The following is a 103,249-nucleotide window of genomic DNA, read 5'->3' as shown; positions in this document are numbered from 1 at the left end:
TCGTTGATTATATTATGAAAATATTTTAGTTAAGAAAAAATTTTAAAAAATGACGATGAAGCATATCAATTTCAGGGTCCATAATATCCATAAAAAGTGTATGCTTTTCGTCAAATTCTGTAAACAATTTGGCATATATATATTATGTGTAGACGACTAAAATTTAAAAAAAAAAATGTTTTAACAAAAATTATCACATTCTTTGTAAAACACAAAAGACAAAAAAAAAATATTGTACTGTAAAATTTTTCTTATAAATATCACGTTAAAAAATAAATAAATTTTAGAAATCTAGATAAGTCTAAATTTAAAAAGAATAAATAAAATGGTGGCTCTGTGCGGGGAATTATGAGAATTATAAATTCTGAATATTTTTTAATTGTTTTTTATGTGTGATTAAAAAATATTATCTCTTTAAATTTTATAAATTGTTATTTCTTAAACATTTTAAAACAAAATCCCATCTATAATAGTTAAATATTTCAACTGCAGCGTTCAGGATCAATTTTACTTTAGAAGCTCGAGAAAATATGAGTATTTGAAATTTTCGCGTCAACTTTTAAATGTGGCAAAGTTCTTTTGATTTGCCATATGGTAACCGTTCATAACATTCATAACACTTTAAAAGAAAATGATAGTATTGGGTGCGTTCAGCAGTATCGATTAACGTTTATTATTATTTAGAAAAGTTGAATAAGCTCAGAATCAGAATATTTTGAACGAAGTTTTAAATAAAGCAAAAAATTTTATCAGTAAAAATACTTTCACTTAATTCTTTTTATAATCTATCACGGTTATACTATCTGTAAGGTAGAAAAGAAGTAAAATCAATTACATTTAGTTACTATAATTCTGAACGCAATCTAACTGAAATATTTTAAAATAATGAAATGATATTTTAAACTATTTTGAAATGAAAAATCTTTTAACTTCTATACTTAAAAATATAATTAAATTTTATTTTTATAAACTTAGTATTTTAAAATAATAATTTATTAAAATTAATTAATGAAAACTTACATAAAATTAAGTTTTCAGATGGGTAAAAGTAAATGAAAATAAATTTTCTTGTAGTAATCTATATAATAAATGTATTTTATTGATGTAAAATTAAAAATAGCACAATAAAAAATGCATATTAAAATATAATTATTTTTCATTCATTTTCATCAGTTTTATTATTTTTTTATTTCTAAAAAAAATATTTTTATTATTTAAAATTCCCAAGCGATTTGACTATAAAAAAAGATGGTGAAACATGAACAAACAAACCTCTACCCGCAGGCGAATAGTGGGTTAAAAAGTAAACCATTTCACGATTATTTAGGGCTGTGGCTAAATCAATAGGTGTTCGCCCAATTAAGTCTTTTTGTAAACAGTCTGCACCCTTATCCCGTAAAATCTATGAAATTAAACAATATGAGTATATTTTCTTAAGAAATTTAAAAAAATTTAGGACAAAGGCCCATTCATGGTTTAATCATAATTTCATAAAATTTAGTGGAAAATTCAGCAACAGGATATAAACGCAGCCTATGAATTTTACTAAAGCAATTCTAGCTTCAGTGTGTATGTGTTACTACTGCATTTTTTCCCATCTTTAGAAAGATTAAATAAGAAAGCTAGTATCTCTTTTTTAATTAAAATGGAAATACCTTTGCTATTGGCAAATAATTTGTAATAGCAACCATGTGAAGAGCGCATTGCATACGAAATTTTCCAGACACAACATTTACATTAGGAATATATCTTAACATATAGCGAAGAATATTTTCATGATCTTTACTATTAGCAACCAGGCATAACTCTATCAGAATAAAAAAGAAATTGTTAATGTTTTTCTTCAGACTGACTTCGGTTAATCCGAATTAGCTTAAATTCGGATTTGAGTTAAACCGTAAGTGGGAAAGTTCGTAAAAATTAAAAATTAATTACCAAAAAATGAATTGAGATTTGGACAATGGCTCATTAATGGATCCGCCTTATATTTTAACAAAATTCTAACTATTTGAAAATTAGCTATGACTGTTGCAGCTAAATAAAGAGGAGTATGTCCATAAATATCCATAACATTTGGATCAAATCGATTTCTTAATAGGAAATATGTTGCATACAAATTTCGTTGTAATACAGTCCAATGTAATATTGTTCGTCCATGAAAATCCTGTTTACCTTTTTGAGCCTTATAATGTAATAACAGTTGCATCATTTGTATATTGCCCACTTGCGATGCAAGCATCAATGGCGTGAATCCATGTAAAGAGACTGGATCGATTTTGGTTTTTCTGTTTGCTAAGAGTCTTTAAAGAAAATAGTATTTTTATATTAATTGTAGATGCTTCTGCAGAAGGGCTGATAAGACAGCTCAAAAATAAGCAAATTATCAAAATTTTTGTATCCCTTCTTATCACTGTTAAAACTACTTCAATACTGATATACTCTGATATATCAGGTCAATAACGGATAGTGTTGGTTTCCGGATTTGATTTTAACGTATACCTTTTAGCAATTTCGTACATTCCATGTTCGGCTACAATATGTAGAGCAGTTTGTTTACCCACAAATAATGCATTTGGATTTACCCTTTCTACATCCAAACATTTTTCGATTGTATGAATGTCACCACATCGAATAGCTCTACGAAATTCAACAGTTGGAAATTTAAATTTGAATGGCGTTTTCTCTTTAAATAAAACTTCTAAAAAGATTAAATTTTAAATTTAATTATAATCCAAATTTTAGCTAAATCGAGTAGACAGTAAGTTACAGTAGATGTTACAAAAATCGACTAAGGAAAATGAAATAAACCTCTAAATTTTTGCTAAACCTGCTGGAATGTATTTCTTGGGTGTCAAAGTTGACTTATAAAATTAGTAAATAACTATATATTTGGTCTTTGTAGGATGGAATCGATAGATCAACATAATACATTTTATTTTTGTCTCTCCCATGTTTTAACATTTCCTTTTTTATAAAATAAAATAGCTCTTTTCGCATTTTTTTCATAAAATCGTCAATTTTATGGTAATATCGATAATAGATAAAAGATAATATAAAATTGTCACTTACGTTGGGATTTTGGAGGCATTGTAAAATATTTTTAAGCTATATATATTGAATATAAAATTGATGCCTTAAAATTAATTGCTAATAAATTTTTTTTCCGAAATAATATGTCAAAAAAGGCAATAACTTAGTTTAAATAAGTTCATTTCTAATTAAATTTCTGGTATAAAAATTTCAAAAGACTATTTACACAACTGTCAAAAAATGCAATCCAAAGAAAAGAAAGATTTTTAAGTAGTCTGTTAAGCTTCTGAAAGCCCCTTTCCCTTCACTTCAACTCCAGAATGATTGATAAAAATGGAGGTAAAATCTCTTTATTACAACCCTTTTATCACATTATAAATGTAATAAGGTAAAATGATAAATTATATAAAGCCACACGGCTATTATCGCGATTTTGTATTCAAGAGGCATATAATTTAATGCAAATCAGAGACAGTAGGTATTTTTATGTTTGCATTCTGGTTTAATATTTAATATTCTGGTATAATATTTACTAGAAGTCACAGTCAAAGAGGATAGTAGGATAGAGGAAAAGTACTAAGCAGAAATATAATTGTAAGTGACTTCTGAAGTCTGAGACGATCAACTATTAAGTTAATCTGTCTTTACAGGGGCGACCTTTTAAGTTTCACAACTTTGCGGGGATCACTATTAACTACTAAGTTTGAAAGAAACTCGTATACTACGATTTTCACTAGCTCTTATGGGCTACTTCTTCCCTATTCTATATTCCTATCTTCTTTGGTCAACGTAATAAGAAGGAAGAAAAATAAAAAAGACAAAAATGTTCCTTATATTAACAAACAAATATTCAATAAATATCCTTAGATCAACTCAAAAATATTCAACTATGATGGGCACAGGATATAAACATAATGAAGGGCAGGAATATAATATAGACTATATTTACTGATTTAGTCCCTGGAATAGATACAAGATATTTAAGCAATTAAATCTGTTATTTCCCGAATTATTTATAAGATTAATTAATTACTATAGTAATTTGTTATTAGTTTAGATTTTGACAGTAATTTGGCTAATTCGATTTGTTGAAAAGCAGTGAGATAAGAATTATACACTAATTAACCCACCCAAAATAAGTAGAAAAAGTAGTACGAGCGTAGATAAAAATACTATATGTTACATTTAAATTTATTTTTAACTTATACTATGGATTTATAAGTTTAAAGTAATTCAAACTACAGAAAAAAAGCCAGTCAAAGTGTGTATTCAAGGTTTAAGAAATAGTTCAACTAAGTTCTTAAGTAGGAGCAATTAATTACTTAAATTAATTAAAGAGAATTGAAAAAAATACACTCGAATACACTAATTGGTAGGGCGCTTGACATGAATCCAAGAAGTCGTGGTTCGAGTGTATTTTTTTCGTGATTTTTTTCAATTCTCTTTAATTAAGATTACTAGACAAGATATTTGTCAATATTTAGTTTACGCCTGTATGTAGCATATTACATCAAAAATAATCGAATAGACCATGATGTAAATATCGCATGCATAATTATAAGTAAACAGCAACAATAAGTAATACTTAAATTACTTTCTTATTCTCATTAAACGAAACTAGAATTTTTAAGCTCTAAAAACTAAAATGTGACAACGTTGTTTTAAGTTACATATTTTGATTTGTTTCTCTACCTCCACCACACGGCACCCACGTAATTCACACCCAGGGTTACCAACTTAGGGGTTTTCCCCCCAAATTTAGGGGTTTAAAAAGTCTAATGGGGTTTTTTTAGGGGTGTTATATTTTTAGGGGTATTTTTAGGGATTTTTTTTCAACTTCGAATATTCACTTTTTTAAGGTTTTCAGGTTAAAAAACGAATAATTATATTATTTAAATAATTCAATTTGGTATTTGATTATTGATTAATTATTTATAAACGATTATGTAATTAATGTAATAATACTTAATTGTTTATTTTATTAATAACATTTATTTATATTTTTATAATAATGTTTTTTTTTTTTTTTTTTTTAAGGGAATCTCGCAGCAATTGTATTTTAGGGGATTTTAGGGGTTTTTGGTTGGAGCTTTAGGGGGAAAAAATTTTGAGAGTTGGCAACACTGTTCACACCGCAATAAACTGATAAACGCATCTATGGTTGTTTGTTGTTTTTCATGTTCAAGTTAAAATTTAACATAACCATATTTTTTATTTTTTCAAAGTACATTTAAAAATAAAACAATGAAATATTTTTTAATAATTTAGTTTAATTTAGAAGATTTTGGAAAATGTCTAATCCGCCTTTAGGACGTGGAGCTCGATTGTATCAAGCTCTTAAAGAAAAAGAAAACCAACAAAAACAACAGGTGAGCTTATTTTTTATAAATGGTTCTCTAACTAAATCGTATTAATTCTGCCAGATTATACCTTTGGCATTACTTAAATTGTTTAAAAAATTTAATACATTGTCTTATATTTTTTAATTTTAATAAAATCACTTTCTAAGTTTCTAGCTGACAAGGCTTTATTTCTAAATATAAATGATTTTTACGTGGCTTCTTGAAAGTAAAATATTTTAGTATTTATTTCATATTAAAATAAAATTATTGTGTCTTATTTTTAAGACAGAAAGTTTTAATTTATTTTTTTACGATTTACGTTTTTCATTTTGTATTAGTCCTGAACTTTAAATAAATCCTGTCGAATAAAAATAATTAATAATTAACTAAATCAATCGATTTCTAAATTATTTTCTTGTGTTTGCTGTGTCCATGAAATAAAATTTTCATGTAAAATAGCTTGAGGTTAGCTTACAACTTTTGGGCTTACTTTATTGTTTAGTTGCTGATTATATTAGTTGCTGATATTTTTATAAGAAAAGTTTTTGTACCCTGTATAAAACAGATATAAAGAATACATTTTCAGAACTGTTAAGACTTAATTAAGTCTATTAAGTTGTTAAACTTTGTATATTAGTTTGTAATTCGATACGAAACGGCTTGAAGCCCACTTCTAAATTATTAAACGTCTTTTCTGCATTTCTAAATGAATAAAATGAAATCTCTATAATAATATTTGTAATATTGTAGCAAGATGAATCAACAGAATCAACACCGTCCCTACCTCGAGTTGGTCGCGGTCGGGCTTCGAATATTGAAAAATTAATGCAATTAAGAGAAGCCAAAAATCAATCAGCAATACCAACTTCATCTGCAAGTTCTACGAGTGGGATTTCCACATCGTCGCTTTTAAAGAAATTAGCTGCAACGAGAATATCAGCTTCTTCCACACAAAGCTCCGGAGAAAAACCAACTACCTCTACCTCTACAAGTATTCCACCGACACCGCGGTCTGTTGAATCGTCATCAACCGTATTACCTTCTTCAAAGGAAAAAGAACCAGTCATAAAACGTGCAATACCGGGGAAAACTGACGCAATCGTTCCTTCTACCGCGAATTATATAAGATTGAATTTACAACCAGGAAAAGGAGTATACGAATACGAAGTGCGATATAACCCAGAAATCGATCATCGTGGATTGAAATCGAAAATTTTGGGTCAATTTTTAAAGGGTCCTAAAACGTTTGACGGTGTTGTGCTGTATTTACCCGATCAATTAAGCGATAGCACAACGAAATTTACTGGAAAACATCCGATCAACGATTCGGATATCGAAGTATCGATTATTTTTAAACGTAAAAAACGTTTGGGGGAGTGTATTCATTTATATAACGTTATGTTCCGACGTATTTTTAAAATTTTACAGTTCGCACAATTGGGGCGACAAATGTTTGATCCATCAAGACCCCATAGAATTCCTCAGCATAAGCTAGAAATATGGCCGGGATATGTAACCGCTGTAGATGAGTACGAAGATGGGATTATGTTATGTATCGATTGTAGCCATCGAGTTCTGCGTACCGATACGGTACGAAGTTACTTAACGAATTGTGTTCTAAATCGCAACGCCCGAACATTCCAACAAGATGCTACCAAAGCCCTAATTGGTCAAGCAGTTTTGACTAAATATAATAATAAGCTTTATCGCATCGATGATATTCTTTGGGATAAAAATCCTACTTGCACTTTTGAAAATCGTACCGGGGGAGAAACATCTTATGTCGATTATTATCAAAACCAACATGGCTTGGAGATTAAAGATTTACAACAGCCATTATTAGTAAATCGGGCATCACGTCGAATGGGAAATTCAGCTGAAAAAGTTGACCAACTTATATGCCTCATCCCAGAACTATGTTATATGACAGGATTAACGGACGAAATGCGTAGTAATTTTACGATGATGAAAGATGTTGCAATGTACACCCGCATTACCCCAAATCAACGAAAAGTAGCGCTCCAAAAATTTTTAGAGAACGTTCGAAGTAGTCGTGAATCTCAAGAATTATTAAATTCGTGGGGCCTAAGTATTGATTCAGGTACTATCGACTTGGAAATGAGGATCTTAGCACCGGAGACTATACTTTTTGGTGGAGGGCGATCTGTAAGAGGGACACAGGAAGCTGATTGGACTAGAGCTTCAACTCAAACTCAAGTCATTTCCGCTATAGACATTCAAAAATGGTATATAATTTTTACTCCACAAGACAAGCGAAACGCCGAAACTTTTAAAGATACGATCTTACAAGTTTGTGGTCCAATGGGTATTCGAATATGTCCGCCACAAACATTTTGCTTACAAAATGACAGCACTGGTACTTATGTGGATGCTTTCAATCGAATTATTGCACCTGATGTACAAATTATTGTAATAATCGTTCCTACCCAAAGAGACGATCGATATTCGGTAATTAAAAAAATTTGCTGTGCCGATAAACCGATTCCCTCACAAGTGATCAATTCTCGAACACTAGGTAATCCAAAACGGTTACGAAATGTGGTACAAAAAATTGCGTTACAAATGAATTGTAAGCTTGGAGGGCAATTATGGGCGGTGAATTTACCAAAAAATCGTTGGATGATTTGTGGAATTGATGTTTATCATGACGCTCAGCGAAGTGAAGGAAAGAGTGTGGCTGGATTTGTGGCTTCACTTAATCCACAAATGACCCGATTTTACAGCCAATGTAATTATCAAAGCAGAGGCGAAGAATTATGTTACGCATTAAAATCATTATTTAGCTCAGCTTTAAAAGAATTTTATAATGTTAATGGGGAATGGCCTTCCCATATTTTCATATATCGGGATGGTGTTGGAGATGGCCAGTTGAAATTTTGTCAAGAATATGAAATACCACAATTAATGGATGCTATCAAAATAGTTATGGCTAGTGCCTCAAAACCAGAACAAATACCAAAATTAACATTTATTGTAGTACAAAAAAGAATTAATACTAGATTATTTTTGAAGAATGATGAAAATAATCCACCACCTGGGTCAATTATTGATCATACAATTACTCGACGAGATTGGTATGATTTTTTCTTGGTACCTCAACATGTCCGACAGGGTACAGTGTCCCCAACACATTACATAGTGGTCCAAGACCAAAGTGAACTCAGTGTAGATCATGTACAAAAATTGACATTTAAAATGTGTCATTTGTATTATAATTGGTCTGGAACAATACGTGTACCTGCACCCTGTCAAGTAAGTATTTTTTCCGATAATAATTATTTCTTTGATTTTGTGGGGTATTTTGAAAAGTATCTTACGAGGAACAGTAACTTCATATGTGTCCTTATAATCAATTTGGGACATTTTAGCCCAATCATCTTTGAATTTCACTTAGGAATCTAACGGAATAAGTTGAATACTTGTACAAACCTTTATTTTGATAGTAAAAATGTTGTTTCATAAATCACATATGGTCACGTGTCAGCGTTGACTAAGATGAGTGTATTATTTTTCATTAGGGATAAAAATGTAGGTTTTTTTTCAAAGTTTTAATAGTTATTTAATTCCAAAAAGTAAGAGTATTGGAATATTTAAAATTATTATTCTAGTACTAGCTTGATACTCGCGTACTTCACTGGGTTTAAAAGTAAAATCATCGTTTTATAGCTTCCATCTCTCTTGATCTCACTGTTTTTTTCTTCACTACAATGTTTCTAAAATTTTTTTCACCATACAGTTTTCACATTTTAAAAGCTATTTTATCCCTTACCTTTTTTAATAATTCTGAAAGTTAAGGTCAAATTCAAGATTACCTTTAGATGTTAATTCTTGAATTCAATAAGTTTTGTCTGATACTCCTTTTTAAGCGTGTTTAATTCGTTTCTTTACAATCGATAAAAAATTTGATTTTATTTTGTTTCAGTATGCCCATAAATTAGTATATTTGGTAGGACAAAGTATACACAAGGTGCCAAGTGAAAAATTAGCTGATCGTCTATATTATTTGTAAGAAAAACAAAGAAAAAAATTTATTTTATACTTAAACGATTTAGAATTATGACGTTTTAGGACTCAGGCTATTGTGTTCAATAAAAATAGATCTAAAGAATTAGAATTAACAAATATATGTATAGTTTTTATATGATTCGAGTTTTCAAAATTGATTTTTCATGTTTCTCATCTTAAGATTATAATTACTTATTTTTTTATAATTCGTTAATTTATTGTTATATAGAGTGACTATATATATTTGATTGTTACATAAATAAGTAGAAATAAGATTACAATGTGATTACGTAACAATCAAATATTGCGTACTTGAACCTGCCGGCTCTTGAAGCAAGAAGCTTAAAATATATCAAAGTATTCCATTTTTAACTCACTTCAAGTCGGAAACACACGAGCGTTTTATATAACATTTGTTTATTTTTCGTTCGTTTTCATTTGGTTGGCTTCATCGAAAATCAAAATTAGCAAATTGGATTCTCGAGAACTTACTCAATACCACTTGGCTTTTGAAACTGAAAATAGAGCTTTAATGTGCGTTGCAGTTTTGGCATATAATAAACCAATTAAACGTCAATGCGAAAATAATTTCTATTTTTAACTCAAATGCTCTTGGGTTTCCGACATCAGTCAGTACATTTCGTTAGAGACAAAAGTTATATAAATTAAGTTTAAATAATTATCGAATATTTTGGTATTTTTACCTTTTGATTATTTCTAAGCAAATTAAGTTAAAACTTCAAACACGTTGAAAACATTCTCCCAAACTCAAAAATTAGGTAAAATAGTTTGGATAAAACACTCAACTCTAGTTTTAATCATTTATTAACTGTTCGTAACAATTGAAATAGTTTCTTATTGCATAGTGGCTACAATCTACATTGTAGCCACTGATGAAAAACCTGGAAATGTCAGGGAATTAAAATTATACTGAAAATTAATTTCGTAACAAAATTCTAAAAAAATTTTTGTAATATTTTTTCTATATGAATTATTTAAAAAATATGGCGCATGTGATTGTAATATCTTAAATCATATTTAATGTTATGATTTTCTCTGTTCGTTATTTGTAAAATTTTCGTTCCAGTTTCTTTGAAAGCGATTAAAAAGTAATAATTTGTACAGGAAATTTTGAATTATTCAACCTGGAAACTTGTAAAAGTCAGGTAATTTTATTTTGGGAAAACAGTGGCCACGATGTATTGGTAGACTTGAAAACTGAATTATTGATTAATCAGAACAGGGTTTTAATACAGACTACGGTGAACGTGTTTGAAGTGAAATAAAATATTTTGAATAATAAAGTGACTTATACAGTAATTAGTTGTATTACTTTGACTTTGATTTACGATTTATGACGAACAAATATTGTATGTATTTGGAATAAGGATACCAAACTGATAATTTAAACAAGCCTACTTAAGCTGCTTCTGCGTCAGCTCTCTACAATTCCGAATTTTATGTTTAAGTGAATCGACCCCAACTCTTTCGTTGTTCATTTGCTTTAAATATTCTAACAAATACAAATTCTAAATTTCAATGCGAAAAATTGAGCATCTCTAATTGAACCAAGAAGCTCCTTCTTAAAAAATATTACTAGTATATTTATTTTGCTGGTCAGTGACAGAGTAACAGATAAAAAACAACTTGAAATATGGACAAGGATATGCGCATTCGTATAATTTACATTCGTGCACTTAGAGTTGTGCAAATTTTAAATCATCATTAAATTTCGACTAACGAGTTCGCCTTTTTTCGGATGCGTGTACCGCTAAATAAAATAATTTATTTCAAATAATGCAATCTTTTATCACAGCGTTGAACTATACTCTTAGATATCGTATTATTGAAAACTGATACGTTCTCAAAATGCATAGAAAAAGTTTGTTTTTCTTTTTTCACTAAAATAATTTTAAAAATTGATAATTTCGAGAAACTGCGTTTTTTACGTTCTATTTTTAACAATATTGCATTTTGAGAATATGTCATTTTCCAATTTACAATATCACCGTAAAATAAGTTGATTAAATTTGTTGAGAATTTCGTATTTTATTTTTTATGTTCACGAAATAGAGTTTAAAATAGTAATAATTTAATACGAAATAAATCGATGAAATGTTAACTAATTTTTATAATAAAGAATTTAAATATTTTTTTTATAAATGAATTTTTATTATTTAAAATTTTCCCTATTTATAAGTTCGAGAATGTAATCGTATACCATTTTTATACCATGTATATGAAATATAATTAGTATATTAAGTTTAGTCCAGAGACATTGACTTTATAGTTTTATACTAAAGTCAATGTTCAGAGATTAACAATTATTTATGAGAATTTTCAAGAAAGTTTAAGATAATCTAGAATATTCAAGAATTTTAAAGAATATTTTACATTCCAGGATAGAATTTCCAAGAGTGATCTAGAATATTCCAAATTTAAATGATTGAGTCTTTCAATCATTTCCGGGTATTTTCGTGCCTTGTAGTTTGATCTAAAATATAAAGCGTCTTCAAAATATAATTAAATTTCAATTTAAATTTAGCGGTATTATGAAAAAGTATGGACGACAATATTGCAATCCTTTGTCATAGATGTTTATACTTTACTTAGATAGAAAACCATACGGTAAAATAATAAAAGATTATTAAGTAAGTCAGGGGATGATAAATATGGCACCTGATTTTTTTTTTTTTTTTTGGAATTCTTAAATTTTAATTATCGTATATCGTTAGTTCATCGTTTGTTCATGATTGTTACCTATAAACAATCGTTTTGTTAATGATTTGTTTATTTAAAAATTATTAATTAAAAATATACTTTTAAGTTGGCCCCCCAAATGCAATTTTTAATATATTTTTGTTATTATAAATCTATAAATATCCATTGATGATTGCTCTTCCATAAATTACGTTTGTTAAACCTTCAAATTAACTATTCTTTGTTTAATTAATAATTTTAATTAGTTGTCAAACGTTTGTCCACAGACCTAAGAATCTTACTCATATAGGCAAGGCACGTTACAAGTTATTTTTAGGTTTCTGAAGTAAAAATTTTAAAATTTGGTATTAGGAGAATATGTTATAGAAGTGATATTACTATAAATATTTTAGAAGTCTATGGATAAGTAATAATATAAAGACACACCTCCCATTATACGAAAGTGTAATAAAAGGTGTGTCTTTATATAGCATTTCTATTGGTCGAAACTACAAAAAACATGGCTGCTTTAATATAAAAATATAAATGAGAAAGATATATAGTTATTGTATGGAATCAAAAGAGACAAGTATATTAGTAATATCAATGCTGCTAACTTGACGATATTATAACCAACCATTACCAACCTAACATAAATAAATTTATTTTTTTCATATTCTCCTGATACAAGTTCTTATAAAATTTTATCTGAGATAAAGAAGATCAAGACAATTTACAAGTTTTTTTAGGTTTTTGAAGTAAAAATTTCAAAATTTGCTATTGGGAGAATATGATAAAAAGACACTCTTTCTATAAAAAGAAAGTGAAGAACATGCATAACTGCATTAAACCAAAAGAGACAAATATATTATAATATAAGCATCCCCAATAAATCAAACATTTTTCCAATTTGCTAGCAAAATTTTGGATTAAAATATTAATAGATATTTTTATTGCGGACTATTGCTGCTAGCGAGCTAAATTAAATATAGACATCTATGTTATTTAAACATAAGTAGGGTTATGTTTCTTATATAAAAAGCAATTCTACGAAATAAAATCGATTCTAATAATCGTATTTAATATTAAAAATCTTCAGTTTAAGAAAATTATGGGAAAATATTCTGAAATAGTATGAAAATTAACACAAAAACCCCAAGTAAAAAATAGAAAGTGACAGGTTGTCATGTAGTTGTCAAACTTCTATAAATTTAATTACTAGGTGGCAGACTTTTAAGATGGTTCTTATCTAATTATTGTATTTTTGTTCTACAGTCTGAAGTTTTTTTTTTAGACGTATATTTATTTCATTTTTGTAATCAATTCATAATTTAGTGTAATCATTTACAAAAAACACACAAACCATGTCTACATTAAAGTATAAATATAAATTTTGATACATATTTCAAAACTCAATAATCAAAAAAAAAAAAAAAATGTAAGTTTAGATTTTAATCGAAATTAATTATTATAAAAATGGCGAATTTTTTCAACATTGCAATAAATTAACGTTACAACATGTGAAATATTATTAATTAAAATGTTTTCAATTTATTTATTTTTGTTGTAATTAAATTAATTTTTTAATAAAAAATTATCTTTAATTATTTTTCTTGTTGAAAATAATAAAAATAATGTAAATTTTAAGAAAAGAAATTGTACTGAAATTTATAGTGAGTGTTGTGTTTCGATTAAAATATTAAAAGTGGTTTTTCTCTTCAACTGTTTCAATTATGTTAAAATAATTAATTTACAGTGCAACCATGGCATCGGGTACTCCAACAATGGATAATGGAGGAAATGCAGGTGAGTTTATGGATAACTAGATGGAAAAGTGGGATTAACTAGTTTTAGATTTAAATTTAAGGTCTAAGGTTCAAAATTTATATTGTTTTCATATTAGAAATTTATAAAAGAAAAATTATATTTAGAGAAATCTCAAGCCATATTTAGCCAATTTGTCTTGAAATTTGAAATATCTAAAATAATTTTAATAAGAATATAGAGTACTAAAATGGATATCTAATACAAAAAAAAAAAAATCGACGTTGTTTTTCATTAGCTAAATAAAGTCTAGAGGCTAAGGCCCTGAACACACGGTGGAGATTTAGTTTGCAAATTAGTTGGAAACTAGTTTAGCATTCGTGTGAGAAAGTTCTAAAAAAGAAATCTGAGACAGACAGACATCGCAGACTGGCAGTATGACGATAATTTGAAATCAACTGTGGAATAAGTCCCAGAAACTGTTAACTGTAAAACCAAGTGAAAACTGAAAAAAATTTCTGCCGCTTGCCAAATAACTTCCATAACGATCACACAAAAATTACACAATTCTGGCAGACATTTCTCTCCTCCTCGACCCCCAAAACCACTCCAAAAGGTGTAAAAATGTTTCGTTTGCTAGTGAAAAGGAGTAAGGAGGAATGGTCTGTCAATATTGTGTAACGTATGTGCGGTCGTTATGGAAGTTATTTTTTTTGGAAGGGCTTCTCTAACGCGTGATTTCAAATTACCGTCATACTGCTGTGTCTGCCACTATTTTTCTATGAAAGTACATTTTTTAACAAGAAAATCGCATTAGAGCTTATCCGGTTAGATTCACTTTTTTCGGTTTCCTTCAACTCCACTGCCTCCGAAACCACCATTAAGTTTTGTCTGCCATATTTTTCTAGGTTTATTAAAAAATGGATGCTTTGACTTATCGATGCTTCTAGGCGGTTAGGGTACATTTTACCCCAGATTTCTACACCCTCCTTTAACTCGAAAATGGTTGATCTACCATATATATGAGAGAAAATACTCCACATCGACTCAAGAGCTTATTTACTACGTGCCAGAAAGTTAGGATTTATGGATTTTTTTACGTTATATATCCTAGAATAAATTGTAAACTTTTTCGCGGGCCCCCTAACATAAATTCAGAGCGCTGGTTTTAGGACCATACTAAAATCAAATTATAAAATTTGTTTCCCAACAAATATAGTTTCAAAATATGGTTGGCGTAAAAAAAAAATAAGGATACATGCATGAGAACACACTAGAAACTAAAAAAAAAAAAATCATGAATAGAAAGTTATTTAACCGTTCCATTATTTTTTTATTTACATTCGACAAATAAATAAAATAAAAAAATTATATCAAAAATTAATTTATACAGTTTTGACTCTGTTTAACAATTCGTGCTCATCCAAACAAATTACATAAAACTACTTTTTCAAAGTAATTAAAATCTTATATTAATTATATGAAATAAAATGGGAATCTGTCGATATATTATCTAGAAACTTCTATTTTGTAATATTTCGATGTTAATAAGAAATCGTTCTTAAATGTGTTACTAACAAAACCAATTAACACCTTTTTTTTGTTCAGTTAGTAATTTCTTCCGGTAATATATAAATGTTTTATTACAAAAAGAAATTAATTAACATACTTATTTTAAAATTTATTGAAGCGTAAAATATTGCATCAAGAAAATATGAGTTACTATTTGAAAATTTATTACTTTTTTTATTAAAAGTTTTGTAATCTTTTAAAAATTTTGATTCAAATGAAAATTTAGCAAAAAAGAAAATTTCGTTCGAGAAAAATCGTCGTATAATAATTTAAAATACGTTCAATAATAGAAAGTTTACTTTTTAACATGCTTTTATTAGCTTGTGTTGTATCTATGTAACGGAATCTTTGAACGTGATTTACACCCACTTCAAAACGTCTGATTGAATTGAAACTTCGCATACTTATCAAGGACTGATAATAGTACAATAATTTAATAAGTTTGTCCCATTATCCTGACCAAGATCGTCAGGATTAACGACAATTCTCATATCTGAAAACACGGTAGTGTCTTGTGCCTCGTACTAAGGCGTGTACTGAAGCATATGTGACTTATTCTTTGAGACAGGCATATGACTACTAGCAGGATCAACTGGGGAGTTTGTATATTTTGCACAAAAAAGAAAAATATAGTTTGTAAAATTAAAATTCACGTTTTAATGATTGACCAATCTAAATTTTTATTTTAGTATGAGCTTTTTTTGTCTGATAAAACAAGGTGTTGATACTCAATTTTAGCAAAATTGAGAAAGTAAAAAATAAAACAGATTTTAAAATTGTCAGTTAGTATGTAGTATTCAAATGGAGCCAAAATTTGCCTAGTAGAGCAATACAAATATTCTAGAGCACCGTATAGGTCACACCAAATAAGTGGGTTATGTAATTATAATTTGAAATTTATTGTAAATACCCAGTAAATGAAAATAATATTTTGCAGGTACGCTGCAACGTAATTATGGGAGTGGCGGATCTGCACGTGATTACGATGGTCTTAAGCAACAATGCGATAAGGCAATGAGTGAGCTAACATTATTACGTCGCCAGCATAGTGATACAGCACGACGATGTGATCATGCTATGAAAGTAAGAATTAAAAAAATTTCCACAACTGTACAAAACTCCGTGTTTTTTTAAAACATTTTTATTTTATAGGAGCTGGATTATTATCGTGGACAACATAGAGCAGCTATGAATCAATTAGAAGCTTCAGCACAAGAATCAGCAGCGTTACGAAATAAATATGCAGAAATTGCGGGTGAAAAACAGCGATTAGAACGAGATGTGCAAGAGTTGCGTCAACAATTATCGGATATTCATTGTCATCAAGGCGAAGTAAGTATGAGTTCTGATTTTTAAATGAGGGACCTACAACTATAGATTTCCTGTACTCTTCTTAAAATATCTCGCCCACTGCAACCAGAAATGTCTCCTGGTAACATTATATTATAAGCAAATGAAGCTACAATATTCAGAAACAAATGAAGCTTTTAAATAGGAATTTTCCCGAATAAGAGTAGTAGTCTACAGTTTCGGACTCAAATATTCTATACTTGATTCACTATGGATATCTGTAGGTACAAATAATAAGGATAGAAGCCTTATCGCCCTAAATCTTTGATTTGATATATCACAAGGATTCTTATCATGGGAATCACAATCTCCAGCAAAGAAGCCGTTTCGTTTTGAAAGATTTCAGATTTATCTGAATTATATCATCTGAGGCAGTTTATTATTTAGTTTTTAACCAACCTTTCAAAAAATATTAATTATAAATTTTTTTTTTTCAGGATTATTCAAATCAAGATAATGCTAACGCCGATACAGGTGGTTTCTTAGTTACACGTTCATCATCGCGTCGTCAACCAACAGAAACCGATTCGTATGAAGCCTTACGAAAACGCTACGAAGAATTATTATCCGCACATAGTGCTGCCGTTGGTAAATTAGAAATTGCACAAGATGAAGTAGCTCGTTTAAATAAGCAGTGTGATGAATTAACCGAAGAAATTAATAACGCTGTCCGTGAACGTAACGGATTAAAACAAAAATGTACAGCGGCAATACGTCAATGGGATATTGCGTTACATGAACGTAACGAATATCGTGATGCGTTAGGTGCTGCACAAGCACAACGTGAAGAAGCTGTTCAAGAATTGAGTCAAGCAATGGCTGTACGAATGAAAGCTAGTAAAGATATTAAACGTTTAACAGATGAACGTAATTCTGCGATACAAGAATATGCTTTAATTATGAGTGAAAGGTTTGTGTCAATTTTTTGTTGGTTTTTTATGAAGGTATTTTTGGAAATTCTCTCCAGCAGGGGGCGTCGCCAGCCAATGGGACGCAACGTGAAAGATACAAAATATGAACTATAAGTGAAAAATTTTAAAGGCCCCTGAATCTCCGATTGCTAAAATAAGCAAAAATAATTTTTGCGTTTTTCTTATCTATGTGACTTTATTTGACAGATTTAGAGATGGTTCATTTTTCTTAATTGTTTTTAGATGATTATAAATATTTCTTCAGTATCTTATACGGGATTGATTTTATATTGGAAAACACTCTAAAGCTTCAATAATATCATTATTACATCTATTAATACTTTCACAATAGCTTTAAGGCATTTACTTTTAGTAGAGTTTTATTTTTTTGAAGCAAATGAGTGGACGACGCCTTTGCTCTTCAGTATGCTAGTTACTATGATTACCCGACTTATTAATCTTTTCGACAGATATATATATATATATACGATTTTAAAACTTTTCTCGATTAAAAGTAATTCGCTAAGATTACGCAGCTGTTGCATGACGAATTTATAGCTTTAATGAAGACACAAACCATATTTAAATGCGAAAACTTGATAATTCATATTTAAATTTTCCAAATCATTGTTTATATAAATTTTTATTTACAACTATGTAAGGAAATAAAAATAAAAAGGAGGGGGGGAGCGTGGAACAGGCTTAAGAATAGAATTACGTTTATTATGACATTAATTAAATTTTATCAGTTAATTGTCTTTTACAATGTCTAATAATTTTTTTTTTTTGAAAATAATCTTTTATTTGAACATGAATTTAATTTTTATTTTTTATAAATTAATTTTGTTCAAAGAGATAAGATTTCATAAATAATTACTTGATTATTTATGTCTAAATAAGTTTTTTAGTTTGTGGGTTTTTTTTTGTTGAGTGTAATAAACAATCAATCAAGTTTTCTGTTATCAATATATAGTTAGTTTTTCTCAAAAATATTAAATAATGGCGGATCAACATCGATTTAATTACATGAAATATAAATTTATGTTAATGAAATTAATTTTATATAAATTAAATCAAATACGGTAAAATTATTTTGTTCGATTATTAGACAATTTATTTATTAAAGAGAGTGTTCATTATAAACTTTGTCATCAATCAAAATTGTTATTATTGTGGTATTATTGAAATTGTATTAAAAGCTAGCTAGTTCTGGTCGACAGGTGAAAATCCCATCTTTCTAGCATGTATAGAACTGAAAAACGTAATTTCCGGGGGATTTTCCGATTTTGGGTGGGGGAGAGGGGTGCAAAGAAGAAGTTGATTTTTCCCGTATGTTTGAATCAAGTCCCCGACGAATGCTTTAAACCGCATTTTTCTAGCATGACAGCTATGTCTGCTTCAAATGGAGTTTTATTTATATTATAGCCAATTTAACCTTGAAAACTTATGACAAGGAGAAACGTCTAACCCGTAATGAGCCCTTTCTTTTACATTACCCTACAATTTTAAAAGGAGATATAACCACACTGAAACATAACAAATCACAATAACTAATGCTATTATTGGCGAAATATTATCGAAGCAAAATTATTCCGTTAATAGTACACCGAGCCAAAAAAATTATATGGCCTTTGCAACTTGGAATTTTATTTTCTGAATTACTATATTCTCCAAATCATAACGGGACTTTCTATAATGGTTTAAAGATTAGATATAGAATGGTAATTAGATTTCAACAGTAATTCTACTATCCTTGACATTTTAATTTAATAAAGAAGGATATATCGATTAATAACCAGTGTAATATACAACGTTAATGATATTGTATACATTTCCACTGATATCTGATATCATTCCATTACATTTTCATTTTTAAAACAAGAAAATATATCATAAAGGAAATCAACCAAAATATTCGAATTTGAATTTGATTATCTGGCCCGTACATGTTTTGTTTCGTTAGGTAACGTAAATAATAACAGTAACGATTATAGTGAAATCAAATCATGAATTTCGAAAACTAAACTGAAATATTAGACGTTATAAAACGCGACTTCTCTCTGTCTACCTAGGAATTGATTTTGGAATAAAAATGTTCCAAGCCTTGCCAACTTAATATTTATGAGGACTATTTTTTAGAAATTATTGTATCAAAATTTAGATAGATTTGTTTTAAATAAATTGTTTTTGATTACAGAGATACAGTCCACAAAGAAATGGAAAAATTAAGTGACGACCTAACACAAGCACTGGAAAAAACAAAAACTTTAGAAAATGAAAATAAACAATTGACAGAAGATAAACAAGCTTTAAGCTATCAAATGGAAACATTAAGACGTGAAATAGCTTCAGCATTACACGATCGTGACAAAGCCCTCAAAGAGTGTAACGATTTACGAGAAAAATTCGGTGGCTACACACTTCAATTATCACATGATCATAATTCACGCGATCTACTAAAATCTCGCTTAGAATTTGTTGGAACTCATCCAGGAGAGAATGCTACTCGAAAAGAGGTTGTACATGATTCCAGGAGTTTAACTCAAGGTGATCGTCGTCCTGATACGTTAGATCAAGCCACACAAGAAATTGAATCGTTACGAAAAGCTTTGGATGAAATTCGTTCGGAGTTAACGGAAGCTACACAAGAAGCCGAAGTGTCAAAACGAAGACGTGATTGGGCATTTAGTGAGCGTGATAAAATTGTGCTAGAAAGGGAAAGTATACGAACATTATGTGATCGTTTGCGTAAAGAACGTGATCGGGCTGTTAGTGAGTTAGCGGCTGCTTTGCGTGATTCCGATGAAATTAAAAAACAGCGCAACGAAGCATGTCGCGAGTTAGCACGGTTAAAAGATAGTGTAGAATCGCGACAAGAAACTCATCATCATAGACAACAATTCCGAAATCATTCTCGAGATTCGGCTATTGATACCGACATGCAAGAATGGGAGACTGAAATATTAGATATGGATTTATCTGGACTAGCTTCAGATAGTTCTTTAGGATTGGAACTTGCTGGAGGGAGTGATGATACACAACGACCTAACGATACGGGTATATATGTAGCAGCTATTGCTCCAGGTTCCATCGCAGATGGAAAATTAAAGGTCAATGATTGCATAGTCCGAGTAAATCATTTAGATTGTGGAAGAGTTTCACGTCGAATGGTGCTAGAAGCTGTACGAGCAAGTTTACCTCGAGCACACTTAGTTGTACGTCGTCGAAGACAAGGAAATACGCCCCGTCGCATGCTTGAAGGAATACGAACAACGCAGCTAGCAGCCCTCCACCATGGGTTAACCTTAGAAACTGGGGTTTATGTAAGTAAAATTAATCCAGGGAGCTTAGCAGCAAAAGAAGGTACCATTTCCGTCGGAGATCGTGTTCTGGGTATCAATAATAAAAGTATGGAAGGTTTAAAGAACGTTCAAGAAGCTATGTCGATTTTAAACGACGATCGGTGTGATATAATTACGATAACTACTCTTTCATCGAATCTAAGTCTAAATAGTGACGATAGTTCATTTCCAACCAAAGATGGACATCATCATCATCATAAAATGGTGAATCGATGTTCTCAAACTGAAGATCTCACCACTAAACATTATAGCGATAACGATTTTATTGATCGGCGTTATTTAGTACCAAGTACAATTGGGCATGGATCTGTTTACAAAGTTTCTAAGACTACTGGAGGGTCATCATCTTCAGAGAAAAATAACACTGGTGGAACGTGGGATATAATTCGAGAAAAAATTGACCTAGTTCGTGGTCGAAAACACAGTAAGGATAAAGAAGATAAGAAAAAATACCGAAATAGTTCACCGAGTCATGATCAAGAACAAGATGCAATCGCTGAATTAGATTCGGTTATTGAATCTTATCATCGAAAATCATCGTCGTCTGGTGGAAATAACTCAAGTAATATACCTGGAGTTTTAAAACGTTCAAAGCGTCGTGGCAAGGAGTTAACGGTGCAAGAAAAAAATGGTGGAACATGGCCGAAAGCTCGGTCACAAAATATTTTACAAAATCCCACGGGGACGATTATTAACACTCGAAAAAAAGAACGTGCTCCTATTTCGATGTTTCTAACGGATTCATCACCGATTCCAACGACTAAACATTGTTGTGATCGAAACTCAAACCCAATTTCCGTTGAAAACAATTTGAACCGTCATGTGGCGTACAAAAGTATGGATAATCATCAAAATTTTGATCAAGATAATCGCCTCAGTACAATTCTACATTCGGATAATAGTATTGATTACTCGTTAAAACCACCGGGTGGACCTGGTGGAATGGAAAAAGAATTTTTAGATTATTATATTAAGAAAAATTCTGGTAAACCAAGTGGGGTTGGTAGTAATAAGTATACAACGAGTGATTCTGATTCAAATGCTGGACCTGATAGTTTATCAAGCGTTGCTGGAGGTGGAAGTAATATACGACCACATTCTCAGCTTTATCCAATCGGTGTCCCGCGGTATCCTCCTTTTTACCCACACCCACATCCCCATCCTCATATACCACGATTACCTAGTTCTCAATCTGGGGAGTCTTTTTGCTTTGAGCCACCTACTCATCATTGGCATCATGCCCATAGCCCATCAGAGGGAGGTGGCGTAATTATACCATGGCAACATCGTACAGCAACAACGGGCTCAACACCAGTTAGTGGAAACGTTCCCCCACCACCAATGGAAAGTGGAACATTTCCACGAAAACGGGAGAATCAACGCTTTCGTATACCATCAAATCCAAGTGTAGCTGGCAGCATTGAACGTACATCGGAACGAGCGTCTCCAATGCCTACATTTCATGTGGAAGTGTTAAGTGGTGGACGTGGTCGAAAGACACATGATTATTCGTCATGGAATCATCATCGACCCGAACCGGGGGAGTTACGTCGTGTACATATTGATAAATCACAAGAACCATTAGGAATACAAATTCAATGTTTAGATAGTGGTGGAGTGTTTGTGTCGACGGTGAGTGAACACAGTTTAGCAAGTCAAGTGGGATTACAAATCGGTGATCAGCTGTTGGAAGTGTGTGGTATTAATATGCGTAGTGCAACGTACCAATTGGCTGCAAATGTTTTACGGCAATGTGGTAATTCGATTACGATGTTGGTTCAATACAGTCCAGATAGTAAGTTGTTATTTTTTATCTACAAGTTGCATTATTTTTAAGCATTATATACAAGTGTCCCAAAATTCCATATAAACTTTAATCTATTCACTTGGTGTATATCGAGATACAATTTTTTAATTTCTAAATAGTACCCGAGTAACTTTTAGAAACTATAATACCTTTCTCCGAGGTTACTAACACTGTTTTCGACGAGAATATAGTTCACAATCGAGATTATGTTAATGCTATAAATATTTACCTATTTAACAAACTTTATATCCTTATATGGATAATAACTTACTTATGTGCTTATGTGTTAAACGCAAGCAAATTTAAATTAATTGAATCCTACCGTATTCACAGCAAATAATATTGTGCGTAAAACCTCTCTTGCCCTATGTCAGTTTCGGACTTGACTTTAATTATAGCGTTTCGAGCTTCGACTTTGTAGCTCTATGATATTATCTCTATGATTACTTCTCTTTTCTTACATTAAATACCTGAATTCCAGCAAAACTATTTTTAAAACGTATATTTATGTTTTCTCTATTATTCAACAGAATATCATGAATTAGATGGTACGGCATCTGGTTCAAGTTCTGATGAAGATGATGATCCAGATAATGATCACGATGAGCACGGTGGTGATGAACATGGAGATCATCATGGTGACCATCATGAACCAGATCGTGATCATGATGCAGACGGTGATGAAGAAGAAGAGGAAGCAACACCACGTAATACCCCGCGTCCACAACGGAAACCATCAAATGGTGATTCAACATTAACACGTAGTCAAATTTCACACGCGGTTTCAACATTACAACGACATAAAGTTTCTGTACGGTAAGTTGAAACATATGTCCTTTGGGAATATCTGGAAGAAAGTCTGAAAAAGCTGTCTGAGTTCAATATTAAATTCATTTTGAGATTAAAAAATCCGTACCAGCTTTTAAACCGATAGTTTGACGAACTAGTATTCAATCTCGTGCGCTTTTGGGTTGGTTTCGGGGAATATAAAATGTTCAAAAACTGTTATTTAGTATTTTTCCCAAATCAGAAAAATTTTTCTTCGCGTATTTCTTATTGGCAGTCTGTAAATAATAAATTTTAGTTAATTAGATTCAAAATTATAATTTTGCCTTTAAATAAAATGTAACATATTTTTTATGCTATCCTGGGTACACAGGATAAAAAAACAACATAAAGGTAAGTTCGAAATTTATTTGAACCCTAGTTGTTTAGATTTAGTTATAAAGGGTGCTTAAAATCCTTAAGTTTGCACGAAAAAACAAAGGATTCATTTTAAATAATACAAAATTCGGAAAATCATCCAAAAATCCACCATATTTAATTTTTACTTTAATTTATCCAGGACTAAAAACTTCTAACTGTTCCTTTAAAGTTTTATGTAAGTGTGCTTATAAAACAATTCCCGTCGATGTATATGTTGTTAAAAGTTTTTGGGACTGTGAAAGGTTGCAAAAAATAATTTTCTCTGAATTAATCATAATGTTATAGTTACAACACTTATAATGGTTTTTGTATATTTAAACCATGCATAGACGAAGGGGAGAAAACTGTTTTTTGCAACTTTTCACCTTGCGTAAAAGCTTTAACGGTATCATGGATCTATAGAGAGTTTCATAAGAACCTAAAACAATCAAAGAAAATATAATTAATCTTCTTTTGGGCCACCGAATTTATGGAAGAAATTTATTTTTCAAAAGCTAGAAAAGAGGGAATGAGAGGGTCTATTAATTTTTTATTTAAATAATGGTTATGAAAATTATACATTTTTATTTATTTTTTACAGAAATCCAACAGAAGAACCACCAATAAAACAATCACAAAATCTACATGAACCCCGATTTCTATTTATTGAAACACGAAAATGTTCAAATTTAGGGATTAGTTTAGTGGGTGGCAATGCAGTTGGTATATTTGTTCACAGTGTTCAACCAGATTCATTAGCACATAATGCTGGCTTACGGACTGGTGATCAAATATTAGAATATAATAATGTTGATCTACGACACGCTACTGCAGAGGAAGCTGCTTATGAATTGGCAAAACCGGCTGATAAAGTATCAGTGTTAGCACATTATAATTTAGATAGTAAGTATTCATTTAATCATTACTGTCCATTAGTGGATCATTCGGATCACACTGAGTAAACTATTAACAGACATTTAGGGTTTGACGTGTTTTTTTAATTTTGTTAGGATACAACGAAATCAAAGACAAACCAGGTGATAGTTTATATGTACGATGTGGATTCGATCGTGGACTATCTGATACAGGATCTAGTGGCACTGATGGAGGTTTACATTTACGTTTTAACAAAGACGATGTATTATATGTTGATAATACAATGTTTAATGGTGTTCCTGGTAATTGGCGGGCATGGCGTTTAGATAGCGAAGGACGTCGACACCAGTGTGGTATTATACCTAGTAAATATAAGTAAGTAATCGCCTATTGTTATGCTCTCAAGATCTAATCACTCGGTAGTAAATCTACAGAGCGATTTACTGCCGTAGTTGTTAAGTCAGTTTTATGATTATCGTGTATTCTGCAGAAATTTCACTTTATTATCAATAAAATGACTTTTTGTATTTGTATTTTTCACAGAGTTGAAGAAGAATTATTGTTACGTCGCAGTTTAGGTGATCTTGAAGGACGTGGATCAACAACAGCTCGACGTAGTTTTTTTAGACGTAAGAAAAATACACGTGGTGGTTCGGGTCCATCAAATCGTGATAGTAAAGAATTAGCAAGCTTCTCAAATCACACATTGGGTTGGTATTCGGATAGTGGGACATTACATGAGGATAATGCGTTATGTTCGTATCAACGTGTCGAACGATTAGATTGTAAGTACAATTTATTAAGGTAATTCTAACGGGAGCTCTAGCTCGACCAAAATCTTATAAGACCTCCTTAACTAGACAGTTTTAAAGAAATACATGTTAAAATTTACGTACATTCACTCAGAAGAGCATAGCTTAAAAAATTGTGGCGGACTTTAATTAAGAGTCAAATTGTAATTTTAATTCCATAAAAATAATTTTATTTAAAATTGATGTATGTTTTAATTTTTTTTTTAGATCCAGTATATCGTCCAGTATTAATTTTGGGTCCATTAGCTGATGGTGTTGCTGATAAATTAGTAACAGATTTTCCAGATCGTTTTAAGCGATGTACTCCTGAAATACGACATTGTCCACAAAGTGCGTTGGATCAAGAGCTTGCTGATAATTTGATTATAGATTTTCGACGTAAAGGCAATTATTTTGAATGTTCAACAGTCAATGCGATTAAATCAATTTGTGATAAGGTTAGTATTAACAAATATCAATAATTTTAATAAGAGATCTTAAAATGATTTACATTTTTTTAAATATCCATGGGGTCTGTCTGAATGGGCAAAATTCCTGAGATCTGTCCTATTTCTACAGAATTTATTTTCATAATTGAAAAATCTCTGGTTCAATCATAATTGTATAGAGTTCAAAGACAAAAATATTGCTGTGTCAAAATCAAACAACTTATGCTTGAAATATTTCTTCACAAATCCAATATTTTGATTTATAGAATTGCCATTGTATCCTGGACATATCAGTGACATCTGTTGAACGATTACATCGACATCAAATCTACCCAATAGTGTTATTAATAAAATTTAAAAGTACAAAACAAATAAAAGAAGTGAAAGATACTCGTTATCCATTGGATAAAGTATCTGCGAAAGCAGCAAAAGAAATGTATGAACATGGTTTGAAGTTAGAAGCTGAATATCGACATCGGATATCAGGTAATTTTATTCAAATTTCTCTATGTTCACTAACCCCCTCCCCTTATTGAGTTGGTAACCTCCCTGACATTAATGGTTCAATAATAAAAAACAAGGCTTCTTTTTCACTATTGAGTGAACAATTATTACATTAACATATTGTGTCTCGAACGGGAATGGAGTCATTTTGATTGGTACTGAATCTTCGGTAGAATTCATACTGTACAACTGCAGTCACCTATTCGACACTCCGAAAAACACATATATACGTGAAGGTGCGTTGTTATAACGTCAACGACTACGACAACAAACCACGTATGCTTTCTTTTTCTCTGTCATCACCAAATACCTTCTGATCGGAATAGGATAGGATGGGAAATTTAAAAAAAAAACATATATTTCTAACAATAAAATTAAAATTTGTTCTTTTTTAGCCGTTATACCAGCTGGCGTAAATATTGCGTATATGTGTACGCAAGTGAAAGCAGCCGTTGATGCTGAACAGAATAAAAGTTTATGGGTGCCTTTTCATGGAATTTGAAAAAAAAAACCAATTAAAAAGTAGATTTTTATACAAAAAGAGCGTTTTTTAAAAAGAAAATATGACATGTCTGTCACGTATGTGCGTAAAGTACTCGATGAGCACTATACTCCTCGATTTTTATTAATACTCGACGATTATTACGTGACAACAATATATATTGATTTTAATTTCTATTAATGTGTGTAATTAATTCATAATTAATTTTAATTAATTTATTTTTTACAAATTTTACTGTGATTAAAAACAAAAATATTTTAAAATAAAAAATTGTTTTTTTTTCTTTCTAATTTTAATTAAAAACTGATTTTCTTTTTTTAAAGAAAAGAAGAAGGAAGGTTTACTACAATCATCTCTCTTACTATATTTTTCTGTTTTTTAATGTCGTTTTGTTTCGATTTAATTATGGAATATGGGATTTTAATGCTTTGAAAGACTCTAATCTAGCGATAGAAAGTTTATTTAAAAAACTAGGAAAACTAAATTAGGTATATCTTTCTTTTCATTCAATGAAAAAATCCGCTGAGTCTAACAGGTATGGATTACATTTATTTACTCGTGGCGCTAATATCTTAGCGTTAAAATCCCATAAGTCAAAGAGAATACAATAGAAAGCAAACTGTATGACATCAGAACTAATTTTAATTTAGCTATTTTTTTGAAATCATATTAAGGCCAAACTACTTTTTTATTCGATAACAAGTTTATTCCTTGCTGATTTAATGGTAGCTGTAACTTCGAACAGAATAGCTTGAACAGTAATGATGTCAAACGACTTGAAAATGAATGACAAGCTCTCGTTACGTTAAAATATTATCCGTTTCAAACTTTCAATGGTGTTAAGGTGTTACTTTAACTTAACGGAGCCAAATATAAGATCTTGTGTTTTCTTCTCTTGTCTATTCTCTTCGACAATGATGAATTAGATTCCAATTCGTACTCGTTAAATTTTTGAATATATATTCTTTTTAGATTTATACACGTTAACAGAAATACACAGAATTGCGTCAAGTTTTAAAAATCAGTCTTCCCTCCCACTAATTTTATTAATCAAAATTAATAATTAATTTCGATTAATTGAAGTTCATAAAAAATTTTAGTAATAATTTTGTATATAAAAAAAAATTTTTTGACCAAAAAACCAATTTTTATAACAATTTTTTCGAAGAGAAACAATTTTATCAAAAATTTATTAATGTATTTTGCAACTAGCAAAATTTTTATATTGTGCAATTTTGTATTTAGTTAAGGAGTTTGAGAAAAATGTATGCCTCAATTCCTTAACTATTTTTAATGGCTTTCATATTAAGACCTAGGTGCTGTTTTAATAATAAATCATTTTGAGACAATAATTTTTGTATAATAAAAAAATTCGTGTACACATCGAAATAATGGGTTGTGAAGTAGAGTGCTTCGACACTGCCTCGATCATTAAAAATATACTTCTAGATGCAATTTATCCAATTCATTGATCGCGTTAAGCCGATAAAAGAACTTGCAACGACCATCCGCCCGAAAATAAACCAATGGATAGTTCTAGGCCATTGTTATTTTCAGTAGTAGTACGAAGCACTAGCTAAAAATACAATTTTACGAACGGAGGGAAATTTGTAGGATTACCACCTCCCCAGATATCATCGAGAGACTGCAGAAATCGTGTAATCCCACCCAAATTCCGATATCAACATAAATCCTCCAGGCTTCAGTAAATTAAGGAATTTTTTGATTATTTGTTTCAAATTCAAGTAAAATTCGACAGTCCTGAGCAGCCTTTATTTTAAATTATTTGAAAGATATTTATTTAAATTTGTATTTATAAAAAAAGTATTATCATTCGGTATGGTATAGTTAGATTAATTTCACTATCTCCCGGCTTCCCGGAACTTTGAGGTGGCAACCCTAGAAATTTTTATTTCAACTATGATCTTGTACCTATCGACTATTTAAATCGCTATTAACAAAACTTTTGAACGATTTTAAAACTGATTATAATAATTATGTCGTGTCGTAATTTTAATGTGGTCAGTTTTAAACTGTTTTATGAAAGCTGTCCCTTTTTTTTGTTAAATATTTTGTATAATATTGTAAAATAAAATCATTTGATATAGCCCTATTTTTTTGACAACGAATTTTAAATGTAAGGTAGCTATGAAATGATGGATAATAAAATTAATTATTTATATTTGAATAAATTAAGTAGCAATTAATTAAAAAAAAAAACCAAAATATAAGCCTGATATTAATGAATAATGAATTGAAAATACGATTTTGAATTGTATAACAAAATATTTGTATACATTTATTAGCAATATTTTTATTAAAGTCATTTTTATATTTACTATTCAAATTTAATTTTGTGTTTTATTTGTCTTAAGATGAAGATTGATAACAACTTACCTTTCATCTTTCAAATCCAGCTAACCTTTCCTTTAAGTTTAATATAAATACTTGACCTCAATAAGTGAAATTTACAAAATTTAAAAAACAATCAACAAATAGTTTTTTCCTTGTAGCTCACTCCAAACCGATTTTCTTGAAACATAGCTAAGAACACTCTTCATTAAATTACCTTTAAAACAAAAAAAATCAAAATCTGTTCATCCATTTAAGAGCTACGATGCCACAGAAAAGAAAAGAAGAGTCTTTGTTAATTTGTTTTATGAAAATGTACAATATGATTTTTCATGAAAATTTAAAACACTTTTTCGTTTTTGTTATAAATAAATAAAAATTGTTATATATTTTAAATTTTGTTTTATTTTTAAAATATTCTATCCTTTTTTTTCTTTCAGAAGAAAATTATCAATTAATTAATTAGTAAAGGTAAGTATTAATTTAATTATATGATTATTAATAACCCAGGTGGGTGTGTGGATATAGCACTTGCCTATGAAAGAAAAGTACGTCGGTTCGTATCCTGGTGTAGTTACCATTTTTACTTTAAAATTTAATGAATTTTTCCTGATTTTAAAAATTTTCCACTCTTTTTTAGTTTAAATTATATTTATACCCCGCCTTCTTGTTATATATAACGTCAGTTATACATATGTCATAAATCAAAATTTTGTCAGGGGGTGGGAATTTAAATAATCATAAATCAATCTCACTCTTTAAAATCGTGTTCTCCTGTTACAAAATATTAAAAATTTGAACAAAAATGGCTTGGTTATGCTAAAATTTGAAACTTTTTAATAGGAGAACATGTCATATAGTTGATCTCACTCATATTCTCCTATTACCAAATATTAAAATTTGTATTTATAAAATTAAAAAATCGCTCGTTAAGATTAAAATTTGAAATTTTGTAACAAGAGAACATGTTGTATATTTTATCCCACTTTTTTTTGATAACATATTCGCCTATTACAAAATATTAAAAAAAACTTATTTTCTTGCTTTTTTCTTGTACATGCTAATTTATTCTTGTTAATTGGAATTTTATAAGATTTTGTAATAGGAGAACATGTTACCTCACAAAAAAAATTAACTATGTTAATTATGTCATAAATCACTCTTCTGTCAAGGGGTGGGAATTAAAATAACATAAAATATACCTCACTCTCCTCTTACTTATTTGTCGCTTTTGTTTCTCAACAATTGTCTTAAAAAAAATGACATTATGTCAGAATAATAACTTATTTAATTAATAAATAATAGGACCAATGCCAGATACGAACCGAGATGTTCTGTAACCCGGGGCAACAGAGCTGACCACTACTCCACCTTTGACATATTATTCTTATCAACAATGTAATATACATACCTTTTACTCTGCATCCTGTTAGGGTAAATAAATAAAAAGATTAATATTTTTTCAAATGTTTTTTATTACGTTTGATTATAATTGTTCTTACAAATATTATAAAAGTATTAAATATTAAGTATAAATGAATATAAAAGTATTGAATTTTATTTCACGTTACATTTCAATCAATGTTCTTCAACTTAATTAGTATACATAATTCTTGTTTTTCAAATTTAAAATCTCCATTATTATATAATTCTTCTTCAAAAAGAATAAAAAACATTGACAAAAATATGACACGCGCATATGCAAAAAGTCCTATGTAAGTACAAAATTTTTATAAAAAGCTTCGTAGTATATTTGAGTTTTGTAGTAGTTATTAAAAATGTAGTTTGATACACTCATGAAAGATATGTACTAACATAAAAAAAAAACCAAGGCCGTAAAATTTTCGTACGTTTTTTTTTTGTACACTTTATATTTCCTTTTTAGGTCATCAATACATATCTAACAAAATTTTCCCCGTTTTGTGTTAAAAAAAAAAGAACAATATCACCGCAAAGTAAGTTAAATTTGAGAGTATCCCGGATCAGCCCCCCTTTTTTTAAATAATGCTTTTTTTTTGGACGCGAGAATATTACTATAGCAAATTAAATATATTTTGTTTTAGGCATTATTATAAAATAAAAGTCTAATTCAAAATCTTGCTGTCTCACTCTTCAAACAACGCTCTACTAATTAAAGCAAAAAAAAAATCTGGCCTATTATTGTAGGAAGCTTTTTTTTTATTCCTCGTGTCTATTCAGATGCTATCGTGAATTTACGTTTGATTCTATAAATTTTTTGACATCATGATCAATTACGACTAAATTCTTCTTGGCAAAACACTTCGTGAGTATTAAGTAACAGGTCTTATTGGCTTAGAAAATATATCAATTCGTTATAGGGTTTATGACGTCATGAATAATTTCAATATGGTGGAAATATGGATATCAAAATTATGATAGTTTTCAACGAAGTGTTTAATGACGTCATTAATTATTCGAAAATAGCTGACAAGTGTCAAAATTATGATGAAAATATAATAACGGAGAATCTTCTGATGATTGAGACGAAAATTTTCAGCTTCAAACACATCACACCAGGTCCTAACGACTGAATCATTTAGAACATATATCAATCCATGGTGTTTAATTGGTTTTTAAGGCGCCATGAATAAAATCGTAGGCGTTAAATTCATTAAAGGTAGCAACGAATAATTGATGTTTCTAGAATAATTCAAGTCAACATCGAAAGTCGTTCGAATACCTCATTTACCGTTGGAATCAACGTTCACGTTAACGTCTGAGTAGACATCGGGGATTTTTTTTATGGAATGACTTATAGAATACAAAAACAAAAATTAAATTTTCAGCAAGACTAGAAAAGACTATTAAAAATTATATCAAATATATATATATTTATAAATATATTATGTAATGTTAATACAGGAATGAACGGATTGAGCACCGATTTACAAATGGCCACATTTTTCAGTGGAAGATTTGATATTTTTTTTTGATAATGAATTGATGGCATTTTGTTTCTTTTTTTTTGAATAGTTTTAAAAAAATTGAAAGACTAAAAAAATGATTTGATTTTTTTCCAAGATTTTAATTTTTTTTTAATTAAATTATTATATCGTTTTTTTTTTTTTGTTGTTGTTATGTTCAAAAATAATCTGCTTCCCCATTTTGTTGTGGATGTTGACACGAATTTCTTTTTTTATAGTCGAAGCAAATTTTTAATATTTGTTTTTAAATCTTTTTATTTGCCATTTTCAATCAATTTTAATTGGTCTTTTTCTTGAGCGATTACTGTAAAAATAAAATTCAAAATTAGTTCATTGAAATTTTCGAGAAAATTTAGTTAAAAGTGATCTATTAGAACAATTAATATTCATCTATTTGATTTTGTACATTATGGCTTTAAGTAGCCTTTATAGCATAAGGGGAATCGATTCATATGTTTTGGATTGCGTTTTTTTTAATTTCTGTGTTCTAGTTCAGTAAAAAATATTGAATAACTAGTTCGATCCGTACGGAATACCACAGTGCGATATCCGTAGCTAAAAACAGGCTAGAGAAATCATATAAAGACGATAATATTGAGACCAAAGAGAAAGCAGAGGGGGAATTTTTCCTGCTTATAAAAAACTATAAACTTGAAAGATTCCAGCGAAGAACTATAATAATCCCTCATTAATAGATCACTTTTAGTCGTTGACAAAATACTATTAGAAACAATCGAAAAGTTAAATACTGTTACTCTCTAAAGCAAGCGTTAAAAAAACACAAAATAAATTACGAATATACCAGTTCGTGATTTTTCGTCGATCGAAAACTTAAACAAAAATTTTACCTTGAGTATCTGGAAGACTATTCTTTTCTTCAGTTGTCGTATGTTTCATTGTCGATTTATCAAAATGTTCGACACCATTTAATAAATTTTGATGTACTTTTTCGGCTTGAACAACTATAAAAATCATGCGCAATTGGCAAAAAAAAAACATCAAACCATGCAAAAAAAGTTTTTAATAAGCAACGTTTATAAAAATAATGATTGAAAATTAAAAAAAGCTCTTTACTTTTGGAATTTGAGAAAGGAAATTATCTCATAGCTAATCTCAAATACAGTGAACTCTGGTTAAGTGAGACATCGACACAGACTTCAACGTGTGCTTTCCCCTTTCATAAACACATATTAACTTCAGTTTTTCAGGTACTGATAATGATTTCAGCCTTCGTTTCGACATTTTTCAAATAAAAATTTGTATGATACTAAAGCAAAACTAAAACTGAAGGTCATTGAGACTCAAAATTAGTTAACTGCGGAATTTGCGGGTAGAATAAGAACAAACAAAACGATGTTATCTTAGTTCTCAGTTACAGAGGTGAATGTATATAAAATTCACTCGCTGTCTCAATTATAGAGGTAGTTATGACGATAAAATCGAAAGAACGAATCGTAGATATAGAAGTTTGCTTCGTCCCACTAACAGAGGTAATTCACTGCCAAAGTGTTGGGACCTCACCGCAGCATGAGTTCCAGTTATGGAGATTTCTTACTTATCATGGTCCCACTTAACTAAGGTTCACTGTCTGTACACTTCACAGGATTACCGAACATATTTTCATTTGAACAAAAGGAAAAAACGAAAAAATTAATTGGAAGCCAGTAATTGAAGTCGGCTCTTCTAGATATCCGGTCTAGGATGTAACCAATTCCGTCACTTCTGTTCTATGTAAGTGATTCAAATTATAAGGAACGTCTCCATGTCTTTTCCTAAAAGTTCCTATAAACATGGATCCTATTCGCAAGCGAAAGAGGAATAAAGAAAATCCTGTGTTTTTGTAACTCGAAAATAGAAGCTATGTTTATAGATTAAACATGTGAGTTCTGGGGTATTTTGCAACTTACTGGCAGGTAAGTTAGATTTTTGAAATTTAAGCTGTGGAAAATACTTTGGGATAAATAAATATACTGCATTATACCTTCTGAATCGGGCAGACAAATTTTTTCTTGAGTTGTTGCATGTTTCATTGTTGATTTATCAAAATGTTCAACACCATTTAATAAATTTTGATGTACTTTTTCTGCTTGAACCACTGTGTGTGTTTTTTAAATCATGCAAACATAAAAAAAAAAAAACATGCAGGAAAACAAATAAGCATTAATTAAAAAAAAAATGTATAAAACGCTAATTGGTTAAGCATTTTAATCTAATTACTGTTTTAATTAGTTGTTCATTGATACAAATCTCTTAAAGAGTAAGCACACTTCTGGGTTTTTTTGGGATAATAATTTTAGGTAATTACAATTTTAACACGTAAGTGCAATTTAAAATTTAAAAATGTTTTAGTTGAATAGAAATTTATTAAGGAGGCAGTCTCATTCTGGGCATAGTGTCAAAAATTCTAAATTTTTTTTTATACTTAAGGATATTCGCTTTTCTCGCAAGGGGGTTCTCTCCTTGGCTTCCGTGGCAGCCTTCGGCCTCGGTTCAGCGTGACAAAAAAAATCATGACATGAAAAAACAAATAACCGCATCCTTCTAGCTTTTAAGGTAGTAGTTTGGATCTAAATTTCTATTCAACCGGGTTAACAATAAATTTCAAAATTTAATTACAACAAAAATTAAACACTCGTAAAACACACAATCTACAAAACTTTAAAGAAAATTGGAGAAGTAATTTAAAATACTAACCGTCTTTATCTGGTAATGGATTTTTCTCTTGAGTTTCAGTATGTTTTAATTTAGTGGCATCGAATTTTTCGATACCAGCAATTAATGTTTTTTGAGTTTTTTCTGCGATTACATCTGTAAAAATAAATTCACAATATTATTAAACAATTTCAAAAGATTGATACAACTCAAAAGGTTAGTCTTGTCTATAGTACAAGCAATTTATGAAAAATTTCCCAAAATCTGTGCAAAATTGTAAGTAGTTTTAATGATTGATATGAATGGAAATAAACAGAACATGGACGAAAATTTAGAATTTAAAATGGGAAAGCAATGGATATTATGAAATTAGGTATATAAAAATACTTAAAAAACACTCCAGCCAATGTAATAAAAATACAGACAATTATTCGGTTTGAGCTAGTTCACGACGTTAAAACGTTATCCTTTCATACAGTTATGTAAAAATCATATAGTTATGTCATGTGTATTGCCTAAATTGATTGGTTTTTTAAAAAAACGGGAGTTTTGTCTGTAATACATTATGGCAAATCGTTTTGTATGTCGTAAAATATCGCAGCTTGAAAGTCAAATAATTCGAAAAAGTGTCATACCTTTTTCGTTTGGGTATGTTTTACCACATGGGGTACTTACCTTCTGCAGATGGTAAAATATTTTTTTCTTGTGTATCGGCCTTTTTCATGCACGTTGTGTTAAATGTTTCCAATTCACTTTTGAGGTCGCCAGCGACACGTGGTAAATCTTTTAAGGATGGTGCTTCAGACATTCTAAAACAAAAATAAATATTGAAATGAATACTACAAAATTTTCGTATACTAACGTATGTGAAAGTTACTTTTTTTATAATAAAGTAATCAAGAGTTCTTGGAGACGAATAGAACTTTCGAGTTCAGCTAAAGTTTTAAAAAAAAAAACTATGTTTTTAAATAATAAAAACTTATCGTTGGACAAGGAATTTTTTAGTGCGGTACCTAAATAAAAAACGAATCAGTTATTTTAATAAAGTGTCAATTTTGTCCAATTTTCAATCATGGCCTTCCTAATTTTCAAAAATGTCAAATCCTACTAATCTGTAATTTGGAATTTTCCAGAACACTTTCGATTTGGTTAAAGGTATCGAAACACCTTAAGATATGATTTTAAATATGTCAGTTTTAGTCAACTGGTACTTTTAACTCAAGATACAAAAAGTTCCAACTTTGATAGCAAATATCCTTTTTAATTGGTGGGCAAGAAATTTTTAATTTAGCAACTCTCAAGGGAACGGTTATTCTTAACATCCACTCAAAATTTTATTCGATTCGGTAAAAAAATATATAGAAATATCTGTTTACGGATGTTTTATCTTAAACTATATATTTCTTAAGAAAATCTGGTTTACGTTATCAATAAAGAAGAGATATTGTTCAAAAAATTATATAATTATAAAATTCTTTGTAATTAATCGCACTTAGATAATCTATCCGTAATCTCGTATTTAAAATTACAATTACAAGAAATGCATATTAAAATTATTAATTAACATAAAAAAAGATTAATTGTTAAGACATTAAAATAAAATAAACCGTCCGCGTCTTTTTTTATTTTAAACATATGGTGTTACTTGAATACTTGAATTATTATTATAATTAATGAATGAGTAATGTTTTTAAGTAAATCATGGTAGCATTTTGACCTATAATCATAGTTTTTAATATTATTTGATTTTAAATGAATTTATCATATATATTTATTAAATAATATTTATTAATAATAATTGTTGGTAAATATGACATTGATTGCTTCTGTGGTTTAAAAATATATTTGTAAAATTAAAATTACAAATGAATACAAATTTTAATTAATTTAAAATTAATTATAAATATAATTTTAAAAATTTAACAAAAAATTGTTCACAATTTGCATTTTATCCAGATAAATTAATTTTTGTAACGCTTAGTAATATTGATGCTACAAACCAGATTTTGGGATAGGTGTTAAAAGATATCAAGCTGAATTTTTTATAGCGGACTCAGGACGTAAAAAGTGAGTTTGAGTTCGTTAATAAGCAACAAATATCAATTGTGTCTTGGGTTCGTAGGACCCATTTTGTAAATCGTTAGAGATAAGACTACACGATAACTTAAAAACGAAAAGAGATATCGGAATTTTTATTGAGTGCTGAGGACGTAAAAAGTGGGTTTCAGTTCATAAATGAGCAATACAAGTTAATTGGGTCTGAGCCCGTTCCTATAAAGGTGCTTCACCAGCAGAAAGGTGATAAAAAATTAACGACTTTATCTCCGAAGAGGGCCGTTTACGGACTTATGTTCATATAAACTTTTGTAAAATTTTGATGGCAATGAAAAATTCCTTACGTTATGGACACATATTTGTGTGCACCCTGTTTTAAGAGCTGCTCTTAATATGTTTTAAAGGATATGAACTGCCGGAAAAGGATAATAATAAAAAATTACTATTGACATTTTGAATCAGTTATATATTATATCTTTAGCCTGTTTTTAGCCACGGATACCACACTGCGAAATTCCTCTCGAGGCGAGCTAGTTTTAAATTTTTTTTTTTTTTTTTTATATTATTTTTGACAAGTGTGACTCCCTATATCTGCATATTTAATACATTGAAATTGTAAAAGTATTATGTCAGTCGTCAAACATTAACGACCCCCTTAACTGATAGGTATTATTTTTAGTAACAAATATAAACATGTGTGTACCCTTAGCCTAGACTAGTATACTTGGGAGGGGTTCGCCCGGTCTTGTTTTAATACATTTTATATGTATTATTTTATTGATTGTGAAGGCCAAGGGCTGACTCTGATGATGATGCTGTTTCATTCTTTGTATTCCCGTCGTATTCAAATAACAAAATACAGTTTTGATCATTAAAATTGCAAATTCCATTCGTATATATACATAAAGTATAAATGTATATTAAATTAGGGAATTCTATTTGATTTGTTAAAGGAATTCTTTTCTTGATATATTCTATCGCATACCAATTTTAATTACATTTCTGGTGTTTTTGAAAATAGACGACAAATTCTTGATATTTCACAAGGAAATGTTAAATAACTAACAGAGTTAATTGTTCAAATATACTATAATGAGATCTTCACTTTATTAAACAGAAAACTTTCTGGAATTTTTAATCTAAGAGGTTCTCCGACTGTTTCTGTGGTCAATACTTTAAACCGTTACAAATTTGGGAGTAAAATTTTAATATTCTTATAACTGTATTACGGCTAGCTGATGCTAGAATTTGTAGATCCAGAAAAGCCTAAAATATTTTCACTCTGTTCTAAAGTCTTATTGTTATTAAATACAACTTAAAATAATCTTTGTGCTATTGCAAAGAAAATGCATTTCAATTAACAAAAAACGAGTAGATTAATGCAACAAATTTACGTGAGTGTCATACATATTGCCTATACAGTTTAAGAAATGATTTATTTTTTTTAATTAAATTATCTTGAAATGTAAATACCTTAATTCGAATAATCACCTTAATTATTACAGAGAAATAAAATTAAAAAATAATAATTAAATTTTGGCAAGTTAATCCAGAAAAAAGAAGGGTCATCAAAGACAATGGGGAGTGTGGCCAGAGTGAATAGTGGCTTGGATCAAAATAAAATAGTAGCTCCAAAAAGAAGACCCGTGACCCGGCTAGACTAAAGGATATTCATTCTAATATAAAACCTAAAAATCGAACAAGAGACAGAGACAACAAAATGACCTTAAACTTGGAATAAAATATATGTTTATAAAATTACTGTTATCTGAACCTTTAAGAACATTAATTTTTATTAATTAATTAATAAATATAAGTATATTATATAAAATAATTAATATTTATTACAATTATTATATGAATTTTATAAAATATTCTAACTGATTCATGTTCTTGAACAATTCAACAAATAATTATTATTTCACGTTAATAAATTTAAATAATGCCATTTTATTCCAATTATTTTAAATATTTTTATAAGAAACATTTTTCTTATTCATTTCATGCTGTGTGGTCAAATATTCGTTGTGTGCGTAGTCATGGTAGGGACAATAAAATCGATGCAAGCGTTTCCAGTGAAAAATTTTACGATAAAGGAGGCTGTTATGACTAATTTGCAATTCTTTACATGTTAATGTTATAGAAAATGTCAAATTAAAATTATTGAAAAACATTAAATAATTAAACTTAATGCATTAAAAATTTTGAAAATAAGAAATCAATTTGCACAAATATTATTTTTAAAAAGTAAATTATCATAATTATTTATTTAAATTTGTGAGACAATAATATTAAATTTTCAATAAAAATCATAAATGCAATCCATACAATTTTATAATTAAAGTAGTGTATCGTTACCAGGGAAAAGCCTCCAATAAAACTCACGCACGGTGCGAATACAAGAAAAATTAAATCGTAATTATAGCGATAGAAATAATGAAAGTAGGTACGTCAAAAATATATATTTCCTTTCAAGGTAATAAAAATTATTATTTTTTTTGTTATTGACATTAAAATGATTTATTTAAAACAAGACTTGTGTGACGTAAAATAAAAATGATGTTTACATAGCAAATTTTTCAAAAATAAAAGAATTGAGGACAAATGTTTTTACCTATTTCTATTCAAATAATACAAAAAAAACAATCAGATATTACTTTATTAATACCATATTTGGTATAAATATAAATAATATTTTATTATTAATATAATTATTTATAAAATATTATGAATATATTTTATATTTACATTATCGTACCTAATATTATAAATATTAGTCATAAAGAAATTAATATAATAATAAAATAAAGTGTTTGAGTCATCAGAAATATGTATTATTGTATTTTATATAGTTTATAATTTACAAAAATTTATTAATTCATATTATTGTTATATTAATTAAATACTATTCTTTTTTTTTAATTATTAAAAATTATTTTTTTGTTTTTGAAAAATTATATTTAAAAAAATTCGTTTTATTAACATCACTGATGTCAATTTTATGAATTTTGATAAAAATTTTAAGGGAGTTCTGTCATGCAAGAGCTTATTCAATGAATTGAATAAAATTTTGATACAATGATATTAATATGGTTTTGTTAAGTTTTAAAATCGAAATACTTTAAAAATATTATCGAAAGTTGCTCGGTGTATTTAAATTACGTTTTGAGTTTCTATTTAAATTTTTGTTTAGAAAAAATTGTCATTTTTAAAACTTTATAATTAAAGGACGTTTTCAAAAAATCACCATTTCTTAGCTAAATTTTGGTGTTACAATTCATAGATTTGAGCTGCTTAAGTTTGCGTTACTTAAATATAAATTTTTTGAACATATATTTTGTAAAATGTAAAATTTGTTGAACAGAAAAATTTTAGCGGTTAATATAGGGGAGACAATAAATATTTGCCCAAAAATTATCGGGATTTTCATCAACTTTTAAGAAAATAATTTTTCTCTGCTATTATACCATGCATATATGTAATATGCAAGGTATACTAAGTTTAGTCCCAAGTTTGTAACGCTTAAAAATATTGATACTATGCACAAAAATTCGGTATAGGTGTTCATGAGAGGGCGCAAATTAGGTGTAAATTTTATAGTATGTATTATATGGGAAAATTGTATGTGTGACATGTATGTATGTGTAATGACAAGAGTAATCAACACTGTCTATACATGATATTTCAACAATTAACTCAATTGTTTATGATTTTTTTAATAAATAATGATCAAATAAGCCTGAGGCAGCATTCAACCTAAACCCATCAACCAAAAAAAAGAAAATATGACATGATAGTAACCCCAAGGAATATTTAAAATTTCACTACCAATTTTGGTATTAATAAATAAATAAATAATCTTTTTATAATATTTTGAATAATAAAAATTATAAATTATCACTTCCCTCTCTACTATGGCTCACTTGTGCAGGCAGTAAATGTCCTCATTAAATTTACAAGATAGATAGATATCGTTTTTGCAAATGCATTTAACATTTTAACATTCAAACAAGTGTACATACAAAGTTAATAACATTATACAATAATTTTTATTATTTATCAAATCGAATTCATATAATACATTTTACTTGGAATTATTGCTTAAAATACAAAGTGTTCAAGAATAACACAGACCTGCTAAATTGGTCTATTACGTCAGTTTTTCTTGTAAAACTCATTTAAAAAAGCAAAAAATTGAAAATTTTTGTGTGTGAACGCCATACTATGTACTGTATTGAGGGAACAGTAATATTAGCAATAGTTATGGCAGACGAGTCAATGCAGTATGGGCGCCAGGCCCATACTGGTTGGCGATACTAACAATACTTCTGGTGGATAGTCCTATTCAATATTGTATTATTACTTAGGTCAACATAGATGCTATAGTATCTGTCTCTATACCATACCAGCATTGTAATAAACGCTAGGCATTTCTTACCGCATGGAAAGAGTAAGTACGGATGATATTAACTATTGAAATTGATCCTAATTGGATGATCCTAGGAATAAAACTAATTCCTGAATTATTAATTTCCCATTTTTGTTTTTGAAACAAATTTACCTAATTTTTCTCATTGGAACATTTTCTTCTTTATCTTCTGTTTCCCGAAAGGGTTATTTCAAACTAATCAGGTATCGTTGATTTGTTGGAGGATATAATTTCCAAAATTGCGAAATTCCCTTTTGAGTCATTATTTCCGATATTATCCCTTTAAATTCCTCGAATTTTTAACTTTCAAAAAGAAGTTTTTTATGTGTTACCCAGTTTCGACTACCAAATTATATCGACTTTTTGGGATTTCCTTAAAGGATTTGAATATAAATATTTTTCTAAGGTAATTTTGACCCAAAAATAACGAAAATCAGGTTTTTATTTGAATCTAAAGTTAATATATTTCAAGATATGACTTCGGCAATTGTTGGGATTCCGAGTTTAAGCTTCCTGAGTTCGAAATCTCAAAAACTATTAATCCAATCGACTTTTTGATACCAGAATCGTTTTCGCCAGGCCAGAATTTGCATAAATTCATGTTTTCGAGCAAATTGGTTTCAAATAGATTCTATCGAATTTTTTGAGATTTTTTTGAAGGGGTACCCCTTAGAAAAAATGAGAAAAAAATGAAAAAATTTTTTATTCCCGATTTTAATGAAAATCAATTTCTAAGGCAATTTTGACCCAAAAATTATGAAAAGCAGGTTAATTTTAATCTACAATTTATATTTTTCAAGATATGACTTCGGCAATTTTTGGGATTCCGAGTTTAAGCTTCGTGAGTTCGAAATCTCAAAAACTATAAATCCAATCAACTTTTAGATACCAGAATCGTTTTCGCTGGGCCAAAATTAGCTTAAAATCATGTTATCGAGCAAATTGGTTTCAAATAGATTTTATCGAATTTTTTAAGACTTTCTTTTCCCTTAGAAAAGATGAGAAAAAAATTTAAAAAAAATTTTTATTCCCGATTTTAATGAAAATTATTTTCTAAGATAATTTTTACCCGAAAATTACGAAAATCAGATTTATTTGAATCTAAAATTTATATATGAGTCCGAAATCTCGAAAATTATAAATTCAATCGACTTTTAGATAGCAAATTCGTTGTCATCAGATAGGACTCAAATAGATTTTATAGAATTTCTTGAGTGTTCTATTTTAATAATTGACATTAGAAATATTATTTATGGTACAATCTGTAATAAATGACGAATGGAATGACTACATACTATTTATAACATATTTGAGTTGTAAAGTTTACCAGTTTAACACCATTTATGGAAATATTGTTGTTGTTGTTGTCAGTTCAGAACAACTAACTAAAGTCAACTACTTATATTTACTATAACTCTATACATATACTAAATAAAACCAATAAAGCAATCAGAACAATCTGCAAAACACAGGTGGTCATCGAATATATTGACTAAATCAAATTATTATTATTTACTACTTTACTTCATCTCACTTATTAAGTTGCTAATCAGAACAGAAAGATTGCTTGAAGCTAATATACAGAATGTTCGATTTACATTTAGGCATATAAATATCACGAGTATGACAGAATACATGCGATAAGCAATGCAACTAAATGAGAGGTATTATATACATGTGTTGAAGCTTCGATATTCGTTGAGATAGTTGTAAGACGCTTGGAGAGTGGGAGTTTCTTAGTTTAATCGATGAACTACAACAGATAAGCCACGATACAAGTCACTTTTGCAATTTCATATAACACCTATAATACCTCTTACTTAGATGCATTGCTTAACGCATGTACTCTGTCTTACTCGTGATATTTATATGCCTAGATGTAAATCGAACATTCTGTATACTTTGTTGTTCGAAAATATTATAATACAATAGGATATTCTACTATATTTGAAAAAGTACTTCAAAATGTTGATTTTGCTAATAAAAAGCCACAAAAAATTTATTTCGGAAAAATACACACGCTTTCTTGCCAAAAACTTAAAAATTAAATTTTAAACCCTTTTTAAACTGTCAAAAACGCGGGCATCCAATTTGGTGACGTAATATCGGTATCATTATACGAAATAACACAGATAAGTTTGACAAATATATTCATAGACAACTAATTATAATAAATATTATTATCTATGTATATATTATACCCAGCTGTCTACACTGAACTAACTGATGGTCTATGGTTCATACCGATATGACATCACATCAGGGCTTGCCCGCGTTTTAGGTCACGTGCTATACAGTTTAAAAATTACAATTTTTAATTTTAATATTAAAACGAAAAATGTGCTTTTATGTCTCGAAATTAGAATATTTAAGTATATTTTTACATAAATTTTAACTTTTTTCAAATGTCATAATTTATTTTTCACTACCGAAAGTACCCTAATAGGTTACAAAAAAAAAGTACTCTTGAATTGTGAATTAAATAATTTTTTCTGAATTGTGAATAGACTATTAAGGTTATTTGGCTAAAATTGATATTTCTTAAGGGTTTGAAATGTTTTAAGACACCTAATCCATCAAGGTGTGAAAATTACCTCCCCTTTTCATTTTTATTACTTGATCGGATTGCTTATAAAATCTTTCTTCTATTTTAGAACAAAAAAATAAATCTAACATAATAATGATAAATAGTTGGTTAGTAAAAATGAGGTTATTCCATTTATGGTAGGTAACGTGAGAGCGAGTAGGTGGATTTTAAAAATTCATTTTAGTTTGTAATATAAAATAGGAGCGAATTGATTAATTAAAAAGATATATGTAGTGCAGAATATTGAAAAACAAAATATTTATTATTGATGTAAAAATGGAATGTCAAGGTATCTATCTAAATACGGTCTATGTCTGTACTTTATCGATTTTATTTTATTCTAGACGCCAAACTACCTTTTGTAGAAAATGGGAGACAATATCTTATCTTACTGCAATTATACTCTTTATTCTATCGATTTGAAATTTGAATATGTTATAGGTATTCGTATTCTACCGGTCCTAAATACTTTTATTTTTCGAAAATTCTGATAATTTTACAAATTTTCACTGTTTACATACAGGTACTTTTCTTTTTCCACTGTACCTGGATGTTATCAATGAAAATTGGACAAATTAACAGGAAAATAATCGAAAAATAAAAGTACTCAGGACCGGTAGAATACGAATACCTATAACATATAACATATCCAAATTTCAAATCAATAGAGTAAAGGGTATAATCGCAGTACTTGAAATTCAATTCTAACTTTAACCATTATTATCTGGAAAAGCGTTTTTCTTTATAAATTATTTTTCCACCAATGAATATTTAAGAGGATACTTTAAAAAATTATGGTGTAAGCGTGTATGGGGACCTTTATATATTTAACAATAATTAAAACTTGAAGAATTTCACACGAAATTTGAATAAATTTGCTAAAACTTTTAAAGAAATAAAACAAAACCTCTTCTTATTTATTTAAAACATATTTAAAACTCCATATGGTTTAGATATTTTTTTTTAAATAAATTATTCAACAGTTGGTAAATACTATTGAGAAAAAAAACATCGTTAAGTGTGTTAACGATAAAATAAACCACACCATATGAGAAACGTTAACATGCAAACAAAAAAGTTTTTAACTGTAATAAATATTCAAATTCAGTTCTATTTTAAAATAAAAAAGCAATAAAATTTTTTTGAAATGCATAGCGTGGGCGAATTTCTTTATCTGCATGTACAAATGAAATTCAATTTCAAGGTCCATATTTGCTTGTGTCAAATGATATCAATGATTCTAATCGATTTGGTATTAATAATATGAAGGTCTGTATTTTCAAAAGGTAATTTTACAAGTTTTTTTATTAACTTCACTTGTATGTAATAGAATTTTGCAAGTTTAATTTGACCCAATAATGCATTTCTATGACCTGATTTTTATAGAAAAGCAATGGAGGATGGGACAACTGGCCACAATTAAAGCCGTGTTTTGAAGTTCACAGAGCTATTGTAATTTTACAATATTCTAATATTTTACAAGTTATTTTTATTAACTTCACTTGTATGTAATCGAATTTTGCAAGTTTAATTTGACCCATTTCCCAGTTTCCGATTGAGCTGAGATTTTGATATAAATTGGATAATAATGCATTTTTATGACCTGATTTTTACATCGCTTGCACCATATTTAATATACATACTTTTTTTTTTTTTAAATTAAAAAATACTTTTTTAGAGACAAGCTTTTATTGTACTATAAAGTAGAAAATAATTTTTCTTATGAATCACTTATACATATTTACATAACTATTTGTAAAAGCGTGAGGCGTTCCGACTTCCTTGATATATAATCATGTTTAAGTGATTCATAAGAAAAATTATTTTCTACGTTTAAGTACAATGAAAAGCTTGCCCCCAAAAAGGATTTTTTATTAAAATTTTTTTAATTTATTTTAATATTATTGCTATTTCAGATATAACGGTGAGGTTTTACGCATATTAAGTTATTTAAAATTTATAAATCATACGCCCGATTCCCAATTATATAAATAAATAAACGACATAGAGAAAGAAAACAAAAAAACACCCGTTGTACCCGCCTAATTAAGGATATATGAGCACGATAGTGGGAACACAAATTTTTTGAAAATATATATTTTCAATTTTAATGATGAATTATGTTATAACTTGCCAATATAAGACGATAAGTAAGAATAAAATTTTTCGATGCCTGGAGTAATTTTAAAATATCGAAAATTGAAAATTTTACTTAATTATTTAGCTTTCGATATTTCGAAAACCAAGGCAGATATCGAAAAATTTTATTCTTATTTTTCGTCTACATTCATGAAGTTATAACAAGATTCATCATCAAAGTTGAAAATAAGATACAAATAATTTCAACCACACGTCTAAATTTGCCTTGGCGATCATACTACCTTAATATTAGACAGTGAGAAGAAAAAATGGGTGCAGTATTTATTTCTTCACTTCATAAATACTAAAATAGTACTAATGTTTTTGACTACAGACTTATTTAAACAAATAAAATAAAAAAAAATGCTAAAAACACATCATATAAATTAAATAAAATTATGTTGTCTGGCATTGTCTGATGTCGTCTTCAGTTCATGGCTTTCAATGGATGGCTCCAATCATTATTATTATTATGTTATTAAAATTGATGTGAAACACTCTCACCAAAGAGTGAATATTTAACTGTGTACTAAACTGACTGTACTGTTAAAAGAATGCATATGCGTTTCCCGGAAACGTCATTAGCATTTGATTCTTTTTCTCTGATCATAATAATAATTTTTTATACTTTTAATAAATATTTAACGTGTGGCCAAAGACCAGCCACATATTGGATTTTTATTTTATTATTCAATTGAAGTGATCATTATCATCCATCGTACAATAGAAAAATTATTTTAAAATAATAAAAAGACAATTACTTATTGTTATTTTTTATATAAATATACAAAATTCTTCACACCAAATTTGCCTCCCTTCTCTTAGTGCACGCATCGATCGTGGCAAGCTTACATACAATAATGATTGAGTTGAATTGATCCGGGGTATGAAGATCGCGTCTTATGTCTATCATAGACTATGGATCCGGGATCGAACTGCAAAATCACTTGATCCATCGGTAACCGGCTCAAACTCTGTAATAAAGTGGCAATCAAACCCGTAAAAACAATGGGCTATGGTAACCCTATCGGACCGAGAGAGGAGGGAAGAAATTTGTAATGCCAAACTGGGTAATTTTCACTTGAAGTTATAGCTTTCAATTTACCTTTTCAAGAAATAATAGGTTGCCAGGGTAACTTGGTGAATAAATTATGGCAACCTTTGAAAAAACCTTTGCCACCTTTTTTCAAAGGTTGTCATACCTACTTTATCCACCAAGTTACCCTGGCAACTTGTTAGTTCTTGAAAAAGTAGATTGAAAGCTATAACTTCACGTGAAAATTACCCGATTATTTTATGGGTAAAGTTGGTATCCCAATATGGCATTACAAAATTCCTCCCTCCTCTTCCGGTCTGGTAGGGCTGCCATAGCCCATTGTTTTAACGGGTTTGATCGCCTCTTAATTACAAAGTTTGAGCAGGTTACCGACGGGTCAAGTGATTTTGAAGTCCTGGAATACTAGATCATAGCGATGTAATTCGTATGATGACGTCTACTACAAATCTAAACTTGCCTTGGCATTCGTACTACCTTAACTAAACAGACTATGAAAATTTCTGGTCTGCAGTGTATTTGCCCGTTCTTAATCTTTGCCTCTAGAAAATGGATTATATATTCAAGGAAGGTACACAAAACCAATGGGTTAAGGGGCTTGAAATTTCTAAAACTTGACCGATTGACTATTATTCGGTTAAAATTAGATTGAGAAAAAAATAGACAATAGGAAAAATTTCTGTAATAGCGCCCCATTTTTGAATGTAAGGGCTTAAAACTTCAGAACCCAATCAATAGTCGACAAACTCAATCCAACCAATTCGTAATTACATCAAAAATCGGGATCCAGAAAACTTTCAGTCTTTCAGTTTAATTTTTTTCGTTTACCGTTAAAATTAATGAAATAAATCTTATATGTACCCCCTTTCTCAATCCTACTTCCTTTATTGCTGCGCCCCAGTGTTTTAAATGGGTACTGGGTAATAAAGAGAGAATTTATAATAAATTATTGATGTGATTTGAATTCTCAAATATAAAAAAAAATTAATTATAATTGTATTTTTCTGAGAATTTTGTAAGAACAATAAAATTTATTCATTTTTTTCACACTCTAAAAGTAGGCTTCAGCGATTTTGTACTAGATTGTTTAGTCGCCCTAATTAACGATACTTATAAACTGTTTAAATCCTTTGTCTATACTGAGTTGAATGTCGCTTGTTTTTAACTATGACTCTTTTTTGTTTTTGATATTTTCTTTTATTTCTTAAAGCTTTAAAAATGACTCATTTCCCAAAAAAAAATACTTGAGGATTGAATATTTAGAAGCCAGGTCAAAATAAACTTTCTTTGAAATTCTTTTGAGAAAAAATTTCTTTTTTAGTTTAAGTTTAGTTTAACTGTGGAACGAGATTCATTTTTGGATAGGAATCTCATTCTAAGCAATTTTTTCCGCTAAATTTACAACTTGTAAAGTAGCGAAAACAATCCATGGGTTGCAAAAATATTTTGTATATAATAATGGGTCGAGGAGGCAATAATTTATGCATCACTGGGCTAGACTAATGATTGCTACTCGCCCTGTTTTCCATATAAAGGTTGCGTTTGCAGTTGTTCACTGAGCTTTGTTTTGAGTCACCCATAATATGTAACACTCTGTGTTTAAAATTATCAAGCATGGTTGTAGACGCCTAGTAGAGATGCGCCAAGCCTTGAAATATTAACTAATATGACTTCTTGACATTCCAAGTATAAGGTCAATGTCATAATCTTTCTAACATATGAAAATGTGTTGGTATAGTTCAAGTTCCTTTCATTTTCGTTAAGTGTGAATGCTCTTGAAAAATATTATACAATTTATTAATTCATTTTTACAAAAATTATATAAAATTATTAAATTTAATTGGCATTAATTTGCATTTATTATTAAATTTTAGATTATAATTAGATTAATGATAGATTTAAAAAAGTAATTTAACACGCTATTCGTTGTGTGCGTAGTCATGGTAGGGACCATAAAATCGATGCCAGCGCTACCAGTAAAAATTTTGGCGTTAAAGGTGGTTGTTATGACTAATTTGCAATTCTTTACATGTAAATGTTATAGAAAATGTCAAATTAAAAATATTGAAAAACACTAATTAATTACACTTAATGCATAAAAATTGTGAAAATAAGAAATCAAATTGCACAAATATTATTTTTCAAATGTAAATTATCATAATTATTTATTTAAATTTGTGAGACAATAATATTAAATTTTCAATGTAAGTCATAAATGCAATCCATACAATTATATATGCATCCATACAATTCTATAATTAAAGTAGTGTGTATCGTTACCATAGCAATGCTTCCAATAAAACTTATACACGGTGCGAATAAAAATAATGAAATTTTAATGTATACGTAAAATTTCTCTATGGACAAAATTTTGCTTGAGATAATTCCAGGCGTAAGTAGGCGGGCTAGAGAAAGGAGTTTCAGTTTCTCTAATAGTAATGAGATAGGTAGAAAAAAAATGTTATCTCTCTGTCTTACTTGTATTTTAGGTTATCGCTGATTAGGTTATCACTGTCTTACTCGTATTTTAAGTCCGATGGATTTCTCTGAGTCACATTTGCCCATGCCTGATATATACGATATTAAGATTCGATATATCGTGTTATGTTACAATCTTTGCATGTGTATTAGTCATATAAAAATTATTTGTGGATGAGTAATAAAACTTTTGGCAATACAATGACCTTTTTTTTTACTTTCGAAGGTCAAAATCAATATTGTATTGTGTTACAATGTGTGTGAGACAAAAAAAAAACTCAAATGAATGTCTCTCTTAAAATGTATGATCGATTACCACCGCTGTTAATAATAAACGGAAATTTATATAGGCAACATTTCCGGGTAAATAATTATCGATTGATTATTATTATTATTGATTCATCGGTGTAATTATAATTCGTGAATTGTTAACAAAATTATATTGATTGTATACCGAATGAACGGGAAATAATGTGCTAAAGTTCATTAAGTGATATAATAGGGTAATTTCGGTAGCCTAGTATGTAAAATTATACTTAAATATTCTGATTTCGAGTCATAAAAGACCATTTTTCTTTTTTTATATTAAAATTAAAAATCGTACTTTTTAAACTGTATACCACGTGAACTAAAACGCGAGCAAACCCTGATGTGATGTCATATCGGTATGAACCATAGACCACCAGTTACTTCAGTGTAGACAGCTGGGTATAATATATCCATAGATAATAAATATTTATGTTTATTATAATCAGTTGTCTATGAATATATCTGTCAAACTTATCTGTATTATTTCGTATAATGATACCGATATTACGTCATCAAATTGGATGCCCGCGTTTTTGACAGTTTAAAAAAGGTTTAAAATTTAATTTAAATTTTTGGTCTACGCTTATTTACTTCTACTTCTTATTTTACGTCTACATTCATGAAGTTATAACAAAATTCATCATCAAAGTTGAAAATAAAGTACAAATAATTTCAACCCAAAATATAAAACTGCCTTGGCGCTCCACCTTAATTAATTTGTTTGAAGACTGTAAACAGTTCCAGTGTGAATGATAAAATAAAATGCGAATATGTAATTTGTACATTCAAACTTTTTATAAATACTTTTATCAATTTTTATGCTAATTTACAAAAAAAAACAGCAATTTTATCAACAGAAAATACAATAAAAATTTGTTTCACAATTTTTTATAAATAATTTTAACGATTATGTTATTATTTTTTGTAAGCATATGATTTTTTTTTGTTTTGTTTTCATTTTGCATAAAACCGGTTATGATTTTATAAATAATACATCGTGTCATATTCTTCTGGTAAACGTTTTGAAAAATCACTGAGAAGGAATGAAGGATGACTCGAGTCGAAAGAATAATCCTTGTTGGCGTGTTGCAATTTTTATACTTTTCTTTTGTAATTTGAGGTGTTGTAAAAATATTATGTTTATATAATTTTTTTTCCATCTGACTTAAATTACTTTTAAATATTACTTGAGCGGAGATTCTAATGTTACTACCATTATCATTCAAAATTTTCAAACTAAAAGCAGGTTCACAATAAGAAATGCATGGCGTTTATTACAATGCTGGTATAGGATATAGGAACAGATACTCAAAGAGATTCTGTTAAAATATTTTTTAAAATATATTTCTTGTTAAGGATATATAAGCTCCAAGGCAATTTAGGATAAAAGGCTTGATTTTTTTTATATGAAGTTGGACTAAGTCTTAATCAATTCTGACCATTTTAGGGGGGCTTGCCTGATCACAAGTTTAAACTTGTCTTGGCACCCTAAAATAATCTTTTTGTACTTTTTATAATTAATGGCGAACAATGAAAATTTAAAAAAATGAATTATTTTTCGCTGCATGTTTGAAATGTTTGTTTTATTAAATGAGTCATTTAATGTGATTTCAAAATTTTTGGAATTTACATGTGATTAATTAAAAAAATAATTAAAACATTTCCTAATTCTAATCATTTGTTTTTTAATTACAAATGTTGGAATAAACAATTTCGATGAATATGCAATCTCCGATGTTCTCTGGACTTTTTGGAAAACTATACAAGTACCGTGTTAGAAAGACAAAGTGAAGTAGCAGATAGAGTTCTTAAGAAGAAGAAAGTTTTTGCAGTTTTTGAATGTTTTTTATTATTTACAGTTTTGAAGGAGAAAATAAACATATAGAAAATATTTCTGTGAATTTTTCAACGGATTACATATAATTTAAATATTAATATCTGTTACATTAAAAAATTTTTAATCACTTTTTGTTTAAACTAATGAATAAAATTATTTTACAAAAAAGGGGTGACCAAAATTTCTAATGGATGACAGATGTTCAATTTAAATGTAAGGCACCTGTTTTTTTATAAATTTAGTACAAAGCAAATCAAAAAATATCTATAATTCTTTTTAAAATTACTTAATTATTATACTATTTAATAATATTGTTAATTAAAAAAAAAGTAATTAGTTTTTGTAAAATAAAATAGAAAAACTTTATGAATTTATTCAATTCAAACTGATGTCACTTAAAAAAGAGTGTCTAAACGATGCGGATAGAGTGATTGTAGCGTATCACCAGGTTCGGATTTAGACATTTTCAGTCCAGAAAAAAAATTGAGAGAAATTACAGAAATTTGTCGTCCCCTAGCTTTTAAAACTTCTTCAACGGTGGAATAAAATCGAAAAGTTATTCATTCAATAAAATGCACCTTTCTGAGCGTAAATATTTTACTTTAAGATAGTCAGTGTCCAATATTTGACAATAGGCCATATCGAAACTCATTTAGATTCTATTTTCAATTTAGAAATTTCCTACTTATAATGTTGGTACCATTAAAAACGAAATATCCCAGAATTCAATTCCCACGAATAAAACAAGTTTTCAAAGTTTCCACCAAAAAGATTACGGTAGTTTTGATCATACTGATCAAAAGTTCTTATGGACTCTTCCCTTCCAGGCTACGGCCCTTCAAAAGTCATGCCTAGTGGTTGAGTCCATAAAAACTTTGGATCAGCATGATCAAAACTACCTTAATCCACAGTTTTCAAAAATGTTTAACCGTAACTAAAAAATCAATGAATTGTGTTTGGGATCATTTACGCCCTTCAGTTCATGCCGCCCTAGGCAGGTGCCTACACTGTCTGCGTGGAAAATCGAAACCTGCGTACCCCAGATTGTCTTTGAATTAACTAGTTTGTTTAATGTAACTTTTTTACTAGTTTATTTTCGAGAATTCTGTCAAAAATTAACAAGAATTTGATATCACGTAATAGGAAGATTGGGAGACCCTTCTTTTACCATTCCGTTTTCGAAATATTAGCATGAAAACTTTTTTAAAAATAACTTTGTAAAAATAAAACCTTTATCTTTTCGAAGCCAACCGTTAGCCAACATTTTAAACAACGATTCTTAAAACAAAAAAAAACTTCCAAAAACATTTTTAAACGGTACGGTATCATAAAAATAATATGAAAAACAATTATTTTAGATAAACAAAACAAAAAATAAAAAATAATAGACAATAATTATATGACAATTAGCCTAATTTTTCGTTAAAAGGTTTCGCCGTTCTACACCAATAAAATACAATAAAAACACAAATAATATGCAATTTTAGGTTAAATGGTTTTTAACTTTTTAATAATATGTACTTAGTTTTTTTTTTTTTAGTTATTTCCGATTTTCTAAAAATAAAACAATAACACCATTTATAGCAAACACAAAAATTATAGCGCAAAAAATTGGTGTTGATGGTTCATTAATCGATAATTTACAAAATGTACCAAATATAAAAATGTTATGTAAGTTTATAAGAGTTTTTCTGATAGTTCAAGTCAATTCAACAGTCGTGTATGTAATGATTATGTGTATAAATAAAGTTTCATATTATTTTTGCCTATATGATATCACATCATGGCGGCTCCTGTTTTAGGTCACGTGATATACAGATGAAAAATTATGACTTTTAATTTTTATATAATAAAACAATAATGTGCTTTTATGACTCATAATCAGAATATTTAAGTATATTTCTACATAAATTTTAATTTTTATCAAATTTCATAATTTATTTTTCACTAACGAAAGTATCTTATCATTGATTCCGAATTATTAATCTCAAATTTCGATTCAATAAACCCTGCGTAAACTTATTCGAAAATTGAATATAGAATTCCATTTTTAAAAAAGAATAAAATTTTAATGACTTAATTTTTTTTAAACAAATATCAATTACAATAAAAAGTAATTTTTTGCAAAATTTACATTTATTAAACAGGTTTGATTATATTTTTCGCAATACTTCTAAATTAAGAAGTAAGCTACATTTTGTATTTAAGTTAACTAATTTGTTATTTATAAAAAGTTAGGTTATTCACCTAACAGTTCACTCTACAATATGTAATAAATTAAATAAGAATAAAATGTTTTTTTTATTTAAAAAAGAATTCATTGCAAGGGAAAAAAACACAATAATTATTGTTTAAAAAATTACAGTTGAGTCCTAAATAAATTCATTTCCGAATAATCGAACGTATTCTATCATAATATGTGTTCTAGGATAATCGACTACAATAGTAGACTTTATGTGTATATACAGTAGAATCTCGATAAGTTAAAGTCCAAGGGAAACACAAAATATTTTAAGTTATAGAGGTTTTTAGTTATCAAGTATCTATGTTAGGTAAAGGTTAATATAGAGGTATGTACATGTTTCTATGTACCCTAGTTAATATAGAGGTATGTACATGTTTCTATGTAGTTACTGAGGGCCTATACAGAGATTATTTATTTAAGTTATAGAGGTTTCGTCTTTTAAGTTATAGGGGTTTTGGGCTCTGATGGGAAGGGAACATAGTATTTTTTGAAGTAACAGAGGATTTTATGTTACCGAGGTTTAAGTTATCGAGATTCTACTGTATTGTATAAATCGCATCTAACTTTTTGACTGAAAGTGAGCAGAAAAAAGTTTGTAGCTTATGGATCACAGTACCTTTCTCCAACTGGAATTAACTTATTGCATAATTTTGATTTTTCAAAATGGCAGCCATTATCGAGCATATTTAACAAATTTAACGAGGTTTCACTGTAATTACACAGTAATAGTTAAATAAGAATAAAATGTTTTAAATACATTAATATTACGACTAAGATACTCCAAAATTGATATCTTTAACAGCCTACGTGTAAAATTTAACATAACTAAAAATATTATTTAAAAATACAGTTGTATCCTAAATAAATCCAATCTACGTCGAATAATTTTACAAATTGATAATTCTAACAACGTATACAACAAAATTTAAATTTAATATAGATTTTAACGAGATTTTACTGTAATTAATTATCAATATTTAATTATATTGGGTTCACAAATTTTAGTGTAAATATGTCATTTGTAACTTGTACCCATAAAATCGTACTATTAATCAACCGGATATTAGAAACAGGGTGAAAAATGAAATAGAAAACTAATATTAAAAATTTCGCACAGTATATGCAATACATATTACATAAATGATATAACTATTTCCGTTCACTTTTGTTTCTGAATAAATGATTGATAATTAATGTGGTAAAATTAATATGAAAATGTCTATTAATTTCCAGACTTTTGTTCGGTGATTTTGTAATATTCTTGTAAGCTCTATTTTTCGAAAATTAATTCTTCCAAATTCCAACTTATCAACTTTATCCGATTGATTCGGAGAAAATAGACTGTGACAGACAGGAGACTAATGGAAGTTATCTTACTATGCTTTTGTTTTTTCATCGAATGAAATGACATAAAGATCAATTTAGCGGCTTGATACATACCGTCAAAAACCGAATTCTATTGTATTGTAATTATTTTCTTTTCTTAACGGAAAAAAAAATTAATTTGCCAATCAACCGGCATTTTACGTTTAAAATTTAACTAAAAAAACAGACTTCACTGTTACTTGATTTCTACCAAAATTAAAACCTCTTTAAAATCGAATAAAATCCTACAGGAGTGTACGAAATCATATTGAATAAAAAATAAATGCATTCAACCCCTCTTTTGAAATTAAAATCAATAAAATATTTAAAATGCAGACCATGTGTATCGTAATCAGACGGTTTCACGTATGTCCCTCGTTGCCTATAACGACAAAAAACAATTCACTAATTTTAATTGCAAATTTTATAAAATAATTTTGCATTATTTTTAATAATAACTACGTGGTCTGTATTTTAAAACTGTTCTTAACAGAGAATCCTGCCCCACCCATATATTTTTCAATTATTTTTTTTTAATTTTATGAATTAAAAAAAAAAAAGAAGTTTCAGTAACTACCGGTGTTTTTATTTCAAATATATTAAAATTAAATTAAAATTATTTTTATGACAAATATACAAAATTTTGGTACTTACATGACTTGAAATTGGTTTGGTGATATTAAACGAATTAAATTTGGTGGATAAATCCCACAAAACGATTTGACAATTCACAGATGTGTACGTCAAAAAAAAAATCGAAAAAAAACGATGCAAAAACCACACCCTTGGTGATATGATGTTCTCAGAAGAGTCAGAAGAACTATGTGAACTACTACAATATAATCCAAATGGTATTAGGTTGAGCAGACAACTACTACTAGTCGAGTACAAAGCCGTTCAATGACTGTGGAATTGAAGTAAGCAGATGGTTATGCGACTGCAATACACAACACTGTGGTATCAGATGGATGATTCATCCGTAATACCATATACATAGCATTTATGGACTTTTAAAAATGGACTATTCATTTAGTACTAAATGATAAAGAACTCACTACGGCTTGATTTATGACAGGCGAATACCACTGTACATTGACATATAAAATTGACAGTGACAAGTATATAGAGGGGTGCATAACACACTTAGCAATAAAAATTGCAAAAACTTGATAAAATTGAATAATTTTAATATTTTGTCTTTAGATTCTCCAAGCGTAGCCCTGGGAAAATTTATTTGGATGCTAAATTAGTTTATTTCTGTTCTTACCCGACTACAAAGGAAGGAAATCCAATCTTTATATTTTTGAAATCAAGTACACGCACGTAACCTTTAGATAGCTAGAAATTATTAAAAAATTAAAGCGCTGGTTATTTTTTATTAATTGAGTAGTCCCTTTATAGATGTCCGTGAATGGTTTGTACATACATTAGAAATAAAACTTCCCCAACCATACCCTAAAATCTTCATGAAAATACAAATGAATAATAATTTTATAATGACATCTCTTTTTAATTAATTAATTAGTCATCCACTTGATATTTCTTTCTCTTTTCTATTTTTTTGAACATTTTTTGAACACCTTTTTTCATTCAAATATTATCAATTTTTTATTTTTAAAATATATAAAGAGTAAATACTTTAAATTGTAAGTACAGATTTATAGTACAGGATGCTCTGGACCTCAGTACTTCCTTCCCAAAGATTTTCCATTGTCACTAAAGTTATATCTATTACGGAAGTATTTCCGGAGAAGTTTATAATTTGTAGATAGTTTAGGAAGAGTTTAAATTGATACACCTGCTAGTGGATTTTTTTGAGCCGTGCCTTTGTAAATTTTAGTGGGGACTGTTTGGAATTATCATTCTTTAACTCTTTTTGATACAGTGCCCTGTAGAAAATTGTCTTATTTCCAAATGAACTCATGAATTTATTTCTAAACAGAGCTAATACCATCATTTCTAAAAAATAACAATACTTCTGATACACACTTTACATCATGGTAAAAATAAATCCCTTGACACTTGTCAAGTATGTCAATGGAGTGTCCATTAAATTTTATTTAAACTGTCAATCAAAATTTAAAATTAATTTTGAGTAATTTAATTTTACTATACTTATAATCAGTCCACCTAACAGTTATCAAACACCCCACGCTTCTTAACATTCAATAATATATTTCAATTAAAATAATTATTTTTTACTCGTTAGTCTGTTTTAAACAAGTAGTATTATATTAAAAATTATATTCATAACATTATTAAAAACAAGCTATTTTCTATTTATAACGAGGTTGTACTGCACACTTAATAATAAAGTTACATGACAAACTTTAATAAAAATTAAATTGTTATTTTATTTCTTATATTATTATTCAAAATAATTTGTACAATTTAAAGTAAAATTCTTCAGAAAAACGTACTTATAACCGCAATAAAAAACCGCAAACGTTATCAGACACTTACTTCAATTCAAACACAATTTTTTTTATTCTAAAAATTATAAGGAATTATTCAAATAAGACAAACGTTAAAAAAATATTTACATATAGTTTTGCTTAAATAAAATCTCCCGAAAATTCGATCGAAAATTAATGCCTACTAACATCCTACAATTTTTCAAAAATCGAAGAGACTGTATAAGTAAAGATGCAGATAGTCAGACGCAATGTTCAACAATGATTCAAAAATATTACTCGGAGAACCGTAACTAAATAATAAGTGCAACTAAGGCATTCATACAGGGGTAGGGTTCCATTAGGAAAGGGGCCTGAAATACTGTTCTAAATGAATTACATTTTTTGAATCTTCAATATGAAAAAGAAAGCTTTGAAAAACAAAAACAATCACTGAAGTCACACCGTGTATATTACATTAATAATCTCTAGGTCTACGGATCTAGGACAGCTAAATACTTCATAAGGAATTGTTCAAATAAAACAAAAATTTAAAAAATAAATTAACTTCATTTTATTTTGAAAAATGATAAAAATATATAAATTCAAAAATAAATAAACTGACGTCTTCCTTGAAGTTTCCCATCCATTCCATATACGGCAGATTTTCAATGATGTTGATTTTCTTGCGCCCATAGAAGAGTGTAAAAAGCTGCTTTTTAAAGTTTAATGAAAAATATTAAACTTGATAGAAAAAATTTAAAATTAATTTTGCACATTTTCTTCCCCAAGTTCAAAAATAAACACAACAGGAACGCATTTCTTACTTGTTCCAAAAATCCAAAAGTTTGGAGTATTTTTGCTATATTTGTTTATAGCTCTCTTAAATTTCACCGCCTCCGTGGCTGCATTAAAAGTTTAAAATAATGAATACAACGAAATTTTTCAAAACTTTCAAATAATTTATTACTTCCTTACCCATCATTCATACAAAAATCAAGAAACTTTTATAGTTTCCAAAAAAAGAGAAATGCTTTTTCCATAAGACGCAATTTGAGCCCTAAAAAGGCTTTACAAAAGCATCCAGGGAAAATTACATTTTCTTACCTTTTTTTTCCACAATCAAAGGCATAAGTAGTTTTCTATTGCTAAAGCGTTGTATAAAGTAAGTGATACCGATTTCCGATTTGTGTTCGGCTCACGCCTTAAAGAATCAAAATGGTAGTCGGTAAAACTGGTACTTTATAATGCTTTGATTAAGCCATAGAAATCTAAAAGCAAGTATCCATTTGAAATCAAAGTCTAGAGGTTAATTTCCAAGACTTAACAGTCCAACTTGCTGTGTCCAATTAAATTGAATCTCTCAACTTTGGAATCTCAAATTGATATTCACTAACTTTTATACCCGATTGCAGAAAAAATTTGAATATCATACTTTCAAGAAAAACCCTCATGCAAGCAGAATTAAACATTATCATTAATTTTTTTTCAAATACTTTCAGTTTAGAAGCCATCGTAGAATTATCACTCAATCCTATCAATCAATCCTAAACACCCGATAATTAATTCTGATTAACGACATTAACATTTTTTTAACCTCCTCTCTACAAAATATTCCAAATGTGAAAAAATCTCACTAATTTTCTTAAAAAACCAAGTGTTTAGGATTCGTAATATTTCGTTACGACTCCACAACTATGACTGTTTGATAATTAAACGAATTAAAATATGGCGTAAGTCCGTTTTGATTTAATGTAATTCAAAGTCAATGTAATTTTTTTAAATTTAACAGTCGGGTTCATTCAGCAACAACAGTAAAGCCATGTGGCATAGATTTGTTGCCTGTTTTCTCACAATAACGTGAGGTCTTATTATAAATAATAGAATGTTATAATGTTGTATAAATAATTATTATAAATAATATATATAGTATTTGCCAAATAAAGAGTATCAAAAAACCGGAAATGCTTTAAAATTTATGCGTTCCACAATGCTTATTTACATCCGTAGTTCTTATAAATCTTAGGTTTCGGTTTAATTTATTTATTGGATAGTGAAATAAAATAATTATCACAAGAAAGTTTATACAGAATTCTATTCGAACTCATCTAAAAAATTATACTTATTATTTCACTCTACACCACCGGTTAATTCAAGTTTGTATTTTCAGGTAAAATATAAGTCAATTCCTAGATTATTCTCGGGAAATGGAAATGCATTATTCTGTTGCTAATCTTTTTATTTAAATATCGTCCTCATTGAATATTTATTAATTTTAAGCAATTCGAAGAATTAAAATCAGACTGCCTGAAATACACAAGTTTCGTCTATAATGATTTTCATACAGAAAAAGTTCTTACACACGATTTTGAAAACAGCTTTTCAAATTTCCAGTCGTTCTAAAATGACCGTCAAATATTACTCCGACTTCAATCTTCAGATGAATAACAAATATTTAAAGATCCCAATTAATAATTTTATCTGACAAATACTATATACATAAATTATAATTTCTAATTAATTAAATTTTAAAAATATTTCACTATGTCTTAAGTATTCAAGAATTAAAAGGAAAAAATGTTTTTTTAATCAAATTTTTATTGACATTTGGCTATCAAATTTTTAATTTTTTGCACTTTTCTTTTTTTAAAATAAATATTGACTCAATTATCTTATTGATTGAAGGTATTTATTTATAAAATTAATCACTTATTTATCAAAAATGATGTCATTGAAGCATTCTAACTTATAATCAAGCAAAATTACTCAAAAATATTGATTTATCAATGACTTTAGTAATAAAACCGCCAATATATACGCATTTTTGTAATTATAGAATTATATATATAGATAAGCCACCTTAAAGGTACCTTTTCATGCAACGAACTTTTCTAATGAATAATAAGTATACATCGAACTTTTTTTTTCCCAAATATAAAGAGATAGAAAAAAAATAATGCAAAAAATTCAACAGTCAGATGGAGAATAGAAGCAATTGATGCTCCTTCGATTAAAAATCAGGTCAAACAGAGAATAAATTACTTAAATGTACGATCGCAACTAAAATCTGTCAAATTACACCATCTTGTTTATAAGCGATATAACGTATTAGACCTTTTTTTATCGTTAGGTGTAATATCTATCGAATTTCTTAATCAGATAAACTGCTAAACATATCATAGCTTCAGAGAAAAATGAAGCCAGCAAGCAGATGCTTGCTTTTACGGCAATTCCGAAAAATCCACCCTTAAATTTAACCGACTACTAAATGCAAAACGGACATATTTACATACCATCCGGAAACCAATGCTTTGGACGCAATCGAATAGAAAGAGTCAGTAGGACTGGAGGCTAAGTTTTCTCTTTTTAACGGAGTCTTTGGAACGTAGAGTATCTTCTTCGTAGAGAATTCCCATAACTAATAGATTCGAATTTTGCACGTTAACATTTTGTACCGATTTCCCTGTGGCATTTTAAGGTACAAAATAAAAGGAGATATTGCCATCCTCCATATCGTAAAAGAGAGATTGGATAGTTCGCTTACAACGTTTGATTAAAAAGCCTACCACACAGAAACATACTATATTCGGACTTGGACGTCGAATTAACTTCTTATTTTAAATTCTGTCATCTGTTTAAGTTTTTGCAATATTTCTTCCGACTATCTGTAAAAATATTATTAGCTACGAGCAATAATTAGTTGTATGAAAAGATACTCTTGAATATTTTTGAAACCATTGGTGTACGGAAATATAGTGCAATATGTTTTATTCAAGCCATAATACGCTTCATTTCCAAAACACTCATGCTTTCAAAAAAAAATGCATTAAGTGGTCATAAGACATTTGGAGTACGCTCAATTAGAAATTCGACATCTAATGCGTGTTTCTCTTGGAATTATAACCACGTTCGATAAGTGATCATAACACATATTGAGCACCGCTCAATTAGAATTAAGCTTCTAATGCGTTTTTGCTCGAAGAATTATAACCACAATTTGAAATAAAATCCAAGCGGCCATAAAACGTGTGGAGCACGCTCAATTAGAATTTACGTTTCTAATGCGTGTTTGCTCTAAGAATTATAGCCACGAGATTATTTAATTTCGAAGTTAAGAAATATTAATAACACTTTTGATGCATACATTTCGAAAGAATGGAGAGGAATATTTTGAGTCTAGAAATTTTCAGATAGTTTAAGCGTCATGAAAATGTATCATCCAGATATAAAATTATTTTTTAATTTTGAAATTAAATAAAAGCGTAATTCTAAACAAACTAAGAATCGTTTACGATCAATTATCCTCTTTCAGACTTTCGATATAAGTATAAAACTAGTAGGAGACATCAGATGTATCCAGTACACACAAATAATTCTGGAAACGATGTCTCCCACAGTATTACACTTAAATAAAAATACGAAAGAGGCTAAGTTAAGAAGGATAAGAAAATATTTGTTTTGTTTTTTGGAAAAAAGAAATAAACACCACAACGGAAATACCTTTTTATTAATCTCACCTTTTATTATTATTTTTAATTTTTTTCTGGTTTTTTTATTCCATTTTTTTTTTAAACTTTTTTTTTTTTGTTCAATTTTCATGAGTTTTACAAAAATACAATTTCCCACCAATTATTCATAATCCACATTAAACAACACAACTCAACATCAAATTCCATATCCTAAAAAACAAAAGTATATTATAAGTAAGATAACATATAAATTCTAAATACAACATTTTCGAGTGCATAGTAGAAGTCTTCAGTAGAAAATTAAACTATTATTACAAATTTCCCTAATACAATTTTTTAAAATTATTTTTAGATTGAAAGAAATAATTTCTATGTGTTAAGGTAAACGCATACAAGCTTAGAATTGTCTTTGCACGTTCTCGTAACTTCATTTCGACGATTTTTTTCTATTTAGTTTGCATTTTATACAGCGAATTTTCCATAACAATTTTTTATATTTCAATTTTGTTTCAAAAAAATAGTTTCTTGATAAATTCGCTGGATGAAAGGCTGAAAAAAATTGCTAGAAAAAAACAAGCAACCATATATGGTAGGTTGGCTAAACAATACCACTGAAATAAAAATTGTCTATATTAGACAAATATTATTGTTCAAGAGACGGTCGTAGCAAGCCCTCTATGTCTAGACTAAAGTTTAATTTTTGTTTTTTGTTACATAGCTTTCTTAAAAGGCACAATGCTTCAACAGTGTTTCAAAGGACTAAAAAATTACAGCTTCTAATAAAAAAATTTTAACGACAGTCCATGGAATTTTTAATTCAAAAAATTAATTTCAATATTTTATGGTTATTTTTGATTGGAACTACGGCAGTAGTTCCGTGAACTTTAAGTCACGTTTTTTCGAAGGTATTTTAAACTACGTTGCATATCTTATGTTTAATTTGTTAAAAAATGTCAATTGAATATTTAAAAAAATTAAATCCTGTCTTTCCGTTAAGTGGGCAATAAATACTTAGACCACTTATATTTTGAAAATTATAATTATGGCGTAAATTTCCATAAATAAATTAAGAAACAAACAGCAACGAAGATATAGAACGAAGTTAATTTTTTTTAAATTATCCCTAAAATATTGAAGTCTATGTTTAATAGGATCCTATTAAACAGGAGGAATTTTTCGCAAAAATTTCTTTTTTACGATTTTGCCGTGCCTCTCCAAATACTGAAAAAAAAATTGAACTTTAGTATTGCCTGGGAGAGCTTACTACGGTTAGCTTTCTAAATTTTAGATTCAAAACTGCTCAGGTACGCATAGTACTGCTGCATTGTTATTAAAACCCTAAAAAGTTTCTAAAACGCCGATCACTTCCAACCAAATAGTATCGAATGAACTAATTGGAGAAAATTTACAGTTTCTTCAGTATGAACTTGATCTTAATTCCCATTTTTTAAGTTTCCGATTTTATAAGACAAAATGGATATTAACTTGTTTCCGGAACATAATTTCATTTTTTCTTTTGAATTTCTTAACCGCCAAGTGTTCTTTGTTTTCATCGATCAGCAATCTTGCGAATTTCAGATAGTTTCGTACGTTATGGGAGAAATTTACGGTGTTTCCATTAAGAGAGAGCTTGGAAAATATAACCTAGTTTCCATTACATAGTAAAGCAAATTATAATTAATTCGTGTTGCTAAGAAAGGTCAAGTCTTTTTATATTATTTTCCATTCAAATTTCCGATTTTATAAGATTGGCATTTTTTCCAGCGGAACACAATGTCATGTTTTCTTTTGGATTTCATAATCTCCAAATGTTTTTCATAATTTCCGATCAGCAATCTTGAGAATTTCAGATTTCCACAAATTCCATATTTCCGATTTTCTTGAAAATTATTAAGACAATACTAAGCATGTATGGTTGATCTTTACAATGATATTATTTGATCCAATTTTGAATATACAAAATTTTGTTGTTATCTTTCTTTTTAGTACATATTTGAGCCATCTTTTTTCCTTCTCTTGTAATATCAATAAACCCTAAAGTTATGCACATTTTTTTAATAAAAATTTTGACAATTAATTAAAAAGATTTTTTATAGCTTGGCTTGAATGAAAAAGATTTTATTAGTTCCGTCACAATGATTAAATTTAATTATTTTTTAAACGGTCTGCCGAACATTTAATAAAATCATTTCATGCTAACTCCAATTCTGCTTTTTATATCAATTATAAGAAAAAAAAAATGTAGAAACAGTTAAACAAATTTTTATATGCCATTCGCAAAGAGTTCAAACTTTAGTTTCAAGTAAGATATCAAATTTTATTTTGCCCCCCCCCCGAACTATTCTGTTCTCTCCGTGAATGGACTACATATGTTTTTTGTTTTTTAATGCAAAAATATTTTGATTTTGATTTATAATACAATTTAATTTTAAATCACATGGTGGGGTTTCGTTCTCTGCTTGAACGGAGTATACTTTTTTTAATGCAAAATTATTTTGATTTAATTATGAAAACAATTGTTATTCAAATTAATTTTAAATCCGTTTGCAAATAAACCTTGCTGCAAAAAAAAATTTACTTGATGTTAATTTTGTTTTGTTTTAAGATTTTATAAGACACACACACAAATTATAATTTCTCAGCGATTCTCAATAGAAAACAAAATAAAATAAACTAATTATTTTAAAAAGACTAGATAAGATTTTTACGATAATGAAATCGTAGTAGCTTACGATAATGAAATCGTACAAAATAAAATTTTGAGAGTCACTGATTTACAAAAATAAATCCAACTACATTTAATTGCAAAGAAATAAAATAGAAAAATAGTCAAATAGTAAAAAATTTTTAACAAAATTAACATCATTTGCGATAAGTATTTTCCATTTTGAATAACACAGATTCAGATAGTTTAACACAGTATTCTATTGAACTAATTTTTTTGAAAAAAATATTAATAAATTTACAATAATATAATGCAGATCTTTGAGTCTACTGTACAATTTTTGAAAGAAATCCATCACTTATAGGCACATAACATATCAGCTCTACCGAAATATATATCAAGGTACAGCTACAAACCCAGAGTTTCGTAGTATAAACAAACAATAAATCATTTAAGCATGAAAACTAAAGGATACAAATTTTATTCGTTAGATCAAAAAATTATAAGCTATCAAAAAATTTTGTTTTTTTTTTCCACTTAACTACGGGTTACGTAGCCCAAAGACCACGAGTAGTTTAAAAAAAAAGATTTTGGAAGCCGAAATCCATTAGCTGAATTTCCGCAGTAAATTCGTTATCTTAATAAATCTCTCATTGTCAAGCAAAATGCTGTTCAACTAAACATACAGAACCTTCTCTATATTTAATTAAAAAGCTCACTTTAAATCACAGTGTTACACTATCTCAACCTGTATTTCTAAATGAAAAATACCCGACGAAATTTTTTAACATATCTTCGTTTCTGCCATTACATTCTTCAAGACAATATATTCTTCCAAAACGGATAAAACCATTTATATTCTTTTTAAAGATTTTTTAGAAAATTGTTTTAAATACCCTTTTTGATTGTTTCTATGATTTTTTGTTAAATTATTTTTTTAATTTTTATTAATTTATATATTCTTTAAACTTTCTTAAAAATTTATTTGGTTTTAAAAAATTATTTAGAATTCAATTTTGAAAATGGATATTTTTATAAGTTTTGTATCCTGTTTATTAAATTATTTTTGATTTCTAAATAAATTTTAACTACTTTTTGCGGGTTTTATCAAAATAATTAGCAAATAACAATACTCTAAATCTTAAATTTTTTGTTCGTTGTTTTGAAAATAAAATTCTAAATTTTCACAAATATTCTAAATTAAAAGAAAATTAAATCATTAAAAATAATTCGGACCTTACATTGAAAATTTCGTTGTTTTTTAACTTTCTTTTAATGCACATACAAGACAGACAAATTTCAAAAAAATCAGAAAAAAATATTTCTTCAATCTTTTATATTTATTATAATTTGACTTAGAATTTAATCTTTTTTTTTTTTTTTTGTAATTAAAAAAGATTTATTTTTTTATTTTTACATTTTTATGAAAATATATATAATTTTTTTTTCCGTTTTAATTATACAGGATCTTTCACGTTTGTGAACAAAAATAAATATTAATTTTTTTTTACAATTCTAGGATTTGTTTAATATTTTTTTAGGTTTATTTTTAAATAAATTTTTTTGTTTTATTGATTTCAATATACACAAAGTGTTCGCTTATCTCTCTGTCTCTTAAAATTTTAAAAACTGTTTGAAAATTTAAGAATCTCTCTTTTTTCTTAACTAATAATACAAATCTTTTGGACACGGGCGCCATGTTAACTAATTTATTTACATAAGCTAGCTTAAGAAGTCTAATATTCTAATTATAGTCAAAGTTACTATAGCGCTCGTGGGAGAGGGATCCTTCTTGTATAAGAGCCTTAATAAAAATACCTATTTTAAAATAAAACACCTAAATACAAACTTAAAACTAATCTACTGAAATTTTTTTTTAAATTTAAGTTAACAAAAAAAGTTAAATTTCAGATATATCTTCCATTCCGGAACACAAGTGAACATAGTTTAACAGTTTCAGTTTGACAAGGTACAAAATGGAAGCCCATCTTGGAAAATTTAGTCTTCACTAAGCAAAAATTTCTTCGCTGAGAAATTAAAATTGTTATTTGAAAAAACCAAATCTAAAAAATTATATTTTCAGGATAAGAGATATTCTGGATCAAAGAAATAAGCACGAATCAGGAATCCATTAATTCACATTGTTTCGGTATTTAATTTATAGCTTCTTCTGTTATGTTTTTTTGTATAGAGCCTGAATGGTTTGCTGATTGGGGCTTATTCTTTTGATCCATAAAACTTCTTATCCTGATAATAGTATTTTCTTAATTGTAGAATTTGTCGGTCAAACAAGAAATTGGTGGCATCAAAGATAAAATTTGCTAAATAACATATATGACCGTTAATTTTTAAGTGATTTCTTGATAAAGAATTGAACAGGATATTGTCAAAAAATGTCAAATTAAACAAAAATAGAATAACTAATATGTAACTTTTGTAAAATGAAAAAAGTATTTATTGAGGAAATTTTGATGTGTCACCCTGTGTTCACTTACATTACGAAATTGGAAAACATCTTACCATGAATTTAAAATTAATAAAATAAAACATTTGCGTCTAAATTTTTGTTGAACACAAAAGTGTATACTGAAATTTTTTTTCGAATTTTATAATTAATTTTAATTTCTATAATCAATTACGTCAATTTTACATTTAGATTGTGTTTTGTTTTTTTTTAATACATGCAAAAAAATTGTTTTTTAAGGACGTAAATGATTTTTCTTAATAAATACAACGAGGTTCAAAAATACTTACCGTTGAAATTAAATTTTTTATAAAAATTATTTTTTAAGGTGTTTTAATTAAGGCATTAAATTTTTAATTTGTTTAGCGTTAGTGTTTTTAAAGGATAATTTTAAGGGTTTAAATTTTATTAACAAAATTTTTATATATTTTTTCCTTTAAATTGAAGAATTTCATAAATTTTGATTTCAAATTATTAAATTGTTTAAGAAAAACTTAAAGAAAATTTTTTTCTTGAATTTCAAAAACAAAATAACAAAAGAAAAATTTTACGAAATTGGTCTCAAATTTTACTTACCACAGAAAACGCGCAAGTTAAAACCTACAAAAAATACTTACAGTTGGCAGCCTACTATGTAAAAACGATATACGAACAAAGTTCGTATTATTGAGAAAAAGAGACAGACGACAAGACAATTTAAAAAAAAATTAACGTAAAAACACTTTGAGAACATTCTTGACCTTACAGTTACACGCTGGACATCGCTTAGTTCTCGTCCACACTTTCACCGCGCATTTATAACAACAGCACATGTGTCCAAAAGTACCATGCACGAAGATACCATTCTTCGGGTTTGTTGTACACACAATACACATTTCTTTTTCATTCAGCATCTGAGCAAAATGGGGATAAAAAATAGGCCAAGGTTAATACAACTTTTGATACTTTTTTAACAAATTGTGACAACCTGAGATGATCTTTTTTAGAGCCTGACCTGATGAGTGTCACATCAAGAAAATATATGGAATTTGGTTGGCATCCAAACTTCTTCATTGATTACACGTTTCAAATGAAAAGAGCTTGTGTAAACATTTTTACCTCTGTATACATAACAACAAAAAACTTTTTTCGCTTGCGAATCATTCAAGTAAATTTTTTAATACTTATGACACATTTGTCAATCTGATTGTCGTACTGGTCAGGCTTGGGTATTATTAATGACTTTGGGGGCCAAGTCAGCGGTAGATAGTATAACACTATTTACTGACAGAAATCCTCTTGCCTGAAAGGTTCCAAGTAAACGATCGGACTAAGATTCATGAGCCCCTTAATTCTGGGTGTTATGCGACTGTGTCTATTGGATGGCTTGCAGCCAGGGAGAATCCCAGCTGTATTTGAATGGAGCATTGTCCGATACCTATTCGCCTGGAGCAACGCCATTGGTGACTTCACTGGTACGGTGGACATTTATGTACTCTAAAGGGTTCACAGCTGACCCTTTGGCCTCCTAAGTGTGTCCCACCCCAGGACAGTCAGTCTAAGCTAACCTAACCTACTTATCATTCTTTATATTCTACCTAGAACAATGAAATTTAAAACCTAGTTTTCCTTTCCTTCCAAATCGTCATTTATTTTCGTTCAATTTGTTAGCTTATGAAATTGACATTTCAAATATCTACAATTTAATTAAATTTTATTCTGATCTGATTAAAAATATGCTCGTTTGTAAAAAGAATCACTATTGACAGCTAACCATTTAATGAAAACTTTATTTTAAGCTAATTTTAGTTTAAAAAAGATCAAATTAATGATTGCCGGAAAATCCAAAATATTGTAAGCGTAATATCTTGAAAATAAATGAGCACATGAGGCGACCTATAAGCCCAAGTACTACCAGCAACCTGAAAGCGATAAATATACACACTATTGAATACTAATCTAATAAAAAACAAAAATTGTAGAAGTTTTTCAATTAAAATTGTTTTCCCCAACTTGGATTAGCTATGCCCATGAACGTCAGTTGCCTTAATATAACTTATGATGGTATACAGAAGTTACGTAAGCGTTTACACCAATTTTTTTTTCAAAATAGAAAAATAAACTCTGTATCTATAGAATTGTTAAACGTCAATTCAAGCATTCAGTTTAAATTTCTATTGATTGAAAAATTCTTGAAAGTCCTTTTATTTGAAAACGGTAATAATATCGGTAGTTTAGTCTGCCACAAAAACGCTAGCTGATAATGAAAAAAAAAATTTGTTTTAGTTTTTAAAATTGATTAAGTTCTTAGATTTATTACCGTTAAAATTTGATACCTTTTTTGTTAGACTTTCACCGTTCGGTAAGTGTTAGGGATTTAGAGATTAACACAAAAAATGTCTTTGTGTTGAGCGTGAGATTGATATTTTACTACCATAAAAAATTAGTTCGACTGTCCCAAAATTAAAACCACTCTAACTAATGAAATTTACAAAATTTAAAAAAAATCCGATGTGGTTTTTCCCTTGTAACTCTAAATTGAACCAGTTTTCTCGAAACATAGCTAAGAACACTCTCCATTAATTTATTTTTCAAACAGAAAATCTAAAATGGTCCAACCGTTTAGGAGCTACGGACAGACACACAAAGCGGTCAAATTTATAACAATCCTCATTTTGCGTCGGAGGTTAAAAACATATATTGAAATTATTTACGAGATTTATTTCTATTAATCTACACCTTTTAATTTCTTAGAATTTAAGCTCAATTTGACCATTAATAATTATTTACATTTGCTACTGAAATTCGGTATTCCTTGAGGGAGCAAGGTAGAACAGAACTCATTAATGTATGAGGGATACTCAGGGTAGCGAATTCGGCTTTACATCATCGCAACAAAATTTAATTTAATTAATAGTTGTAATGGGCTGGTGTAGAGTAGGATATATGCATGAAGGAGATAAACTTAACCACTCAAAATAATTGAGGAACTGAAACAAACAGCGATACATAGGGTATCACAATGTGGATCAGACCTCGAAGTGAGGTTTGATTGGCTCTCCCCTCTAGTCTAATCCAACCTTAGCTGCACTAAAAGCCCGAATAAAAGCAAAATTGTAGAACTGTATCCTCTGGAATCAAGAAAATGGAGTTTTAAGAGAAGTGTAATCTCTAAGTGCAAGATCCCAACATATTTGAGAAATGGTTCGATAATATATTCCAAAAGAACCGCCTTTTTCTCTTTAATATGAGATAAAAATATCAAAATAATAACGGTAAGAAAATCATATTTCTAAAGTAATTATTTTTTATTTTATGAAATAAAACATGCAATCTCACAAAATGGCTGTTAAAAAATTTAGCAGCCGTAAATTCGTGAAGAATTCTGCGTTAATTATCTAACTGCAGTTTGTCCACACCAAAGTGAACAAATACAGAACTATTAGAAACAAAAAATTTCATGGCGTCAAAAAGGTATACAGTCGTATAACTGATATTCAGAAATAGATCCTTTAAAAACATGGCGTTTCGATTATGATTTTATGATGCCAAATAGCTATACAGGCGTATAAGTGACATTCAGTTCTGATAAACGTGTTGCTATAAAAATTGAGATGAGTTTTATTTCATAAAATAAAAGAAAAATCAAAAATTTTGGATTTCCAAGGATGTTTTTAGGTATAGGGGTTGTTTTAACTACTAGGATTTTGTAATAATATCAAAAAAAATTCAAATTAAATACGAACAGGATTTACGGAATCATTTTTAAATGATTATAAACGAACTTCGAAAATAAATTTTCGTATTTCGAAAATCATTTGAAAATGATTTTTTTCTACGCTTCTAAGATCTTAGAAAATAGAAACTATAATATTACTTAACTCTAGAAAAAAACGTACTAAAATAGTTCACAAGAAATAACATACAATTTTAGGATTTAATATAAATTGTGAAAATTGTTTGACGCTGAAAAGGACTTATAAGAAGCACTGTTAGAAACTAATTCTAATAGTTCTTTTAGACTAAGAGCCACAAATCGGTTGATTTACTGTATTTCCATGCTTCTAATTGAGTTTAATCATCTTCTTATACCCGTATTATCTACACGAAATGAAATTTACGAATGAAATCAAAAACTTCGACCGATAGTTCTTTTACGAACATGAAAGTTAGAAACTTGCTGATTTCACGTTTGATATTCTTTAAAGTAACTATCGATCGGAATTTCAAACCATGTAAGAGTAATTGAATGATTGAATATAATATGAAACTTTCTGAAAAACTGTAAATCGATCGGCAACTGGCTCTTAGACTATGAGCTTCTTCGAATAATACAGGTAAGTCTATTTGTTTACCCTTCTCAAGACATCCAGACAAAACTCATACAGTTTTATTACTTTCTTTAAAAAGCAGCAGGCTCGTGATCGAAAATAATATGTAAGAAGCCTTTTTCGATACCCTTCTCAAGACATCCGGACAAAAAACGTGGGAACCTTAAAGAAAGTAAGCACAGGATATACTTTCTTTAAAATAAAAGTAAGCTTCTCATCGAAAAAAGGAAGCCTTTTTATGTACCCTTCTCAAGACATCCGGACTTAAATATTTCTATAGGGGACACTGTTGTTTCTCGTCCAAAATTAAGAGACCACGTGGAAGTTTGCTCTCTTTGTTAGACTTAAGAATGAAGAAGATTTATTTCCCAAAAATAAATATTGGCCTGCGTTTTAAGCTTTTGGGCTTGAATATATAATTCCCCTATAGCCTAGTTCCCAAAAATTTCGGCTTCAAAATAATCAGCGACATTTCACAAAATAGATTTCGTCCCAAAGTTTGTTTTTCCCTTGTCAAACCATTTTAGTTTTTACTCAAAAATTAAAGCTTAATAAACTTAAAACTAAAATTCAACTTATCAATTAAAGAAAAATAACTTAAGTTGAAACTATCCGACTGATCGAAATACTTCAGTCTTCAAAAAAAAATCCTTCAAATTGAAGGTACGAATATGTCCGTTTCAAGGACATTTATCCTTGGTAAAATCGTTAACTAGAAGGAAGGATGGTCAGGATTATTAAAAAAGGATTGCATTTCTTACATTACAATGATAGATATTTCTTAAGGCATGCAATTTTCTTTATACTTGAACACAAATCGTAATCGAGATGATATATACAAGCGATCGAAGAAAATGTTTTTCAATTAGCAAATTTTCAAAAGTATCTTAAAAATTTGATGCAAATTATATTTTTCAAAATAATTACGATTTAAAAAAAGCTACTTCGCATTTTCTTTTAGAAACTACAATTCTGTCTTTATTCGATTTTCAATGTCGTTGAGTCCAAATTGCCTCCCGAAATAATTTAATAATATTGGTTAGTATTGATTGGAGGGGAGGGTTTTTTAAACAAAATTCATTGAAGGTATATTAATATCGGAAAACGATTTTCCAATTCGATCGCTAATTTATCACAGTCAATTTTTTAAGATTATCAATCTGCAATTGCAACCCTGTCAAGGACATTTGTTTATAAATTTAGCTTCTAAATTGATCCTTACTTCAAAGAGATCATTTTACTATCCGTTAACTCAATTTTACGATTTGCTGTATAATAGAAAATTTTTTAAGTAATTCTAAAAATGTAATAATCAAAGAAATGCTTATGGTCCGGTGTAAAAATACATACATCTTCATTAATGTCTCCACTTTTTGAGGTTTGACTGCTAGTAATATTTTGGGACGAGGTTTTCGTGTCAATTAGTTCGTCTGGTACAATTATTTTATCTAGTTGCAAATCAACTGGAAGTTGATTATCGTCGCTTGTACTTGAGGTGCTGCAAACTTTTTCAGATGTTTCTTGTGATGAGCCAATGCCTGAATCATGTTGTGTTAAATTCGTAAGGAACTTGGAAGCTGCTGATGTGATGTTTTCTTCAGATGTAGCGTTGACTTCTGTAAGCGTTGATTTCTTCTTCTGAAGCTTATCTCGGGTACGATGTCGACGTGGACGTGGAGGAAATATTTTCTTTCGAGCCTACAACCAAAAATATTCTTTTAGTACAGAATTTTGAAAAAATATTCTAACAAAATATGTGCTGGATGATGATAGTATATTCATAGCATTGTATCCCACATTTACAAAAATGGGGAGGAAAGGTAAACAGCGAGTTTAAAGCTAGATTAGTTTACGATATTTCTAGTATAGTTGTTGATCATTAGTGGTAAAATCTTTTACAGACTTGGAGCAAGTAAGGCTTGTCGCCGTGGCACCGCTTCTTAAAATAAAGGTTTGGCTTCGTACAACATTGGTATCAGGTATTAACGTGAATTTAAGGGCAAAGTCAATGAATGGTCTTTAATATCTTTATCTTTGTAGCTGTAAGAGGAACGAAAAATCCAAGTCCAAAAATTTTAAGAAGAATGTTTTTCGGAGGTGGGGAATGTATATAAAAAGAAATAAAATGATGGAAGAACGTTAAAAAGCTTGTGAAAACTGAAATCTCGTTTAAACTTTATACAATCGCCATTTTATTTCCTTTAATCAAATTGGACGAAAAATTAGAGTTGATTTTAGATTTAGAATTACAAAATAAACTTGTGGAATGAAATATATTTACCTGGTAACATTTTTCACAATATCGATAGAATGGATTGTCATTAACCCCTTTACATTGAACACATTTCAACAACAATGGCGGCCTTTTCCTGGATGCCACCAAACGACTCGATCTACTAGCATCCAGATCATCGCTTTGTTGACTACTTTCACCGTCGGTGTCAGCAGCCCATAAGCCCACATCTGAATCTTCTTCCGCTGCCTTACATATTGCAGCTAACATCTCCACATCACCCAATACATCCTAAGGTTATATAGTCAAATACAATCAATAAAATCTCTTGATGTCGGTGTCGCTAGTATAACAAACACTGAGAAGATCCCCCATTTATGTGCGTTGAATTTTTTTTTATAAATTTCGAAGTAGAATATAATCCTATGCTCCTAATTAATGATGATAAGATGAATGATTTTTTTTGTTACCCCATGCATGATTTTAATCCTAAATCCTTTCGACTTGGTGATTTAGAAATTAAATAATACATCTCAAATTTATTTATTTCAAATCGCAAATATTGTGATGATTTTCTTTCACTTGATTTTAACTGTAAGTGTACAGAAGCTTTCCTTGAACCCATAAAAATTTTATGAGACTGAAGGCGCTAAGTACAGGTCGGCTTCACTTAAAAATACTATCCTTGATCTCACAATTCAGCTGTTATCATTGGCAATGTCCAGAACAGGGAGTTTATCATGACAGATAGTCCTGTGAGGGGAGTAAAATAGAGAGATAATTCTTTTTTTTTCACGTAACTTTTCCATTACCTAGATTAACTATCCGCTTCTCTATTACCTTCCATACCTTTTATCTTTCAATAAACTAATACGACTGCCTTTTTAATTTTTTCTTTACTTATCAGCTTTAAATGTAAGAATAAATTTAAGATGTATATTTAATATCTATTTTGCTTAACTTCCTCAAATAATTTGGGGATCCTGATTGAAACAATGTAGAAGAGATGTTTATGGTGTCCTACGCTTAAATGAGAAGATGTTGTCCTATGCTAGAAATTCCTATTTGTAATTTTTAAATTGTTTATTTTTAAATTATGCGATGTTGTATTGATCGAGTTTTTTTTAAGACACAAAATATTTTTTTTTTTAAATCTTCTTAATCTTTTTTAGTTTTTTTATTAGATATGGAATTGATGCACTCGCGAAAGCACTTAAAAGCACACTCAAAAAAGCACTTGTCATTTATATTTTTAAAATAAAATGAATTATTTAAACATTTAAAAAAATATATATATGTATATCGAGATTCGAACTCGAGATTTTTTTATAATAGTTATTAAATTACGCATGCGCGATAAATCACCAGCAAAAAACTAAAGCTTCTTAACTAGAATAAAAAACACTTTTCTATCACATATTAAAACTAAAGATACAAAAAAATTTGATTAGTTATTAACAAAAGAGTAAAAAATAAAATTTTTTTTAAGTAGTTAGAAAAATACTTGATGCATGTTTCGTCTTAAAATGACATTAAAATTATACTAAGAGGGTGGATAGTTAGTACAAAGTGACTTAAAAATACCATACCCTAGTACAAGCAATCGTAAACCAATTTTAAAAAAGATTATCCGTAAATTTTACAAAATTGAAAAAACTCCTGACAAATGCGATTTGTTTCTTGAGAATCTCTTCAAACAGAATAGTTTTTCTTGAAACACAGCTAAGAACACTCTCAATTACGTCACCTTTCAAAAAACTAAATCAAAATCGGTTCATTCGTTTAAGAGCTACGGTGTCACAGATAGACACACACACATAGCGGTCAAACTTATAACATTCCTATTTTGGCGTCTGGCTGTTAAAAATAAGAAATATTGTAAATTAACTGATTTTAAGATGTATATCACCGAATTTTTTGGCTTTAATTGTGGCAAATTTATTGACTTTCTTAATATACTTTTAATGAATTCTCAAAGAAGGAAAAAATTGTATATTTTAAAAGCTAGAATCTCGCAAGAATTCTAATTGATCTAAAAATATACAAGACTGGTCAAAGTTGACCAAAAACTACCTTTTCTTGATTCTCTAGCAGAAAGTAGGGTGTTACCGGATGCATTTAACTCCAAGAGCTTTTGTGACGTGCATTTTTGTGGCTCGATGGTTACACTTTAGTAAACTCTTGGGAGATCAAGAAAAATGGTATGCAAAACACGGCCAGAATGTTGGATGTCCTGGCGTAAGTATACCGTCTGGCGTTTAATTAACAATATTTTAGAACAAGATTCCTCCTTCCCTTTCTAAAAAATAAACCCTCTGATAGCCGCATTAATCGATAGGAAAGTACTACAATACTCTAGAAGTGGAGTGAACTATAGAATGATTACGAATGAAACGAAATATGAAATGATTAAAAAATATTATGCAATAAATTTAAGTTGGTATATGCGTAACTTTTGACTCACTTTGTAATCTATATAAAGTATCTAGGTATTATTTATAAATACAATAGACTTATAAAATTCCTAGTATTAATAAAATAATGATGGTAATGGTAATGTTATGATTCATAAACTTGTACAAACTTGTTTTGAAAGTAAGTAATTTGCATATGAATCAGAGTAATGGATGAGAATGTCATGTATCAAGTATTAACTTGTTTTAAAATTTTAGGCAAAAAGGTTAACGGTTAATTATATTATTACTTGCAGTTAATATTTTATTACTTTTTTTTTAATCTATTATTTTTCTTCCATTTTTTTTTTTTCACTTTTAAATTTTTTTTGGGATATTTTTTTTTCTTCATTTTTCCAATAATTTTTTGGCATTTTTTAACTTTATGTTTTAATTTATTCCCCAAATTTTTTTTGTTGTATTTTACCTTTTTTCCTCATTTTTAAAAGCTTTTTTTTTCTTGTTTTATTTTAATTCTATAACTTTTTTTTTGAATTTTTTTTTCTCGATGCTTTAATTATTTTTTTTTTAACTTTTCAATTTTTTACATTCTTTTAAAATTTTTTTTCTCCCAATTTTTTTTTATTTTTTGTGTTTTTAAAATCGTTTTTTTGAAAATTGTGCTCAATAAACAATTTTTGGTTAATATGAATTTTTTTGGAAATAATTTTTTAATTTCATACGTAATTCTTCATTATTTTTTGTCTCATTGGTCAAAATTATTATGAAAAGATCAATATTTAAGATTCAAGATTCAGTTAATCTGAAAAACTCGATAACCTTTATGGGAAAACTTGGTTAAAAATTTGGTTAGTTAAAATATATCCTCGAAAAATTGATATTTTACAAGAAACCAAAGTTTAAATAATGGTAACAATACATATTTTTGGAATCTTCAACAGTTCTAATGTCAAAATATTCCCCGGAGAATAAAAACTGATGGAAGGAATTTATTTTCATGTACCCCCATTATGCAAAATGCCACTATTGATTGACAAATTATATAAAATGATCTCCATTTCTTAGCATTCCAAACATAAAGCGGATTTTGTATCAAAAACTAGTAAATAAAGATAGCAAATTCCCGCTTTCTCGAAAGGTTTTCGTAATTTTAAATGACAAACTGGATTTAAAATTCCGATAATAAAACTTCTATTTTAATTAATAATTGACCTATTGACCTCGGGAAAAAAATGCAATTTATATGTGAAGAATTACGATATGAAAATAAATGAAACAAATAATTTTTTGTTATGAAAAAAAAAACTATTTATCTGTCAGGGGTATCAGGGGAAGAAGAACAACATCTGTGTAGAACAGTGTTATCACTCACATCAGTACCACTCGAACTATCTGATTGTCCCAAATCGCCCCAAAATGATGCCACGTGTTCATCATCTTCACTTAAACTCGCCACTTCATATTCAACATCTGTGTCGGTTGCATCCGTGTCGGATGTATCTCGTGCATAATCTGTTTGACAAACAAAAATTTATGATTTTAATTGTTTGGGCCATATGTTATTTATAAGATCATAATCTTAATTTTAATGGCATTAACTAAGTTTTTTTTATTGATATGGGCAAAAAACGACGCGGCTTTTATCAAAGTAATAGAACCCAGTAAAGATTAAAATTTTGCACTTAATAAAACAACTTCATTTTCGTCCCTCCGAATGGAAAGTGACAACTTCCGTCTTAGTGTGCTAAACGAAGTGGCCGCTTTCCGTCTCATGTCGAGCAAAAAATAGTATACACCACCACGGGAGCAAGTAAAGAATGTCTCAGATCTCATGTTTGTCCTCCTCGGTTTCGCCTAGGGCGACAATGAACATGAAATCTGCGACATTCTTTACTGCGTGTCCTTGTGAAAGGCACTATTTTCCTAATTTATTAAAAATAATGCAAGCATTGACACTCAATATATTTTATACAGAATATTTCAACAATTAATTAAGTAAATTGTTTGTTTTCACTTCTTATACCATGTATATGAAATATACCAAGGTATACTAAGTTTAATCCCAAGTTTGTAACGCTTAAAAATATTGATGCTATGAACAAAATTTTAGTATAGGTGTTCATAAAATCACCTAATTAGTCCATTTCCAGTTGACTGCCTGTCTGCCTGTCGTCTGACATCACGATAACTCAAAAACGAAAAGAAATATCAAGCTGAAATTCTTATAGCATGTTGAGGACGTAAAAAGTGAGGTCGAGATTCTAGATGAGCAACATAGGTCTTGGGTCCGTAGCATTTTTACTTTTGTTCTGTCTATCCAAGACCCAATTTACCTATGATGCTCATTTACGAACTCAAACTCACTTTTTACGCCCTGAGCACGTTATACAAATTTCAGCTTGATATCATTTTTCGTTTTATTGTTATCGTAGTTACGGGCGGACAGGCAGACAACCGAAAATTGTCTTCTTAGATGATTTTATGAACAGTTATACCAAAATTTTATTCGTATCATCAATATTTCTAAACGTTACAAACTTTGGACTAAAGTTAGTATACTTTGATATACATATTTCACATATACAGGGTATAAAAATCTCAATTTAGCTAACTAACATTCGGTAAGCGAGATATTAACAATATTACAAAATATAATCATCGAAGCTCTATCTTGTTAATAACCGTTTCTAACGGTTTTGGTATACTCTACATTTAAATTTTTAGATTTCCATAACGATAATCTCAGAAATTTATCGTTAACTCACAGTAATTAAATTTGAGTAGAATTTAATTGCAAGTTTGAACTTGTATGAATTTTTAAACGTTATCAATTTAAACTATTGATATTACATTATCGATATTTTTGTTTAAAATATTGATTAGTTAGCTCTCAAATTTCATAAAGGAATGGAATTATTTAATTACTGATAACGAACAAATTTTGTGATAACAGATTCATTTGACAACAATAAAGTTAACATGTTAAGAGTATGATGCTCTTTAAAATCCCAGGTTTAAACAAGTTACGTTAAACAATTTTTAACATGTTACGAGAATAAAGCGCCTTGGTAGCACAATCAAAGCAGTCCTAATTTTACGTCTATTTATATCCCAAAAACAGACCCCCATATGAACTAAATAATTGTTAGTTCTATTGAAAAAAATATACAACAAAAATTTTATAATTACCGGTCTCCTTATCCTGTATGCTAAGAACACTTTCTGTATCATGTTCCGATGACTTCGAACTTTCACTTTCTAGGACAACTTGATACCATTGCAGGCTTGCTGCATATTTTGATGGTGGCTCCGAACAAGTTTCATCATCTGATGGACAATAACTTCTTTTGCGTAATTCTGATGCTATAAAAAATTCGAAATTTTGAAAAATAGAGTCAGGTGATTTCAGTATAATATTTGATAAAAGGCATTTAAATATGACTCCATTAATGTTTTGTAAAAAAAACTTTAATTACTTACTTGTTTTTGGTGTAACTACTGTAGAACTCATTTTTTGTTGATAAATAAATAAATTAAAATACAAGACTTAACACTATAAGACGTTTCACGAAACTTTTAATTAAAAAATGATATTCGTTTCCAAAAATAATGTACAATTATTTTAATTCCATAAACTTGCTGTAACTTGCTTTATGTACAGTCAACAAGTGATATTCCAATGAATTTATATAAGGACCGTATTTTACAAAATTATGTTTTATATTATTTAACTTTTAATTTAAGTCGGTGTCACTTAAACAAAGTTTACTTTTCGTATCGTAATATTTATCGTAAAATTAATTATGTCCATTTCAATCTTTAAAGGAAAATTTCGTTATAAAAATTGTAATTACTTAAGAAGTAATTTTACACTGAATACAACCCATGTTATTTACTTAAAATGGTGCCCTTTCCGGATTCCATTATGCATTGAACACATACATGAATGGTGGGGTAATTTAGTTTAATATTTTAGCGCTAGATAGCATCATGTGATTATTTATTTATATACAATAACGGTCATCTGGAAATACTTTAATTTGCCAGTAGCGTAGAAATTTTTTTTATATTGATATTCTAATCTTTTTTTATTTAATTTCGAGTAAAACAATTTTTATCAAACTCGAACTTAACAAGCCTGCAATTCTAAAATTTAATAAAACATAAGATACTAGATAATGTGCTGGCTTTGACCAGTATTTCTAAAATTTGTTCCTTTAACGAAAATTAGTTCGAATTCGATTTATTATTTAAAAACAGAAAGACTTACATTTGGAATATCCTTTTACATATTAAGGAAAATATGCCAAGTAACTTTTAATCTCAGATGAACATTTTATGAAAATTTAACCAATCAAAATTCTAAAAATTGTAACGATTTCTTCTTTGTCAATTGGCAACGGAACTCAAGTGGTGTATATTTTTAACTTCCCAGTAAATAAAAATTCTTGTAATCGATCCGAAAATCCAAATCGAAATTTTCAGCATAACCTTACTTTTCATGGCCAAGACTATGTATTAACATGTAAATGTAATTTTACCACTCTTGTTTGTAGTAGGCGATACGCACGTGTTGCATGCGTTTTTTTTACGAATACAAGATTAGTTCTTTCTTTCTGCACGATATTCCAACAAATAGCTAATTACCCGCTAATGCACCAAATTTACTTGTTACACGTTGTAGCTATTTTTCACACGGAAAACAATGCAGAAGGGAAGTAAGTACTCTTCTCTGCATGAGTAAAGAAAATAGATTTTTAATTACAAAAATTTCTACGCTTATGATATTTAATTCAGATCTATAAATTTAAACAAGTGTAGAATTCAAATTGTGGGTTTTTTCAAGACTTTACAAGATGTGGGTTTTTACTTTTTAGAAGCGGCAGCTGGCATTAGTTAGTGGAATGGCCAGTTGTTTGGCGCGTGGCACACAACGGCGCTTACATCGCATCGTTAACATTTTAATACGCATGCCAAAATAAAGATATATAAAGAGTGCCGGAAAAATACCTTTTAGCGTAAAATGTTGAACAACTTATAGCTTTTATTCCTATCTTTTCAGAAAAAAATTAAGTAGAAGATTCATTTCACTCTCTATCAAAAAAATGCACGTGTTTTACCATTCTGTTAACTATAATATTATATGTGAATCACATGTAATGTTATAGTAATAACACTTATAATAGTTTTGCGTTTATTTTTGATTCAATATACATATATCGGTTTTTCATTTTTATGCACAGTTTTATTTAAATTATTAAACTAGCTTGATGCCCACCCGTATCACTGGGCTTTAAAGTAAAAATCACCGCTTTATAGCCTCCACCTCCCTTGATGTGCATAGTTTTCAATTTTGTTCAATGTAAAATAGTCATAATTCATTGAGTATGTCAGAAAAATTGGCCATGAATGGTTTGACATTTACTATTTTAAATTTTTACAGAATACTTTAATTTATCCGACAATGATCCGACATTATCCGAATTATGATCCGACAATTTAGTATACATTTTTTACTGAATTTTATTGCTTCTTGAAACACCATAATAGTAACATGTTCACACCATTCTCAGTTTTGTTTGTTTGTATTTTTTGACACTCTACAAACTACACATGTCGTAGTTTACAAAATCGTACACTTCTCTGCCTCACCCTGTATATCCATTGGTCATGTAAAATGCCGCCTAGACTATGTACAAGCGTTCAAAGCACGAATGTTTTTAGTGTTTTGAATTTGGGTAATGTTAAGAAATAATAAACAAATTGATTTAAAAAAAAACAACATGTAAATTAAAATATATTATCTACAATTAAAACAAAAATAAATTTAATAAAAATATTTTGACATAAATAAGGCACATAAAGCAAAAATCGCTGTAATGTTAGTTGCTTGCAAGTTTGATGTTTTTGATGCATTACAACCATCTTCAAAACATTGACAGATTTGTTCTTTTTTAACTTCAGAAATTACTCTATAACAAGGTTTATGGTGTTTAACCCAGCCACAGCCTCTGGTCACTCGTGTCATGGTCTGATTTAGTTTAACTGGAAAAAAAAATTTTTTAGATAAAATTGGTTAGTTGAAAATATTTAAATTGGTAAATTTACATTTGCCCTGCAATTTTTACAATCTTTCTCTTGTTTGTAAATATGTAAATTTTGAAATACTTACCAGATTTGGTATTGACACCCAAATATACTAACAAAGCAACATATAAAAGCTTGTAAAACGAATCTTGTGCAAGTACAATAAGTGCCAGATTAACCCGCGTTGGGGCCTTTTAGGTAATGCAATTTTCAGTGAAAATCATCCGGCGCCGTGTTTTTTTTTTGTCTACATAAATCATCTTGGCGTCCTTTCGCCCTTGTGTGGGGCCTAAAATTTCTTTTTCTTTAGTCTTTGTAAATCAACTTGGCACACTTTTGTAGCGTCCTTCTCGTACAAATTTGTACGGGACCATTCTCCGGGGCCCCTATAGACAGTTGCCTAATCCCTCTAATGGTTACTCCGCTACTGATCATAATACCAAGGAAAGTCAGAAAAATAATTGTATGCACTTACCGGTTTGTACCATTAATCGACAAAACATTTCATGTTTTTCGTCATTCCAAAAATCTTGATAAAATGGTGGACATTCTACTAAATAAGGACTGTCCATATCGTCTTGGGTAAGGAAAGCACATTTAGAGTCATTCAAGGAACTACATTGAAAACATCTTATCCCAGAAACTAAAAAATAATAATAATGCCATCAATAAACACTTCAATAAAGAAGTTGATCAAAACATAGGAGTAGAAACTCGGCTATGAACTAAAACTAACATTTTCCCACTGCTTTTTTCTCATACAGAGTAAAATACCCGATTCAAAATTTTTTGACTAAAAGCCACCTAAATCAATGGTAAGTCTAAATACTAATGACAGGTTTTTTTGGATTTTGCTTTGAAACTATCAAAGTTCATTTCTCATCCTATTTAAACACGTTACTATTTAACTTCGGTAAAATTTTGTAGGCCAAATTTAGCTATTTTATACAAAAAATCGATTTTTTTATATTTGCTGGTGTCATCAAAACATTTTTACTCTATCACACCCAAAGTGTAACGTTTAAACTAAAGAATCAAATTTATGAGATTCGCAAAGACCAAAAATGATGCGGAATATCGCAGAATTGTGAAATTCGATCTTTCAGGCGATAATTAAAAATCGGACAGTAAATTTATTGGCATGTAGTTAAGTTTTTCGTGACGTTATTTTCGTGGAAAATATAATTAAAAAGTAATGAGTAAATATGAAAAACACGTAAAATTTGTTTCATTTTTTCCCAAATATTTAAAGCCTACCATTATTAATAAGCAGACATTGTAAAAATATCACAAAAATCACACACAAAAAACTGTTATTTAACTTTTTACAAGACATTATTAAAAATAATGTTGTGATTGTTCTAATTAAATCGTCTTGCAATTAGTAGATATAAATAATTAAGTTTATATGATTTGTAATCGATATATTTGATCTAATAAACTATGTGTGTTTATACAGTGTGTCCCTAAAAATGTCTCTAAAAAAAATTCAAATCAAATAGAATATTGATCAAAATAAGTTGAGCTAAAATTACCCTTTTAGTACAAAGAATCGTTTGAGCGCTTGGATTTGAAATATAACAAGTGAAAACAAGCAATTGACTGAGTTAATTGTTGAAATACCATGTATAGATAGTGTTGAAAAAGTAAGCCCCTCTTAGATAGCCACACATACATACATGTCAAGCACAAGTTGTTTATTTTTTACATTTAAACTTTTGTTCTATCTTTAACGGTTTACAAAATGAGTCCTCCGGACCCAAGCTCCAATTGACCCATTGTTGCTCATTTATGAACTCGACCTCACTTACGTCCTAAGCACGCTATAAAAATTCCAGATTGATATCTCTTTTCGTTTTTGAGTTATCGTGCTTACGGACAGACAACCGGAAATGGGCTAATTAGGAGATTTTATGAACACCTTCATTTTCTTTCTTTCTTCATCGGAAGTGATAACAAAAATTTAGTGCGATCCCCTATTGTATTCTTCAACTTTCACAGCCACGCATAAATTATGTTCTAGGAGTCCATAAAACGGATTTATAACATACATCCTCCCTTGTCTGTTAACCTCCGATACAGATGGTAAAAATAATTTTAAAATGTAACTTCAGAGCCGTATTATAGCGCTGTAACTTTGCAACTTTTGTTTTAAGCTAAGTTTAGCTCAACTAACTTATTTTTAACTACACTGTACTTAGTACAGCAATTTAAAGATTTTTTATGGATGACATTCTGTATATTGAATAACATAATTTTTATAATAAAAAGATTGATTATATTATGTGTAAATACTAAATACATTTTTAAGAATTTAAATAAAATAGTTCAACCTTCAAGAACGTTTTTTTTAAAATAAAAATTGAGAATAATTTATCAATGAAGAAATGTGGCTGTGATAAAACTTTGAATCTTTGATACAGTTCAATCATTTTAAGATAAATTACGTATTGGAAATTTGGAATCAAAATAAAAGATCAAAGGACTATAATAACAAAGTGATGAATGATGATATAACAACTAATAGAGTTAAAAGTTGTTTAAATACCTTGTATCAATGTTTGAATTATTGAAAAATTATTGATGAATTATAGGACTGCCAAATCAATTATGGAGTCTGTGGCTTTCGAAGAATAATCTCCGGTTTTTTGGCCATTTTTAAAAGAAAAAAAAATTAATTCTTATAAACAAATATTTACTTTATTTTATATAAACAAAAAAAAAAGTCCAAAAAATGTATAATTATCTAGAAACTAAAGTTAAGGAGGGTGACTCGCAAGTCATAGAAAAAAAAATAATTAGTAGATAATGATCCGAACTTTTAATATGTTTACTAAAAGAAACATGTTATTATTTTAAAAAATTTTGGGTATACCTTACCGATCAATTAAGAGAGTAATTAATTAATTAAAAATACAGTAAATAATATATATCCTGTTAAGAAGATGCATAGATTTAATGTATTTTTAATTAATAATTACTCTCTTAATTGATCGGTAATTTATCTTATTTTTATATAATATGTTTCGTTAATTAAAAATTCGGATCATTATCTACTAATTTATTTTTTTCTATTACTGGCGAGTACGTTTCTATTACACCCTCCTTAAGTAATTATATTAATTTATTTTTAAAAAGGGTGTTAAAAGTTTGGCCGCTATGTGTGTTCAAAATATGATGCATCCTGACATCTATTGGTGCATATCGTAGTTAATGAAATAAAGTAACATTACCGGGATATTCAAATTGATATTTGTCTAGAGACATTTAAAACGGTTCTTATATTAGTGATAAAATTTGTATCTTTTTAACTCAAAAATTACCGAGCAAAGCTCGGTCATCCAGATACTTATATTAACACACAAACTTAATAAAATTAACTTTTTGTATCCATTTCTGCCGACGTTCCATTAAATATGATTCTGATGGAAAATAATAAAATTTTATATTTTTATCCCTTTTACTAAAAGTATTGTGTTTACTAGAAGTATTATGAAAAGTCTCATGTATGGGGGACTTTGACTCATATCAAGTACACAAAAATTTGAAACAAATGTAAAAATTTAGTTTCATAATAAAATATCGTATATGTATCTACAGACCCAGGTTCGAGTCCCGACTTCTGTAATAGGGTAAGTTCTTTGAGTACCATCACGGCACAACACAAGTGTAGTTTGAATCAAAGGATAAGTTCATAAAAACGAAATATGTACAGGTTGCATAGTTAATAGTGATAAAATTGAACGTATCAATAATCAACATCAAAAAAATTATCTAACAAGAGTTGTTGACGGTTGTTCATACTCTATGGTTAACTACAAAAATATTTTACAAAAACATTAAAAAAAAATCATATTATCATAAAAATAAAAATAAAACAGCATTTAAGTAAAGCCATAAGTTCATACTAAAAATATTAAGTAAATTGTAGGCATAATAAATGTTTGAAGTCAGAGACAAATTATTCATACATAATTTTAGTAACATAAAATGAGTTTGATGGAAGATAGCGTCTTTTTATTACATTAGCAAAAAAGTACAAACTGAATGAATGATTTTTAAATAATTTAAAAATGTTTAATTAAGTCTACATGAAATTAGTAATTCAAAAAAGAATTACTTGACTTTAATATGTAATACAATTATATTATTAAATAGAATTAAAAAAAAATGTTGAAGTATCGGTAAATATCTAAACAAATTGATAAAAATAACCTTAATTTGAAGCCGTGTAGTGTCTTCTGTTTGTTTTGTAAAATATGGGAGAAGAATTTAATGTTAGTTTATTTGAAAAGAAATTACAAGGTTTAAAAGATTCACAAGAAAGTATTAATTCGTTGTCTGCATGGTGTCTTGAAAATCGACAACATCATAAGAAAATTGTACAAGCTTGGCTGAATGTCTTGAAACGGGGTAAGTGATATTCAATTTGTTTTAAAAGATTTTCTTTAGTAAAGTCAAATTTAGTTGAGTATAATGAAAAACACACGATATTTCATTTTACGAGGTACCACAAAATCTCAAGATATCAGGTTTTTACATACCCGGGGGTGGATTTGTTTTCAATGCGATTAGATTTTTTGAACATTGCAAATTAATCATTTGGCTTAAATTTTATATTTATAGTTTTATCTGTGCAAAATCGATCCGGAAATTTTTTAGTCTATTCCAAAAGAGAAATATTCCAAAAGATTCGGTTTGAAAGCAATATTCAAGTCGTTTTGGGCTTAAATTTTGTGTTTTAAAGTCCCATATATTATGAGAAACATAAATTTTATAGCCTTCCTTCTTGTGGTGGACGTATTGCAACCTTTTAGTGCGGTTTAAAAACAGTTTTTCTTATTTTCTTGGTAAATATCACTTTCAACGAGAAAATTGGGTTTGCCACTTCAAAATTCCGGGAAGTCGGGAGATAAAAAATACTGTAAAATATTTAATAAATATTGTACGATAATTTTGTTGTTTCTTATTTACCCAGAAACTTTCGAATTTACCTGAATATAAAAAATAATCTAAAAATATCTTTATTTACTGCTCTGGAGCAGAGATAGGCAGAAATTTTTCGAATAACGAATAAGAATAATCAAATTATTCGTGAATGATGAATAAAGTTATCGAATGATTATACTTATTCGAATGTAGAAGTTTTTGATCGTGATATAGGAGCATTTGACCAATTTTTTAGCAAACCTATTACAGGGATATTTATTAATATTTTAAATTTCATAAAAAATAACTTTCATTTGGTAAACAAATGGGTGAAGGTTGACCTTAATTCGGCTCTTAGACTATTATATTTGGGCTTTTGTTATCCATCCCAATCCATATATATTATAAATGGTGAAAGTAAGCATGTTTGCTTGTTGGATCGGATTATTATAGATGGAGCGGATCTATGATCATTATTTTGAGCCATAAATTAAAGAATTCTGTAAAAATTTAAAATAGTTAATGTCAAACTAATCATGGCCAACTATTCTGATATACTCAATGAATTATGACTATTTTACATTTAACAAAATTCAAAACTGTGCATATCAATAGAGGGTGGAGGCTATAAAGCGGTGGTTTTTAGTTTTAAGCCCAGTGAAGCGGGCGGGTATCAATCTAGTTCTAAAATAAAATTACAAAAAAAAAAAAAAAATGAACTTAATTAATGACATATACACATTTAAAAAATATATATTTTGTTTTTAATGTTTTTTAGTGAAAGTTGAGCATAGATTAACGTTATTTTATTTGGCAAATGATGTTATACAATATTCAAAACGGAAAAATTATGAATTCGTTGAAAGTTGGGGTACTACGTTACAAAAAGCGACCACCATGGTGCGGTAAGTAACTTTTTTAAACATTCCGTGTAGCTTTATATTAAGGTTGCACATAAATTCCCAAGCTTCGACATATTTTGATAATTTTCATTTAGAGTTAAAAACTTTTTATTTGGAATCAAAGAAGACATAGTAATAATGAAGGAAGATGATCATGAAATGATTTTTGCACAGTAGTCTTAATATAGTCCGCGGAACGGCACCCTTTTTGTTAAGTGATCAATACATATTTGAAGCTTCGTGAATGGCTTTTTTTGGCGAGTCTACCAAACATTCTCTCTACGACTTTTTTTTCCAAAGGGTTGTGTTTTCAAATGATTGTGATAACGTCATATTGGTATCGCAGCAGGGAATATACTAAACAATTCAGCAAAAGTGAACTATATGTATATATTGGAAAACAAAAATACTTAATTATCGAGACTCTACTGTATTTTGTCACTCACTTATCTGGGGGCCCTGATAGAGAAATTCTTTTGAAAAAATCTTCTCAAATTTCTACCCTTAATAAAATGAATGTTGAAAATGTACACTGGCCCTTCTGCTATGCAAGATTCTCAGTGATCCCCTTCATTTTAGACTTAGTTTCTTATGTGCCTTGTTACTTATTATTAGAGAAAATTCACTTTTCTCGCGAACCTACTTATCATTTTAGTATAATTGATATGTTAGTACTTTTTCGATTGTAATAGTACCTAAAGCAGTAAAGTATTCTTTAAAAAGAAATCTAAACATTCTCTATGTGGTTACACGGTTTTGGTGTCGTATATATCTAGAGCTGGCACTGTGCCTCTTGAACTGAGATTTATCATAAATTATCCGAACTTAGTAACACTGATCTCCAAATGGTTTAAGATAATAATTGATTTGTTTCATACAGGGAAGAAAAAGTTAAACACAGAATATTACGAATATTTAAAATATGGGAACAACGTGGTATTTATGGTGAAGAATTTTTATCAGATTTATCAGGCTTAATAAGTGTTGCACCTGCAAAAAAATCTGAAACAGAACCCTTAGAATTTCAACCATCATATTTAATATCAAAGATAAATGCATGTACACGCTTGGAGGAAGATACTGATCTCAAATTAAAACGTATGAAAGAAAATGAGCATAAATTGTTATGTGATGATCCTGATGCTGTAGTTGCGTCCTTAAAAGGTAAGCAAAATTAATTTTATTTATTTACTAGGCGTTAACCTTCGCTGCGCTGTACTTTCATTGTTTCTGCAGGGTGTCTACTTATTTGAAAATTTATTGAAAATGTGGTTTTATCCGATTTTGTTTACCCTGACATTTTGGCCACAGGGTCAAATATGTATTTGATTCAATGTATACGGGATCCAATATGGATCTCTATTTCTACAGTTGGATTTGTATAAAATTTATTCTCAATAGCAAATCTTAATCTTATAGATCGACAACGTGTTGAAGATGTCGAAAAAGAAGTTGAAGATAGTATAAAATTAGTGGACGCTGTAATGGGTGCATTAAAAGCTGAAATAAGTGCCCGTAAACATTTATTAAATTTATTAACACAAGCTGATAATTTTTATCGAACACAACGTGGTGAAGTTAAAGTCGTATCAAATGTAAGTAAATATTCTTCAAATTCGTTTATGATCTAAAAGTACGATGACTGGTTAATTAGGATAGAATTTGTAAAATTTAATTTAAAATTGAAGTGGTCAAAACATTTCTATCGAATTTTTTCAATTTGTGGCCACCATGTACACTCGATGTCAAAAGTGAATAGATGAATGTTAATATTTTCAAGAGCAGAGATTTTTTATAGAAAATGCGTTTTTTTTTCGGAAACCTTATAATAAAAAAGTATTTATTGATTTAATATTGAAAATTTTCCTGATAGGCATATAAAAATTTTGGTCTACGTGTAAAAAATTTGAAAAAACGATTAGATGAAATGTTACAAGATGAAAGTCGTTGGAGCAGTCCAATACCATCACCGGACGTGAATGCTCCATCACCGTCACCGGATTCTGATATTGAATTACCTGGACAAGATGAACTTGGAGATACAACGGCATATAGTTTGGATCAATCTTATACGGCAGCAAATTTTTATACACCAATTGGATCCGATCAATCGAATAGTTTTACTAATAATGGATTTACATCGTTTTTGGGCTCAAATATTTCTTTTGACATTCATGTAGGTCCTTTTTTTTATTTTGAAATATTCTTGTTTTTTTAATTATTTTGAAAGCTGGTATGACTTTGAATTCTGTATAGAATCTAATAGACAAAAGAAACCGTAGCCCAACAAGGAAGTTTTTGTTGACCTTTTCTTAACCTTTTTATGCTTTACCACACCTGCATTATTTCCTGTAGGTTTGAGATTGTGATTATACTTAATATAAAATTGTAATTTTTGAAATTCTTCCACAGGCAAATTTATTTAACGATTCAAATACAGCATCACATGTATCTGATACACCTGTACCTCCACCATCGAATAATTTAATTGAAGTGGTAGGATCAAGTCAAACATCAAAATCATCTTCAATGAGCAATAATCAACCACCTGCACCACAACAGAATTCATTTAGTCTGAATAATATTATCAATCAGTTGTTACCAAAATCAAATTCACAAATGGCATCTGCAGGTAAATAAAATTATTTCGTAAAGAGTATCCTAATTTCTAACAAGAATGTGGAATAAAAAGTATTGTTTATTGAAAAGAACTAGTTAAAAATTCATGGATATTCGTTGTGTGCGTAGTCATGGTAGGGATAATAAAATCGATGCCAGCGCTTTAAGTGAAAAATTTTGGAGATAAAGTGGGCTGTTATGACTAATTTGCAATTCTTTACATGTTAATGATATAGAAACTGTCAAATTAAAATGATTGAAAAACACTAATTAATTAAACTTAATGCATTAAAAATTGTGAAAATAAGAAATCAAATTGTACAAATATTATTTTTCAAATGTTAATTATCGTAATTATTTATTTAAATTTGTGAAACAAGAATATTAAATTTTAAATGTAAGTTTTCAATGGAATCCACACAATTATATATGCATCCATTAATTCTATAATTAAAGTAGTGTATCGTTGTCATGGAAACGAAATTCACGCTCGGAGCGAATAGGAATATTTTAAAAGGGATGGAATATAACCGAGTGGGTTGAGTCTCACTCAGGGGGAAGAGGCGGGGTATCATTGTGCATACTTTCTATTGGCTGTTAACTAGGTGCATTCTGAAAGTATGCTCAAAGCCTTCTTTAAGTGTTTTTGATTCGTTTGTAAGCATGACACATGTTTGACATATAGTTGACGTGTGTGGAAAACATAAATAAATAATCTTATATTCAAATGAAAAGTAAAATTTGTAAAGAAAAATAAATACGTGAAGTATTTATGCTTGTTTTAAAACAACTTTTTCAACGATATAAGTAACCTAAACGCAACAATATTCTATTCATTTAGTGAATATTCAATCTTCAATCCTAGTCTTACAACTATTATAAGTTAACTAATGAAATTCAAAAGAAGGCTTAAGAATGTCTCGAAAATACGTCGATTAATTTGCAATACTAAATTTCAACGTATTATAGAATTTTTAAAATATGAAATTAATGTAAAAATTTATTTGGGGAAATTATTACTTAATTATTACGAATTTCAGCCTTTAAAATAGTTATTTTCCAAATTCAATCAAATATTCTTAACCTTCATTCATTATCTTGGAATATCATCATGAAGAGTTGAAATTATTTTTTTTAGATATGGGTAATCCAGATCATTATCAAACGACACAACAACCACCTTTGTTACCACCACCAATGCCACCATTTACTAGTCCACCTGCAACGTATCCAACAAATAATGTTGCTTATTCAGATCCGGTTTATCCACCAATGAATGATAATTCATTTGGAGGTAAGTCAATTTCCAAAGCATGTTAAATAAGCGATAATAGGAATTTAGGTGTGAATGACGGCTCACACTCACCTTTTTTTTTTAAACTTCGTTATAGCTCCCTATGTGCTGTTAGATTTTCTTTCGAAAAAATCACACCATTATAAAATGTTCATAGCTTCATAACATGAGGATCTCTGCTGATCCTACTTGTAGGACCTGTATGGAGGACGATAAGACCACCATATATGTTATTTGCACCTGCAGAAACCTGCAGGGCGTCAGGTTCAAAATGTTTGGGTCCGAAAATTGAATCCGTCAATTCTAGGAAAAAACTGTGTTTTTTTTGCGTAACGTCATGCCTCGTCCTTCTGGAATTCTATAGCTTCATCAGCTTAAAATAACATCTTATCAGGAGACGCCTCGCCTTCTGATGACAGGTTGTTCTCAAGGAGGACACAGAGGAAGCCTTGGTCTAGGTGCTAAGGACCCATTTGCGGTACCCCTTTTTTATATTATTTTTATTATCTCGTTAATGATACATTCGATGGGCTTTCTACTTAGAATTTTATTTTCAAAATTAGTATTTCAAAAAAGGTATGAATTTTTATAGGTGTAAATACAAGTTATCAACAAATGCCTCCATCATATATCCCCCCACCAGAAGTACAACAACCACCAAACATATACGGAGCACCAATAAACGACCAAGGTGATTATAATCCTGAAGAAGAATTAGAAACATGGGAAAATGATGGTGCATGGCCTGAACCTCCTGATATGGAAACACCAGAAAGTCCACCAGGATATGAGAAAGAAGGTGTTAGTGAACCAGTAGAGTATCATGATGGACCAAATCATTCGTTAATGTCAACAGTAGAGGATGTTGATCATCGAATATTATTACCCCCACCACATTTACCATCACATTTAGCTGATATTAAAGGTTTTTTGGAGATGGGGAAAAGAGAGAGAGATAATTCTTATAGAATTAAATTTGAAATTTTGTTGCTTTGTGTATTTTAGGTCCAGACACTGATCATCGTGTGGGTCGATCAGCGAATAAAGATATTGATCATAGAAATTTAATTAGTTTAACGGGATCACCAGGTCCTGAAACGACATCATCAGTACCTGCACCTCCTATTCCACCAAATTTATGGAATATTGATCAGGTAAATAAACCACATTCCACAGATAATTTTTATTTCGAATTTGTAAAGGCGTATTCAGTTTATATGGCAATTTTAACCCAAAAAATTCAAAAATCGGGTTCATTTGGCGTTTGGGTTCGTAAATTCTGAGAAAAAAATAAATGGCGTTATCTCGAAAACTACTCACCCAAACGTTAAATGAACTCGATTTTTGAATTTTTTGGGTCAAAATTACCTTCTAACATGAGTTTTATTCAAATCGGAAACGAAAAATTATTCTCGAATTATTCGAATTTTTTAAAGGGGTGTACCCCTAAGAAAAAATCGAAAAATTCACCATAGTTTTTTTTGTTTCAGAACTTGATAAAAATCAGTTTATATGGTAATTTTGAGCCAAAAAATTCAAAAATTGGGTTCATTTGGGGATTGGGTTATTAATTTCTGAGAAAAACGATATCTTGGATCGATTTTTGACGTTATCTCGAAAACCACCCCTCCTTATATGAAAAGAACACGATTTTTGAATTTTTTTTAATCTAAATTACCTTATAACATGAATTCAAAGTCTCGGATGATCGTTTGGTCATTAACGTAGGCCTCAGATTTCTAGAAAAGAAGCAAAATTTCAAAATAAAAATACGAATTAAGTGTCAAATTGAACCATCTCACATATCAAACCTGGTCATCTTTTCTGAGATAAAGCTAACAGAAAATATCATAATGCTAGAAGATTCTTTGAACTCTTCGTGCAATTTTTTTGTTTGTTTGCTCATCGCTGAGAAAAATTGTTTGTGATAAATATTCTGCTTTGAATCAATATCCAAAGATAGGTTTGATTTCATTCGAGAAAGCGCATTTTAGATGCCAGTTTAGAGGGCTTTTTGTTATTTTTTTTTTTCATTGAATTATTATTTTTTCCTAGGATTATCGAATGCATGGAAAAGATCAAGATTATCGTGCCCCACCACCTATGATGCAACATTTTGTACATTTAGCATCAGAACCTCCGCCTCCACCACCACCAATGGTTGTTCAAGTACCTACTACAAATACACCAACAGTCAATAAATTAAAACGTGGACCTAGTGCAATGTTACGACGTTCTACTACCGAAGATAATGTAGAAAGTATTGACATGGAACTAAGTGATGATGATCAAATGGCAGCACATCATATAAAACGTACACCCCCAAAAGATCGAATCATGTTAGGTAACTCATCATCGATTGACAGCATGGCAACGTTTTCGAATCATCGTAGTACAGGTAATAATTTACTAATTCCAATTTTAGCCAAACATCATGGCCATCATCAACATGGAATTTTGGAATCACCACCAGTGCCCCCAACTTTAGAAGATGATGTTGATGCAACAGCGAATAATATTATTGAAACAATCAATCAAGATGATTTCTTAGAAGGTTTAACTGAAATGAATACTTCGGAACCACCACCAACGACGCCTGGTGGTCCAGATAATCAAAATTTTAAGGTAAGTTAGTTTACAGCTTTTGAAAAATGTTAAAGCGTGCTCTTTGTATCCACAGTGTCCTCTCCTGCAGCCTAAAAAACTTTGAAGTAGATCCGCCCCTGCACCAGATACAAGCTATCGGGATAGTTTTATTTCTCATGCTTGAACTTTGACCTCTTACATCCCAAAAATCCGAATATTTAGCATTAGTCTTTTGATCTGCCCATCAAGAACTATCATAATTCATAATTTCAGTAAGATTGACAGAAAGGCCATTTCTTGTGTAATATCTGAATACAAAATCGAATGATCTGGTTCGAAAGAATTAAGGTCTACGTTTAAATTTTTAAGTTATTTATTAAACGTTAGCTAAAAAGTTAGGTTTTGTTTGAGTAATTTTTTCATTTATCTCTTTTTTGTTGAGATATGTAACTTTTTATTTTTAGAGGGAATTTTTGGGAGTATTATTATTAAAAATTTTCCATAATAAGTATATTTTGCCCATAGTTAAGTTTAACCTTTTTTGGTTTAATTACTATCGAAGCACTTTAAAAATTTCAATTAAAAATCAAGTTACACAACTTTTGTTTGAATGTTTTTAAAAATTTATGTCTGACCAAGATCGTTTGAAATAAAACACCCTGTTAAAATAAATATATAACATATGTAACTAATTTTTTTAATTTTAAGGAACGTGGATGGTATAACAATGAATGGTCTTCACCGAACGGTGTACAATACAACCATGAATTTCCTCCGCCAGGAACACCACCGGCTGGTTTATTACGACCGCCTGGTGATTTTCGCCGACCACTTGAATTCCAAGGCCCACCTCCGCCACCTCTACCACATAATTTCCGGGGTGGGGGAATGATGGGTGGTCCACCTGTATTTCCAAGACCGCCCCCACCACCAACAGAACAACAACATTTTCAACATTTTGGTAGTGGTGAGAATTCATTTCAAGGGCATTTCCGTGGTGGTATGAATCGTGGCGGGAATCGGGGAGGGGGTTGGGCTGGTAACAATAATAAATTGTTTATAAACAATAATCATAATCGTGGGAATCATCATAATCGTGGAGGAGGTAGTCATCGTGGGGGATATCATCAGTCACCACGCGGTGGACGTGGAGGTAATAATAGTTTTCGTGGTGGTCGTGGTAGGGGTGGGGGTAATTATAGAGAACAGTGGTAATTAATTTATATACAAAAATGTATAAAAATTTAATTTTAAGTATAAAGTTCTGTAAAATAAAATCTAGTTAAGAAATTTTTTTTTGGCGTTAGCTTGCCTCAAATGAGGTTAAAAACTCATTGTAGTGAATGACGTTTGAAGTGAATGAATATTTTGACCATATTTTGGTTTATACCAAGTCTACTAGTCGTTATATAAATTATTTTGTAAAATTGCATGCTTTCCTTGAAGGAATATTTTCCAATTCGAGGAATTGCATTCACCGAGATTGCATTGGCGTCTGAAAAATATTTCCGATACTGCTATATTAAATGAAAAAATGAAGGATGTCATCAAATATTGTGATCGGGCTTATCGTAAACCACTATCGAAAATTCACGTGTTATCTCGTAATCACTGATTTGATCTTTATACATTTAGTTTTAAATAAAATTTGTGCCATTTTATTATACTTATTTAATTCATTAATTTTGAGTTTAAAAGCCGATATAAATCTTCAATCAATTCAACTAAGCGATGGCTGATAATTTATCTTTTTAAAATATTTCAACGTAGCCTTTGAGGCCCGTGCGAAGAGATCATTCAAGGGGGTGAAAGTCTACCTGCGTGGTACAGCAAAAACTTTTTCAAAACTTTGTGTGCATCGACCTCTATACCGCGGTGTATATTGAGCAAGGTTAAACCTTTTAGTCGATCTTCAGACATTGTTGATCTAAGGTATATTTTGAGACGACGCAAAGTTGAAAAGGTTTAACCTCCACCCCCCGTTTGCTCGGGCTTGGAATACATTGTACATTCTAAACAATAAAACCGATAAAATTAAAAATAATGCCATATTAATGATTCAAAAAGGTTTTTGGCATTGTTTTAAAAGTAAGTTTACCTACATTTCAAAAACATACGGAACGAAACTGCGATTACAAAGATAACAGCGAATTACCTTCGTTATCGAGTAAGCCCTACTCCACCAATATTTGGTTTTTTTTTGCAGCTAACATTCGTAATTTTTTTAGTTAAAAAAAAAAAATTATAAAAGAGTTTCGAGAAAAATATCAACCACTAGACGTCATACTCTAAAAAGCCTAAGGGCTTTCAGTGTATTGACTTATTGTAAATAAATATTATGTTGCTTTTGAGAATGTGAAATTACGTTCTAACATGATTTATGGACGCCAATCAGAAAATTACTTATCTAAATTCTATTTTAAATAATTTTTGTTTTGTATATATTAATATTTAAAAAGAAAAGTGTTTTTATCCAAGAAAAACTATCGTAAAAAAATTAATTTTTCAGATGTAAATATTGTCATAGTCCTTTAAAAAAATCATTTTAAAATAATTGTCAGTCATTAATTAATATTAATTAACGGCTAGTTTCATCACCTTTGATTAGATTTGTTGATTTAATAAAATTAAGGGTGATGGATTAGAGCCTATTTATTTAAGAATGTCTTTTCATGTTAATTATAAACATTTTCTTTTGTTTTTGTTTGTTTGTTCGGTCCAGAATTTATTCAGAGAGGAAACGGAAATAGTTTAATAAAATTATATTCGGAAAAATTACAAAGGGAAATTTCTTTAGACTTCTCTTCGAAACTGAAAAAATATCGATTTAACAATCGTCTAGAAATATTCATCTACAAACTTACTCTTTAATCACTCTTTTTCAGTACTCAATGAAGTTTTTTGATTAGGCGCGGGTCCTATAAAAATCATTGAGACAATATTCCACAAGTTTTGAGTTAAACTTTAAATTCATTAATTGTTTGTGAAAGTAAAACAGGAAATTATATTTTTGATAGACTTCATAAAATTAAATCAAAGTACGAATAATATTTAATACATTTTGTTTTAATTTCATGATGCCTGTTGCAATTCTTGGTGGGCGCATAAAGTAGCATCTTCCATGAGTTATCAATTTTTCTATTTATTAAGAAATTTTCTCTGGATGACTTTTACAATTAGTTTCAAAATTTGTATATGCAAATAGTATCGCGAGTGTATTCGTCTTCTCCTGGGTCCTGGGTTACAGACTTACGATTATATATCTCTGTATTCGTTGTGTGCGTAGTCATGGTAGGGATAATAAAATCGATGCCAGCGCTTTAAGTGAAAAATTTTGGAGATAAAGTGGGCTGTTATGACTAATTTGCAATTATTTACATGTTAATGATATAGAAACTGTCAAATTAAAATGATTGAAAAACACTAATTAATTAAACTTAATGCATTAAAAATTGTGAAAATAAGAAATCAAATTGTACAAATATTATTTTTCAAATGTTAATTATCGTAATTATTTATTTAAATTTGTGAAACAAGAATATTAAATTTTAAATGTAAGTTTTCAATGCAATCCACACAATTATATATGCATCCATTAATTCTATAATTAAAGTAGTGTATCGTTGTCATGGAAACGAAATTCACGCTCGGAGCGAATAAACAAACTTTAAAACTACGTTTTAGTTGCACATATAGGGGAAAATCTTACGGTGTGAAAATTAAAATATTTTTGTGATTTCGCTGCAGACTGACTAGACCGTACTTGTTTCGATATTCTCCCGATACTTACGATAAATGTAATATTTAAATCTTAGTTTTAAAATTTAGAAAATATTTGAATGTTAGTCACAACCAACTTGAATTTTTTAACAGCTTTTCAAAGTCTGTTTGCCAAAAATAAAATTTCACTCATTTTAGTAAAATTTAATAATTTTACGGAAAAAACGAGTGTAACTATTTTGTTATGTGATATTACTGAAAAAAAAATTTGTAAGAAGCTGTTAATTCGAACGATCGTGATTTTTTGGGGGAGATATACAAAACAAAAGCTCCAAAATTATGATTTCTACCCACCCTCTTGCATTTTTTTTAAAAATTTGTTTGTTATTTTTAAATAGTTCTACAATAGTAATTTTGTTTTTTTATTATTTGTAGCAAATAATTATGATTTATCAAAAAAAGTATAATTAATAGGGCAGTCGATCCTAGTATATGGTTTAGTAAAATAAGGGTCCTAAAAAATGAATGATGAATTACAGTCTATAATCAAAACGATAGAATTGGATCGTTATTCTTTCCCTGGAACAATTCTATCAAAAAAGGTCTCTTTTTCAGAACTTTTGATCACTTTCAGACCTACATAAAATCTTGTGCTTCTTTAAGCACAAAAAATTGTATTAATTTTTAAGATAAATTTGAACTATATTGCTAATAAGAGCTTACTATGGTTGGATTTTCAACAATATATTTTATTCCATGAATTTAAGAAGAACTTTCTTTGATAAATCGAATAATTGTAAATAATGTAAACTTCTCGTTTTCTTTTTTTTTTTCATGCTTCAAAGAATTTTCTTTTTTTTAGAAGAATTACATAATTGTTTTTATGTACTGTGTAATTTCTATAACAAAATATTTTTAACAAATATAAAAAATTACTAAAAACGTCTTTTAATTGTGCTGAGAAAATGGAAAACAAAAGCAAAATTGCAAGTACAATCTCATTTGGCTCAGTAGTAGCTCACTAATATTTTTGTTTTTACTTTGCAAAATTTCCGGACAGTTTTCATATTTTTTGTTTTATATCCGATGAATCAGAATAAATAGTCAATAATTTGGGGGATGATAAGGTAAATCAAAAAAATTATTTTGGTATGAGGAACCTGTGTCCGCAAACACTTACCTTAAGAGGTACAGAAGTTAGTTATTTTGCATAACGTGGTGAATTTTGATATTTTTATGAGAAATGTTTTTGTCGTTTAAAGTTTTGCTATATCTCTCGCAATATATTAAAGGCACAGCAAAATTTTAAATATTAAAAAAGTATTTCATAAAAATACCTACAATTTTTGTTTGAAACAATTTTTCAAAAACCCAACGGATAAGGCAGAAATTCGACAAGATATGCCAAATTTATAATATTGGATGCTCTAAAGCTGACCGTTTCCGGACACATGTTCCTTTTACCAAAATGATTGATTTGAGGGGCGATAAAAATCACCTAGATTATTATTGACCATGTATTTTAATACATTTGGTGTTTTGTGGTTCTAAATGATAATATAGATCTTTCGACTTATCGATCTTTATATATAGAATAAGCCTCCCTCTGACGAATATTTTATCGAGTACAAGCTCTTGATTGAATGTTTTATTGGCTATTTTTAGATTTTGATAACTGATTTACTTCGAGATTTATGGCTTTGGTCACACGAGCGTCGATTAAAGCTGAGAACACCTGATTATAATAATGCGGAGAAGGTAATTTTTGTATTTGGTATTCATTTAACTAATTAAAATAACAAAAATATAACGCAATTGAAAACTAATCGAAAAATTCGGCCACCGTTAAAGAAGCGACGCGTTTTCGTGAATTTTTCTAAATAAATTTGATTCAATTTCGTTATATGCAAAGATATACCATAATGTTACATTTTTCGAAATACCCCAAAGTCCAAAAACTATTTAAAATACTCCAAGGTCCAAAAATTAATTAGAATTTCAAAATATAAAAATAAAAAAATAAAAACTGCCCGATATTTTTCAAAGCGAAAACTACGAATTTTATACACAAACTATTGAACTACTTCGCCAATAAAAAATAATTCATTTGAAAAACTGTGATATTACATGTTATGTACTCAGTCGGCAAAGTAAATATCTGAATACCATACATGTAAATGGTGTGTGTCTTGACTAAATGTACATACAAATGCGCACCAAATTTAAAATTTTGTCCTTGATTTTATTATTTTAAAACATTTTTTTTTATTAGAATTATTAACTTTTTTTATGAAAATAATTAAGAAATTATCAATCCATTTTTAGGATTCATTTTATATATGGCTGTGATCAAAACTTTTAATAATTTTTTTTGGTTTCATTTTGAATAGAAAAAAATTAGAATTTCTAATAATTTACAAGGTGTATGAAAATTGAAAATAATACAATAATTTTTCATAAACCCGCTGTAAAACTGATTTTTAATGTTATTTTTCTTTTTGTACATAAAATTGTAAATAACATACTTGTAAATGTCTTTTTGAATAAAACATTTGTTTATTAGTTTTTTTTTATAGTAAACCTTTTAAAGGAATCAAAACAAAAACGAAAAATAAAATATTTCTCAAATTCGGAGCTCCAAGACATGATATAAATTCACATCTACTAAATTTAAAATAAATTTCAAATAATTTCAATAATTTTCTCGATAGATGACCTGAAAAATAAACTAGTAAAAACTATTGGGTAATTTTTATAACGTTTTTTATGTAAAAAATTATATATAATAAACAAACAATAAAATTCTTTTTTAGATGCTAAATGCAGGGCGGAAGGTTGGAAACTGGAAATTATTTTTCTTCGTAAATAACATTAAATTGACTTTTCTTACATTCATCACCGGACATATTACTCAATTCACTGTCTAGTACATCGTTAGTTCCCAGGCAGTTTGAATACATTGAATCCGTGGACTCTTTAAATGGCTGTTCCACCATTTTAATTTCAGATTCAGTAAACGCACGTATATTGATTTCAGACTCTGAACCACGTACAGCTAGCGTACTATCAGTTTTCAAAATATCATTTCGAGTCCATATTTTCTGTATTCTTTGTTTCCATTCCCTTGATCCAATACCTATAGAACATTCAATATTTATAAAATGGGTCGAGAGATCATTGACAAAACTCCAAATAATTTTAATTTAAAAATGTGAATTTTATTAATGATGGGATATATAGAACCTACCCGTTTGCTCCGAATTTAAAGAAGAATCATCTACAGCAGTGGGTGATACATTTTTTGAATGTGACTGTGGCGCAGGCGGTGATTTTGATTTACTGAATAATTTATTCCATATAGATGTCATCGATTGGACATAGGATTCATATTCTTCTGGTGTCATGTCATCAATTTTTTCTGGATGTTCTTGTTCCATTTTATAGAATGATGGTATAGTTGCAGCGGAGTTATTATTCATTCTTTTTAATGGGCTACGTGAAATACCACGTCGTAAACGTTTTATCGTTCCTGGTCGTAAAATCTTTGCTGGATAAAATATTCCCAGTTCTTCGATTGATTCTTTTAAGTTTTGCGACCATCGATTAGTGATTGGTGATTCTGATGTAGTTACTGAACAACTGCTGTCTAGAAGCAAAGAGACAAAAATATAAGTCGAATTTCTCGAGAGATGCATGTTGTAATTCATTCGAGCATATTACTCCGTCTTTCAGTAAATTGAAAAACTAACCGTCAGTGGCGTCACTTCTATAATGCACTTTTAATTGAGGTGAATTCAATTTTTTGTCGTCTGAATAAATCACTTCACCATCACTTCCTAAAACCCGTTTACTTTTTTCCGTTGTAAATGACTTTTTTTGTAAATGTTTTGCTGCATCGGCCGCTAAAACAAATGTTTGGGTTCGTTCTCGTACAGTAAAAATAAATACAATTAATATAATACTAAAAACACACGAGTATATTAATTCTAATAAAAATGGTGGCGAAGATTCTAAATATACAACTATTGACGATTTAGACATTACAAATTTTGATTAAACATTTTTTTGAAAATTGTAAAATAAAGATTCGATTTTGTTCAAAGAACAATTGTCAAACAACGGCTTGAATAAAAAAATATTTTAAATTATGGGGGAAATAAATAATTAAAATATTGTTTGATCCATTCATCGCCATGTTTGATCCAAAATTTTTTTCGTTAACAAAAAAAATGTATTTTATGCAAAAATGTGGGAGATTTTATTAATTTTGTTTATTTTTTATTTGTATATGAAAAATTTAGATTTTGCTGAAAGTGATCCACAATTGGAACATTCTTTTGTAAGTTAAAGTACTATGTTCAAATAAATGATCCACAAGGATATTTATGCATTATATACTACATATATGCATTTACCATTGCCTATATGAAGAAAAAAAATGATGTTTTCGGACTGTAATTTGAAATAAAAGTTGTTTACCTTTTTATTTAAGAAAAATGTTCGACTCCCGATAAAATTTTGACTGGCTTGCGATTGTTTATTACAA

The 103,249-nt window shown here is 29.0% G+C and overlaps 8 protein-coding genes across 11 annotated transcripts; 3 read left to right on the top strand and 5 right to left on the bottom strand.

The window, feature by feature from the left end:
* Positions 1-844: 844 nt before the first annotated feature.
* LOC123300635 (transient receptor potential channel pyrexia-like) lies at positions 845-3,197 on the bottom strand. Its single transcript, XM_044883232.1, has 6 exons — positions 3,070-3,197; positions 2,500-2,698; positions 1,936-2,300; positions 1,656-1,807; positions 1,273-1,402; positions 845-867 (listed from the first exon to the last, which is right to left on the bottom strand). Exons 1-6 carry the CDS (start codon positions 3,086-3,088, stop codon positions 845-847), a joined length of 888 nt encoding a protein of 295 aa, XP_044739167.1. The 5' UTR covers positions 3,089-3,197.
* A 1,976-nt stretch (positions 3,198-5,173) lies between these two features.
* LOC123299758 (piwi-like protein Ago3) lies at positions 5,174-10,281 on the top strand. Its single transcript, XM_044882093.1, has 3 exons — positions 5,174-5,399; positions 6,123-8,645; positions 9,316-10,281. The coding sequence occupies exons 1-3, from the start codon at positions 5,322-5,324 to the stop codon at positions 9,400-9,402; spliced, it is 2,688 nt and encodes an 895-aa protein (XP_044738028.1). The 5' UTR covers positions 5,174-5,321; the 3' UTR covers positions 9,403-10,281.
* Positions 10,282-13,517: 3,236 nt separating this feature from the next.
* Positions 13,518-27,347, top strand: LOC123299591 (disks large homolog 5). Its single transcript, XM_044881844.1, has 13 exons — positions 13,518-13,536; positions 13,855-13,904; positions 16,372-16,517; positions 16,587-16,766; positions 17,222-17,694; positions 19,893-22,852; positions 23,395-23,680; positions 24,651-24,952; positions 25,060-25,300; positions 25,469-25,710; positions 25,945-26,174; positions 26,432-26,651; positions 27,065-27,347. Exons 2-13 carry the CDS (start codon positions 13,862-13,864, stop codon positions 27,169-27,171), a joined length of 5,430 nt encoding a protein of 1,809 aa, XP_044737779.1. The 5' UTR covers positions 13,518-13,536; positions 13,855-13,861; the 3' UTR covers positions 27,172-27,347.
* Positions 27,348-31,369: 4,022 nt separating this feature from the next.
* LOC123300836 (thymosin beta) lies at positions 31,370-56,559 on the bottom strand. Its single transcript, XM_044883485.1, has 6 exons — positions 56,273-56,559; positions 35,796-35,929; positions 35,163-35,276; positions 34,450-34,563; positions 33,317-33,430; positions 31,370-32,772 (listed from the first exon to the last, which is right to left on the bottom strand). Exons 2-6 carry the CDS (start codon positions 35,926-35,928, stop codon positions 32,723-32,725), a joined length of 525 nt encoding a protein of 174 aa, XP_044739420.1. The 5' UTR covers position 35,929; positions 56,273-56,559; the 3' UTR covers positions 31,370-32,722.
* Positions 56,560-62,527: 5,968 nt separating this feature from the next.
* On the bottom strand, positions 62,528-80,226 carry LOC123300835 (E3 ubiquitin-protein ligase Mdm2-like). Of its 3 annotated transcripts, none has more exons than XM_044883481.1 (8): positions 80,047-80,226; positions 79,756-79,929; positions 77,939-78,078; positions 74,201-74,443; positions 73,497-73,617; positions 73,270-73,367; positions 68,350-68,502; positions 62,528-62,690 (listed from the first exon to the last, which is right to left on the bottom strand). In XM_044883481.1, the coding sequence occupies exons 1-8, from the start codon at positions 80,075-80,077 to the stop codon at positions 62,616-62,618; spliced, it is 1,035 nt and encodes a 344-aa protein (XP_044739416.1). In that variant the 5' UTR covers positions 80,078-80,226; the 3' UTR covers positions 62,528-62,615. The 3 variants fall into 3 exon arrangements, with proteins under 3 accessions (XP_044739416.1, XP_044739419.1, XP_044739417.1); XM_044883484.1 differs by having other exon boundaries at positions 73,270-73,369; positions 73,499-73,617; positions 77,939-78,022; positions 79,832-79,929; positions 80,047-80,224; XM_044883482.1 differs by lacking the exon at positions 62,528-62,690 and having other exon boundaries at positions 68,183-68,502; positions 73,270-73,369; positions 73,499-73,617; positions 80,047-80,225.
* A 2,159-nt stretch (positions 80,227-82,385) lies between these two features.
* Positions 82,386-84,050, bottom strand: LOC123300773. Its single transcript, XM_044883421.1, has 3 exons — positions 83,911-84,050; positions 83,129-83,296; positions 82,386-82,611 (listed from the first exon to the last, which is right to left on the bottom strand). Exons 1-3 carry the CDS (start codon positions 83,987-83,989, stop codon positions 82,394-82,396), a joined length of 465 nt encoding a protein of 154 aa, XP_044739356.1. The 5' UTR covers positions 83,990-84,050; the 3' UTR covers positions 82,386-82,393.
* A 2,835-nt stretch (positions 84,051-86,885) lies between these two features.
* Positions 86,886-96,225, top strand: LOC123300368 (regulation of nuclear pre-mRNA domain-containing protein 2). 2 transcript variants are annotated; one of them, XM_044882936.1, is made up of 12 exons: positions 86,886-87,066; positions 88,361-88,487; positions 89,365-89,648; positions 89,904-90,079; positions 90,358-90,660; positions 90,897-91,116; positions 92,242-92,397; positions 92,990-93,322; positions 93,403-93,551; positions 94,453-94,741; positions 94,823-95,022; positions 95,692-96,225. In XM_044882936.1, the coding sequence occupies exons 1-12, from the start codon at positions 86,913-86,915 to the stop codon at positions 96,196-96,198; spliced, it is 2,898 nt and encodes a 965-aa protein (XP_044738871.1). In that variant the 5' UTR covers positions 86,886-86,912; the 3' UTR covers positions 96,199-96,225. The 2 variants fall into 2 exon arrangements, with proteins under 2 accessions (XP_044738871.1, XP_044738870.1); XM_044882935.1 differs by having other exon boundaries at positions 94,453-95,022.
* A 5,309-nt stretch (positions 96,226-101,534) lies between these two features.
* Positions 101,535-102,771, bottom strand: LOC123300764. Its single transcript, XM_044883411.1, has 3 exons — positions 102,453-102,771; positions 101,951-102,349; positions 101,535-101,839 (listed from the first exon to the last, which is right to left on the bottom strand). The coding sequence occupies exons 1-3, from the start codon at positions 102,742-102,744 to the stop codon at positions 101,553-101,555; spliced, it is 978 nt and encodes a 325-aa protein (XP_044739346.1). The 5' UTR covers positions 102,745-102,771; the 3' UTR covers positions 101,535-101,552.
* Between the last annotated feature and the right edge of the window lie 478 nt (positions 102,772-103,249).

The sequence above is a fragment of the Chrysoperla carnea genome, chromosome 5 (assembly GCF_905475395.1).
Source record: "Chrysoperla carnea chromosome 5, inChrCarn1.1, whole genome shotgun sequence".
Taxonomy (NCBI): domain Eukaryota; kingdom Metazoa; phylum Arthropoda; class Insecta; order Neuroptera; family Chrysopidae; genus Chrysoperla; species Chrysoperla carnea.
This window is presented reverse-complemented; position numbering and strand designations above follow the sequence as displayed.

Bases quoted from the DNA above. Each gene is read 5' to 3' on its own strand.
- LOC123300635 (XM_044883232.1), bottom strand. The intron at 2,301-2,499 runs GTATACGTTAAA...TTTTCTTTAAAG, and splicing joins ATGTACGAAATTGCTAAAAG to ACTCTTAGCAAACAGAAAAA. The intron at 1,403-1,655 runs GTATTTCCATTT...TTAATTTCATAG, and splicing joins ATTATTTGCCAATAGCAAAG to ATTTTACGGGATAAGGGTGC.
- LOC123299758 (XM_044882093.1), top strand. From the start codon at position 5,322: ATGTCTAATCCGCCTTTAGGACGTGGAGCTCGATTGTATCAAGCTCTT. The intron at 5,400-6,122 runs GTGAGCTTATTT...GTAATATTGTAG, and splicing joins AAAACCAACAAAAACAACAG to CAAGATGAATCAACAGAATC. The intron at 8,646-9,315 runs GTAAGTATTTTT...ATTTTGTTTCAG, and splicing joins GTGTACCTGCACCCTGTCAA to TATGCCCATAAATTAGTATA.
- LOC123299591 (XM_044881844.1), top strand. From the start codon at position 13,862: ATGGCATCGGGTACTCCAACAATGGATAATGGAGGAAATGCAG. The intron at 17,695-19,892 runs GTTTGTGTCAAT...TTTTGATTACAG, and splicing joins GCTTTAATTATGAGTGAAAG to AGATACAGTCCACAAAGAAA. The intron at 25,711-25,944 runs GTAAGTACAATT...TTTTTTTTTTAG, and splicing joins ACGTGTCGAACGATTAGATT to ATCCAGTATATCGTCCAGTA.
- LOC123300836 (XM_044883485.1), bottom strand. From the start codon at position 35,928: ATGTCTGAAGCACCATCCTTAAAAGATTTACCACGTGTCGCTGGCGAC. The intron at 35,277-35,795 runs GTAAGTACCCCA...TTATTTTTACAG, and splicing joins TATTTTACCATCTGCAGAAG to ATGTAATCGCAGAAAAAACT. The intron at 32,773-33,316 runs GTAAAATTTTTG...TTATTTTTACAG, and splicing joins TAGTCTTCCAGATACTCAAG to TAATCGCTCAAGAAAAAGAC.
- LOC123300835 (XM_044883481.1), bottom strand. From the start codon at position 80,077: ATGAGTTCTACAGTAGTTACACCAAAAACAA. The intron at 74,444-77,938 runs GTGAGTGATAAC...ATATAACCTTAG, and splicing joins ATAGTTCGAGTGGTACTGAT to GATGTATTGGGTGATGTGGA. The intron at 73,618-74,200 runs GTAAATATATTT...TTTTGGTTGTAG, and splicing joins ATTGTGAAAAATGTTACCAG to GCTCGAAAGAAAATATTTCC.
- LOC123300773 (XM_044883421.1), bottom strand. From the start codon at position 83,989: ATGTCTTGTAAAAAGTTAAATAACAGTTTTTTGTGTGTGATTTTTGTG. The intron at 83,297-83,910 runs GTAGGCTTTAAA...ATTATTTTTTAG, and splicing joins ATGTCTGCTTATTAATAATG to TTTCTGGGATAAGATGTTTT. The intron at 82,612-83,128 runs GTAAGTGCATAC...TTTTTTTTCCAG, and splicing joins TCGATTAATGGTACAAACCG to TTAAACTAAATCAGACCATG.
- LOC123300368 (XM_044882935.1), top strand. From the start codon at position 86,913: ATGGGAGAAGAATTTAATGTTAGTTTATTTGAAAAGAAATTACAAGGT. The intron at 89,649-89,903 runs GTAAGCAAAATT...TTAATCTTATAG, and splicing joins TGTAGTTGCGTCCTTAAAAG to ATCGACAACGTGTTGAAGAT. The intron at 95,023-95,691 runs GTAAGTTAGTTT...TTTAATTTTAAG, and splicing joins CAGATAATCAAAATTTTAAG to GAACGTGGATGGTATAACAA.
- LOC123300764 (XM_044883411.1), bottom strand. From the start codon at position 102,744: ATGTCTAAATCGTCAATAGTTGTATATTTAGAATCTTCGCCACCATTT. The intron at 102,350-102,452 runs GTTAGTTTTTCA...CTTTGCTTCTAG, and splicing joins TAGAAGTGACGCCACTGACG to ACAGCAGTTGTTCAGTAACT. The intron at 101,840-101,950 runs GTAGGTTCTATA...AATGTTCTATAG, and splicing joins TTTAAATTCGGAGCAAACGG to GTATTGGATCAAGGGAATGG.